The sequence below is a fragment of the Bidens hawaiensis genome, unplaced genomic scaffold (assembly GCF_021521415.1).
Source record: "Bidens hawaiensis isolate Kalapana, Puna unplaced genomic scaffold, B.hawaiensis_p1.1 tig00013590_1, whole genome shotgun sequence".
Lineage (NCBI taxonomy): Eukaryota > Viridiplantae > Streptophyta > Magnoliopsida > Asterales > Asteraceae > Bidens > Bidens hawaiensis.
The window spans coordinates 5,859-150,037 of record NW_027492153.1 but is presented as its reverse complement, the minus strand read 5'-3'; the positions used below and the strand labels follow the sequence as shown (position 1 = coordinate 150,037).

At 36.3% G+C, this 144,179-nt stretch overlaps 2 protein-coding genes and 3 pseudogenes across 2 annotated transcripts; 2 read left to right on the top strand and 3 right to left on the bottom strand.

Moving 5' to 3' along the window:
- Nucleotides 1-14,646: 14,646 nt before the first annotated feature.
- On the top strand, nt 14,647-19,869 carry LOC143544503 (aluminum-activated malate transporter 9-like). The gene is made up of 6 exons (XM_077036598.1): nt 14,647-14,992; nt 16,373-16,522; nt 16,937-17,206; nt 17,519-17,655; nt 18,318-18,464; nt 19,143-19,869. The coding sequence occupies exons 1-6, from the start codon at nt 14,647-14,649 to the stop codon at nt 19,818-19,820; spliced, it is 1,728 nt and encodes a 575-aa protein (XP_076892713.1). The 3' UTR covers nt 19,821-19,869.
- A 35,773-nt stretch (nt 19,870-55,642) lies between these two features.
- LOC143544502 (protein ASPARTIC PROTEASE IN GUARD CELL 1-like) lies at nt 55,643-57,704 on the bottom strand (annotated as a pseudogene).
- A 20,750-nt stretch (nt 57,705-78,454) lies between these two features.
- LOC143544509 (small nucleolar RNA R71) lies at nt 78,455-78,555 on the top strand (annotated as a pseudogene).
- A 7,559-nt stretch (nt 78,556-86,114) lies between these two features.
- On the bottom strand, nt 86,115-88,932 carry LOC143544506 (receptor-like protein EIX2; annotated as a pseudogene).
- An 11,257-nt stretch (nt 88,933-100,189) lies between these two features.
- Nucleotides 100,190-103,651, bottom strand: LOC143544505 (uncharacterized). The gene is made up of 4 exons (XM_077036600.1): nt 103,565-103,651; nt 102,412-103,443; nt 101,779-101,862; nt 100,190-100,511 (listed from the first exon to the last, which is right to left on the bottom strand). Exons 1-4 carry the CDS (start codon nt 103,649-103,651, stop codon nt 100,392-100,394), a joined length of 1,323 nt encoding a protein of 440 aa, XP_076892715.1. The 3' UTR covers nt 100,190-100,391.
- Between the last annotated feature and the right edge of the window lie 40,528 nt (nt 103,652-144,179).

The window sequence follows — 144,179 nt, the reverse complement described above, 5'->3', positions numbered from 1 at the left end:
GGAAAGGAGCTCTCGAAAGAATGCCAGGTCAAGCCCGAAGGTGTACGCAATCACTACAAGGCTAAATCTTTTATCGGAATTTACGGACGTTACAACTCTCTAACGTTCATTCGATATTTCACGTATAGAATCTGAAGAAGTGTCTAGCCGAGGGTAAACCATATACCTGTTGATGAAGTTCACATCTAAGAGACCATGCACGTTGTTGAGAAACCGGTAAAAGTTGTGGATCGCATAGACAAGGAAACGAAGCGTAGCCGAATAACGTTAGTCAAAGTCTGTTGGGAATCTAAACGTGGTGCTAAAGTTACTTAGGAGCATGAAGATCAGATGAAGAAAAAGTATCCTCATATCTTTGTGGCAGTTTCACCTTAATTTCGAGACGAAATTTCCAATTGTAGGGAATACTGTAACATCCGTTATTTTCCATTTTCGTTGTACTTGATCCGTAGTATAATATAGTATTCGGGTCTTGGATTATTAATAAATATTTATTCATTTATTGTGTTTTAGTATCGTTACAATTCGTTTATGTACGTTAAAAACCAAATTATAGCAATTATAAGTAATTATGCAAACTGAAGTAGGTTTAGTTGGTTCGTGTTCAGCTCGTTCAACCGGATTTTCAGCTTGTTTATTGCTTAATCTTTATCCTAAGAGTGTTATAATTCAAATTCAAGTATCTAGAATGTTCCTAGGTGAAATCCTATCTCAAAACAACAGTCTTTATCCTTCATTAATCATGTTTTATCTCCAGCTTGTGATTATCTTATCATTTATTCAAAGTTCAAATGTCGGTTATCTCTTATTTCATGATAAACACGACCTAGATTTGTTTCCTATATAAACTAAGCTTGATGGTCGTTCATTCTCTACTATCTAACCCATCAACATCGTCCTCATTCACGAATTCAAGTGTTAAAGCTATTGTTCTTCAAGGTTTGACTATTACAAGTCAAACGGTTTTGGTTTTTATGATTTCTTATAAACTCTAGAATGAAAGACCTCAATAAATTTCAAGGGAATTGAGGGATTTCATGTTCAATTTTATTAAACTCAAACTAGGGTTTATGTTGAAACTAGTGGTCAGGTTATCCTTGGGTTCTCGGAACCGTTTTGCCAAGGCCCGACTCATAATACTCTCACCCTTCCAATTACTACAGGAACATGTCATACTCCCATGCCCTAATTTTTTTTTTTTTTTTACTCGAATCGAAGTTTTATATAATTTACTATAAAACGATTACAATAAAGTGGCAGGCAAACGGGCAACAAGCTGCGCCGCAACCCCCTTTTGAACAGCAAAGCCAATCCTGCTAAAAACGAAGCTTTGGGACCTAGAAGCTGAAGAGGTTCCGTGTACGACGCGCTGAACCCTACTCAAAAATTTCACAGCCTCTGGAGCCAGAAAACCAAATGTATCAAAGGCAAATGGTAGAAAGACATGTTGATTATCTAAACAAGCTTTCTCGTGGGAGTAAAAACAATACTTGGGAACTTTTAAGGAATTTCCCAAAATAAAAAACAATTTACTAAAAATAAAAGCTTTGAAATATATTTTTGAAGGTGAGGCATAGCTTCGGAATTTGTGTGTGTGCAATAAGTAAAATAAAATAAAATAATTAACCTAGATAAGCTGTAAACAATTAATAAGCATGTAAGGCAGTCATATAAGCACGTATGGGGTCCAAAACATATGTCTAGGACAATTTCTAACGATCTATCTTAAAACCTTCGGCTCTAATACCAATCAGTCACCCCCAACTTAGGGCGGAAATGTCAGGGCGTGAGCTGATTGTTCATAGCTCAAAGGTACTATCATAAAATAAAATGACAATATCTGTTACGTTAAGTATTTCACAATAAAGTGCACAAACTATCCAAACATAACAAATAATCCAAAACAAGCCAAAATAATCTCAAACAAAATTTAAATAGTAAAAATCTTCATCAATTTCCCTAAGGTCTTTTCTAGATGTCCTTCACGTCAAGCTTCAAGTCAAAGGAAAACCTACATATGCGTAGAAAATAAATAGAGTTTTTCAACACAATGTTGAGTGAGATTATCACCAGTTTTGGATGATATAATAATAATATAAATAAACAAGCAAAACGTAATAAATGCGGTAATAAACAACCAAACCGTGAGCAATTAATGTGTCAGTTGACCATTGCCGAGCGAATCAGGCTGGCTACTATAAAAGTCATATGATCATACTATAAATGAGAATATGATGGAACTCTCCGAATGCGAATAAGCAAACACGTAAGCATGTAACAAGTATATTTGATCGATCACACACAATTGCACGTTTACTAGTTTGATGCATATATGTAATACAAAATACGGATTAGTATGCATATGTCCCCAAAACTCATGAAAATTATTAAAATAAAGGGGAATGATAAAACTCACCTTATTGAGTAGGCGAGTAAATAAGAATAATAATAAACGGATCGTCCTCTAATGCGTCGAACAAAGTAAACCAAATGAACCTAAAACTTTGAGATAAGTAAATATGAGTAGAATCGAAATTATTGGCATTAGAATCGTTCCAAACGGATGTCTAGAACTGCGGTTATGTTAAATTAAACGTTTAAGCGAGCTGGTACTGACCAGAATCTGAACAGCGAGTCGGAAGTCGGGTCTTGGTCAGTAGCCTTAAAATCTCGTTACGAAAATAAAAGTCTTCTGGACCAAACGTCGGTTCCGTCCAGAAGCATGAGAAACTGAGTAGTCAAAATTCTTGATCGATATGCCCTTGAACGGGTTTTAATCGAATTGACCAGTCAACACCCTTCAATCTCATAATAGATTGAAGTTTATTAACTAGGGAATATATATGAATGATTTACAACTTACAACTTACCCGGAAAGTGTAAGAATCAACCAAAAAGTGAAGTCAAAGGTTGTTGCAAAGGAAAAGTCAAACACCAAAGCTTGTATATTCAAGTAATATGGCCAAAACAAGCAAGAATATGAAGAATAGAGGTAGGTGATGGCTGGGAATATTATATTTAGGGTTTAGGGAAATTGTGGCAGAAGAAATAAGTATTTTTTATATAGAATAAACAAAAACGAACCAATTATAGCTAGTTTACTCGTTTAAGAAACCGAATCAAGTTTTAATGACCAAATCAACTGAAAGTGCAGCCAAAATTCGTTCTTGACGAAGGGTAATGTATGTGAACAAGTAGTTATTCTAAGTTAATTTTCTTGGGGTTTAAATCACGCGATACGGTCAAAAAATAAGCGATTTTGTATCAAAACGAACTAGGAAAGCAAATAATCAAAGGATTCTGTGCAAATATCCCAATGGTGGCGCGCGACGGCCAAGGCCTCTTGTGGTCGCGCGGCGCCCCGGCCCCATGGGATAAACTTTTGTTGTTTCGCAATTTTAGTCCTTGAACTATCTAAAAAGGTTAAATATAGATTATTTAGAGTTAAATCAAGGAATGAACAACTTTAAGAACCTAAAAGATACAAAATAAAAGTACACTCATAAATAATTATAAATGCATGATATTATTAACGATAAAGATCCGTTTAATGTTCGTAAACCGATAAAACAAATACAAATATGAATACGGAAAAACTGAAATGTTACAGCCTCATCCTCATCCTCATTGGTATGATCATACACCCATTTTAGTAGCTTGACTTAGTGTCATTAAGAACGGATTTTGTTTGTTATTATTTCAATTAATTGTTGTAGTTACCGCATCCGCATTGATTTGTCATTTATTATATATGTCACAACCATTGTGTTGACAATATATATATATATATATATATATATTTACGCATGTTGCAGGTGCTTATATTTGATTAATGAAGTTTGAAGCAAGTAGATGATACCTTTAGGATATCAACGGATAATTATTTTAATCTTATATGTTTTGATTTTTATTAAGTTTGGATAATGTTCTATTTTTGGATTATGTAATGTACTTGAATTATTAAAAGTAAACAATTAGTTATTGTCGCTATCTTAATGTTAGTTTCTTGTGAGCTACTGTGTAATCAATTGCGCCCCGACATTCCATCGTAGGTTGGTGTATGACACTCGCCATCGTATATGTGTAAGCATCACGATAGTCCTAACTAGCAACTTAGCATAAGTATATTGTATTTAGAGTATCATTATTACACGTTTGGTCGAGCTCGGACGATCCGTTTAGGTGTTACAACCCGTTAGTGTTTGTTAAATTACATATTATTTGCATAAGTTGTATTCACCCTCAAAAATTATCCTTCTAGTCTCACCTTTGTTGCATTATTCGTTTTTTTCGTACATGTATGTATATATGTTATACCTATTAACTACATATATACAAAAATGATAATAACTATTATTGGTCAGTTAAACAAATACACCCCACCATGCGAGTAGTAGATTCAAAAGAATTACATATATAAGTATGTTATAAAAACTAGAGGCACACAACTTGGATGAGTATATATAGATATGTGTGTATACATATATGTGTTTAAATTTATGCATTTGTCTTATAACAAAATATAATTACAGTTTGATTATATTAAACTAGGTTAGAACCCGTGTGATACACGAGTGGCTAAAAAATACAACAAAAAAGAATGAATTTAATAATATTTTAATACATAAATCTTTCGTGATAAAAAAATTACAACTAATAAAAACAGTTTAATAACACAAACAATATGATATAAACAAATTTGTGTGATGTGTATGTGGAACCGATCGAATTGATAAGGCTGATTATTTTAATTCAATTTTGATTTATTATATTAAGGAGAAATGTTAGAAGTTAAATGTAATTTAATTTAATTTTGAATTATTTTATTAGTAAGAAATTATAAGAATGTATGTTATTTATAGAAATATGTATTGCTTTAATAGTATAGTAGATTCTACATCTAAAACGATTGTTTATGTTAAAAATATCATCCAATGTTTAGAACAAGTTTAAGTAAATCATTGCTCATAATATTCAATTCGTTGGTTGGGTTGGGTCGGGTCGTTTAAGATCGATCTGTCCACACGTGTTTAGTTTATTTTGAAAGTACCTAAATAACAGATGAATATCTTAAACGTGCAATTTTACCTTATCGTTCGTTTCTAAACAAAATCGGTCGGGTTTGACCGGATTGACCGAGTGTTGACCAAATTTTTTACCAACCTTGACCAGTTGATCATATCAGGCTTTTGTTCATTTGTGTCCAAACACACTAATTCTCATCCAGGCACTATCCTAACATCCAAACATTACCAAAACGAGTATTGTAACACCCCGGCCCGGTTAGGGCTGACATGTCACTCGATACGGTAATTATAGACATTAAAATCGTTTTCATTAAAGTCTTAAACCTAATTTTTAAAATCGTACAACGGTCCAAAAACATTCAAATCATAGTGCTCGACAAAACGACAAAAAATAAAGTTGTTTAACTCAAAAGAAATTTTATTAAGTTCCTCGATTTCTCACTTCTAGCCCTTTTCTTTTACTCTCTTATCACACATTTCCCTGATTCCCATGAGTACCTGTAACAAATAAAAGAAAACACAAAACAAAGAAACACGGCTAAGCCAAAAATTGCCCAGTAACGGATGAAACAGCAGCAATAACAATAGATGATGAAGAACAATACGATACAATGAACGATCAAATGAGAAATCAATAAAGTACGCGAGCCAGTAACAGTAACAATAAGCTAAACGATCAGTTATGAATCAGTACAATAACAATATATCTATGGAAATACCCATGTGAGCCAGTAACAATAATAGTAACAGTAACAGTGCAGTATGTACATTAGCTGCAGACTAATGCATCAATAATTAAGTGACATAGGAATGTGGGAACACACACCTAACCATCTCACTCCGGTAACAATTTAACTAGGATCGATCCATACGCCTCTCAATAATCAGTAAATCAATAAGTGCTCTCGTCTCACAATAATATAGAGACAATGTGGACTAATCGCTCCGCCACAGATAGAGCACGTCAAAGGTGCCTCGTTTAACGTCCTATGTCCCCATAGGTGGATAAATGCTCAGGTATTGAGGTCAAATAAAAGACAATAACAATGGTCAATATCAATATAATATATCTCACTAACAATAAGTCAATGTACAATGGCCTATATGGAACATGCGATAATTATTGCAATAAAATATATTATATCGCATGCATTTCAGTTATCAATTTAACAATAGCAATCTAACAATTTGCAGTATATAAAGGAACGACTTAATAAGCATGACAGTGACATGATACTATGAAACGGATCAAAACTATGATACGACTAACAACTCAAGAACCGATTTATTACGAAAACAAGGACATAATATGACGCTATCAGTGTGAGGCCACGGAACCGGTACACTATGAGATCGATGAAAACAATATTTACGCTATAGTTTAAATGCCACAGAATCCGTACCTTATTGACGATAGCGATAGCAATAGCAATAAAATCGTAAAAATCCTTAAGCTTGAATTAATCGCCACAAGAACCAATAATATTATAATAACTAACATTATATTTTGTTGTTCGCGTTTATTGTTGTTAGTGGTCTCATTTGTAATTTATAAGGTAACTCGTCATAATTGTGACTCCTTGTTAATATGCAAAGGTAATTATTCTTTCATTATATTTACAATTTGAACACACTATTGTAGTATATCACGTTTCTGTTTATTACACCAAAAGTTCCATAAGCTTTATTTAAAATAAGATAGAAACAGTGACGATTTATATGAAAATACATTATTAAGATTTAAAACCATATTTGTATATCTATACAATTACATGCACAAATAACCTTATGGTGGGTTATAATAAAATATAAATGACCAGAGGGGTTTTAAACATACATGTTTACAAAATAATTTTAAGCAAGTGGTTACCCGCTTCTTCTTTCCGGCTTTCAAATTATTACCGGTTTATAAATAAATTTAAGCGAGCTACAGGCCCTTATAAACGTTTATAATCATCATATTCAGAGTTGGGATCGTTACCTTTCAGTTTCGATCAGACGTTGTTCGGGTTTGGCAGGTTTTGCGTCGGTGGCAGTTCTAGCAATCAGTGGCGATAGTTGGAGATGAATGACCTGAATACACGTATAGTGGCGGTGGTGCTGGTTATCTCCGGGAAAAACAGAAAATGGTGGCGGCACTTTTTCTTCAACAACCAACGACGGTCGGCGATACCTACATGAGATTTCGGTGGCAACGGTCTAACGCGTGATAGCAAGAAGTGGCGGCGGAGCAGCGTGTGGTGTTCAACGGCGACGGCGTTTGCGATTTTCGGTTACTATCAGGGCGGCGGTGGCGGCGGTGGTTAACTTAGACTCTGGCTAACAGAGCGGTAGTTCAGTCGGCGGTGGGGACGTGTTTTCCGGCGAACAGAGGCAGTGGCGGTGATGGTGAAAATGGTGAAGCGAGTAGTTTAGGATTTTTTATAATGAATGAGTCAATTAGGGTGAATAACTAATGTGATCTTTTGATTTTTGAAATCCCATAAATTACGATGTTGATTTTGGAAGGTTGAAAACGAATAAGTTGCCGGAAGTTTAGGAAGGATGCTGTGATGATGGGCTGTTAACTTTCTTTACAATACTTTCCTTTTCTTTTCTTGTTTACTCATTATTTATTTATTTATTATTATTATTATTATTATTATTATTATTATTATTATTATTATTGTTAAATTCTGTCGGTTGCACAAAGATTGTCACACTTTGATTTCATTTAAGTTGCAACATATTATATATATGATACAATTGTAATTCAATAGCCCTGCTTGCGGTGCGCACATATGATGTATATATGTGTGAACCCTCGGGTAGGCAAAAGTGAAATTGCACTAATTTTGACGTTATTTTACTAATCTCGTGAAAATAACGTTAAAAGTGACGGACGGTTAATCAGGCATCATGTAGTGGCGTTGATAGCTGAAAGATAAGGGTACATGCACCGATCAGCCGGTGTCCCGATGATTGAGTGCTATGTGCCTTATGTCCAAGGCTTGATGCAAAACTACTATCGAGCCGGGGGTCTCACCGGAAGCAGCCTCTCTATCCCTATGGGGTAGAGGTAAGGCTGCCTACATCTTACCCTCCTCAGACCCTACCATAGCTTTGCTATTGGTGGGATATACTGAGTACGATGATGATGATGATGATACAATTGTAATTCAAGTGTGTATTATTTTATTTTGTTACAACATAATTTATTATGCTACTAGTATTCTTTTGTAATTGTTATATGTTCATGATTCAGACTTTAAATTTAATATCAAACGTAACGTTCGAAACATTAAAGACCCAATATAACCATTTCTTGCAATACTTTATCATATTTATTGTATTAGGGTTTTTCTAATTTTCGTATATTACAAGTATACATGCAGGCATGCAGCCACACTCTCCGGAAATCACCCAAAATGCCATCCAGTTGCTCGGTAGTTGCACACATGGCACCGATCTACCAAGGGGCTTTGAATGTAAGGTGGGTTTGTTCTTATTTTACCAAAGAGTTTTGAATTAGCCCCTCCCGATCGTGTTTCCCCTGAGATAAAAAGAAAGATGGGTCCCCGCACTCCAAATCTACGCTGTAGATCGTCATTTTGGGTTGCCGGAAAAGCGGCTCACGCTGGAACCCATTCTTGTCGAAAAACGGCTCCAGCCGCAACCGAACACCACCACTACTACCTTTTACTACCTACTGCTGCAACCACCATTCCATCAATGTTCTTCACCACCGGCACAACCACCACCACATACACTGGTGGCCGGAAACTCAACGTCACACAACCATCACCCTCCTGCTCGTGTCACCACGTTTTATAAAATCACGTTAATATCTCTGGTCTCTCTACGGGGATTGTTATAGAAATGTCAATATATACCGAATATGTTTGTTTTGAACTAATAGTAATTAAATGAGATAATTATTGCTAGTCTAACGTAATTGACGCGCTTATCAATTATTAGTAAAGTTTGATTTTTGACTTTTTTTAATACTAAGATATAATATTAACTAATTGAAAAGTGGTGGTTGTCACAAATTTGGGCGTAGACTTGGACATAAAACCCGCTTCCTTCTTAGATTTGGAACCCGACCCATTCTACTTGACCCGCGGGTACAACCAAGTACCAGTTTATCAGAGAAACCATACCCGGGCCTATAACCACCGGATCCAGTTTAACCTTTACCCAGCCAAAAGTTGGAACTAACCCAGCCAAAGCCGATAAAAAGTCAGCAAACAAGTCAAAACACAAAAGTCCGACCACACCCGGAACTAGTTTCTACCCACCTAGGCTTATGATGAACCTTTGTTGACATTTGATTTTGACTTGTGATTTATTTATCGTTATGGTTTTTATGAACTAGTTAAAAGGTTTAATTATTTTTAATTGATGCATATGTGTGATTGAGGTTGTTTAATTATGTTTTATTATTCCATAGCTGCCTTGATTATTGTTTGTCATTATGATAGGTTTCTATTAGGTCATCTACTTTGTGTTTTTGACTATTTTATGATTGATTTCGCGATAAGATCATAGGAATAATATTAGTTAATCAAATAAACCTAAGTGTGCTGCTAACCTAAATAGTTGTAAGGTGCTAGGTTATTGATAGGTCTTTGTTGATCAGGATTGCTAGATTTAGTTCTTCATAAGGAGTCCGTCTAGGTTTGATTGATTAACTTTGTCTATCGAGTAAATTGAATATATTAGACAGCCTTTGATTTCCACGCTGTAAGGTAGGATTTCATATAAAAGGACTAGTTTGTAAATAATTAGGTGACCGTAAGTAAACTTGATTTTTAATACTGGTGTGCCTTAAACTTATTAGAAATCCATCGGTGTCTCTTGAGAAGGGTCAGGGGTCATGTTCGGGTTTTCTCTTAAGCGTCTATTTTACTATCCCAGTTTCATAACTAAATAGTCTCCCGGTAAATTGATAATTGAAACTTAGGGGATTCTAGCCTAGGTGGTTGTTCATCATCATCTGAATTAAGTCTAAGTTATAAGTTTAGTCGTCTTTAGTTTTCTTAATTAGTTAAAATTAGTTTAAAATTAGTTTATTAGTAGAACCCCCCTTAGGCAAATAATAAATAAATAGTCGTGTCTGTAGTTGAGTCTAATTTAGCTGGTTTACGTAATTTAAAGAGTCTCTTGGGTTCGATATCCGGACTTACTTAGCTGTACTAGAGTCGATCGGTTCACTTGCCGGTTAGTAGTTTAGTTAAGTTGAAGAGTCTAGAATTGTACTTAGTGTCTAGATTAGCGTTTATTTAGTTAATAAATTAATAACTACTTTTAACACACCAAGTTTTTGGCGCCGTTGCCGGAGACTCTTGGCGATTGCGTTATTAGCTTTGATTAGATTTATTTGCTACATACGTGCTACTTGTTTTGTTTTGTTTTGTTTTGTTTTGTCTTTGAGTCATAGGAGTCTAATTAATTTTAGTTTAATTTTAAGTCTAGTTTATTTTATTTGTTCTTAGTTTTGATTTTCATATTTGCATAGAGTCTATTGATTTGGTCTTGTGTGTTTTTCAGGATTATGCCACATCTTCGTTCGCAAGGACCACCTCCGTTAAACCCAGAAGCCAACTCATCATCACCGATCATCATAGATTCTCCACCGAAGTCATCACCACATAGTTCACCGCCGTCGAGTCCCAGAACCATTCCCGATATTCAAATGGCCGACAACTGAACCGTTTACCAACAAGCCTTCGAGGGTCTCATCGAAGATCACTCGCCCATCATCACCCCTGCAATCAATAACCATAATTCCTGGAAGATTCCATCTTATATCATAACCAGTCTCACCCAGAGCAATCTATTCCATGGCCGTGACGATGAAGATGCACCAGCGCACATCAACCGTCTTACCCGTGTGCTTAGGACGTTCAATTTACAAGGTGCTAATGAAGATGCCATTTTCCTCCTTTTTTTCCCGTTTCACTTACAGGTCGAGCTTCCACTTGGCTCGATTCACAACCTGCTGGAGCATTCACTACTTAGGAGGCGTTGCATACCGCTTTCTTGAAGAAATATTTCCCGCCTGCCAAAGCATCTCGTCTCCATGTTCAGATTCATTCTTTCCATATGGAGCCGGACGAGCCGTACTATCAAGCTTGGGAGCGTTTTTAGGGTTTACTGGCCCGTTGTTCACAGCATGGTCTTACTCCGTGGGCCCTGGTTGAGAAGTTTTACAGTGGGCTACCATATGAGACACAAACTCGTTTCGACACTGCTGTAGGTAATTTAATATATAAGAAAAGTGTAATAGAGTGTAATGAGTTGTTTGAAAGTTTTGCCCAGTCCGAGTTTGCTAAAAAGCCTACACGAGCTTGAGCCTCTCTTGAAGCTCATTTAATAAACAATCTCAAGGCCAAACTTCGCTTAACAAGCCCGAGTACATTCACAAGCCTAAACAAACTTATTGTTTGCATAGTTTTTTATTTAACATATGAAACATGTTTTAACATATGTAAATTTATAACAAAAATCACTAAATAATAAATTTTATGTTTCTAATTTTATATTTATAATTTCATAGAATACCTAAATAATAGGTTGTAAATATAAAAATAATTAAACAACTGATAAATTAATAAACGAGCTAATCTTCTAATCGAACTAGAGGTCAAACTCTTTAAATGAATCAAACTCGAGCTTATAAAACTATTAAACAACTATTTATCAATAGTATAACTACAAATATATAAACAGATAACTTCATATTCTCGTTATTCATTTAATCTATTGTATTTTCGATTCTTTTTCATTATTTAATTTTTATATTCTCTCTCTTAAAAAGCAATAAATTTTAATTTAATATAGTATTATGGAAAATCAGAATATTTAGTGAAAGTAAATTTGACGCTATTCTATTCTTGAGTTCGACTCGATCTGTCCGAACAAAAGCTATGAATTGAGCTCGTATATGGATTCTGGACGTGGCTACAAGTAAGATGGCTGGTTTGGTTAGTTGTCCTATTATGATAAAAATGCTTCCTTCACATGTTAAACCTTTATGCATGTCCTTGATAATGAACACTTTTGGATCTTGGATCATTCTTCTTTCACATGTTAAGGTATGAATTATCGTTGTGAGTGTTTGAACCTCTCAAATGATCTCCACTTTTGTAATGTCTTCTTTAAGCATGTCGGAATGCTTTGTGGAAATTCTTATTTTCCTTATAAAAAAATAACAAAACCAATTGGATGGCCTATTTTAGGATTAATTCTTTTATTTATTATTTTTTGTTTATTCATTTACTTTTTACTTACACGGCACTTGAGTGTGGTTGAGGCTTATGTACCCCCCCCCCCCCCCCCCCCGCGGTTTTTTTTTCTCAGTTGTGTAAATCTACGCGTTTTCGTCCGAAGATTTCTATATGTGGTGTAAATTTACTTGTTTTTGTCTGAAAAATTGAAGTCCCTCCTTTTCACGTGTTTTTGTCTAAGATTCGCCACTACACCTAGGATTATAAAACATATGTTCACATCACACATAATTGTAGAAGTGGGATGGGTTAAATACGATGCTGACCCTAAATTGGATGGCATTGGGCTTTGGCTTTAAAAGACATAAGAAAATTGTTAAAAGGTGGTGAATACAGTTATATAAAAGATTTATTAGTTTATCGGTGAATCAATAAATAGTTACAAAACTGCTATGAAATTAAGAATCCGAATAAAATATTCTAAACAAGTTATTTAAGTGACAAATGATCTTATGACAGAGATAAAGCAACCTTCTGTTGAGCTCATATAAGAGATACTAAAGAGGTGTACATGAAAAGCGATGGAAAACACACACAGATATGCATGTAAATTTTATTTTTCTTCATTGTGCATTTGTTACTGAGTAGAGGTGTAAATAAGCCGACCCGAGCCGAGCTAAGCCGAGCCTGAACTTGACTAGGCTCGGCTCGTTTAATTTGTGAGAACTCGAGCTCGGCTTGTTTTAAGCTCATTTTTTTAAAAAAAATTGAGCTTGGCATGTGAGTCGTTTTTCTTATTGAGTTCGAATTGTTTATCACTTATTAATAGACATACACAATTTTAATAATTTATATATTTTGTAAAAAGCTTAAACAAGCCTAAGCTTGGCTGGAGCTCGCATACAATATGAAATTAATACATAGAAGCCTCCAAGAGTTAAAAATTAAAAATAGACAAGGCTTGATGAGTCTAAACAATCATTTCATACAAGGCTTGAGCTTGGCGACAACTAAACAAACTTTATTTGAGACTCGGGCTCAATAAGACTTGAGCCATTTCAAGCTTTTCATCAACATGATCTCGAGTGACTTGAGTACAGCTTGACTCGTTTACACTCTCTTTCTAAGTTTATATGTAGCCTCCCTTTCATGTTCACATTTTAGACCAACCCATTTAAATAATCAAAGCAATCAACATCGAAGGAGATGTCGTCACATCATTACTCTAATAATGTAATAGACCCTTAAATATAAAATGTGCCTATGCATGATGCACTATGTAGGTAGGTTTATTACACTATCGATAGTTCATTATTATTATTATTATTATTATTATTATTATTATTATTATTATTATTATTATTATTATTATAAAAATGTCGACAGATCCACCTACTCCAAGTGTTCAACCAAAAACTACATAAAAAACTCTCCTTTCCAAATATAATTTTCATAATTTGGTATAGATCTTCAAAGTCTCACTAGGCCTATAGGCCTGCCATTTTAATCGCAACTCAAAACCTAACTTGAGAAAGCCTTATCGCATTTTACCAAGCAAAAGCATACGTGAGGTATGTAATATTTATTGGGTAGTGTCTCAAAAGAATATCCGGTTTGTTCCTTCTATAACCGTCATAGCAGAGATCGTGGACGTCGTTTTGTATGAGGCCCACTGCTCAGTATTGTTGTTTCCTTTTTGTGGCTATCATAGTGACTTCGCGCGTACTTGTTGTACATGTGATGCTACCCTACTGGTGCATTTTCCTAATCAACTCTAGTACTGACGGAGGTCTCAAGGGTTCCTCATTATGCGACGTTTTGGATGTATCCGTTCCATGTGCGTGCATGCGGGTTTGTTCTCCTTTAAACGTTTCCCCTCTATGGCAATTTGGCTGGTTTATGCTCATGGCAGGATCCGAGCCGGATCCGAGACCTATCTCTTCAGTACTTTTTTAAAACTCAGTTTTTTCTCTAGTTTTCTTTATAAATACTCAAAACCCAATTAACTAGACCCAATTAACGCAAACCCGAAAAAGAGATATTGTGTTCAGGTTTTGACATTGCATTTAAATTTCTCAAACCCGAAAAACAACCCCCCCCCCCACCTCAACTCAAATTTAATATTTAAGTTCCATTAATGAAAACTAATAAAAAAACAGTATCAACAAAAAGTAGATACTTTTATAGTCGTCGTTATAACATAAATAAATTATTAATTTATTCACAAAACAAAAGGGGAAAAATAAACTGTGTGGCTCTGCCCATTTCAATAGTCACTTTTATCGAATCTAAAACCATCGTTCATTCTTTCATATGCTCTTTCCTCGAAGTTGTCATCGTGTCACTGTCCTCCTAAATTCCGTACATTAAACACCAATTATTCACACATTTCATTTCATTTCATTCATATGGACACCAACAACAAGCACCCGTTGTTGGATAACCTACAACGGGACAGACTCGCCTCATCTACATTAGGCCAACCACCACAACCTGATGGTGGTTGTTGCCATGGCTTTGTTGGTTCAATTGGTCATTTGTTAGGTGGGTTTTGGTTATTTTTAAAGGTGGCGGTGGTTGAGGCTTACAAGATGGGCCGATCGGACCCCAGAAAGGCTGTGTTTTCGGCCAAGTTAGGGCTGGCGTTGGCGCTGATTTCGTTGTTGATATTTTGGAAAGAGCCGTTTCCGGATATCAGTGAGCATTATGTGTGGGCGATACTTACTGTTGTGGTGGTGTTTGAGTTCAGTATAGGTGACTTTTGTTTGATTGCTATCTTTACTGCTATGGTGTGCACGGTTCGGTTTGGGTTGGGTTTAGGATAAAACCGTAACTTTGGTTTTTTTTGGTTTTCGATTTGGGTTTGGTTTGGTTTGGTTTTTGAAAATTTTAAAACTGTGTTTTGGGTTTTTCGGTTTTGCCATTTGAGTTTGAAAATTTGTTGCCCTTTTTGCCAATTTTATGTTTATATGTTGAATTTGGGTTTCACTTTTAATATTCTTATAATTATTATAAAATTGATACCATTTTTCCAGTTTTTGTTTTGATGGCTTTTGAGGGCCTGCAATATGATGAACCTAGTGATTTTTTTGAAATATTAATTTCTTGGAAAAGAGAAGGGGTTGAAATTTGAAAGTGATTGTGATATTAAATAAGGGGTGGGGATAGATTTGGAGGTGTGCTTCTGACTTTGGTGCTCGAATTTTCTGTGTTGTTAAGTATTTGGTCAATATTGAGGATTTTCATAGGGCTCAAGCTTGGCTCATTTAGGGTTGTATTTCTAAACCTCGAGTTTTGCCGAGCTCGGCTCATTTATTATTCTTAGTTATTTAATTGTTTTATTTTTATTTTTGATGATTATTTACAGATATAATATAATTATAACTTTACATATAATATAATATATACTATTTAATTATTTTATCATATGTTTACATCCAATAATAGTTATTATATATTTATATATATAATTTAAATATTATATAAATAAAAAGCTCGTTTAGGCTCGTGAACTGGCTCAGCCTCGATATGTGAAGCTCGGGCTTGAGCTCGTTTTGCTTAAGCTCGGCTCAATGTTTTAACGAGTCGAACTCGAGTAGCTCATTAGAGACTTGGATCATTTACACCCCTAGATTTTTATGAAATCATTGCTTCATCAAGGGTAGAAATGTGATTTCACTAATGTTTCGATAAACAGATTTTTTGCAACTAGTTTTAAAAAGCGCGGCTGTCGCTGATGCACGATATGTAAAAATTGGTCAAATGGTCTGGACGAGGCTGATATGTAAAAATGACCTACCTACTGAGGGGATTATAAATGATTTACTTGATTAATATAGTTTAAAACCTTTGTTATGAAATCTAACGGTATCCAAAATCAAAATAAACTGTCATTAATGTGTTTGTTGCTTGTCATATATTGTGGTGGGGCAGAAATAATAGAATGGCCTGTTATACCCTATCCATGTGTCTCAACTTGTCATTTAAAACCACAAAAAAATAATATTTTTGAGATGTTCCTTGCTAGTATGCATTCAGTAATGGATGCTATTTTGTGGTGTTTGGATCTGTGCCATCTTATTCTGATTTTTGTTCGTGAAGTCATAATAAGTCAGTTAATTGATTATTATGCAGGAGCAACATTTAGCAAAGGATTTAACCGTGCATTGGGAACTTTGTCAGCTGGTGGGCTTGCTCTAGCCATGGCAGAGTTTGCTCACTTGTGTGAACGAGCTGGCGAGCCCTGGGATGAAGTTGTTATTGTTATTAGCATATTTACCATAGGTAACGGCTGCCATTTGGCAATATGTGTGGGCCGGGTAACCGGTCAAAACAGACATTGACCCTAAGCATATTTTGTCCAAAGTTTTAAGATTCATATATCTTTTATTTCCCTCACTTAACTTTTACAAAAGTTAAGCGTATATAAAAATTTACATAAGATCGGAACACCTAACGAAAGCTGCATAACTTTAGAGTGACGTTTTTGTTTATGTTGTATAGTTGCTGTGCCGAATACAAGTGTGAAAGTAATATTATATTAATGATTTAGGAGGTTTTGTGGGTTGTAAATACATTATGGTGATGTAGACCCATCGGATTCGTTTCCTTTAAGCAAGTTTTTGACCCATTAGTGTTAAAACATAAGTGGGTCTAAATTATCATCTCTGTATTATGATAATTATGTATCTTTTGTAGGATCACTTGCAACTTTTGCAAAACTTTACCCTGCATGGAAAGCGTATGAATATGGCTTCCGAGTGTTCACGCTGACTTATTGTTACATAATGGCATCTGGGTATCGCACTAATGAGTTTATAGACACAGCCGTGAGTCGGTTTTTGCTAATTGCATTGGGTGCGGGTGTCAGTCTGCTTGTGAATGTTGGCATCTACCCAATATGGGCCGGTGAAGATTTGCATAATTTGGTTGTTAAAAATTTCTATAGTGTTGCTACCTCCTTGGAAGGTTAGTTAATACATTGTGATGCTTTTATCTTTATCTTAAGTTTAGTTCATGATCCTTTCTTTTGAGGTCAAATATAAAAGTTTCAAATTCAAAGTTCATGTGGATTTCTTTACATTTTAACACGATTTGTTTTCATTTTTGTAATGTTTATATAAGATTTCAAGTATATGTATTTTTATTTTCTTCGAAATTTAATGAAATCCGTATGAATTTTTATGTTTAAAAGTCTCTTTTGACTTAATAAGTTAAAGTATACTCCTTTGTTTTCCGAAATTTATATTTAAATCTTTCTTTTTGGCCTCTTATTTTCAGGTTGTATTAATCAGTATCTTGATTGTGTTGAATATAAAAGGATTCCTTCAAAAATCCTTACTTACCAAGCTCATGAAGATCGGCTTTATAGCGGTTACAGATCGGCTGTGGAGTCTACAAGTCAAGAGGATACTTTGGTATTTTATACTTCAAACCTTATTTTCTCCAAAATCATATATTTATTGTTAATAATACTTGAAACATTCGTTCTGAAATAAATTTGATAAAAGAAACAGAAGAATTCATACCTATTTTGAATTGACATTTTAAAAGTCAAAACTTGTGATTCGGTATCTTACACTTCAAACCTTTTTTTTCCTTCCAAAATCACGCTTTATTTTTCTGTTGATTCTAGAATTACTTTTAGTTTTAGAAAAGAAAGAATTCAGAAGTATTCTGAACTTGAAAAGCAATTTGTTTGACTTTGAAAAGTCAAAACATGTAGATTGTTACCTTACAATTCAGAACTTTTTTTTTCCAAATTCACATGTTTTTTTGTTAATAATACATCTCGCACTGATTCCAAAATAAATTTTAATTAAAGAACTATTTTGAATTGAAAAAGTAATTTGTTTGACCTTGAAAAGTCAAAAATGCGGTTTGGTATTACACTTCAAACCTGGTCCTTTCCAAACTTATATGTTTTTTTTGTCAGTAATACATCCAACATTATTTCCCTGTTGATTCTAGAATTACTTTAATTGAAGAAATCGAAGCATTCAGAAGTATTCTGAACTTGAAAATTAACTTGTTGACTTTAAAAAGTCAAAGCATATGATCTGATGTTTATTTTGTTTAGTTGGGCTTTGCTATATGGGAACCACCACATGGTGCTTACAAGATAAAAAAGTATCCTTGGCGAAACTTTGTGAAAGTTAGCGGTGCTTTGAGACATTGCTCGTTTATGGTCATGGCGTTGCATGGATGCATACTATCCGAAATACAGGTATTTATTTGAGAATGGTCATTTTGGGTTATATGAATTAAAAATTTGGGTTATTATTTTAGTAATTGTTTTTTAATTGTATAATGATTTATGGATTTAAAAGAAGAAAAAAAAGAAACTATTCTCGGGTTGACCCAAACCGACCCATGCTATGTTTACCCGTTTTGACACATTTACTTTGTAAATGAATCCAGCTTTAGAGGAACTCGAGATTGGCTCGTTAAAAGCTTGTATCGAGTTGACTCTAAACGAACTCGAGCCTCAAAATAAACTTAGTTAACATTCACAAGCCAGAGCCAGTCACCTAGTTTCACTTATCGAGCCTAAAAGGTTATTTAATATATTAAATATATGTATTTATAGAATAATAATTATTATATATTAAATTATGATTTAAAAGTAACCAGATAATACATATTAAGTTATATAAAATCTATAATTAAAATTATATAAATATACTTGAAATGCATATAAATTAATTCATAAATACACGAGCCCCAATCACGAGCCGAACTCGAAAAAAACTACTCACAAGCATAGCTCAAGATATAGAAAAACTACTCCTAGTCAAACGGTCGAGATCGGGCTCGGCTCGACTTGTTTGCACCCTACGCTGTGTAGCTTCCTTCTTGGACGTTCTCATCTTCTTAAAACTCATAAAATGTAAATAATGTGCAGGCTCCTGCAGATAGAAGACGGGTTTTCCGAGACGAGCTTCAAAGGGTAGGTACAGCTGGCGCAAAAGTGTTACGTGAACTTGGTAACAAAGTAAAGAAAATGGAAAAATTAGGTTCGTTAAATGTACTCGATGAAGTTCTCAAAGCAGCGGAAGACTTACAAAAAAAAGTTGACCAAAAGTCATACCTTCTCGTTGACTCTAACAGTTGGGAAATCGGGAAACCACCAATCGAGCTTCACGACCCACAAGACTTCTTAAAGACTGAAGACCCGTATGCATATCATGGGTACCACTCGTTTAGTGAAACCCTACTCGATCTTGGGAAATCTAGGACCACCGTAAGTGAAAGTACTAATTTACCCGTTGAGGGTACAAATGGTCTTCACAAGTCGTTGACCCGACAGTTCTCATATAAGCCCGAAAGAATGGTGATTCAAGATGAAGCGGATACTTATAAGAGCGCGAGTGTGCTTTCATTGGTGACGTTTACTTCGCTTTTGATCGAGTTTGTTGCGAGACTCGGGAATTTGGTTGTGGCATTTGAAGAGTTGAGTGAGAGAGCCAAGTTTAAGGCTCCACCAAGTGAGGGGAGAGTGGAGGATGAGATTTGTGGAATTTGGACAAGGCTATGTAGATTTTTGAAGCCTAGAAGTAGAAATGAGAATGTATTAGTTTAAAAAATAAAATGGTTAAAATGAGAATGTGCTAGTTTTGTAGGAATGTTGAATGAAGAGCTTTCTTTCAATCTTTCGTGATTTATTCTATTTTAGGTTATTAGTTATTATGTTTTCATGATCACTAGTAGTGGTGGATCAAATTTACCAGTGTTATTTTTTGAAACTGTTTGGTAAATTAATATCACTCTAGTGTAAGATACATATATGACGTATAAGTATGAGCATGGGAATTAATATGATCCATTGGAGCAGTTTATTAATTATGCTGGTGTTACTTTTTGAAACGTTTTAGTAAATTGATATCACTCTAGTGTCCGATACATATATGGTGTTACTTTTTGAAACGTTTAGTAAATTGATCACACTCAAGTGTACTATAAATATATATGATGATGCATAAGTAGGAGTATGGAAAGTTATATAATTTATTTTATTTAATGGTGTTATGTTTTGTGGATTTGCATTGGGGGAGGTGTCGAAAGAATTACATTGTGCAATTTTTGTTATTTATTCTAATATTCATGATGATATTTATTCTAAAATCGAAAAATCTTTGTCAAAAATATCCATGTATGCTTAAACGGCATTCCAAACGACGAATCAGAGATGTTCATCGCCTCCTCGTTTATCAGCACTGGTGCCCGATTCAGATCTGTTAATCGCCGCTCATAATTTAATAATAATAATAATAATAATAATAATAAAAGTTAAAAATTACCATTTTACCCTCACATGCTTGTCACATGCCAAAACTTAATTGAGTTTCTAGATAACCGTTGGTGTAAAAGACTAGAACCGAGCCAAATATGCAAATAAAGGATAAAAGATGAAAGTTATTTTCAAAAAGTATTTATTCTATAATTTTGCTAATTTAGAAGGGCAAAAATTATAATTTTTTCTTTTAAAATTTTTTGTCATTTTGAAGCCTTGAACCCTGCTGTTGGCTAGTAGCCTAGTACTGCTGTTAAAGGCATGAAGTATACTTTAAAAAAAAAAAAAAAACTTTTATTCGTTTCATTAATTTTGAGAAAGTTAATGTAAATTTCATTTTAAGGTTGGTTACTTTCTACTTTGATTTGCTATTATGTTTTATTATTGTTTTCATTAACAATGTTTATCTATTTATTTTCTTATAATAAACGTTTGGTCTTATTTAAATGTATATAATCGAGGGTAAAGTTAAAATACAAATTAAAATACAAATGACAACAAAAATGAGAAGCGTGAGAAGAAATCTAATCCATTGATCTTTAATAACCCACTTTTGTTAACTTTCTCTTTCCACATGCAAGACGCATGCCAGTTCTCTCATAATTTTAAAACATCAATAACTTTTTCATGCAACGTTATTTTTTTAAAAAAATTTCACCATAATAACAAGCGTTTTTTATCTTTAATATGAGTATCATATTGTTATATATAAAAAAAATTAAAATTAGTGGGTTTTTTATATTGTGTTATTGGTTGTTCATTATGATTTTTAATTGGGTTTTTCTATACATTGTGTTATAGATTTTAGTCATTGTGTTATCAATTGATACTCATATTAAATATAACAATTAAAACAAAGATTACGTCATTGTGTCTTTTTGTTTGTCATTGTGACTTTGTGCTCGTCATTTGTATTTGTACTTATCATTATGTTTTAGTCATTGTGTATCACGTTCATATTATTGTGTAATATTTAGTTTCCATTGTGTTTTATGTTTCAGGTCATTGTGTTATATATATTCACCATTGTGTTTTACGTTTCAGGTCATTGTGTTATATATATTTATCATTGTGTATTGCGTTTCATGTAATTGTGTAATATGTATTCATCATTGTGTTTTATGTATTAGATAATTTGTTATACTTTTATCATTATATTTACGTATTATTATTACACAACCGTATAATTAGCATTTAAAAAAACACAGTTATGATTTGAAAGAGACAATGACGAAAAAAACAGAATAACAAACAGAAAGACACAATGAGTAAAAAAAACACAATAACAAACAGAAAGACATAATGACGAAAAGACACAATGACACAATTTTTTTTAAATTTTTATATAACAAAGTCATACTCATATTAAAGATAAAAAACGCTTGTTATTATAGTGATTTTTGTTTTAACAACTAATATCATATGAAAAGGTTATAGACGTTTTAAAATGATGGAGGAATTGACATGTGACTTGCATGTGGAGAGAGAAAATATGTACTATTACTTTTATACCTTTTTTTACCTTTGGTCCCCACTTGACACATGTCAATTAATTATGGCTTCTCACACTTCTCATTTTTGTTGGTCTTTGTAGAATAACTCAACCTTATAAACGAAACCTTTGAAAGCTCTCTAGTTTTTTGTTTTTTTACATTCTCTCAAGCCACCAGATTGCTTTATTTATAAATGGAGTCTTCTCATGCATTGACCCGAATTCACGGGCATGGGTTTTACAAAACCCAGATAGCCCTTAAACGGTTTATAACATCTCATTGAATTAAAATTAATCTCACAAAATATTTGATATGAAAATCATATAAAATAGGGATAAACTAAATATTAATATCCAATTTTTTAAAAAGATATTATTTATAATTAAGAAACAATCTTATAGTAAAAAGAATAAGCGGGTCATGGGTCTTAACATACCTAGATAGCTATTAAGCTGGGTTATAACATCTCATTTATTTATAAAACCTTCATCATCAAATCCTAAATTTATTATTAACTTTCTTACAATAAAGAAAATTAAAATCCAAAGAAATATATAAATACTAGGTTTTATCCCCTGTATTATGGGGGTTGTTTATATTTTTCGTTTTTTAATATTTATTTTTTGGATTTTAATTTTCTTTATTATAATAAAGTTAATAATATACTTAGGGTTTGATAATGAAATGGTTTCACAAATACATAATATGTTATAACCCGTTTAAAAGCTATCTGGATTTGGTGACCCATGACCCGCTTATTTTTTTTACTATAAAAGTGTTTCTTACTTATAAATAATATATATATATATATATTTTTTAAAATCAGATATTAAATATTAGTATATCCCTGTTTTATAAGATTTTCATATCGAATATTTGGGAAAATTAATTTTTAATTTAATGAGATATTATAAAACGTTTAAAATCTATCTGGGTTTGGTGAGACCCATACCCGTGAATTCAGGTCAAATGCATGAGAAGCCTCCATTTACAAATAAAACAATCTGACGGCTTGAGAGAATTTAGGGAGCAACCAGAAAGCTTTTAAAGATTTCGTTTATATATATTATAAATTGTAAACGAATAATGTAAAATAACCTCGTAATACGGGGGATAAAAGCTAGTTCTGCAACATTCGTTACTTTTTTGAATCTGAAACCCGACCCATTTTATATTATTTTATATATGAATTTATTAACATTATAACAATTATTTATTTCATTGTTAGTATATGTTAATTTTTATCAAGTTATATAAAGATTTAAACCATTCCAAGCTTGAGGGGCCAAATCTGCCAAATACCCAAACTTTCTTTCCCCTCTTCTCTTTCATCCCCGTCACATACCAGCCCCTCCCCCCTTCACGATTTTGATCAAGGTCAACCCATCTAATCCGGCGTATAATCAGGATCGTGACGAGTTTGTTTGATTCGTAGCCAACACGATATCATGGTTATGGAAACATAGAGAAATTGACGGCTAAAGCTTAATGATTTGGTCGTATATTGCATTTACTCAATACGCGGAATTGTAAGGCGCCGTTCCCGGAAGCCCTACTTTAGTGTTGGATTTACTCAAAAACACAGTTCTAAATATCAGAGTTAATTAAAAACTTTCCCGGAATACTAAAACATCAACCATCATATTACAAAACAACAAAAATCTTGTCTTAACAAAAGTTGAATTGTCTTAACATAACATCATATTTCATAACATTTCTTCCCCGAGATGCCAGTCTTCCAGTCCCTACCATGTGCCATCCTCAAGCCAGCTCCTTTTAACCTATTTACCTGCGTGCATACTAAAAGTCAGCTACGCTGAGTGAGTTCTAGTTAAATAGGTATATACATTACGTTCATATTCTTACACATGTTTATATATATATCCGAAGACACATATTACGTTCGTTCTTACTTTCATACTTCCATACATTCATATCTTTACTTACCTTCATTATTTTTATACATACATAACTGTTCTACGTTTTAAAGAGCCTTTCGCCCTATGACCTTCGCAAATACTATTAGGGTCTGCAACCCTTTACTCTTCGCGTATATTATTAGGGTATGCAATCCCGTACTCTTCGCATATATTAGTAGGGTATGCAACCCCGTACTCTTCGCATATATTATTAGGGTATGCAACCCCGTACTCTTCGCATATATTATTAGGGTATGCACCCTTTACCCATTCAACCATACCTGTCTCATCAATCATTCATGTAATCATCATATAATAACAACATTCAATACATAGTCATACACGTATCATAAACTTACCATTCAAGTACGTGTATTATCTATCACATAGGAGTATGCACACAGCCCCGAAAACATAACGCATAAAAGGGGCTAGAACTCACCTGAAGTCGGTTTCTCTCGCCGCTAATGGTAATGCCCTTCCTTAACTGTGCACGGTTAACTGTACAACACATTACGCGTGTCAATTGTCCATTACTACTACCTCTTACATCTAAGTTAATGAAACCGTTAGCTAACGGGGGTCCGGGGGGCAGCGCCCCTGGTAGCGGGGTCTAGGGGCGGCAGCCCCTAGTAGGGTCCAAGGGGCAGAGCCCCTGGCTGGGGTTGAGTTGCCAAGTCAGCTCGGAAAAATTTTATTTTCATTAATAGTCCTTTAACAAAAATGCATCAGAAAATGGATTTCATGAAATTTCGCATGGAATTTCGCATGAGAATTTCGCTTCGCATATGATTTCGCTTCGCATATGATTTCGCTTCTCATGAGAATTTCGCTTCGCATGCGATTTCGCTTCGCATGCTGATTTCGCTTCGCATGGCGTGCGATGCGAAATTCTTGGATTTCGCATGGCGTGCGATGCGAAATTCTTGGATTTCGCATGGCGTGCGATGCGAAATTGCGAAAACACCCTTTTTACTTCGTTTTTACCATTTAAGGCCATTTTCCTTCGAGATTCTTCCTTAGGACCCGATTCTACTCCTTTTATAGGTTTTGGGTTGTACCAACTTTGTATACCCGTGTTTCTCATAGTCCAACCGTCACCTTTTTAGCTTAAAACGCACCCAAGAGGTTATAACTTACCAAGTTTATGTTTTTCTTACATTTTAAAGCCCGATCTACCATTCTATCAGTTTGTATGTCGAAATCGACCTAAAACTTAACCTTTTTAACAAAAACCCACCTTCGGTTCTCGGGTTCGGATCAGATCTGAAACAACTCGAGGATCTGGATGTGATTCTTGGTGTTTGATGGCGTTCGCACACGAGGTTCTTTCTTCTTTTAGCTCGGGATCGGTTTCGGGTGTTAGAGAGAAAGTATGTGTTATGGTGGAAAGAAACGGTGAAAGGAATGGGAGATGGCTTTATATAGGAGGCTATGGGCCCCACCATCCACTTCCATACCAACCTAATCCTTATCCAAATACAAACACGCACACAATTAAACTAACGACACACCGATAATAATAAAACTTTCCGTTATTTATTCACAGAAATGCGGATGTTACAGGAATGACTCGGCTTATTTACCCTATAAATAGGTATCTAAAACTCAATTAACGAGTACCACACCTCCCTCTCATCATCTCGAATCAAAACCCCTTATTAATTTTGGCTTAGAAGCGTTTCAAATCAAGTTTAATCTCGTGTTAGAAGCCAGAACCCTAGCTCCTTGTTCACCCTAATTTCATTATCATACCAGGTAATTAAGACATGGTTTTGGATTGGATTTTGGTGCTTAACAAAAACACTCTGTCAATTTTGACTGACAGAGGGAAATCTTGTATCAATTGAGGGATCTTTGATTTAAGGTTTATGAAGGTTTGGGAATTATTTAGATATGTGTTTATAAGTTTTATTTTTCATTCTATAAACAAGTTAGTCACTGGTCAGATGTCTGGTGCAAAAATTGTTAAGTCTTGCCACCTTTCAGACGCAGGTTCAAGCCCCATCTTGGCTGGTTTTGTCTCTTTTTTTATTCCTTTTATTTTTTTAAACCTTTAATAATGATATAATACTCAAGGAATATTAGTTTAACGAAACCGAACTCCGGGATTATTACTTTCCCCTCATTTTGACCCTTGATTCATAATTTATCTCTTTAATTGTAAGTTTATATATATTTATATATATATATATATATAGGGGTGGGTTCTAGTGAAAACTCCTCTTAAAGAGAAAACTTAAAAACTCCTAAAAACTTCTAAAAAACTATTTTTAACTTTTTTTAAAATTTTTTTTTGAAGTTTCTTTTTTTTTCCATTATTCTTATATGTTGTTATTGGTTCCCAACAAAAAAAAAAAAAAGAACTTGTCGGTAACCTCGTTGGTATAGTACACATGTGTAATAGTGTGCATTGCATATATGCAAAAGTGTTTGTATTGCATAAAATACAACACTATTTCACATATTTGATACACACCATTGTATATATGCAATATAAGACCAATACACACATCGAATACACATTAGTACAAATGTGTAATATAACATTAACGCACATGTGCACCACATCGACTTTTATTTTATTATTATTTTTTTTTCATATAATACAACACTACTACACATATACAATACACAAATATTGAATATATGCAATAAAACACTATTAAACTCAAAAATACATAGTAATACACATGTGTAATACAACGGTATCGCACAGTAATACGTATGTGCATTACAGCGGTTTTTTTTATTTTTTTCGAGTGAAATATAAGAAAATATAAGAATAATGGCTAAAACAGAATTTTGAAAATATTTTTTTATATTTAATTAAAAATAATTCTTAAGGAGTTTTTAGCAGTTTTTAAGTTTTTTCTCTAAAGGTGAGTTTTCTCTTGATCCTCTCCCTATATATATATATATATATATATATATACATATAGGATGCTTATTAAAGCGAACTAGTTTAGAGCCTCAAATAATTTTTCCGTTAATATAAATGCTTATGTATAACTTTATTTATCTGTAAATTTACATTATGTTTTCCATCAAAACCTATATAGGTAGATATTATATATAATTTTTTAATGAATAATTAATATTAGTTATTTATTATTAATGTTCACTTACTCATAAATATAAATACAGATATATGTCGGGATTTCTCATTTTTTTTATCAATCATAAATATAAAATATTAATACTAATAATAAATAATATATATATACTAATCAAAACCCTAAGAGACTCCAAATCCTTTTAAACCCATTAATAACCGTTTCTTCGTATTGCTTTATTTTATTCATTTATGCTCTCTAACTTACTTATACTATTTACAAATATAATAGTATTATAATTACAATTCTTTTACTTAGGCCCTATCAAATCCCAAATCCATCATAAGTCTTGTGGTTGCATTTATTTCGTTATAATTAACTTATATTATCGTTAACAAATAGGAACTTTCGTCGATGTATCCTGAGGAACTCAACCATTTTTATCTTAATTTTATCGTCATCTCATCTTCGTTAATCCACTTGTCAAGGTGAGTTTACGTACCCCTTTTTTCTGTCTTTATAATTTGGGGTAGCATGTATACCTTATTCACTTTTTTTCATGTTTTATTACCTCATCTATTCAAAACACAGTTCAATATATGTTTATGTGCTTAACCTGCACCAGAGCTCACCAAAGAATCCAAGCCCGAATCCTCCAAACACAACAACAACTCACCCCGTTACCACAATAACAAAAGAAAGTCAAATTCCCAAAACTATGTCTTAGCCCAATCTCAAGCCTAACAAGCCCAACCCACCAAGAAGCCCTACATAGGACCCTACCCTTTATGTGATACGTGTAAATTCCACCATTCGCCTAACCTCAAGTGTCGTCAATGCACTCATTGCGGTCGTTTTGGTCACCTCTTTACCACATGCCGTGAACTTAACCAACCCATGATTCAACCGCTTACCTCACCTCTTACCCAACCCCAAGCTTTACCTTATGCTCAACAGTTTACCCAAGCACCCTCAACTATTAGAGCTTGTTACAATTGTGGAGATCCTAGCCATTTTTGCAATGTATGCCCAAGAATCGTACACATGAACCAAATTCAATCCTACCCAGCCCTAAGCCACTCAATATCAAGCCTACCAAGCCCAAGTTTATCCAACCCATTTTACCCAAGCCCAATTCAACAGAGCCTACGGGAATCAACCTCAACCAATCCAAGCCCAACACATTCAAGCTATTCAAGCCCAACCTATTCCCAATACTCAAGCCAACCAAAACCCACTCAACCAACCTCTAGTTCACCAAGTTGCTCAAGGTACTCAAGGACAAGTGTGCTGCATCAACGATTCCCAAGTCTAAGCCTCACTTTTCAAGAATACATGTGTGACACTCGTGACAAAATCAAGTATGCCTTAGTCTTTGTTTATCGAATAAGCGATTAACTGCTTATTGCGTAGCGAGCAAACGATTAACCGAACGGGTCTGGTTATGACCCAGATATCCCGAGGGGCCATTTATAAGTGATATATGTCTATTATAAGCCAACATATTGATATTAATGCCTTGGTATGATAGCAAACTAGTTGAACGAAAACATGCTCGTTTAGCTACCCGCTATGGATTTAAACGTGAAAGATAGTTCTGAAACAAGCATTGTATCATCCGTTAAGCCAAAAAAGATCTACCAAACACTTTTTGGGGATGTTTTAAGCGATCCGTGAAAATATTTTGGATTTTTACAAACAAATACTATGTTTTTCTAAATTAACAAAAATTTGGCCGAAAAACACTCGTTTTCGCGCTGCTTGTCCTACCCGGTATATTTTTTGCGCCAAAACCCGAAGCCAAAATAAACTTGGACTCGGTATTTCACATTCGGGCATGCAAAAAGAGACTAATGGGCCAAAATTGGACCCAAAGGGAGCCCAAAAATGTTGGCCGCCAAAGTGGACTTTTGTTTTTTTCTTTACATATAAGTTAAAAACATGAGACTTTGCAACCATTTCACATTCGTTCAGATTTCACACACCTGCTAGCTTGCTTCTCCTAAAGTTCCAGCCAAACCCTAAGGTAAACACCACCTTTTGATCATTTTAAAACTTGTTTAAACATGGTTTTAGATAAATATTGCATTTTGATTACCAAAAATTACTTCTAACCATGCAAAACCCTAAAAATGGTCCAAAAACATTTTTTTGATCCTACACGTGGTTAGGGACCTGGTTTGATAAGTTATTTGGCCACAAACACGGATTGGAGGGTTTAAACGACGTTTTTAAGGTTCAAAAGTTCGGTTTAGAACCCTAACTGAAATCCTAACTTTCATGGCTGGTATCTTGATGATACATGCTTGGTTTGTGATATAGGACCTGTACTTAGCTTATATAGAAGCACAAGAACCCGGAAATTGGATTAAGAGAGCGAAAACGGGCGAAAACCGCAAAGGTAATGCCGAAATGATCGATTACGGATTGTTTAGGTTAAGGTTATGATGCGCATATTTTTTGGTCATAAAATTTTTCAGGTATATCAAGGGAAATATAATTGAGTCCCTGTCCAAATTTGGTAATTTTTCGACCATCCGAGAATATTTGGTGAATTTATTACCGATATGAGGTGTTTATTTGTGAAAAATACTTAAATTGCTAGAAAAATTATGAAATTTTTTGGGGAACTCAGATTATTTATATTATTATCACATATGAAATTTGGGGTCATTTGGAAAAACCTAGGTATGTTTTGTGCATTTGCATTTATTTGGATTTTCATAGTTGTTTTTGGCTCGAAAATAAAATTTGGCAGGATTGTTAGCTTCTGAAATTGCTACACGTTATTTTGGGAAATGTTTTGGTAACTTAGGAATTTTGGCGGATTTTTCAGAAATCATTTGGTATAAACGGATGATTTTCGGGCTAAATATAGCATATAAAATGATTTTTTATAAATTTATAAATCAGTAAATAATTCTGAATATTTTTATAAAAATCTACACATTTTAATTGATAAGTTTCTAAATTTTCATGATCTAATGATTAACGGATAGTTAATTATGCTAATTTGAAAATTAAACAAATTCAATTCTAACGAGAACCGGCAAGTTCATGATTAACGAACCTGTTGGAATATCAGAACATCAAACACGATCAAGAAGCATATTTTCGGATTAGTTATGTAAAAATGAACTTTTTGTGAGAAATCCGGACAATTTGGATAAATTGTGCGCGTTTTTCTCCAAATCAAACTGAATAAACGGAATCGAGCCCGGTAGCGAATCCAGACCCCTAAATTGTGATCTTTCTTTATAACTTAATTATTTTATCAGCCAACACGTTCACCCAGGTTTACGTCCCCATAACTATTTTCCAAACGCAAAAACGAGCAACTTGGCCCAGCTGGTGAAACAGAGAACTGAGCCAAGTTCGATTTTAAACATTAGACATTGAACAACATCACAATCTAAGCCTATTGACGCTTTCTGGGTGTTACAGCTAGACCCATACTAGCTATACAGCCCTTTCTATTCTGAAGATTATAATAATATTAAAATATTAATATTATTTTAATATTAATTATAGGGACTAAGTGATAGAAAGGGAAACGAACCCCAAGCTGACCTCCCACTGAGTGCGTACAAAACTGTGAGTTTCATGACCCTTCTTTTCAAAATGCTTACGAACTTTTTTGGGTGAAAAGCATATTTATATACGTTATCTACTTGGAAATGGTTCAGGATATGAATTGTCTGAACATTTACATACAAAAAGTCCCTACAAACATAATGAAATTACACGTGACAACACGCTTATACAAATATGCTGTGTATTGTTAAACATAACAAGATGGGTGAATAACGTGGTCTGTAACGGCCATGGGTGAATAATGTGGTCTGTAACGGCCATGGGTGAATAACGTGGTCTGTAACGGCCATGGGGAATAACGTGGTCTGTGATGACCATGGGGCTATTGTGGGCCGAAGGGGGGCCACAATAGTACCAAACTAAATCTGCTGTAACTTAATAAACTAAAGTTGAGTATAGCCTATGAGCCAAGTTCTGCTGCAACTTAATAAACTAAAGTTGAGTATGGCCAATGAGCCAAGTTCCTCTGCAACTAAACAAACTAACTTGATTATGACATGAATGTTAAGAAAATAATGTGATTATGCCTATTGTGGGCGGATGGAGAGCCACAGTGTTTGGTGATATGTGATAAATACCATATGTGTATGTGTGTCTATATACATGCTATGTGAATAGCCGTAGGAAATACTGTGTGTAGAAAATACTATTGTTTGTGTGTACACTATGTAATGTTTGAGTTTACGTGGAATCATTGTGGGCGGAAGGGGGGCCACAGTGGTTGATTTTATGTGGAACCGTTGTGGGCGGAAGGGGAGCCACAGTGGTTGATTAAACACGGAATTTGGAAACACGTAGTACGAACAAACGATAACGATTTTATCGAAATTTCAAATTTATATTATAAACTTATATGCCTGCATATGTACACACAGAGACATAGTTGTAAATAAATACAAACGTAAATACATTTTTATATATATGCGGGTACATGCAACTATGATCGTGTCGTACGTAGAATTGATTCCGTTAAAACTTATGAAACTCACCAACTATCCGTAGTTGACTGTTTTTAAACATGTTTTTCAGGTAATCAGAAATGTGGAATAGATTGCTTATGTGTTTCGTGTTCGGATTGTGATCGATGCTGTGAGCATTTGAGTTAGAAGTAAAGTAGTTGAAGAGCTAGTTTGGAATGTATCACCTAGTCTGTAAAAGATGTTAGAACGATGTAAAATATTGTAAATTAGTTAGTAATGTTTTTTTATGAACAATGCATTTGATACCAGTTGTATCTGTTGCATTTCCGTTTTACGCTTCAGCAAATCTCTTAACAGGGTGTGACAGAAGTTGGTATCAGAGCCATTGGTTATAAAGGATTAGGTTATCCCTAGGATACCTATAATATTACCGTAGGCTCGATTATATCTGGGAAAATTAATAATGAGTAACGATAGATACTGATGGATGCCGGGATGAACTCGTAGGGCAAGTGAGTTATTATGGTCCGGAACGTAATAACAGACTTGCTTGTACGAGAGAATTCAAGGAGAAGTCGCGGAACATACTGATAGATAAAAATGGCAACATACGTGTGTAAAGGTGATACGGGGTATACATGCAACGTGCATACGTGCTTATCTGAAACGAGGTATATAAATATGTGTACGTACTGTACTACCGATAATATTGAATCTTATCGTAACGAATATTATATATGGTTATAATCAACATTAATTCCTATTATAATTAAAATTATATCGTACCAAAATTTATATTATATTTTATTATAATTAGTATTATACCTATTCATAACAAACAAAATATTTAATTTCTGTACTAATTAATAATATCCTTTACGCTGATCTAAGCTATCGAAAAACGTTCTCTTTTGATTAACGAGTGCACCGAAAAGTGTCGAGATCGGATAGTTTTATGACTGATGAAGAGCCGATGTTGCCTGTAAACGAGAGTACGAGAATGCTTAAACAAGTTCAAACTAAATCTGGTAATGTGACAGAACCACAAAGAGGCTTAATGTACAAGGCTCAGGAACGAACCGTGAGAGGTGCGACCTACAGATAATAATTTCAAAAGAATATATATAATACTTCTCAGCTTGGGTCCAATCTTTATCTTGTAAAATCATTTCTTTGACATTGATCTAAACTATTTTCTGGGCATCCTTTCATTCCTGTTGTTCGAAAACAAACACTATCTTAAAGAGAATACCTAGTGATGAGCCCGATTTATTAAATTAAAAATATGATAATTACCCAAAACTGAGTTTTCAATTATAATATGACCAATCGTGGCTACCAGTACATATAATGTACTAATGATATTTCAAAAAGAAATGCTAAATAATAATAATAATTTCCTTTACATATCACCGGTACAACTGACTTTGATGAACCTCCCTAACTAACAAACTCTTCGAACTATCTGAATACGAGAACCTTCAACCTCTCCTATATTTTTGCTATTCCAATTTTTTATTATAGGAGAGAAACCTCACGCTCACAAATCGATGACGTGCTTAGCTGGAATGGGACATACTTACCCCAACCAGTAAATTACCACTTTTAGTAAAACCAGCATGATTGCGCGTACCGAATGACCTGGCGAAAGAATATATTCTATAGTATATTTAACAACCTCTAAGGGTCAAGTGGAATATACGAGTGCATTCCTATTATAACATATTGATTAAACACATAACGACCAGATGCCTACGTATGGGAGAGACCAGACAAAAACAATTACCCAATGAGGGGTTTGTACCGAGATAATTATTGTGCAAGTGTAAACCGTTCATGATTGTATAATGAGTACTTGGATAGATAAGGGTAGTACGATATTGTTGTATATAGCCTTCGATACCCCATGCAAGCATCTAGTAGTGTGATATGTTGATATGGGGGACGAATTGGATATTTCATTATGAACACTGACCCTTACTGGGTTAAAATTACTTGTCACTAGGTGACAGCTTTCAATATATATATATATATAAACATTGGCCTTTGTTAGGACAACTTTACATAATATCCTTAGTATACAGACTCGAGAACAGATCCGTGTGATACATACATGTTAATTGAAATACCTGATTGCTTGTTAATGTGATTCATTTTCTGATTAGTTACGTAAGTGAATTTTGTTAATTGTGGGATGATTGGTTATTGTTATAGAATGGCCCTAAAGAAAGTAAACTCGTTGTCTGAAGCAAATGTAGCCGAGATGATCGCTCAGAAAATACAAACAGTACTTTTGACTATAGCAGCACAATTCGCTGCCGGTATTAATACAACTATGAATACAAATTAAATGTCGAACACTAGCGCGACCATAAATGCTAATCCCCCGGCAAATACTAATATAACCACAAATACTTCCCCGATAAATACTAACACTATCGCAATTATTACTTCCCCGTTGAATGCTAATGTTACTCTCAATAATGATAATCCTCCACCGAATTTGAACAATAGTCATAACAACCAAAATCCCCTACAACACGGATATCAACTTAAGAACTTCATGTTATGTAAACCTATGGATTTTGGTGGTACTGAAGGACCGAATGGACTGGTATAGTGGATCGAAAAGGCTGAATCCGTTATTAATATCACCAATTGTCCACCAGACTGTATCGTCAAATTTGCTACCTCTATGTGTTGTGGACCACGCGCTAATGTGGTGGAATACTGTTGTGCAAATTCAGGGACAAGAGACAACCAATCGTTTGTCATGGACAGAACTTAAGAATATTATGATAGAACACTTTTGTCCGATAAACGAAATTCAGAAATTAGAACAAGAACTTTGGAATCTATAAATGAAAGGTGCAGTTCATTTGTAGTACACCCGCCGCTTTAACAAACTAGCTCGTCTAGTCCCATCGTTAGCAGAATCTAAACGTACTGAATGATACATTTGGGGTTTAGCTCCCAAAGTCAGGAGTTTGGTTAACTCAACTAGCCCCGCAACTTTCGAAAATGTCGTGTTACAAGCCAGCATTGTGACTTCTGATTTGGTTAGAAGCGGTACGCTGGGAATACTTGGAGAATCGTCTGGTACAAAACGAACCGAGTATGAGTCGAAGGTACAAGGAAAACGACATAATAAACGTGCACGCACCACAATACAAACTTACGCCATTACCAGTTACGAGGTGAAACAAGAAAAGTACAAAGGTCTTTTGCCAAAGTGTGGAGAATGTGGTTATCATCATATAGGTGAATGTCGAGCAAACGGGTGTTATAGATGTGGCAAGGTTGGACACTATGTTCGTGATTGTAAAACCATTGTAAACACTATGAACCAGCCATCTCAAATACCACAACCACACCATCCACAACTACCTAGACCACAACCAATTCACTTACAACCAATACAATTAGCCCAACCTATCCTAAATCACCCTACTTTCTACGAATGTGGCAGTACAAAGCATTTCAAAAGAAACTGCCCCAAATTAAGTGGAGAACAAGCATCGATGATTAACCAGACTAAAGATCACTTTCTTAATTGACACGAGTGTAACACGACCAAATCCGAATCTAATAGCAGGTACATTCACAATTTTTGACTAGTGTGCTTCAAATTAAATAACACATGTGTCAATAGAAGTTTCAGTTTGTTAACTTCGTACCCTTAGAAAAATATATTGATTAGTAAATTAATAAACCCTTATGACATAAAACTCTCTAACGGTAAACCTATAACCCGGTTAAACAAATAAACCGAAATTATTCTTTCATCCTAAAATTCCAACCATTCCTTATTAACCCACTCCCGATAGAGTTAAGAAATTCTGGTGTAGTAAACATGAACTAATTATTTGAGATCAGAAATGAAAATCATATGTAAAGACAAGACTGTCAGAATGCCTCTTTCAAATAACGAAATGATCGAAATACTAGAAGGAGGCCCAGGAACTGAAAATGCCTTTCATATCCTATCTTAAACTAGATATTAAAACGGTTACATCAAAGAGTTCATGTAAACCCCAGCGGGATAATAACTTTTTCAGTATTACTTAAACCTTATCCTCCTAATTCAAAAGGGAACGAGATTATGAAAGGAAAATGACACGAAGTAATAGCATATACCCCCCCCCCCCCCAATGACTAAACACTAAAGAGAAGAACTATATTATCCGTGACCGGAAATATGGAATGATTACTTTTATACCCAAGATCTGGGGGCATTACTTGTATACTACTAACGGTACGAGTTACATAAACCACAAAAACCTATGAGTTATAAGTAATCAAAACAAGTTAAATAAGAGGAAATGGAAATTGGATGGAATAGTTAAACAATTATGACTGTGAAAATTGACGAAATATCTTACTACAAGAACCGAAACTTAAACTTCAAGCTTTTATAGCCTCAATGACCGAGTTATGGACAAAAAAAAGTCAGTCCAAATGTTCTGTTAGACCGAGTATTAGTGCAGGATGTAAAGATGTAAGGGAAATTTATGGATAAACTGGTGTGAGAAAGATTATAATCACATGGGTTGTAAAAGTGTACACTATAATTAGTTAAGGTGGAATACTAAAAATCCTCGGGGACGTTACAACAGTTTGAAATACCCCATTGGAAGGGGTGAACAATTACAATGGACCTCTTAACACATACTCCTAAAACATCCCGAGAAAGCAACGCAATCTAAAAAATAGTTCCCTGACTAATCTACTCCGAATACTATCTTCTGATTTGTAACAACTACCCAACTGAAAAACTCACCTTAAAAAAAATCTTATCCTTGGTGAATTGTGTATGAAACTTTAAATCTCTTATCGACATGAACGTGGTCTGTTGTCCTCTAAAAAACAATCGAACCAAATAAACTATTCAAACATCAGAGGAAACTGGGATCAGTATCATATACTAGTTTAATCCTTGTGCACTCACGGTTATAACAATATTATACAAGCGGCTATACTCTGTGTTATATGAGAAAGAATGTAAATTGCCACTTTATTAAACTAAAAATTGGCAACACTCAAAATACAAAATCCGATCTGATTTCGGAAATCATAGATAAAGCCCTTAATATTAACAACAAACTGAAAGCCGCCTGAGGCAAACAAGAGGGCTATACCGATATACGCGAGAAGTTATCAATTTTTGAAAGTTATTAGTTGAGTTAAGAAAACCGGTGAATTGATTCTAAAATACATGGAACTGTACAAAATTTCCTAGAAGGTTAACCCTGTAGTATATTAACCAAGACTGGTTCACTCACGATATTTCTATATATCAAGTCTAATCAAGTGCCTTATTGTTGGGGCGGAATTAACACAATTGGAAAACTGTTATACAACTAAACTCTATAAAAGAACATGTGAAAATGTTGTGCGGGGGAAGTTAAACAGTTGCAACACAATAAAAGCTCAATGAATAAAGCTCGGTGAAATTTACAACGGGGAACCAAATATATTCGGGAGCAAAAGAAGGAATTCAGAATCAAATACTGATAAACTTTTCCCTAAAGGGGCGTATTTGGCATAATGAATTTCGGGGACGAAATTTCTTAACTGGGGGAGAATGTGACATTCGTGACAAAATCGAGTATGCCTTAGTCTTTGTTTATCGAATAAGCGATTAAACGCTTATTGAGTAGCGAGCAAACGATTAACCGAACGGGTTTAGTTATGACCCAGATATCTAGATGGGCCATCTATAAGTGATATAAGTCTATTATAAGCCAACATATTGATATTAAGGCCTTGGTATGATACCAAACTAGTTGAACGAAAACATGCTCGTTTAGGTACCCGCTATGGATTTAAACGCGAAAGATGGTTCCGAAACAAGCATTGTATCATCCGTTAAGCCGAAAAATATCTACTAAACACTTTTTGGGGATGTTTTAAGCGATCCGTGAAAATATTTTGGATTTTTACAAACAAATACTATGTTTTTCTAAATTAACAAAAATTTAGCCGAAAAACACTCGTTTTCACGTTGCTTGTCCTACCTGATATATTTTTCGCGCCAAAACCCGAAGCCAAAATAAACTTGGACTCGGTATTTCACATTCGGGCATGCAAAAAGAGACTAATGGGCCAAAATTGGACCCAAAGGGAGCCCAAAAATGTTGCCCGCCAAAGTGGACTTTTGTTTTTTTCTTTACATATAAGTTAAAAACATGAGACTTTGTAACCATTTCACGTTCATTCAGATTTCACACACCTGCTAGCTTGCTTCTCCTAAAGTTCCAGCCAAACCCTAAGGTAAACACCACCTTTTGATCATTTTAAAACTTGTTTAAACATGGTTTTAGCATAAATATTGCATCTTGATTACTAAAAATTGGTTCTAACCATGCAAAAACCCTAAAAATGGTCCAAAAACATTTTTTGATCCTACACATGATTAGGGACCTGGTTTGATAAGTTATTTGGCCACAAACACGGATTAGAGGGTTTAAACGACGTTTTTAAGGTTCAAAAGTTCGGTTTAGAACCCTAACCGAAACCCTAACTTTCATGGTTGGTCTCTTGATGATACATGATTGGTTTGTGATATAGGACCTGTACTTAGCTTATATAGAAGCACAAGAACCCGGAAATTGGATTAAGAGAGCGAAAACGGGCGAAAACCGCAAAGGTAATGCCGAAATGCTCGATCACGGGCTGTTTAGTTTAAGGTTGTGATGTTCATATATTTTGGTCATAACATTTTGCAGGTATATCAGGGGCAATATAATTAAGTCCTTGTCCAAATTTGGTAATTTTTCGACTACCCGAGAATATTTGGCGAATTTATTACCGATTTGGGGTGTTTATTTAGGAAAAATACTTAAAATACTAGAAACATAATGAAATTTTTTGGGAAACTCAGATTTGTTACATTATGATCACATATGAAATTTGAGGTCATTTGGAAAAACCTAGGTATGTTTTGTGCGTTAGCGTTTATTCGGATTTAAATAGTTGTTTTTGGCTCGAAAATAATATTTGGCAAGATTGTTAGCTTCTAAAATTGCTACAGGTTATTTTGGGAAGTGTTTTGGTCACTCAGGAAATTTGGCGGATTTGTCGGAAATCATTTGGTATAAACGGATGATTTTCGGGCTAAATATAGCATATAAAATGATTTTTTATAAATTTATAAATCAGTAAATAATTCCAGAAATATTTTTATTAAAATCTACATATTTTAATTGATAAGTTTCTAAATTTTCATGATCTAATGATTAACGGATAATTAATTATACTAATTTTAAAATTAAACAAATTCAATTCTGACGAACACCGGCAAGTTCGTGATTAACGAACCTGTTGGAATATCAGAACATCAAACACGATCAAGAAGCATATTTTCGGATTAGTTATGTAAAAACGAACTTTTTGTGAGAAATCCGGACAATTTGGATTAATTGTGCGCGTTTTTTTCCAAATCAAACTGAATAAACGGAAACGAGCCCAGTAGCGAATCCAGACCCCGAAATTGTGATCTTTCTTTATAACTTAATTATTTTATCAACCAACACGTTTACCCAGGTTTACGTCCCCATAACTTTTTTCCAAACGCATAAACGAGCAACTTGGCCCTGCTAGTGAAACAGAGAAACCGAGCCAAGTTCGATTTTAAACATTAGACATTGAACAACATCACAATCTAAGCCTATTGACGCTTTCTGGGTGTTACAGCCAGACCCAGACTTGTATTCTGAAGATTATAATAATATTAATTATAGGGACTAAGTGATAGAAAGGGAAACGAACCCCGAGCTGACCTCGCACTGAGTGCCTACAAAACTGTGAGTTTCATGACCCCTCTTTTCAAAATGCTTACGAACTTTTTGGGGTGAAAAACATATTTATATACGTTATCTACCTAGAAACGGTTCAGTATATGAATTGTCTGAACATTTACATACAAAAAGTCCCTACAAACATAATGAAATTACACGTGACAACACGTTTATACAAATATGCTGTGTAATGTTAAACATAACATGATGGGTAAATAACGTGGTCTGTAATGGCCATGAGTGAATAACGTGGTCTATAACGGCCATGGGTGAATAAGTTGATCTGTAACGGCCATGGTGAATAATGTGGTCTGTAACGGCCATGGGAATAACGTGGTCTGTGATGACCATGGGGCTATTGTGGGCGGATGGGGGGCCACAATAGTACCAAACTAAAGTTGAGTGTGGCCTATGAGCCAAGTTCTGCTGTAACTTAATAAACTAAAGTTGAGTATGGCTTATGAGCCAAGTTCTACTGCAACTTAATAAACTAAAGTTGAGTATGGCATATGAAACAAGTTCCGCTGCAACTAAACAAACTAACTTGATTATGACATGAATGTTAAGAAAATAATGTGATTATGCGTATTGTGGGCGGATGGGGAGCCACAGTGTTTGGTGATATGTGATAAATACCATATGTGTATGTGTGTCTATATACATGTTATGTGAATAGGCGTAGGAAATACTTTGTGTAGAAAATACTAATTGTTTGTGTGCACACTGTGTAATATTTGAGTTTACGTGGAATCATTGTGGGCGGAAGGGGGGCCACAGTGGTTGATGTTACGAGGAACCGTTGTGGCCGGAAGGGGGTCCACAATGGTTGAGTTTATGTGTAACCGTTGTGGGCGGAAGGGTGGCCACAGTGGTTGATTAAACACAGAATTTGGAAACACGTAGTACGAACAAACGATCACGATTTTATCGAAATTTCAAATTTATATTATAAACTTATATGCCTGCATATGTACACACAGAGACATAGTTGTACATAAATACAAACGTAAATACATTTTTATATATATGCATGTACATGCAACTATGATCGTGTAGTACGCAGAACTGATTCCGTTAAAACTTATGAAACTCACCAACTATCCGTAGTTGACCGATTTTAAACATGCTTTTCAGGTAATCAGAAAGGTGGAATAGATTGCTTATGTGTTTCGTGTTCGGATTGTGATCGATGCTGTGAGCATTTGAGTTTGAAGTAAAGTAGTTGAAGAGCTAGTTTGGATTGTATCACCTAGTCTGTAAAAGATGTTAGAACGATATAAAATATTGTAAATTGGTTAGTAATGTTTCTTTATGAACAATGCATTTGATACCAGTTGTATCTGTTGCATTTCCGTTTTACGGTTCCGCAAATCGATTAACTGGGTGTGACAACATGCTACACAAGAGACGTTTATTTTATCTAGTTCTTTTTGTTTTAAACCTAGTGTAATGACTTAATCTCAAGTTTTGTTATGAATAATTAAATTAAGTTTTGTTATGAATGAGAATCATGGTTATTTAATTGAATTCAATTTCTCATCTATACCCATTATATCGTTTATTGCATTATTTATTGTTACGCAAATTATTATCACATTTCAAGTGGTCTATGACCGGTTATTAACCAGGACTATGGGCATGAGTGTGCATGGTTATCTAATAGTACCGTATTTGCATCATGAACTACCTATGACCGATTTCCTACAAACATTCTGTTTTGGGAAATTGGGACTATGAGCATGTGTTTTACATAGTTATCTAATAGGAGTCATATGTACAAATTTTATTTTGATACTTTAAAACATGACTACCCAAATTCCCCAAAGCTCACCTCATTCTCATTGTATCCTTTTCTTATCCGATTTTATAATCTTAACTTCAAGCCTCATCTATATTTTATTTCTTTAAACCTGTGAGTCGTTTGTTGTGTGAATCTATCTATGAGAATACTTATTCGTGGATTTTATTGTCATCGCAAGTACTCCTATGCATTGAATGTGTAAATTACTTAATTTCAAAGTTTCCTCCATCTATTTATTTCATTTCATTGTTATTACTTTTGATGGTTAACTTCAACCATTCGTTAAATTTTGCAAAGTTGTTTACTAGTTATTTGTGATCATTAAATTTTACCGATTTATTTAGTTTCATTTCTCTTGATCAAATAAATTAATTCCATATAAATGTTGATTTAAAAAGTTTTCTCTTACCTTGTTTTTGAACCCACACAACGGGACGAACTACGTGCATCATGCGACCATCTAAATAATTATAAGTGCACACATAATTATCAAAATTCTCGCATGGGACTCATAGTAATTATGATTGTGTGTCATAACCCAGAATCTGGGGTGATTTGGGTAACGATACAAATATTGATGTGATAAGGGCATGGTGGATACACCACTGGTACATCCTATATATAAGTGTCCTTATCATGTTTTCCATTTGTAGCGTTGTCCAGGCTACTCGAAGATTTGTGCTATTTTTTTATTAAAATAAATATAATAAATTATTACCGATATGTTTTCTCTTGCTTTTATTTCAAAAACACTATGTTATAGTTTTTCCATAATTTCGAGACGAAATTCTCAAAAGTAGGGAATACTGTAACATTCGTTAAATTTTTGAATCCGAAACCTGACCCATTTTATATTTTTTTATATATGAATTTATTAACATTATAAAAATTATTTATTTTATTGTTAGTATATGTTAATTTTGTCAAGTTATATAAAGATTTAAACCATTCCAAGCTTGAGGGGCCAAATCTACCAAATACCAAACTTTCTTTCCGCTCTTCTCTTCCTTCCCCGTCAGATACCAGCCCCTTCCCCTTTCACAATTTTGACCAAGGTCAACCCATCTATCTGGTGTATAATTAGGATCGTGATGAGTTTGTTTGATTCGTAGCCAAAAGGACATCATGGTTATGGAAACATGGAGAAATTGGCAGCTAAAACTTTACGATTTGGTCGTATATTGCATTTACTTAATACACGGACTGACCTCGGCTTATTTAATAAATACGTATCTAAAAATTAATTAACGAGTACCATACCTCCCTCTCATTATCTCGAATCAAAGCCTATTATTAATTTTGGCTTAGAAATGTTTTAAATCAAGTTTAATCTCATGTTAGAAGCCAAAACCCTAGCTCCTTGTTCACTCAAAATTCGTTATCATACCAGGTAATTAAGACATGGTTTTGGATCGATTTTGGTGCTTAACAAAAACCATTTGCCAATTTTGATTGACAGAGGGGAATCTTGTATCAAATGAGGGATCTTTGATTTAGGGTTTATGAAGATTTGGGAATTATTTAGATATGAGTTTATAAGTTTTATTTTTCATTTATAAACAAGTTAGTCACTGGCCGGATGTCTGGTGCAAAAACTGTTAAGTCTTGCCACCTTTCAGACCCGGGTTTAAGTCCCATCTTGACCGGTTTTGTCTATTTTCTTATTCCTTTTATTTTTTTAAACCTTTAATGATGATATAATACTCGAGGAATATTAGTTTAATGAAACCGAACCCCGGGATTATTACTTTCCCCTCATTTTGATCCTTGCTTCGTAATTTATCTCTTTAATTGTAAGTTTATATATATATATATATATATATAATTATATACATATATATACATATACGATGCTTATTAAATCGAACTAGTTTAGTGCCTTAAATAATTTTCCCATTAATATAAATTCTTATGTATAACTTTATTTATCTATGAATTTACATTATGTTTTCCATCAAAACCTATATAGGTAGATATTATAATTAAATTTTTTTATGAATAATTAATATTGGTTATCTATTATTATTATTCACTTACTCATAAAATATAAATATAGATATATGTCATATAAGGGATTTCTCATTTTATTTATCAATCATAAATATAAAATATTAATAGTAATAATAAATAATATATATAGTAATCAAAACCCTAACAGACTCCAAATCCTTTTAAACACATTAATAACCGTTGCGTCGTATCGCTTTATTTTATTTATTTATGCCCTCTAACTTACTTATACTATTTACAAACATAATAATATTATAATTACAATTTTTTTACTTAAACCTATCAAATCTCAAATCCGTCATAAGTCTTGTAGTTGCAATTATTTCGTTATAATTAACTTATATTATCGCTAACCACTAGGAACTTTTGTCGACGTATCCCGAGGAACTCAACCGCTTTTATGTTAATTTATCGTCATCTCATCTTCGTTAATCCATTCGTCAAGGTGAGTTCACATACCCCATTTTTCCGTCTTTTATAATTTGGGGGTAGCATGTATACCTTATTTACTTTTCTCATGTTTTATTACCTCATCTATTCAAAACACAATTCAATATATGTTTATGTGTGTTTATTGCATGTTTTACGATTATGTTTTATATGCTTAAATGTTTATTATATGTTTGGTGGTTGGTATCTCATCCTCATCTATTATCATCTAGTATAATCATACATTACCCAAGTACATTAATTTTGTATCAATGGGAATGAGTCCACGTTTATTTAGTTGTTTTCATTTTCATAAGAATTGTAATGCTCACCATTTACATATGAATTGTAATTTACTTATCTATGTATAAAACAAAACTTATGTATTCTCACCAACATTCGTGTTGACAAACTCTATTTTTATATCTGATACAGGTTCAAGTATTTGATGTAATCAAGATCAAAGATAGTTAGTTGACCTTAGGTTATTTATTCAAAAATATGTATATTATTCGATTATTATAATTGTGTACTTGTTTAATGTTAATAAAATTAAATAAATATGGTTGTTTTAATTAGTGTCTTTTGAGCTACGGTTTAATCAATACGTTACGCCCTGATATGTTCCGCCGCCTTTGATCGGTGTATGACAAGTTCTATCTATAAACTTTAAAGCGTAAGAAAATAACTATTTGTTTAAATTTAAATTCTAAAAAATAATGTAAAATGACATTTTAGACACGCTACAATTTAAATAATAAAATATAAAAATAAAAATAGTCAACTTGAAGTAAAAGTGTGTACATTTCTACATTTAAAAATGAAAATTATTTTACTTTTAATTTAATAAATGAAAGCCACGTCAGAATTTATATAACTAAAATAACTATTAGAAATTAATTCTAATACAAAGATGTTGGCTTGATAGAATGATACGTCATTGAGATTTGTGAGACATTCATGAGCCTATAAAATAAAGAGTGGTGAGAATGGATCGCACTTCACACTTTTCTTTTCATTTTTCACTTTTATTTTTTCATTAATTAACACGATTACATCGAAATAGAAGGTAAGCGGGCAACAAGCTGCGTTGCTACCTCTTTTTGAATTGCAAAACCCAATCTTTTAAAAACTACATTAGCTGATCTTGGAATCATAACATTACTATGTATGACCTTTTGAACACGGATAAGTAACTTCACAGCTTCAGGCGCGAGGAAACCAAAAGTGTCAAAAGCAAAAGGAATAAATACATGTTGGTTGTCAAGACACGCCTTCTCATGTTTTGCCACCTTGCCTGAAGCAGCTTTTAATGCGGCTTGACCGATTGCGAAGCCACTACTCCCCAAGCCCACCAAAGGGGAAACCCCTGTTAAATCCACACACACGTGTTTTCCTCCTATCCATTCAAACACCAAAATGTCAGCAGTCGAAGAGATGATCTTCCCTCCGACGAGTCAGTCAGGAAATTCACAGGTGCTTCTTTTTTATCAGAAATTCTGGTCCGCCTAAATATATCAAAGAGCACATCCCTAAACAGATCGTGTCGGTACTTGAACCCCGGGGGCTCTTTACAGTGCACAGCATGCTCCCCATATGAGTATAAACACACCTTACGACAAATAGGACATATCTCATCAACCGGGAATCATGAGGCGATACTTAAGGATAGTACGATACTCCACTGGAGACATATGCTGGCCTAACCCATCAATAGGAATAGCAAGAAGAAAATCTTGAGCATGTGGTGCTCGTAGACACTCAAAATGGCTTTTTGTCTTCTTGTCATGTTAAAGTGTGACTCCATGTCGTGAACAATTTTACTAAAAAGAGCGCTCGCCAATGCATGCTGGGCTTTAGATGGGGTGGTCTCTTTGTTGGTGAAACTATTAAAATCGACGCTTGGAATCATATCACGAAGACAAGCCAGAGCACAAGAATAATCAGATCCATCCCACATATACCACTGTCTCGCAAATTGTGATCCTGAAGCACCCACGATTGGGCTCTCGAGGCCACAAACGCATAAGACGAAGCCTCTACTTCCGAATACAACCCCAAACCTCCATTCTTAATGGGTAAGGAAGCAAGTCGCGATTGGAGGTCTCCAAAGAAAGGACCTCCACAAACTACAATATCCTCGATCGTCTCACGCAATCCCTTGTCAAAAAACACTGTTGCCTCCATCATGTGTACAGGTTGGCAAGTTCTCAAACCGAAGAAAAGTTTAGCAATACCCATACATGATCGAAGCAAAAGTAACTCACTCTGCGGGTGACCAAGTTTTGGGAGAAGACGCATCAAATCAACAGCATTAGTAGCTCTCTTCTTTGCCAACCCCCTAATAAACCCGGTGTCTTTACTAACAGCTCCCCCAAGAAGCTTCATCCCTAATAATGGTCTCCCGATGTCAGCAGGGAATAAACCGTCACGAGACTTCGTACCATCACAAGAAGGCCAAAATAGCTCAGTTTTCTTAATATTCAGTTCAAGACCCAAAGTTGGACCCGTCACCTTAATGATATCCAACACTTTAGCTACCTCCATTGAATCTCCAATGACTGTCCCATCATCAAGATACCAAGCATGAAGAAAAAGCTTGCAATTGTCTCGAATCTGATGCACAAGGGGGTGTAAAACAAGGGAAAAAAGAAGTGGTCTCAATGGGTCTCCTTGTTGAACCCCCGTGGTGGACCAAATATGATCATCCCCAAGATATAGTCTTGATGGCTGCCCATATAAAAATTCCACCCACAAGGAAATAAAAGGGCATCTGATCCTTACCTCATGAAGTAAAGCTGATCTATCCACCATATTAAATGCATTAGAAAAATCAACTGTAAGCATTGCAAGAGACCCATCAGTGTGGCGCTCACTCAATACCCTGTTGGCGCTATGTAATATGGCCTCCGCACCCCCCGACACACCAACTCCAAACTAGAAATCATTAAGGTATTTAGTCGTTTCTTTGCTAACACCTTTCATAGCAACCTTAGAAACCAAACGCCTCCATATAGTACCCACTGCAGTAGGTCGAATCCCGTTGTCGGGTTTTAAAAGCGGTGTAAGAAGAGCAGACACGACAAACTCTGCCAAAGTAGACGGACATCTTCCTCCTAACCATAAATTAACCACTGCAGTGATAGCACATATGAGGTCAGTGGCAATAGCCGACCCTTCTCCACAAAGAGCATCCAAAATATGTTGCGTCCTCAAACCGTCCCTCCCACACGAAGTTCCTTTGGGAAACGATTTAATGCAACCAAGGACACTATCAACCTTCGCCACAAAAGGAGGCTCAGAATAAATCATGTTCAGCATAGCCGACGGTTTCTTGTACGGGTGTTTAACTACACATCATTCCCTAAACCATCTTTCAATACTTAGCAATGTATCTAAAATCCAAATCCATATATCGTCACAATTAATTATTCAACCATTTTCTGTTATTTTTTTATCTTCTAACTAATTTACTAACTTATTTAAATTAAAATACATAATAAAATAAAAATAAATTAGATTTTCTCAAATATAAAAAACAATTAGATATAATAAACAATTATGTAATATATATAAATAGAAAGTTTGGTGCCGCTAGCACCTTATTGATCCATGTGGGCGGTCCGACATTGTCCCAAGTTTTTTTCGTAGTTTCAGTATTGTAACGAGAGTAATTGAAACAAATTAAATTTGTGTCGATTTACCGCCACAAATCCCGAGACCAACAACGCTCAGGTTTTACATACTCGCCACCGCAACGGCCGAGTTTTACTAACCCTTTTGTTTTAATTCTGGTACCTTAAGTTGGTATTGACCGAATTCGAGTCAACTTATCTTTGTAATGCCCGGGTTTTACCAATGCCCGGGTTTCAATGCTGGGGTTTTGCCAGCTGCCCCGGCGCGTTGCAGACCTTGCGGCACAACGCGCCGAATAGAAAAACTAGTTAAATATAAAACAATTTAGCTTCCTCATCCTGATTCACGTTCTTATAATCTAACTAAAAAAATGCATCTATCCTTAAAATTAAAACATTTTTAACCACCTCTAAAATTTACAAATTAATCAACACATTTTACAACTTATAAAATACGTTAAGGAGGGACAAATTGGTCTTTAAAACCGGTATGTAGCAATTGTAACAATAATGCAATCAGTAAAATCTCTACCATTCTATAAGTAGTCTACACACCCGATGCAAGCAGTTGACATGCAGATTTTCATGTTAAATTATGACTAATATTTTCTTATTCGCGTGCTCGTTTATCAGTGTGTAGAAATATTTGATAATTTTAATGTTAAGTTATTATTTAATTAAGATCTTTAAGGCCTCATGTCATAGATATACAACACCGATGTTACGAATAAAAAAACTAACAGATGAACCATACAATATATCAAAGTTGATTAATAAACTAACAACAATTGAGTACCGCATTGTTAATTGCCACTGCCACCACCGCCGTCGCCACATCGCACGAGTTTTTTTACAAGAATTTAATTGAATAATGCTTATTGAATTAACTTCTATTCACTTTGTTCTACTCATAAACAATATAATAAATACTTATAGGGATGAATGATGAATAGTGTAACCCCAAACTTGAGATTTTACTATTCCTTTCTCATAAAATCTGGAGATGAAGAAGTTGATGGATGGTGAAAGGTACAAATAATTTTGTGACTAATACTAAAATATATGTAGACACAAATGGGGATGCTAGCATGAATGCTCTTAGTCATATTGTTTATAAGATTCGCTTACGACACTTCTTTTATAAGACTCCCTCGCAACCCTAATTTAATGCACTAACTATGACGTAGATTTGATATGTTGGGAGCCTAAAGGGTCAAAAGTTCACTCTAACGTTGTACCACATTCATGAGTAGATAAAATGTTCAATCGCTAGTTTGTTAATGAAGTACCTGATAACAAGCACGCCATATTGTTTGTTTTGATGTATCCGACAACAAACACGTCATCTAGGTTGTCCAGGTGTATCCGACAACAAGTGCGTCATCTAGTATGTTTTTGGTGTATGCGAATGCAAACACATCTAATATGTTTCCGATGTACGCAACAACAAATGCATCATCTTATTAGTTTATTTATACGCCGACTCATTCAATTTTGACGGAATTTGTGATATCTTGTGACATTCGACACAATTATATGTAATAAAAAGATAATCCAGACGAGTTAGAGAATATAAGATTTAATCGATAACAAACACATCTTCTATTTTGTATATCTAGTGCATCCGACAACAAACACGTCATCTAGTTGGTTTCTAATTTAACCGAGTATGGCAATAAACACGTCATCTAGTTTTGCTTTTGACGTATTTGCTCATCCAATTTGGCTAGAAGATGTGATAGCTTGTGGCACTGGACACGTTTAAATGTGCTAAAATAGATAAGCTACGCGAGTTATGTAATATAATTTTTTTGAACAACTAATTTTTCCCCACCTTTCACCCCTTGTCTTAAATGGGACTAAAATCCACAACTATTTGATTGTATGTCATACACCTTATCCAGTTAGGTAATATAATATTTACCCGACAATAAATATTGATCTAATTTGTCTTTTTTTCCTATTTAATTATTTCAATCAATATTTATAACCAAATACTCAAGCTTGTCAATTTTATAATGTATTACATTATCTTCATTTTGGTCAATTGAATTAATTACTCAATATAAGCCATTAAAAGGTATAAGATATTAACGTTGTTTTCTTCAAATTCTTACCGTAATCTAGCCTGAAATCAGTATTTAGTCTTTTGTAAAACGACTAACCAAACAGGTTAGGTTTTACAGGAAAAGTTAAAATACAAAGGGAGACAAAAATGAGAAAGTGAGAAGGATTTGTAGCCACACAAAAACCCCTTCAAAAAAATTTCAAAAAATTAATAAAAAAATCATAACTCATCATTTTCGTTCCAAAAAAAAAACAATGTAGAGACAAAAGACACAATTACGAAAACAAACAAAAGACACAATTATAACTATAAAAAGACAAAATAAATCACAAAATATAACACTGAACAAAATATAGCAAAATGTTGACTAATATAACACAATATCAAGAAAAAAAGACACAATCAATGATGAAAATGAACAAAAAATACAATGATAAACAAAAAAACACACTGGTTGTTTTCACTCACATTTTGTCTTTTTCGAGTTTTTATTTTATTTTTATTTTTTTAAGAACGAGGAAGACAGTGAAAACATTTTTTTGTTTTTACTTTTTTTTATTAAATTTTGTGTTATGATTATTTAATTATTTTTTTATAGGTTTTTTTGTATGACTACAAATCATTTTCATCCTTCTCATTTTTGTCTTCATTTATAGAATAACTTGACCCAGATTTTACTGCTTGGATGGTTTAATAGATTGTTTTGGCTATTTAGACTAACCTTTTCTCTTAAGTCCTAATTGTTACTTTGTATATTATTGTTTTTAAAACAATAGTGTTCCATTATAGTATACATATCTATACTATATATAATGAGTGAGAGATAGACAAATTAAAACGTTTGGCTTTAAGTAAAATAATATAATACTTAAGTTACAACCCAACAAAGCATGTTGAAAAGTACAATATAGTTTTTGAATGATAAACATAACCTCCACTTTCAAATCATTAAATATGTTGTAAATTTAAACAATACTTACAACTATGCCCTTAATCTTTTACCTATATACTCTTTTTATTTTTACTTTTAACCCAACTTCCCCTACGAAATTTAAACGGTCATAACTTTTTTGTACGTTAAAATTTTTTATAAAACATTGCATCATAAAAACAAGCATTTTATTATCTTTAATTTGAGTATCATATTGCTATAACTTTTTCAATTTAAAAAAATTATATTTTACGTACGGGTGTTTGCGGTTTGGTTTTGAAAGTTTTTAAATTAAATCGTGAGCCAAACCGTTAGTAATGATTTTTCGTCGTCGAAAATTGAAACCACCCCGTTGAAAATTGAAATCGACTGGCAAAAAGTTAAAGAAAAAAAATCATGAAATCAAACAAATGACCGGTTTGAATGGTTTTACGATTTAAAACAGAACAATGAACACACATAAATTGTAATGTGATTAACAAGTCCGCATTTCCCGCTGCATCGTGCGGGCATCCGTCTAGTAATTACATAATGAAAAACTAAAACATAAAAATAATAAATGTGTAAAACAACTGATTCAATTTACGTACACAAACGATTTCAAGTTTCTAGCCAAATAAACCATCAAACTGTAAAATCGTAAAAATCAAGACTTACTTCGATTTTGACCTTTCGAATAGTCAGTTCTAAAGGATTTTGTTCACCCCTTTCATAACTAATTAGCTTTTCTAAAACACTGTTAGAGTTACTAACTTATTATCTTGCCGGAAATTAAATCCAAGTTTCCCACCATCAACAAAAAGAACGATTTATTCTCAACACATGTATTCAATACTTGTCGTCAATTATCTCTAACCCAATTGGTTGAAATGTAATATCAATTGACTTCATTTAAAATAAGGAGTTATCGAGTTCAAGTCTTACTTGACAAAAATAGAAGTTCTAGGTTGAATCGTAAGGTAATCTCACATATGTAGGGTTTCTTTTTAAGGGTGAAATTGAAACAATCAGGTGGATTAGTAGCCTATTAGTATTTCAATTGGCTAATATATATTCTATACGTGTGAGCCACCACTACTCTAAGGTAGTGTTTGGTAGAAGAGAATGAGAGGCAGAATGGAATGTGTCTTATTTCAAAAGAATGAAAAAACCCATGTTTGGTTGTCATGTGATAATGGAATTAACCATTTCATAATGAATGAAATTCCTTTCAACTATAGGATTTTCATTCCTTAAGCAGTAGGTGCTTTTTTTTCATTCATTTAAGAAATGGAATTAACAACAACAACAATAATAATAATATGATTATTATTATATTAGAATTATAATTATATTATAATTATTATTACATTATCATATTTTTATTATATTATTATTATTAATTTTATTATATTATCATTATTTTTATATTATAATATAACAATTATTATATTAGAGTTATTATCGCATTATCAATATTATTAAAATTATTCAACAAGTTAACGCTTCATAAAACGCATGCGTGATTCAACATTTTTATGATTATTTTTATTCGCCTTAGTGGTCTCGTTGAAACACGCATGTATTAAAAATGTGTTAATACGAAGATTAATATTATATATAATATTATATATTACTATTAATGCTGGAATAATAATAATAATAAAAATAAAGGGATGATCATTCTATTCCTATATGGTAACCAACCATGACAATAAAATGGTAATGGTCCATTTCATTCCTTGGTCATTCCATTCCCACGTCCATTACATTCCCTCATCCACTCCATTACGTCATACCAAACACCCCCTAAGGGCGTGTTCGTTTCACGGACTTTTTTTAAAGGATTTAGAATTGGAATAGGAGTTGGAATGGAATGCAATGTTTGAGAATCCCTATCATGTATTTGGTTGGTTAATATGTATTGGAATTGGAATCTTCTTCATTCTCGGGTTTTCTTTTTTCTTTTTTTTTTTGATGAACGAGGGCAACGAAAGAAACGTTTTATTTTTTTTACATTTTTCGTTTTTGATTTATATTTTGATTTATGATTTTTTTATTTATTTTTTGAATTTTTTAGGGGTTTTTATTGTTTTTATTAACAATAAAAACCCCTCTAAAAAATTCAAAAAAATTAATAAAAAAAATCATAACTCAAAATATAAATAAAAAACGAAAAATGTAAAAAACTAAATTGTTTCTGCCTTTGCCCTCATTCTTAAAAAAAAAACGACCCGAAACCCGTTCCAACCTTGATCCATTCCGACCTGGACCCGTTCTGACCCGAACCTTTTGACCCTAACCCGTTTCGACCCAACCCAACCCATTTGCCACCCCCAGTGATTAGGGTTAATAAAACAATCTTTTATTTTCCATAACAATCCTTACAAAATAGGCGGGATTTTAAAATTCCATGAAATGTGGGATTTAGTTTCCATTTCCATTCTTTTATTTAATGAAACGAACATATAAATTCATAGGATTTAAAATCCCATTCCTTAGAATTCCTTTCAAATCCTTGAAACGGACAAGAACTAAGGGTTATATGAATTTCCCATCTAATCAATTTACCACCCAACCAACCATCCACCCTCATATTTCTTCAGTTTGACATTTTGTACTACATTAATGTTCCACAAAACCTATAAAAATTTATTTTTATATCATCATACGTTAAAATTATGTCACACAATTTTATATTTAGTAAAGAGATGCATATAATTAGTTTATGTGTGTACTTTTTTTCTGTATCTTTAGAAGTATTTGTCAATAGACCCTTCTAAAAGGAACAAAACATGCACACAGTAACCAAATACATGCATGATGGTAGATGGAGAAAACCATCTTTAATAAGTAGTTTTTTAGATGGAAGAACACATACACATGTGAAATAAAGAGGTAAGAGAGAAGAAGGGCGATGTAGACGTGGCAAGAAAAGAGGGGTGCTACGATTCGTGTTAAGAAGTGCCATGTTCTATGTAAAGGGAGGAGGAAAAGAAAATGGACGCGTTATGTGAATGAAAGCGAAAAAATAAAATGATACATGATGGGAGAAAGAGACGGAGTGGTTGGTGAAGACCGTGGCAAATTGGCAATACAATGCCAATGCGCATGAGTGAGAGTCGGTGAGCGAGCATCACATGAAGTGTTCTAAGATAGGCATGAATTTGAAAATAGATTCAATTTACATTTATGAATGAAAATAAGTCCAGACACAAAAATAATATAATATTTAACTTTCTCTTTAAATAAGCTTTTTCATAGCGACTTTTAATCCTAAAATATATCCATATTCTTGCATATTGTAGATATTAAATCATCCACCTCATCCATACAAAGTATAAATTGTGACATTCGTCATTTTTAAAAAATTCGAAAACCCGAACCATTTTAAAATTTTGATATTTTCGGATTATTAATAAAATCTTCGTATTTATTGAATATTAATTGTGTTATTTAATTGTTTATAATTATTGGTATTCTTCAAGACGGGTCAACCGCCTTCTTCTCATCCTCTCTAAATTCCAGCCATTTGACTCGTTTTTCCAAGTATTGGATGAACGTAGACTATTTTATTATTGATAATTAACTTCCTAATTCACCAAATTGGGTCAAAGCTCATTAATTTGGTGATTAATATTGCTTAAGACTAGCCTTATGACTAGCTTATGCAATTAATCACTTCAATCTTGTTATTAACGATTTGAAGCCTATATAAAGTCTCTCAAAGTTCTACAAATCATTCACCACAACACTTTACACTTTTAATTGTGTTATTGCTTCTCAAATGGTGCAAAAAATCCAAGTTTCAAATTCTTTTTTCTTCTTTGATATTCCATCCTCGGGTAATTATTGTCTTATTTATGTACAACATATCATGTGATCATCATCATGTTGTCACTCTAAATTAACAACCGTGGTTGTGTTTTCACTATCACTCGTCGGCACGTTAATGTTCGGTTAAAAATAGGTTTTAAGTTAAAAAGTAACTTTTGCAAAACTAATAAACAAGACGACGAATTTCCAACATGTCACGCCATCTTATCATTTCAAGCATGTAAAATATAAACCCGAATCAAACCGAGTTCATGTCCAACCAAAAACATGAACAACTAATTAAACTTGTTTTATTAAATAATATTCGGCTCGGAAACGAACCGAAATCATTAAAATTAACTAATAATTATTATAACCTTTATTTTTATTTTTTTTCTAAAACTAAAATAAAATTGATTAAAAATCAAATAACTAACCTATTTCATTTAACTTATAAAAATAGAACAAAAATAGATTTTTAACAAACTTTTTGTTTAAGAATTATAAACCGAACATGTCGGCCATCTATTTCTTATCTTTCCTCAACCTTATTTTGATTATAGTTATCTATTTATCTAGGGTCACTTATTGAACTGGGCCCTGTCGGTTCACTCGCTTAAAGACATCTTCGCTTATTTACTCATTCTTGCTTATTTAACATGTGAGTTCTTTATAACCACATTTTTAATGCTTTATAATGTTTTGGGGTGTAGCACGTCACAAGTTTTCATTTCGTTTGTTATGCGCTTGTTTACAAACCGATTCACTTATATCGTACATGTTAATATTATTCGTGCATATTGTTTATGATTATAGGTGAACTTGCTTGCAACGTGTTTATTGTTTTATTGGTGGATGTTACGCAAACGCAAACGCATACACATAGTGGGAGGGTCTGACGGGACGTACCTGCGCCGTCTAACTTTACGACTTCGGTTGTTTACGTAAGGTGGTTCTCATTTCCCCGAGCTAAATGAACGGGAGGACAACACTATTTGATTTCATTTATATTATGCTTGAATATTTGTTGCATGACGATCGTTGAATCGCATATTTTATATATATTTATACACGCAAAAACTTATGAAAACTCACCAACATGTGTTGTTGACCAAAAATATTATTTTAAACGTGTTACAGGTTGATACGACGAAGTGTCAGGACAAGAAAACTAGTTATATCTTAGGATTATTTCAATGAATAATATTTGTTCCATTTAGATGTAATGTTGATTGTCTCATTATCAAACTATTTGTGTACTTGCGATATTATGGAATAAAATAAATATACTGTCACCTTTAATAGTGTTACGAGCTTATGAGTGATCTGTATGTTGCACCCGGGCGTATTCCGCTTAAAACCGGGGTGTTACATATATTAGTAGCTGGCACACCTAGAGAAGTTCTCTCAACATATAAGTGATTATTTTGTGATTTTCTTTTCATATATGCAATTCATGTTATACTATTAATAACTTACATTTGTTACTTTTACTGGGTTACATTTACCCGATTATGTATTGATGATATCATATGTTACAAACTGTTAAAAGATAATTTAAATATAAAAACGTCAAAAAGTCCCAAGAACTTATTAACTTTCTCTATATATTTGTGCAACAAGATAAAAGTTACACATACCTCACTTAAAACACTTTTAACTTAACAACTGTGCGGTGAAAAACTAACAACGGATTTAACTATATCAAAACGGACACGTGTCCCTTGCTGCTGGACATTACCGATGATCGACAACTGCGAATCCGACGGTGCAAACGCCAAACAAAACATCCCACGAGAATCCACCGGAATCATATAATTACTAGGTTTCAACGTTAAGATTTTACCTCCAGCAAAATTAAGCGCCACCTGCGGCACCCTTACCTGTGTCTTCCCTGACAAATTATAACAAGTGTCGAAAATCGAGACCGAACTCGTGGGTTTCAAGCAGTTTCTGCTCGCGCGTTTCGTGAACGCATCACGAAGCGCGTTGTACGCCTGAGCCTGCAAATGACTCACGGCCTTACCCGTGTCGATGATCGCGCCACCTCTTCCACGATCATCGATTACGAAAGTGGACGGAGGGATAGACAACTGCCCGTCCACCAACCGATATCCCAGTCAAACCGACGTACCAAAATGTGTTCATTCTCGGGTTTCGTAGCAGCGGCACGGTTATCGAGTTCGCGGGAGCCGCGGTGTTGAACTGGAGAGTGGACACCGATTTTGAGTCGCGGTTAACGAAACAATACGAAAACGACTTCGCTTGGAGCTGAGACGGCATCGATAAGGTACCGGCACCGAGAGCGAGAACTCCCGCGTTACCGTAGAACAACCCGTTGTTGTTGTCACCGCATCCCAACGCTACATTCGGTACCCTGCTGGTTTTCCTGAACGACACCGTTTCCGTCACTAATCTTCCGACGGTGGATGACCCGTCGCCATAAATCACCTGATATTAGATAAAATATATTAGTTAAGAGTTCATTGTAATAGCTTCTATCATAATTATTATATAGTATAATTAACAAGTTTGGTGGAGTAAAATCCCGATTGGGTCACTTTGTAGCACCCTATTAATAGATTTTTTTTTGTTTAGTTTCGGCCATAATGAATGTTTATGAAAACCTCCGAATGAGAATTTTGTTTTTGTTATTTTTTATTATTTTGTTTTAGTTATGGTATTGTGCCGAACGCGACAGAAGCCGACCGAATTCGCGTAGACTCATCGCGTTTGGTTATATATAGTTCCAGTACCGTAACGAAAACCGAGCGGATGCTGATTTTTGTTTTTTTAATAATTAATAAATATAATTCGATTAAGTTATTTTTATTATTAAAAACTGGTATTTTTGTATTTATTTAAATTTAGAACATAAGAAAATTGTATTTTCTATTTTTTAAATATATTATTTAAAAAAATGAAAACATGCAATTTGTAGGTACTTAGAGAAAAAAGCAAATAAGAAAACAAAAAAACATATTTTAATAAATAATATAATTTGGTTAAAATATTTTTATTATTATTTTATACCTGATACAAACACTTGTCTCTCTGGCATGCAGCGATATCCACAGCGTTACACTGTTGGGTGTTGCATGATACCTCACTATAAGTACTAGACTCAGCTGGGTCAAATATCGGGTCGGTTTGTTTGTAGCATTGGTTGCATGGTTTACATTGAAGCCAATTTAAATTACTTCCGGTGTCAATAACCATGTAATACCATTTGGGTGGAGTACCGAACCCCACCCGAGCAAAATACTCCCCACGTCCTTGAGACATACCCGAGGTAACCGCAACACTCAAGTCCTCGGGGAGTTTGACCGACGAGTACGGTGTAATATCTAACCGGTCGTCCACGGGGAATTTGAACAACGGATACGGTGTAATATCTAGCCGGTACATGTCCTCGGTGAGGGCGATGTCGAGTCTAGTAGTGAGAGAGGTGACTCGTTGTGAGTCGTGGGCGAGTAGGGAGTGAGTTAACGACTCGTAATCGGGGTGGTTGTGGATGGGGAATAGAGAGTGGAGGGTGAAAGATAAGGGGGATGATGTGTTTTTTGGTATGATTTGTATGGCTTGTTGATGGAATGGGTTAAGGAGGCTAATTGTGGTTTCGACCACGGAGGTGACGTCAAGGGTGGCGGTGGTGGTGGCGTCGGTGACGGCAAGAGAGAAGGTGATGAGAGAGAGAAAGAGGAGGAAGAGAAATGAAGCCATGTTTGGTTTGAAGGTTTGAAGGAAGTGAGAAAGATGATGAGATTTTATGTGGAAAAAGAGGAGGTGGTGAGGTCATAGTTTTCTAATTTGGACTACCTTTTGTTGGAAAATCTTTAATTCTTTTAATATATATAAAGCTTTATGATATGATTTAGTAATATTTAATTTAGAGTGAATTACACTTTTCAATATTTGGGTTTTCTTAACTTTTTTAGTTAAATCATATGATACTTTCACTCGATTTCTAGGTCGTATGTATAAAGGCATGGAAACTTTTGTAGATTTTCTTGACACCGACGCCTTATCTCTGCATGAGTTGGATGTTACGCGATAGCTTGGACATGAAACAGACACGCAGATGACGATTAAGATTTTTTCGTCTTCAAGCATAAGGCAATGATGCATATGCTTTGAACCTTCGTAAATATGTTTGTGCCGAAACTCATTCATGTCTATACTAGATCGACACGATATACAACCATGAACACATATTTCTGCTCATTATCCAAAAATAGAAAAAACAAGCTCACTAATGAAGTTTAGAACACTAATGTGGTTAAGATTAACAGTAAAGTAGATTAATAATGCTGGGTTAGCATGAAAAAGTCAATGAAATTGGAGAATCTGGTGAGACTAGGCAACACAATCAAGTTGTCTTAGATTATGATATATGAACTCGACTTATTTGATCCTTTTTGTAATTATAATGAGAATGAGAATTTGGAACACAATATTATGCATGTATGACAATATGAATCTGAATAAGTTTGCCAATGTTAATGTTAATGTTAATGTTAATGAGATAGAGGATGCCAATGATAGTGTGAAGTAGAGAAAGGATTCCAAACTAATATGTGAATCATATTGCAAATCCAATCAGATTCTGTAGATGCAAAATAAATAAATATACAATGACGGTTAGCACAACAATGGAACCCCATAACAAATACATACCCAATCTAACTAAATCTGCTTAGAAGGTTATAACAACTAAAAAAGAAAAAAAAAACCATATCCAACTCACTTTTTCTTGTTTATGCTTCACTGACTTTGAGTTTAGAGCACCCACAACAGGCTCTTTTTTTCTCGTCTGTGGCCTAGGTCGTGCTTCTCTGGGGGAGAGAGAGGAAAGAGGGAGTCAGAAGTCCGATAGAGATAACTTCTTCGTCCAGCTGGTGTGAGAGGAAGAAGAAGAAGAAGAAGAGAGAAGAGAGAAATGGAGAAAAAGAGGAGAGAGGTGAGCGGTGGCGATGACATGACGGTCAGTCTTCATTCGGCATTATGGGTGCTTTTATGTTCAGTATGTTCCTTGACTTTAACAGTCTAGAGATGATTTCCGTCGATCTTTGACACACCTCAAGATCACATGATCCAATAAAATTTTTGATCCGTTAATTACAACTGAAGATAATTTATAATTTACCTACTTAGAACTCTCACGCATAAAATCTACGGCTAGGATTTCTAGACCCATGCAATATTTACAATAATTGGATACCCACACCAGCAAAAAAAAACCCTAGCTGACTAAAGGAGGGGGTCAAAAGTCCGATATAGATAACTTCTTCATCCGGCTGTTGTGAGGGGAAGGAGAGAGGAGAAAGAAAGTAAGAGAGATAAATGGAGAAAAAGAGGAGAGAGGTGGGCGGTGGTGGTCCGTCTTCATTCGGGGCTGCAGGTGCTTTTATGTTTAGTATGTTCCTTGACTTTAGCAGTCTAGAAATGTTTTCCATCGATCTTTGATACGTCTCAAGATCACATGATCTAATAAAACGAATTGTTAATCTATTAATTATAGCCGTACATTATTTATAAGTTACCTATTTAGAATACTCATGCATAAAACCTATAACTAGGATTTCTATACCCATGAAATATTTACAATAATTTGATAGCCACACTGACTGAAGGTATTCTACACCTAAACTCGATGAAAGAAAGACGGTAAAACCCTAAAAGAGGAGATTATGATTTAAGGTTAACGTGTTTAGTGAGCATATTCCCGATGCGGAAGCGTGAATAATCAGTATTAACGAAGGAGCTCGGATCTGGGTTAGGATCGAACCACACTCGTTTTCACTCTTGAATGATATTTGGACGGATGAGTGATATTGGGAGAGAGCCTGATTTGATTAACAATAATCAATTATTTGGATAAATGCATATATGTAATCGAAACACAGATAAGATAGATATGTTAGTATGATATCATCAACCGAATGATTCACAAGATGAAACACTCATACATACACACATAAATACACATAAAGATAAGCCACCCCGTGAGAGCTCATCACGGGGAGGAAACTCTCTCATAGGGATAAAACCCAAGATCTCACTTAATACACAGTACACAAATACTAGATAAATGAACAAGTACATCTATTTATACTAGTCTAGCATGTCTTGGTTTTCAAGCCATCCACCCTATGTTGAGACCAAAGAAATATTAATAAAACAATATATATTTTTCACCGAAATAAAGATTCGACGCGTCGGTCTAAAATATAAATCCCAACAATCTCCCCCTTAGATTTCCATCGAATCACTTTCATGATCACCTCAAAACCCGATGCCTTTCATTGAAATTCTCCCCCTCACATTAAGTGTCTCCCGTTGTTCATTTTAGAACATCTTTCTTTTATCTCATTTGGATAAAGTTATATGGGATAAGAACGAGGCTTTGAACTTCAATGATCAAGTTCAAGTAACAAAGTCATGACAAAAAAAAATAAACTCAATGTGATCATCAAATAATCTTCCATTCTTCAAACCCATTTCCTTCCTTGTAAATCATCTTCAAACTGTTCCCTGAATCAAGATAGCATTCAAGTCAACCATAACCCGTTCTTGATTGTTCAAGTGACTGTTTTCATAGGAGGTTAAACTCTACTAATCATCCGTTCACATTGTTACTAGCGATGACTCTATCTTCTCATCCGTACTAGGAAATCTGAAAACTTACAAACAATGAAACGTCTCTAAAGAATCTTGGATTATTGATCTCGATCAACTTTTTCTTAACTTGAGTCTTTCACTTGATTTGAAGCTAGCAATTTGCAATAAATAATTTTACTCCCCCAATTTCGTTGCAATTGTCTTTAATGAATGTTTCTTCAAAACAAGTGTGGGTGAAACAATCTTGGCCATCCTTATCAAGATTGTAAGAAATTTTGAAATAAAAAAATTTAAAATAATCTTTTGTTGGTTGACACTCAAAGTGATTAAATCCATAAGCTTGATCAACACTTGTTCTTGTAAAGCTCTTAATGAAGTCGTGAAATTTGATAAGGCTTGAGTTCCTTAGGCTTGTTGATGATTAGAGAAAAATTTACCACAATAACCCTGCTAAGTATCTTCCGTAAAGAACAACATGGTCAAACGGTCAACAACATCAAATATTTAAACATAATTCTTCAAAATCTTGAAATGTTTCACAAACATATACTTTCTGTTCACGAGCACCCACAGTTCCTTTAAATCCCTTTATGAGCATGCCCAAACAAAGATATGCTCACGAGTAAAGGTGTGCTCGAGAGTAAAAAGATATGCTAGTGACTAATCACCAAAGTTTTCTTCACGAGCATGCTCGTGAGCAAAAGGTGTGCTCGAGACACAAACTTGAGCTTTCTCTTCACGAGCATGTATGCTTAGAATATTAAATTCTAACTGTTCATGACAAAACAAAGTATGCTTGGAAAAGATATGCTCGAATAAAAACAAGATGTGCCCAAGACCAAAAAGATAGTTTACTTGAGAAGAACAAGGATATGCTCGGGGTTTCATAAATCTTGTGCTCGAAATCAGAGAATGATGTGCTAGAGAAAAGATACGCTCGAGATAAGTTGTGCTCGAGACAAACAAAGATGTGCTTGGGCTAAACACATTATGTGCTCAAAGCAACACTTACTCATGATAAAAAATTGAGACCAATCTTATATGCTCGAGACATCCAAACTTCTTTTCTGCATCATCAATTGATGATTTGCCCTTGCAGAACCTGCTTGATTTTCACTTTGCATCTGCTACAATGAAGAATGACATGATTGCCCCTAATACCTATTCATTCTTGACTTCTACATACTTCATATCAGATTGTACCAGCAGCAATGTTTTTCAATATACCCTTTACTGTTTGAGCAGCACACTCATATCAAAAACAAATACGAGCATATAAAACCCTAATTTTCAGATCGAGAAATTGTCTTCGAATTGTTAGGCCCTATTTTGTATATTTGAAGTATTTTGTATTGTTTACGCATGTATATTGTTGTCTTTTGTATTGTTTACGTATGTATATTGTTGTCTTTATATCTTCTCATGTATTTGGGCCTAAGGCCATATGTAAACAAAGCCTATTTGGACCCAAGAAAATAATATTAGTGCATGAGGCTTGCACTATAAATAGTGCAAGACACTCATGCACACACAACCTTTTTTGCAAAAATCATAATCTTATCCTCCCAACAACTACAAACTCTCTCTTCTACCCGTTAGCCGAACTAACTAAGCCTCAAACAAGATCCGAGATCTCGGTTCTTCTAGTGTGATTTCTGCTAGCACTAGAGAGATTGATCCAAGAATATTGTTGTTAGATCCGGTTTTAGTAAGTACAATTGGCATCAAAGCTTTCGGCTCTACTAGTTGAGGTTCTTGGATCGCAACCTTGGATTTTGGTCTTGTTTGTGAGTTTCAAAGTGTGTTTTTGAAGAATCAAGGTGTTTACAGGTATTTGTCAAGATCTTGTGTTTACTTGGGTTTGTGTGTGACTTGTATACTTTAGGGGTTGAGAAGTTTGCTTCAAGTAAAAAGGATCGCATTCCAGAAAGTGTTTGGTGTACTTGGCTCTAAAAAATTGTCAAAAGTTGGTAAAAGGTCGTACAAAACAAGTTCCAAGAAAGATTAAGTTTCCAGAAAAGGAATTTGTATCGCACAAGATTTTCAGTCGCGTCGCATTAAAAAAAAGTAATCGCATCGCACTGGATTTAAATCGCATTGCACAAGAAAAAGAAATCGCATCGCATTGAAAATTTTAGTCGCATAGCACAGAATTTTTGAATCGCATCGCATCTGGATTTTGAATCACATCGCACTCAAAATCCAATCGCAGCGCATTTTAGAAATTCTAATCGCATCACTTTTCTAAACCAATCGCATCGCATGCTTATGCGATTTTTTTGAAGAAAAATTTTCTATTGCATTCTCGTGTGATCCGATTCATCTGGATTTGTAATTTTACTGTTTTGAAGAGTTCTTGCTACCACAAACTGATTTGTACCATGGCTAATGATGCTGAGTTGTTGAAGAGTTGTCTCTTACTTGAGAATGAGGCAGGAATGACCATTATGACTCCAAAGTGTATGACCATAGAAAGAAATTTTACCTATTTTAAATGGAGGTATAAACTTTATCAAGCTGGCAGATGCTGGTCATTTGAGATCTCTAGAAGTTGGTCCTCACATTCCCATGGTTACAACTATAACCGGAACTGAGCCCAAACCGATTGATTCATATGATGATAATGATAAACTGCTTATGCAAGAAGATGAAAGGGCTTTCCTTACCTTGACTGTGTATTTATCAAATGAAATAACTCAAACACTTAGGGAACATACAACTGCTAATGGTTTATGGGATGCTCTTGTTGAGAAGATTGAAAGAAATGTTGAGATGAGGAACAGCTGCAAGGCTATGTTACAAGGGAAATTTTAAATGTTCAATCATGTACAAGGGGAAAGTGTTGGTGACCTTATCAAGAGATTCGAGAAACTGTTGGCTCGAATGAGAAGTGTTGAAGTGATCATTGATATGTCTGAAATGAACCACAAGCTGTTGAACTCTTTACCATTTTTGTGGAACATAAATGTGGTTACGATCAAAAGGACTACGAATTTCAATGCCATTCCAACTCAAGATTTGATCTCTACAATCAAGTCATTTGAGTTAGATGACAAGTTACGAATGAACAACCATATGAATTCCTTGAACTAAGCCAGAAATGCAACATGATCAGAAATGACATCTGCTTTCCTCAGCCAATTTCACCCTACTATGTTTCCTGTGAATGGAGTCAAAACTTTTGCAACTCCACCTACTCATAACACAACCTTCATCTCTGTTGCAAACACATCTGCTTCATCAAGTACGGGATATATTCAAGATGCTGTGAACAAAACTGTTGAGCAAGCTTTGAAAGCCCATGGAATCAACCCTTCTCCCAAAAGTCAACCCTAATCAAGCTGCTCCTACACCATTCCACTCATTAATGACTCAAAGATCGCACTGGTTCATGCCTTTCTTTCGAGTCATGAGGAGTTACTACAGGGAAAGCTTTTGCCTCCATCATTTGACCAAGGTGACCTTTTTGACATCAACAATAAGGATTCAAAGAAAATGGATATCAAGTCCCAGATGGCTATGGTTGTTTATCGAGCCATAAATTTCATAAAGAAATATGGTAAAGACAGCTTTAGGGATGCTGACATAAAAAATATTGGGTTTGATTAAGAAAAGCTTAGATGCTACAACTGCAATGAGCTAGGTCACTTTGCAAGAGAATGCACAAACCCACCCAAGCCAACAAATGATATCCAGGCCACCGAAGTTTCTGTTGGAGAAGGAAGCAAGTCAAGTGGGAAGAAGCATATGGGACTAAACTCCAATCATGGGGTTCCAAGGATTAGTGGAAATCCTTACAAGGGAAATTCAAGCTCAAGTTCAAGAGCCTTTGTCTCCCAAATCGAAGCTTCAGCTGAGCGAAACTGGAATGACCAATTCAAGGAGCTAGAGAACCCACTGAACTTTGTTGGAATGGCATTCACCAACAACCATGAAGCTTCAAGCTCATCATCAGCAAGTCTTGCCACATCACCCGACCATGAGGTACATCACAATCTTTGTAATCAAGCATGCATTCACAAAGTTGAGTTTTATAGATACAACTATGATGTTGTTGTAAAAGAGAACTCATAGTTGAAAAGTCTGAATGACCAGTATGTCAAAGCTGATAAGATTTTACACCAACATAGAAACTCACCATGACAATGTTGCTAACTTGAAACTAAAAATTTTTCAATCACAAAAGGAAGTTGAATATTATAAAAACATTATTACAGAATTAAAAGCCAAAATTGAAAACTTAGAAACTGATCTTTCTAATAAGAAATCAACTTCTGAAAAACATGACTAGCTGCTGAAAAATTTAAGTTAGCGTCAGTTAAGTTAAATAATATACTTGGAGCACAGAGGAATGCTAAACAAAAGTCGAGTCTAGGCTATGATTATGCAGCTGTGCCTCCACCATTAAATGACAATTACACCAGCCTACCCCACTTTAGTTACAACACTCCTCCTAAGGAAGAAATGGCATATGGTGTTGGTAAACTACCAAAACCTATGAAATTTGTTTCTCCTGCTTCACAAGCAATTGCTCCAACACATGTATCTAATGAATCTAATGGTTTTTCATCTTATGTAGCTGGTGATGTAATAGAAATTGTATATGTGAAGGATAACATGAGTTGTGAAACGAAAAGGGTTTTAGTTCCACTTTTTGAATATGTTGTGAGTCTAAAACAATCAAATGTCAACTCAGTTTGTAACAACTTGTGTAAATCGATTAAGGACACTCTTGACTCATCTTCAAGTCATGTATTTTGTGAAAACAAAGATGTTGAAAGATATAAAAGTGATTCAAATGAATTTTCTAGTTCAACTTCTGATTCAGTTTGTGAAACTGTTTTTGATGAAACTATTACTGATAAAGTTGATGAGATGAACGTAACTAGTTGTTCATTGACTAGTTATACGGTTGAGGATAATAAAAGTGAAAGAAATTGTTTTGAAAATGAAAAGGCTAGTACTTCCTGTAAATATATCCCACCCAAGAAAACTCCAGTTTGATAATAATAATTACTATACTTCTCAATAGCCAAGAAATATTAACAACTTTTATGCAAATGCTTTTGATGACCAGGGTCATAGGTCTGATGGTTATTACAAGCATGTTCCCTCTCATGCATCATCTTTTCCACCACATCACATGTATTACAGCTCAGATGATATCTACAGAACTTAGCAAAGAAAATGTTGTTTTGTTTGTGGAAATCCGTCTCATCTTGCTAGACATTGCAAGAACTGGCACCGACAACAAAGAGAAGTGAATAGTCGTTTCAGTCATTCCCATCCTAAGGTTGCTTCTCACTCGAAAACAATGACAGACCGAATTGACACTTTAGCCAGTGAGACGGATGTAAAGCCCATAAACACAAAGAAATAAAGAAACCCTTTTGGATAACCAAAAGGGAAAGGTAAAGATTGAAAAAGGGTTCTGAGTTGAAAAACCAAAGAACCCACCAAAAACATTCAAGAAGAAAAAATCCAAAGGTTGAAATATCTGAGGATTTGGTTATTAATATCTTGCTTATTTTATTATATACTTACGATATTAATATTCCTTTCTTGTTTGGAAATCAGATGTCAAATGAAGTTTATGTTAACAACCGTGAAAATAATAATGAAAATTCCAATCAAGAAAATGCTCTGAATATGATGCTATTGACAATATGATAGCTCAGAGAATTGCTGAAGCAATCCCTCAAATTGCTGAAGCTATTAGACAACCAGTAACTGTGATTAGGGATAAGACAGAGAGCAACAAATGAAAGTACGACACTGAGGCTAGTAACAGTGTGAATGGAGGAAATAAAAATAAACTGCCTAAAAAGTTAAAAACTAATGGTTGTACTTACAAGGACTTCTTGGCCTGTAAGCCAACCGAATTTTCTAGAAATGAAGGAGCCATTTCAGCACTATGCTCGTTAGAAAAGACGGAAGCTGTTATAAGAATCAGTAAATGTGCTGAAAAAGATAAAATATTGTATGCTTCTAATCTCTTTATTAATGAAGCATTAGAATGGTGGAATATAGCCCTCCAAGCAAAAGGAAGCAACATAGTTTACATTATGACCTGGGGAGAATTCAAAGAAATAGTAGAAAGGAAATTTTGTCCTCCACATGAAAGAGAAAAGATTGCTACTATGTTCGTAAACCACAAGATGGAAGGTGTGAAATGTCGTGAGTAAACGACAAAATTATTTGAATATGCAGGAATGGTACCGGCTTTGGCTTCGCCGGAAACTGTACTAATTTCTCGTTATACTTGGGGATTAGTAAGTGAATATTTCTCGGTGATCTGGTAAATCGGCTAGATCTCAGAATATTGAGAAATCGGTTGAGCTAGCCAATACCATGACAGACGGATTAATCCGAACACAGGAAGAGAACAAAAAGAAGGATTTAGCCCAGAAAATTTCACAAGAATTTCGAAAGAAAGGAACAGGGCAATCCTATGTTCAGCCTTTTTGTAAAATCTGCAGAAAGAGGTATTCAGGAAGATGCGCTTTTAAAAAGACTAAGTACTGCAACTATTGCAAGATGACTGGTCATACAGATGAAGAATGTTGAAGAAAAGAAACCCGTGTTTGCTACAACTGTGGAGAACCTGGCCACATCCGTCCAGAATGTCTAAAGTTGACAAAGGTGCCTGACAACAAAGCTAAGAATACAGATGGACCTAAGAAGAATGCACGATATTTTCAGCTTACTGCACAAGAGGCAACAATGATTCCGGACGTCATTGCGGTTACGTTTCTTATTAATGACGTTTATGCTAAATTATTGTGTGATTCTGGAGCAAATCAAAGTTTCATAAACAAAAATTTTTGCTAAGCCCTAAATCAACCATTAACCAAACTTAATCAAGTTTGCATAGTAGAAATAGCCGACGGGAATTCCACTTATATTCATGAAGTACTTCAAGGAGAAAATATAGCCTTACTAGGTCACAGGTTTAAAGCAAATTTGCTTCCATTGAATTTGGTTGGATTCGATCTTATATTAGGAATGGACTGGTTAGCAACCAATCATGCTCGAATCCTATGTAATAATAATTTTGTTGAGATTCGTACGTCAACAGGAGAGACTATTACAATTCAAGGAGACAAAGTTCCTAGACCTACGAAGTTTATATCGGTAATGAAAGCGGCAAATTAGTTAAGAAAGCAAGGCATAGTATATATGATTTCTATAATCATTAGCGCCAAAGGAAGGGAGCTAAAAGAAATTCCGGTAGTATCGGAATATTCTGATGTTTTTCCAGAAGATTTACCGGGACAAGCATCTGATCGTGAAGTAGAATTCAAAATTCATGTGATCCCAGGAACAGCACCAATCGCTAAAGCACCGTATCGATTAGTGCCAACAGAAATGTTAGAATTGAAAAGGCAATTAGACTATTTGCTAGAAAAAGGTTTTATACAACCAAGCTCATCACCTTGGGGAGCACTAGTGTTGTTTGTTAAAAAGAAAGATGGGTCAATGCTTATGTGTATCGAATTTAGAGAATTAAATAAAGTCACAATTAATCGGTATCCCTTTCTGAGAATTTATTATCTATTTGATCAACTTCAAGGAGCTCGATATTTTTCAAAGATCAATTTACGCTCAGGATACCATCAATTAAAGGTGCAGGAAGAAGACATTCTTAAAACTGCTTTTAGGACAAGACATGGTCACTAAAAGTTTACAGTTATGTCATTTGGTTTAACCAATGCACCAGCTGCATTTATGGATATGATGAATCGGATATTTAAACTGCATATGGATAAATATGTAATCGTTTTTATAGACGATATACTTATTTATTCCAAAACTAGTGATGATCATGTCAAACATCTCCACACACTTTTGACACTATTGAGAAAAGAGAAGCTTTATGCTAAATTCTCAAAGTGTGATTTGTGGTTACAAGAATTGCAATTTTTAGGTCACTTTATTAACCATGAAGGTATTCATGTGGACCCTGCCAAAATAGAAGAGATCATTAATTGGGAAATTCCTAAAACTCCTACAGAAATTCGAAGTTTCTTAGGATTAGCAGGATATTATAGACGCTTCATTCAAAATTTTCCCCAAATAGCAGTTCAGTTAACAAAGTTAACATGTAAAAATGTCAAGTTCGAATGGGGACTTAAGCAATAAGAAGCTTTTGTAACTTTAAAACAAAAGTTAACAGATGCCCCAATACTTGCATTACTAGAGGGAGCTGAAGATTCACAGTTTGTTGTGATGCTTCCAAATCAGGATTATCCAGACAATTAAATAAACATGAAGAGAATTACACAACACATGATTTAGAATTGGGAGCCATAATTTTTGCCCTAAAGATCTGGAGACATTATTTATATGGTAGTAAGTTTACTGTATTTTTAGATCATAATAGTTTAAAGTATATTTTTGGGCAAAAGGAACTCAACATTAGACAAAGACGCTGGATGGAAATTCTTAGTGACTATGATTGTGAAATCCAGTATCTTGAAGGTAAGGCTAATGTAGTAGCCGATGCATTAAGCACAAAAGAGAACGAGAAACATAAAAGAGTATGAGCTCTAAGGTTAGAACTTCAAATAAATTTAATTGACGAATTGAAAAATAATCAGAAACAAGCAATAGAAGAAAATAACATTTCTGATGAGAAAAGAAATGGTACAATTATTCAACTGATCAAAGAAAGTGATGAAATTCTCTGAATGAGGAACAGAATCTGGGTACCAATCATTGGAAATCTACGAGAAAGAATTCTCGAAGAAGCTCATAAATCCAAGTATACGATGCATCCCGGAAAAGACAAAATGTATCAAGATTTGTAGAAAACTTATTGATGGATAGGAATGAAAAAGGACGTAGCTAATTATGTTTCGAAATGCATAACTTGTTCGCAAGTTAAAGCTGAACATCAAAAGCCATCAGGATTACTTCAACAATTAGAAATGCCAGAATGGAAATGAGAATTAATAACAATGGATTTTGTTAATAAATTGCCTACAACAAGAAGAGGTATGACACAATTTGTGTGATTGTGGACCGATTAACAAAGTCTGCTCATTTTATACCAATGAAGGAAACTTTCAAAATGGAACAATTAGCTAAATTGTATGTAGACAAAGTTGTCTCATTACATGGAGTTCCATTATCCATTGTATCTGATCAGGATAGCTGTTTTACTTCTCATTTTTGGAAAAGTTTCCAAATAGCCATGGGAACAAGATTAACCTTGAGTACAACATACCATCCACAGAATGACGGTCAAAGTGAAAGGACCATACAAACATTGGAAGACATGCTAAGGGCATGTGTGATAGACTTTGGTGGAAATTGGGATGACCATTTACCACTGATAGAATTCTCCTATAAATAACAGTTATCATACAAGCATTAATGCTGCCCCATTTGAAGCACTTTATGGACGAAAATGCAGAACACCAGTGTGTTGGGCATAAATAAGAGGAAAACAATCATCAGGTCCTGAAATCATACAAGAAACTACTGACAAGATAATTCAAGTCAAGGAAAGATTAAAAACTGCACGAGATCGTCAGTAGAGTTATACAGATCATCGACGCAAACCATTAGAATTTCAAGTTGGAGATAAAGTGCTATTGAAGGTATCTCCATGGAAAGGAGTAGTCTGATTTGGTAAGAAAGGAAAGTTAAGTCCAAGGTTTGTTGGACCATTCCAAATTATTAAACGAGTTGGACCAGTAGCCTATCAGCTAGAGTTACCAGAAAAAATGACAGGTATACATGTTGTATTTCATGTAAGTAACCTAAGGAAATGCTTAGCTGATGAATCACTAAAAGTACCCCTTCAAGATATAAAGGTAAATGAAAGATGAAATTCGTTGAGAAACCACTACAAATTGAAGATAGAATGATCAAGAATATCAAGCATAAAAGAATAGCTCTGGTCAAAGTGAAGTGGGATTCAAGACGTGGACCTGAATTTACATGGGAATTGGAATCAGAAATGAAACGGAAGTACCCACACTTATTCCAATAGATCTCGAGGATGAGATTCAAATAAGGAGGGGAGACTTTAACAAACCATAAAAAGAAATAAAAAAACAAAAGCAAAGTGAAGAAATAAAAAGGAAAAGAGAAGAAATAAAATAAATGGAAGAATGGAGAAAGTAAAGGAAGTGAAAATTCCATCGCACATTGGTGGAGGAAAGAAAATGGAAGACTTTCACCATGGTATAAATAAGAAATTTAATTCTTGTCCCACATCGCTAGATTATAAAACTTGTAAGCTCTTTATAAGGAAGAGAGCTCACATGATAATATTCTTATGTGCCAAATCACACGCAGTAGTCCTTGCGGAGGATGCGAAGCACCCGACGCGCATAGGCATGGGCTCGGGCGAAGTGCGATGGGCGTAATATGGCCCTTTGATGGCGCACTTTGCACTTCGCATCGCCGCGTAAGGGCCGCCTTAGTATTTTTGTTCCTTCGTGCGACGCGAAGGAGTGAGCGTAAGATTCTTCGCGCTACGCGAAGTTGTGATAGTTATCCAGAACGTCCTTTGTCCTTCGCGCGGCGTAAAGATGTTCTTCGCGTGACGTGACGTGGAAGTCACACAACGGTGGCAGGTTACCTGACACGTGACGTACCACATGGCATAGCTAGGGCTGACTTGACAACCCTAAATCTACTTCGCGCGACGCGAAGGTTTCTTTGCGCGACGTGAAGAAACCCAATTTCAAGTATAAATAAATTGGAAATTTAGACCTTCACTCTTCGTCCCACATCAAAAATCTTTCTTGTATTTCCTATATAAGGCTGATATTATACCCGAGTAGTTGTAACGGTACCTCTCTGATTGAAAGGAACTTATATACACGAATCCAAAAGCTCTACCAAAACAAGGTAAGACATTGTCCCATCGTGTAAAGTTTTATGTCTTGTGATTATCATTATGATTATGGGGTTTATACTAACTTAGGTATACTACATTGTGTTTAACCTAGGTGCTTATTATCAGGAGGCTTATTAATTGTAAACTTTCAAGGTGAGACATTCGAATTTTTGCACAACTCACATTTGCGTGAGACAGCTGATTTTCCAATACTGTCGTGATACTTTTCTAAACCCATTAAACTCATGACAGATAGTCCAAATATTTTCAAAGGAATTAAACTACATTAAAGTGATTAAGTCTCTGTAGACTTACGGGATGGTTACTACTGGGGTATAGGGGTCAGGGGCTGTAACACATCTTCTACTAACAGTACCTGTAGCATATGTATAAAATAATGTCAACTATATGAATAGTTGGTGAGTTCACACATTTTGATATAAGTACGTAAGAAAAATCATACAATTCCATGAACAAGTGTAACCGAGCAAGTAAGGTCATTTCCAGCTGGTAACAACCAACATACTCGGATAATCGCGCAAGTAAGGTCCTTTCTAGTTGGTTAAAACCAACGTACTCGGATAATGAGGCCCCTTTCCACTCATAACCAAATGGTCCGGAGCGCAAAGGGGGGCGTATGACCATAGTTGTTGAGGCAGCCATGAGTAAGTAATTTTGAGCAAGTAATTAAGTAAACATACAAGTTCATGTAACGAATTGTAGTTTTGTAAATGACTCGATAAATCATTGAGTAAATAGGATACATATGCTACCCACAAAAGTAAAAAGGGGGTGTAAGAAACCCACCTCGAAATCGAAGATAAACTTGAAATATAAACCGAAAGCACAATAACGAAACCAAAGCAGCTGAACACTCGAACTATAAATAAATATGAAAATTTAAAGACTAGCTAACGGGATAACAAGATTTAATTATTTGTATAAATTTGTTGGGAAAAATATTACTTTATTATAGTTTTTTCACAAATTTTAAGGCATTTGATTATTTTAATAATATTTTATGTTTTAACGGAATTTTAACGGTTTAATATTATTTGATAAATAACTTAACTTAAATATGATATTTGCAATGCACATGTTAACGTTTACGAGTTAAAACTAATTTTAATTGTTTAACGAATTAAAATTTAAACAATTAAAGTTTAACGAATTAAGATTAACGAACGAATCATAATTTAACGGTTGAACGAGTTTGGAAGTTGATTTTGTACGGGGAATGGTGAAATATAATTTATAGTTATTTTATAAAAATTTTATTTGGTTTAAAATAATTTTTATTTGATGTATTATTATTTTTAAATGATTTATTTGATTAAATACAAAAGGGGTGCACTGACCCGAGTTTGAACCCGGGTCTGGTGTCCCATACATTAGTGACTTAACCACCAGGCCAACTTAAATTTCTAGTTTATGAATGGAAATAAATATATACAAGTACTAAAGTATGTTCATCATCATCTTTGTAAAATCCTAGAGTTCTAATTCTATTAACTGGTTCCATGTTTGATCAATTAAGGTTAGGGGTTTTATTAATCGAGGAGAAACGAATCAGAATAATGTATTAATCACCTGTAAGTGTTATTGTTTGATGGAGAACCATGGCTGCCGGAATGCAAACTTTGATGGGAAGATTCTTGATTATAGAGAGCATGATAAAAGAAATTTTGTTATGGACAATCTTAGACAATGATTTGGATCCTTTATATAGGCCTAATTGGAGCGTTGAGAGTTTAATGAATGTTATTGCATTTTTATTTATATGGCCGACGGTTTACGAATCATTTTGCTCATTATTGGCCGTTAAAACGAAATAATATTGTTGATTATTGCTTGCCGTTAAGGTCTACTAGTTGTTACGATATGCAATTGGTTCAAACGCACGTTTAAATGATTGTTTATGGGCTCGCCAGAGTTAGAACTTCGCTGGAACTGTTCCTCGCCAGAAAACCGAGGGTTGGGGGTGGGCTGGGATGGTTTTGAATAATGTATTATATTTTAAATTTATTTATATGTTTGGCCCTCCAAGTTTCATAGTTATAATAAAACATATTTTAAGTTTAGTTACGCAAATCACCCTTGAACCTTGATATTGTTTTAAGTCTAGAAATTAAAATGAAATTTACAAATTGAATCCCGAACTTCAAAATGTAGGAAGAATTAATAAAACTTGAATATTTATTATATTATACCCGTATAGTTCGCAACTCGTTTAAATAAAACTTTAAACTTCTAGAGTTACGATAATTGAACAAAAAGTATAGTAAATGAATAAACGGTAACCGTGAATCATCGAGAATAATATACTAATAATAAACGGTAAGCAAGAATACATTGAAATGATAAACCGGGTCGGTTTAACGAATACTAATGCAATTACAATTAATAAACATTGACGAATACATGAAGCGAAACTTGAGAATAATATATATATATATATATATATATATATATATATATATATATATATATATATTGACACGAGGTCGAAGACTCGCACAAAAATAAACCAATTACAACTAACTAGATAGCGGTAAGTGGGTGTCGAACACGAGGAGTTTGTGGAATATGTGTTAATAGAGTAGCTCAACAATTAGCTATTATAAATGTAAATGACAAAAAAATAATTCTCAAGTTGGTTTTGATTTGATTTTATAAACTAAATAAACGAAACGAAGGTTGTAAACAATTTATTAAATGAGCATTCCTCTTGGAGTTCGGTTATTACGCAACTCTTTTGTTTAAGTTCAATGGATAAATCATGATATCTTGATTTCGTGTAAGTGTAATTGTTTGTGATTAATCAAAAACTAAGTACTCGGATTCCTAGAACGCGAGGTCGTTACTTGGTAATCAATCAATATAATCTTAACCCTAATTTCTTCTACTATATCTCGATTGTCAACAATAGCAAGAACGTATAGAACGAAACTAGGTTAAACGATATGACAAAATACAAACAATCAAACAAACAACGTGATTATATTAATCTAAACGATTCGATAGTCAATCCAAGTGCAAGAACAATAAACAAAAAAGAGTATTGCAATAACCTTACAACCAAAAGAAATACTAGATGTTTTAGCCGCACATAATTGAAATCATCATACCAAGTTTAATCCTAAGTAATCCAATATTATGATGTTAATCTTCAATTAGAAACACTCAAAATATTGTTCCAAGGAACCAAAATCACCCACACCAATTGTTTAGTTCGGAATCTCCAAGAATGGAATCCAAAAGTCCTTTAAAACCTATTTTTCAAGTTGTAACCGACATTAAAATGCTGAGGCTATAGTAAGCTACGGTGGCTACCGTAAGCTACGGTAGCCCTGAAGTTCTTACAGTGGAAGTGTCTGTTTACGGTGGCTTTTTACGGCAGACCCCTAGCGTAGCTTACGGTGGCTACCGTAAGCTACGGTAGACCCAGTTCAAAATTCCATTTTTCTTTATCAATTCTTGGTTGTTGACTTCCCGCATTGACTCTCTTGTTCCTTTTCATCTCAACACACTTGAGCAACCTTTTCTCCTCATTTGTACCTGCGTTAACACAACATAGTGTAGTAATCCAAATCCTTGAATTTATACATAAACGCACACGTTTTAACTCGAATTACGACACTTAAGGGTGGCTCTACAATCCACCCGTTACATCCCCACACTTACACGTTGCTTGCTCTCAAGTAACTCAAACAATTGCTTGTTTTTAAAACATAACCATCAAACATACCACAAAGCCCGGCTCAGTCAAGGTCCCCAACCATACCCTATTCCCTCATTATTAGAGGTTTGCATTAGTATCACTCACTATTATATCTAAAACATAGAATTCTAGTCAACCTTAACATGCTTTCGGCTTTTACTCACACATAACACACCGTCACTCATTAACCCTCTTATCGGTGATCGTTCTATATTTTTCAATAATACTCAATTCTCCTCGCATACGCTTGTACTACCATCAACTCTCCACCTATATATGCTTTGACACAAATACAAATCAAGAGGACTTAAAACGGGTTATAACGGGGCTAGGTATAAGGGTATGGAATGGGAATATTGAAAGTAGCTCAGGCGATTCGATCCGGCTTATTATATCAAAACTAAATAAACAATAATATAAACAACTATAAACATTACTAACTTGCATCTCAACACTCACTACACCATACGTCGAACATTGACTCTCAACTTTTTCTTTCTTTTTCTTTTTTTTTTCTTTTTATTTTTTCATTTTTTTCATTTTTTTTTTTTCATTTTTTTTTTGCTATTTCTTTTTTTTTTAGTAAACATAATTCTCAATACTTCCTATTGATTAGTACTATAACAATTACAAATACAAAGAAATACCTACTAAGCCGGATCGTCTTGCAACATAACATCGGGGTTGATTAAATAAAAAGAATAAGTCCAAATAGGTTTACTAAAGGAACCAACCCCCCGCCCCTCTCATTGCCCACGCTCATATGTGTAATGTATGAGGCCCAACCCCCAAAACCCACACTCGCGCTCATCCAGACGAGGCTTAAACCTAATTGCCTCTATCACTTTTGCACTTATGCCAAGCTAAGGTCTCGAAATGCATTGATCGCACAAGTTCTAACGGAGAATAACCAATCTATCACCACTCTTCACTTTCCCAATACACAAGTGGATATGGACATGTTATGCAGGTTATTGTACCGAAAGCATGCTAACCTTAACTAGAATACTACACAACCTCGTTTATAAAACAACTAAGCAAACTTGAATTTAAGAAAATTGTGACCATGAAAAGGGACCAAAACTTACCCAGCGATCTTACCACTTTCCGGTTTTCTTTCAAAAGTTTTTTTTTAATTTTTTTAATTTTTATAATTATATATATATATATATATATATATATGTATATATATATTTTATAATTTTTGAAAACGAAAAATTCCCCCATCCCCACACTTGGGATACATTGTCGCCAATGTATGGTTTTGAGAAAATAAAAACAAAGATACTACTAATTAACCACCACTTCCTTTCATGAAAAACCTGTGTTGTCCCCAACATAGTGTCGAAGAGAAATCCATAAGAATTTCCCCACACTTGGTTTTTGCTAAGATGGTAACTTAAAATACCATTAATAACAAACAAACTAGAAATTGTAAAGCAAAATAAAAATAAAAATATACAAAATATGCAATTACCACATTTTTGAAATTTTTATGACATTCAAGGTGGGTGACTGGCCCACTCCCGTACAGCCTTCTCATTATAAGCACGCTCTTTTTCAAGCAACTGTTGCTAGTATTCCGGCAAATCAGGGTTGGGCCCGAACATCCTCATCCTCCACCCTGGATCATTTAGGTTAGGTGGATGTCTCACTTTTGTCTTCCTTGGTCGGCCACCTTTTTCTGCCACCTTCTCACTCTGTTGATGCTCAGCTTCTTTCTTCTCAACTGACCTGTCAATCACAAAACACTCCATTTTCGTGTGATCCTTCCTCAATGATACACACTTGTTAACAAAATCCACCTTCAGGTTTTCCTTGTCAATAAAAGGGTCAGTAGTATTTTCAAATAATAATAACCGTTTATCACGATTCCCACATTTAATTCCCAGTGTCCCCTTAGCACAATCAATTACTGCAAGTGAAGTGGCGAGGAAGGGTCTACCCAATATGACTGTGGGTTGCGTAGTAGTTACATTTTTAGCATAATCAGGTACTAAAAAGTCAACTGAGTAACAGAAATCCTCCACATGTACCATCACATTATATATCATGCCTCGGGGAAGTGTATGGATTTGATCTGCTAAAACCACGGTGGTGTTTACTTTTGTAGCGGACCAAACTCATACTGATCATATAAACTACCGGGCATTATACTAACACAAGCTCCAAGATCTAGCAGTGCCCGATCAGTTTTAAATTCACCAATTTGGATTGATAAAATGGGCACTCCTGGGTCTTGAAGTTTACTCGGGATAATATTATTATCAAACCTCTCATCCCTTATTTTGGTTAATTTGTCATTTAAACATTTATCACAAGAACAATTTTCACAAAAAGATATTTCATTCGGTTGAAATTCAGAGTTGTTTTGAAAAATTGTTTCATAATTACTCACATTTTCAGTCTCATCACTAATATCTTCCACCACCCCCTCAACAAACTATGGTGTTTGATCAACGTGAACACTAGAAATTCCAAAATTAGGTAAAAGACTTACCGCATTGATATACACGTTGTTCCCCTTCTTGAAGCTCGAGCTGTTTTTCTTCAAATTCTCAACATCGGTTGCAAGTTGATCCATTTGAGTGGTCAACGATTGAATGGCTTTGTCACGGACTTCATCATTTTTCATGTGCACTTCATCAAGTTGATTTCTCCTTCGCATGTCTTGTTGTATCATCCTAAGCATATCCATGACTTCATTCCCAGTTGAAGAACTTTGACCCGAACACCTACTTTGACCACTGCCCGTTTGTTGAAATTGACTTTGAAAGCCTTGATTGTTGTATTGTTGGCGTGGAACATAATTTCCTTGATTCCCTTGGAATTTCGGATTAGATTGAGTAGCTGGATTCCCATAACGAAAATTGGGATGATTTTTCAACCCAGGGTGGTAAGTGTTTGAATTCATGTTATAATTTTGACCACCTCCCCCTTGACCTTGAAGTGCAGTTCTCTACTTGTGCTTGTCCCACCGTACACACATCCGCTGCATGACCCAACTCATTGCAATTTGTACAAACATCAATTCTTTGGTTAGTGGTTTGTACTCCTACATCTTCTACGGCATGGACTTGCGGTTTTCCAATTTCTGGCCTTGCTCTTCTTGCAGTTTGAGCCTTTCTCTTTGATGTGACCGACATTTGTTCCAACAATGCCCAATCTTCTTGTTCATAATTGGTACCGAACGTACCGCTTGTGATTGACATCAAATCCCTTTCATCTTCCGCATTCAACCCTTCATGAAAAGCATTCAACAACTCCCAAAGAGCTATACCATGATGAGGACAATTCTTGATCATCATGTTGAACCTCTCGAATGCTTCATGAAACATTTCACCCGATTGTTGTTGGAAAGACCTCAAACTTCGTCTCGCATCATTAGTCTTTTGGGCCGTGTAAAACTCTTCTAAGAACCTTTGTTGCATCTCGGCCCAAGTATAAATTGATGCGGAAGGCAAAGTGTAAAACCATCTCTTTGCCTTATCCTCCAACGAAAATTGAAATAAAACCAACTTAACCTCATCCGGTGAGAACCCTTGACCCCCAATCGTGTTGCAAATAGAGTCATATGCCTCCAAATGAAAATAAGATTCTTCCGTTGCTAGACCCTTATACTTTGGTAAACTTTGGAGTGCATTGGTTCTCACCTCAAACGTTCTTCCATTTTGGTTTTGAGGAATAACCACCGGAGATGGGTTATTAGTGATTACCGGTCTAAAGTGAGCTTCAATTCCCCTTACCATCTTTCTTGCATGACGTCTTGGTACCCACAATGGTACTCTCGGTTGGCCCATTTGCCGGTAAACGGGCATTTGTTGCACATTTTGTTGAAATTGCGGTTAAGGATTTGGTTGTTGGTATTGGGGTTGTTGAGGAACTTGTTGTAATGGTTGTGGTTGTTGCGGTTGTTCTTGAATAATTGGAGGTCCACCCCATTGTTGCACTTGTTGTTGCGGTTGGAGTTCGGGTCCATACCCGAATTGCCCTTGCACCCTCAATTGACTCCCATCAACTCCACTTACATATCCTTCTTCAAATTCTTCATACCTTTCACTACCATCACCATACCGTGGCCCACCAAACAAATGCAGGCCCGATCTTTGACCCGATGGAATATGAGTTAGGGTGGGTCTTGGGTAAATGTGTATGGTTGTTGCTAATGTGGGTTTTGTTGAGATTGGAAAGATGATTGTTGTGGTGAGTTTGATGATTGTCCTTGCATAGGCATGAAAGTGGTCAAGGGTGGAAGGTTAGGTGGTGATTGAAAACTAAACACGGTTGAAGTTGGTACATTTGTAGAGGTTGTGGTAGTAATGGGTTCAGTGGATGATGGGTTTTCAGAATTTATGGGTGGTGGCATTGGCGGTACAGTTTGTTCCGAAGCCATGATTGTGGTGTCAGTTGTTCGACCTTGTGTTCTTGGTGACCCAATAATGTTGTTTTCCCTTTGTAGAATCCGGTTCTGACGAAAGGTTCTCTCGATTTCAGGATCAAACACTAACGGTGATGAAGACCGAGAGCGTCATGTATGCATATACCTGTAAGTACCTGCACACTAGCACAACCCGCGGAAAAATGACAATAACAATTAAACAAAAACTACAAAACTAACACACGTTGCTCACTACTCCCCGGCAACGGCGCCAAAATTTGACACGAGGTCGAAGACTCGCACAAAAATAAACCAATTACAACTAACTAGATAGCGGTAAGTGGGTGTCGAACACGAGGAGTTTGTGGAATATGTGTTAATAGAGTAGCTCAAAAATTATCTGTTATAAATGTAAATGACAAAAAAATAATTCTCAAGTTGGTTTTGATTTGATTTTATAAACTAAATAAACGAAACGAAGGTTGTAAACAATTGATTAAATGAGCATTCCTATTGGAGTTCGGTTATTACTTAACTCTTTTGTTTAAGTTCAATGAATAAATCATCATATATTAATTTCGTGTAAGTGTAATTGTTTGTGATTAATCAAGAACTAAGTACTCGGATTCCTAGAATGCAAGGTCATTACTTGGTAATCAATCAATATAATCTTAACCTTAATTTCTTCTACTAAATCTCGATTGTCAACAACACGAAGAACGTATAGAACGAAACTAGGTTAAACGATATGACAAATTACAAACAATCAAACAAACAACGTGATTATATTAATCTAAACGATTCGATAATCAATCCAAGTGCAAGAACAATAAACAAAAAGAGTATTGCAATAACCTTACAACCAAGAGAAATACTAGAAATTATAGCCACACATAATTGAAATCATCATACCAAGTTTAATCCTAAGTAATCCAAGATTATGATGTTAATCTTCAATTAGAAACACCCAAAATATTGTTCCAAGGCACCAAAATCAACCACACCAATTGTCTAGTTCGGAATCTCCAAGAATGGAATCCAAAAGTCCTTTAAAACCCATTTTTCGAGTTGTAACCGACATTAAAATGCTGAGGCTACAGTAAGCTACGGTGGCTACCGTAAGCTACGGTAGCCCTGAAGTTCTTATGGTGGAAAGTGTCTGTTTACGGTGGCTTTTCACGGCAGACCCCTAGCGTAGCTTACGGTGGCTATCGTAAGCTACGGTAGACCTAGTTCAAAATTCCATTTTTCTTAATCAATTCTTGGTTGTTGTGTAAAGCCCCGAATCCCGGGAGCCCCACAGTTGGTATTCATTCAAAATACTTAATGAAATAGTTGAACTTGAAAAACGTTTCTTCCATTAAAACAAACATATCAGAGTGTCAATTTAGCGAAAAACATGAAAAATGAAATAAGTTCCCGAAACCCGGGAATTTTGCCCAAAACCAAATTAAGTATAACTTTTATAAGTCTTTTGAAATAAAATGTTCATAAACAATTCTTCATTCCAGTATGCCCTTCACCGTCCAAGTATCTCCGTGCACGTCCAAGCGATATAAGGCATCGTCTTCCTAACCTGAAACTCACACTAACATGCACACAAAGTCAGCTTGAGCTGAGTGAGTTCAAGTTTTTAATAACTATTATCAGTAATGGAAATTATGATAATCATACCAAAAGTTTTAAAAAAATAAAAGAGGACATTCATTAAGTCATCATTACCGAAGACTAGACATTCTCATACATATGTAAACATCCTTTAAATACATCTATATATATAACAACATATATATATATATATAACATTCACGTATAACATTCAGGGTCGAGCAAACGTACAACCCAAACACGTAACATTCAGCGCATGCAAACACAAAGTAGGCATGCACAACATTTAGTAGTCGAAACGACTACAACATTCACCAAATAGAGGCCAAACAATAATTTATATATATGTATATATATTAACATTCCAAGGCCTACCCTATTCTAGCAAGCCTATATAAAGCTGTTTAGAACATTTCATCCAGTAAGAAAACACTTAGGTGTGCATGCTAGCCAAAAAGTTAAAAGAGTAAAAAGGGCATCATGAACTCACCTGAAATCAATCGAACACCTGCAACGAGCTAGGAAATCCCTAAGTGCACAATCACAAGCAAGGGCTTGTAAATTTTACACAACGCGTTACTAAACTAGACCGTAAGAACACTCTTGCCTAATGGGCCGTTCAAGCCCAACACTTTGGTCCAAGGCCCAACAATTTGGCCCAAGGCCCAACAACTTGTCCCAAGGTCCAACACTTGGCCCGAGGTCCAACACTTGGCCCGAGGCCCAACAACTTGGCCCGAGGCCCAACAACTTGGCACAAGGCCCAACAACTTGGCCCGAGGCCCAACCCAAACCCAATTACTTTACCTCAGTGTGGAAAAATTAATTTTTTGATGCTCGGGGCTGTTGTGGTTAGTGCTTCGTCAATCGAGTCGGCGGTGCGCGAATTTTCATTTAAACGTTAAAGTAAGAGTTGTAAAAAGGAACCGTCAACCCTATCAACTCGGGTGACATAATCTTGATGAATGAAAAGATTTAAAATGAAATTTGGTCCATTCGGGGTTGATTCATTAATAAATGGTTTTAAGGTTTATTACACGCGCATTCGACCCGATTTGATTGTTCTTGGGCCTTGGGCCAAGTTGTTGGGCCTCGGGCCAAGTGTTAGGCCTTGGGCCAAGTTGTTGGGCCTCGGGCCAAGTTGTTCGGCCTCGGGCCAAGTGTTCGGCCTCGGGCCAAGTGTTCGGCCTTGGGCCAAGTTGTTGGGCCTTGGGCCAGAGTGTTGGGCTTGAACGGCCCATTAGACAAGAGTGTTTTTACGGTCCAGTCTAGTAATGTGTTGTGTATAATTTACAGGCCCTTGCTTATGATCGTGTACTTAGGATTCTCCTCGCTCGTTGCAGGTGTTCGATTGATTTCAGGTGAGCTCATGATGCCCTTTTTACTCTTTTTACTTTTGGGCTAGCATGCACACCTAAATGTTTTCTTACATGATGAAAGTTTTTAAATGAGTTTATATAGGTCTGCTAGTATATGGTAGACCTTGGGATGTTAAATATATATATATATATATATATGTATATACATTATTTCTTGGCCTATATCGGGCAACGTTGTAGTCGTTTCGACTACTGATGTTGTGTATGCCTACTTTGTGTTTGCATGCACTGATGTTACGTGTTTGGGTTGTACGTTTGCTCGACCCTGATGTTATACGTGGATGTTATATATATATACTGTGATATATATAGAGATGTAATTGAAATGATGTTTACATATACATTTTGTATATGTATGTATGAGGATGTTTAGTTCGGTAATGATGATTTGATGAATGTACCCTTTTACGCTTTAAAACTTTTGGTATGACTATCATAACTATTATTTAATGATATTATTTACTTAAAACTTGAACTCACTCAGCTCAAGCTGACTTTGTGTGCATGTTAGTGTGAGTTTCAGGTTAGGAAGAGGATGCCTTATCGCTTGGACGTGCACGAAGCTACTTGGACGGTGAAGGGCATACGGGAATTGAAGTTTCATTATTAAACATTTATTTTTAAACGTTTTTATTTAAAGATAACTATGTTGATTTCGGGCAAAATTCCCGGGTTTGGGAACTTATTTTATTATTTATGTTTTCCGCTGAATTATACTCTGAGATGTTGGTTTTAATGAAAAGAATTTTTTTTAAGCTTAATTATTTTACAAGCGTTCTGAATGATTACCAACTGTGGGGTTCCCGGGGTTCGGGGCCTTACAGGCTATATGTAAACAAAGCCCATTTGGGCCTAAGAAAATAATATTAGTGCATGAGGCTTGCACTATAAATATGCAAGACACTCATACACACACAACCTTTTTGCAAAAATCATAATCTTATCCTCCCAACAACTACAAAATTCTCTCTTCTACCTCTTATCCGAAATAACTAAGCTTCAAACAAGATCCGAGATCTCGGTTCTTTTAGTATGATTTCCGCTAACACTAGAGAGATTGATCCAAGAATATTGTTGTTAGATCCGGTTTCGGAACCTACACGAATTCTGAATTAATCGTTGCGGCACTATCCAAATCATCTCGAAATCAACATTCTATCTTCAATTTATCAACAGCCTTTGCAGATCTTAAAATCATTACATGAAAAGTCCATGATGTTATAACGTATGATATTTTTTATATTTTAAATAACAATGGATCAAATGGGAAAGTTGATATTAATTATTACTAATAAATTATATTAAATTAAACAAACTTATTAAAAATAAATATGTGAGACTAACGTGTAGATTTAACATATTAGTTCTAATACGCGGTTCACTACTGCGATATTATCAATAATTCTTCGAGTAAAATTTTTGTGACAATTATTTTCAATATAAATCAAGTTGCTACAATATATAAAACAAACGAACTTACTTTAAAATATTAATCGAAGAGCGTAACAATAAGCGTTTACACAGGTTCTTAAAGTATGTGTTATCATCGCACTTATGGCATGAACTGATTGCCAGATCAGCAAACCACGCCATAGACCACCATAACATGCAGTCGTGGTTGACGGTGCGAGGCAACGCCCAGACTTCTGGCCACGAAGTGGAAAGAGAAAAATATAAAATTGGTGGGCCATGTTTAACCAAAACAACACTTAATCTGATCCATTGAATTAAACCTTTTAAATAAGAACCATTAGATTGGTGTTGGAAAAGTAGAATTTGGAAAAAGAATCCATAAAAGATGGAGCCGAAGAACTGGAATTTGTTTAGACAAGAATAGAACCAGAACAGAACACTGTGAGCTTGACTTAATCATCGTCGTTCTTGTAATCCGATCCATGAAATTGAAGCACACGGGATGGAAACACAGAGACTGGATGTTTAATGGAGATTATATCGGCGTTTCGTGAAACAAAAAGTGTAGAACGTGGCTTGCCTAAAACCTAATCAATAATCATAAGTTTAGGTCATTGGGCTTGAGGAAGTATTCTAAAATTTCAAGAAACTTCAACGGGTTGGGCTACGCAACTAGAGGTGCACAAAAAACCCGAAGCCGAAACCGGACCCGAAAAAAATACCAGGAACCGGTTTTTTTAATACCCGGGTTTTTGATACCCGACCCTACCCGTAGGGTACGGATAAAGTATGCATTCCAGTACCAAAACCTGTACCCGGAACCGGACCCGATTTATACCCGGTAATACCCAAAACCGGAACCGGGTTTCTCCAATACCCGTAACCGGGTTTTTCAAATACCCGATATTTATATCCGAAATTACCTAAAAAATACCCGAAAATACCCCTAAAAAGTGCAACCTCTTAAAAAATCCAATCTATACCGAAAAATACCCGGGAAAAAGCCAAAGAAAACCCCAAAAAAACCTGAAAATAGGGTTTATTCAGTACCCGGAAATAGGGTATTCAAATACCCGGTTTTATACCTGACCCGAACCTGATGCATAGGGTATGGTTTTTAAAGACAATTCCCGGACCCGAACCCGGCCCGGGTATTTCCAATACCCGATTTTTCAATACCCGGTCATATCGGTTCAAGCTCTTAGATCGGTCAAATTATGAGATTAAGTTCTTGAATCTTATTGCAGCCACCACTGGCACCGCCGCTAGATGATTGAAAGCTACCTGTGTTACCGCCTACCGGTGTTCATAGAGGCTTAAAGGAAGAAATGAAAAGCAAGAAATGGGGTTTGGTTGCCGGAGGAATGGAGGCAGTGTACGGAGTGTGGCCGGCAAGGGCGTGGGAAGAAAGGGGTTGGTTGGGGAGTTGGGGTTAATTACGTATATTATTATTTAAGAAATAAATAAATAAATATAGGTAAAATGTCATTGTTATCACTGACTTAACGATGAAATTTAATGGAGTTAATGATTTGGACGTAATTGATAAGAAATGGAAAACCTCAATGGTCTAATTGCACAAAATAAACTTTTTGAACGAAAATTGCATAATTGATCAAATCTTATGGATGATTTTTACACTTTATTCTTTTTTTTGTTTACGAAATAACACAAAGTAATGATTTGTTTCATTCTCATAATTGACCAAATAAGGCAATGAAGTAAAAATGATCTATTTCATTTGTTCGCCCATTCTATTATCGTTTACCAAAGGAACCGTAAAAGACCCATATAAAAGGGAATGCGTGAATTAAGGAGGTGGGGGTGGTATGCGTGTGTGTGGGGTTGGGTGGTGGTTGTCACACCCCAACCTATGTTATCAGCGGGGTGGGGGGGGGGGGGGGAGATGCATGAATATGAAAGTTGGAGAAAAGATAATTTTACAATTTAGTTGTTTTAATCTATTTTGGAGCTAACTATAATTACTAGGTTTTTTATAATGGGTTACGGCTCTTTGATAACCAGTTTAACAAAACAAATTATCAACCATGACCACACACACTATGACATTAACTACACATGATGTGTCTTTTTTGATACAAGCATTCTGTTATTTTATATCTTAAAGTACCAAAAGTATCGACATGCATGTGACCTCTTACCATTTGGCAATAGGCACCATAACCTTTATATAAACCCAATTTTCCAAGCTATTCATAAATTGAAAGAAAGCATGTCTCCCACGACGGTAGACAAGTAGAAAACCACACACTATCCAAAAGCCAATAGCAAAACCAATGGCCCCACTAATATAAAACCCTCTTTCAAGATCATCTATGTATACCCCTTCATCCTCACTTTCACCAATGATGAGTGGAGCATCTACCGCTTTATCTCCAGGACAAACTTTGGGCAAAGGATCTCCACATAATCCTATATTTCCCGTATACCTTGAAGGTTCAAAAGACTGGAGTTGAGTGCTGATTGGAATTCTCCCTGACAAATTATTATAGGACACGTCTAGATAATTTAATGAAGTCATCTTAGAAATGCTTGATGGTATTCCTCCTGAAAACTTATTTCTAGACAGATCCAAAATTTGAAGTCCTTTCATCTCACTAATTTCTGGGGGAATCTCTCCAACTAGAGAGTTCATTGACAAGTTTTGTGCAATTAATTCATGGAGATTGGTTAGGTCATATGGAATCTTTCCAGTGAGATTGTTGCTTGATAAATCGATGCTCTTCACCAGTCCTAGGGTGCGACTAAATTCACGTGCACTTCCTTGCCACTTGATTATTGCATAGTCAACATACTCACTGCTGTGGGTAATGTTAAATATAAGACGATGAACATTTTGATGTGACGAGAATCTATTTTGAACCAAGGAAGTGAGATTAGTGAGACATGAAGGGATGGTTCCATAGACATTGTTCATAGACAAGTCTAGAATTTGTAGATTTACTAATTGACATAATTGTATAGGGATCATTCCAAAGAAATTATTTGATGTCAGTCTAAGGGCATACAAGCTCGAAAAATTTTCCCCAATCCAACCAGGCATGTAACCAGAAAACTCGTTTTCCCCCAATTCCAAAAATGTTAATTTGGTGCAACGCTTTAGAGAAGCTGGCAGTTCTCCTGAAAAGTTGTTGTTGTATAAAGACAAGACCTCGAGATTTATCAAATACTCAATAGAGGTGGGAAGCCTTCCACACAAATTGTTTTGTCCTAGATTAAGAACATAAGTTTTTTGAAACGCCACAAACAATCAGGAATCTCTCCGGTTAATAAATTGTATCAAGAAAGGATAAAAGCCCGTCAACAATTTGGCACAAAAAGGTGATCTTGCCGTAGAATTTGTTTCTTGAAAGATCCAACGTTTCCAACGTGGAAGAAACATTCTGTATAGGACCATAAAAGTTGTTTGAGCTCAAATCTATTATTGAAAATTTAGGGTCAAAATTTGACAACAAATCTGTTACTTTTCCGGTAATGTTGCTTGAAGAGAGATTCAAATATACTAATTGAGAAGGCCACGTGCTCCAAAACTCACGAGGAATTGTGTCAGAAATTGTGGTATTGGAAATATCAAGATAGCTAAGTTTTTTTAGTTTTTGAATCCATTTAGGGAATTGAGGGCCTAGCTTGCAGGAGCTCAAGTCAATTACTTCTACAAACGAAAGGCTTGACATGTGAGCTTCATGGGGAAATACTTTGAATGAGTTGTTTGAAAGATATATACCCACAATGTGTGACCTCCCAATGTTTTCAGATATGACACCCTTAAGAGCGTTTGAAGATACGTCTAACAATATAAGCTTTGGTAGCTCCCATACCTCTTTACTTACAGTGCCATTTAGCTGATTATTAGAAAGGGACAAATACTGTAAGGATGAAAAATTTTGGATGCTATCAGACAATGACCCTATGAATTGGCTACTTGAAGCCGTCAACCGTTGTAAAGTAACAGATGTGCATCCAGACAATCTTTTCAAGAAATCAGGAAAGTTGATAAGCATTGAGTTTTCATTAAGGTATAAATATTTCAAACTAAATAGATTTCCAAGATATTTGGGAATCCCATTTAACTTGTTGCCAGATAAATCAAGCTCTTCAAGTCTATTGCTAGTTAACCGGAACAACCAAACATACATGGATGAGTTGAGATTGTTGTTTCTAAGATTAAGGCTAACAATAGATGAAGACAAGTTGACAGATGGAGTATATGGACGCATGACCCGCGACAAGTCACAACCATCTAAACTTAAATATGACAGTTTTTGAAAACTTAGAATCACATTTACCCAATTATCTGCTCTAGACAAAGAATTACCATCCATTTAAAGAAATTTTAAGTTTGTGAGCTTTCCAAGCGCTTGGGGAATCGTTCCATTTAGAAGAGAACTATTGGAAAGGTAAAGGTATTGCAACTTGGTCAATGAACCAATTGATCTAGGAATGGTTCCATGAAAATGATTGTACGAAAGGTCAAGAAACGATAATTCGGTCAAGGAACCAATGGACTTGGGAATGGTTCCATGAAAAGAATTGTTGGCAAGGACAAGAGACCTTAGTTCAGTTAAGGAACCAATTAACCTTGGGATGGTTCCATGAAAATAATTGTAGGAAAGGTCAAGATCACTCAAGTGGCTTAAGTTTAGCAGTGAAGGGCTAATCTTACCTTCAAGATCTCCATAACGCAAGAAAAGGCTTGTGATGTGTCCTGTTTGGTTGTTGCACGTGACTCCAAACCATTCACAACAATCACTGGTTGCTTCTTTTTCTTCAGTTGTCCATGTAGAGAGATATCCATTGGGGTCTTGCTGAATGTATGCTTTGAAATCAAGAAGAGAATGTCTCTCCTTATCGATGCACTTGTTATTACGAGCTCCTTCTGTAGTTGTAGTGTTAAACGATAGCAACAAAAGTGACCAAACAAGATGCAGATATCGATGCCAAATATTATTTCTCATCATGTTTCAAGACGTGTTGGTTATCTCTTATCTGATATATCAAGAAATATAAGCTATATATCAAGCTTTATACACTATCAAGATTTTTAGGCCTCAAAATGTAGTCAACCTAGTGGGGTTTTCCTGTTTGGATGGTTTAGGTCATCTTATTAGGTATCTTACAAGTTGAAATATATTCAACTTTTCGTTTCAAAAACAAATATATATTCAACTTCATCCTTTGAATAAATGAATTAACTGTCCCAAATTAGACTTCTGAAGTGACATAAAAGTCTTGGCAATGTGAAAACGCAAACAAAAAAGGTCAAAAAGAAAGAAAGAGCAAGCCATATAATACAGGCAGCCTATATACTCAACTATTTTTTTTATTTAATCAAATTATTGAGGGTATGTTTGGCAAAACTAGTTGGTAGCTGTTAGCTGGAAGCTGATAGCTTGTAGATGTAGCTTTTTAGATATATTTAGGTGTTTGACAGAGTAGCTGAAGCTTTAATAAAACTAGTTGTGTACTCGCGTGATGCGGTAGGGTGGGCGCACAACCTAACATCAACCACATGTTGGTACATGATTCACCTGATGACAGTGCACACATAACCCGAATGTAGACATGTAATTTGTGCAAAGGCGGTACGTGTGTAACCGGTGGCAAAAATCAAGAAGCAAAACTGAAATATACAATAATTTCAAATAGATGAATTTTTAAACCAACATGTTTTGATCCGAATCTCGTTTCGACCCGACATTGTTCTAATCTGAAACATGTTCTGACTTGACCCCTTTCGACTCAAACTGTACCGACACGAACAAAACTAAATTAACCCTTTTTGTATCGACTAGTTCCGACCCTAATTTGGTCTTACACATGACCCGAGCTCGCCTAATTTGGTCTTACACATGCCGATTTATCAAGTCACAGGTTGGACCGGATGTCAAAACCAGATCACATCATCAATAATATATATACAAAATTACAAAAATATAAATAAATATAATAAAGTTTCAATATTCATGGAGCTTAAAACATACATTACAAGAAATATCACTTGCTATTTTAGAAAACAAGAAAAAATTTTAAACAAAAAACACAAAGAACCAACAGATGTTTTAAAAAAATTTTAAAAGAAGCAAAGAGAATTTTAGGTTTCACAACAGAAAAAAACAGCGCAAAACTGGGTTAGAGACATGCCATTCTACAAACATTGTCTTCTACATCCGGTTCAAATGGCCAGTGGTTCTCCGGTGGAACCCAGTTCAACCCAAAAGGGTTCAAATGTGTATAAACCGGCCCTATGAGCAAGACGGTTCCCGGTTCAACAAGCCTGGTCCGAGTTTAAAGATTTGACAAATTAATCAACAAATAGAAAATCTGGCCCAAAGTAGAACTTAAGGATTCACAAGTCTTCACATACATATTTGTTGTATGCTATTCTTACTTTTTCTTTCATTTTTCTTTTATAAAAGAAATAACAAGGTTATGTAGTGTAACAACCCTAAACGTAGGGTCCGAAACTTTTTCGATGTAATCCAATAAACAATCAATAAATTTATTTAAAACTCTTTTCTAGTTGAATTGTTTTAGAAAGGTTAAGAGTAACCGATATTCTTAACGATTTATGGAAATTCAGGCATAATGGATTGTAGTAGGCTTGACCCACCAACTCTTAAACAGTTAATGGAAATATTGTATATGAATAAAAGTATAAAACTAGACCCATTAGCACTTAGACATTATACGTAGGCTAGGCCTAAATAACCGAATTACAATAGATTCAACCGGCCCATATTGTTCAAGTTGCCCATAATACTTAGACCGGACCAATTTAGTGAACCGAACTAATAGAATGAACACAACAAATATTTTAGGCCCAAACCCATTTAAATTTAGTTAGTTGACCCACTTGATCGACTCTGGTATAGTTAGGGAATCTGCAATGGCAGAGCCAGGAATTTTTTCCTATGGATTTGGGAATTTTGGTGCTTGATTCTTTTTCGGCGTCAAAATTTTTGGGCTCGGATGGATCGGGTCGGTCATTCGGTCAAATAAATAAAATGCAATATCACTATCATACCAAAAAAAGTATACATCATTAACATTAAAAAAAACAAAAGTCATATTAAATAAAAAAGAAAGAGTCGGCCTGTCGTTGTTATCTGGTTGAAGTCCGACAGGTGAGTGCTAAGGCCGTGAGGCAATGGTTGAAGCCTTGAGGCGAACTAGCGAAGGTGATGAGATGAAGGACGCAAACATCAGGTCGATAGAAACAGAAATTGGCCGGTCATTGTTTTTGTTTTTTTATTTAATTTTTATTTAGGTATTATGCTTAAAAATGTGAATAAGTATGTTTAAATGTCAATTGTGTTGGGCTTATTGACCAAATCCATTAATTATTTTCGGATTTTTTTTATTATATATATGGATTATTATTGGCCCATTTATGATGGTTGTTATTCATTTTTATAGTTTTTTAAGCTTTTTATATTTTATAAAAGAAATAGTTATTACTAAAAAAGTTTTAACTAAAATTTTCATAATTAGTGGGTTCGAATGTTTTTTATTTAAATGATACTGAGTTCGCTCGCTGAAAAAGAATGGGTTCGCTCGTTAATTAGATACTATAGGCTATATATAAAACCGAAAAAAACCGGGTTCGGCCGAACCTGGTTGACTCAATGTGGCTCTGCCACTAGGAAACTGGTTGTGTGATTTTAAATTTTATAACTAATGTGTTTATATAATACTAGCTTGAGACCCGTGTATTACATGTGTAACTAACTACAATTAAATATTTAATAAATAATCAAAATACAAATTTAACAATATACTTAGCATGCACCGTTAATACAAAGTCATCGCACAATTACAACGATTTAAATATAAACAGTTATACAGTTAATTGACCTTATTTGTTGTATTCCTTTGAAATTACACTGAGATTTTTTAAAAAAACGAAACATATAAACATACAAAAAAAAACATAACAAATAAAAGATTATTATTAATTAAAAATTATAAAAATAAAGATACAACAATATATTTTTGGAGATATTTGAGGAGGTAGAGCCATTTTTATCCTTTTTGGTAGATTTAAATATGTAATAATCAATTATTGATAAAAAAAGGTTCAAAATTATTATTTTGGGCCATATTTTTCAGCCTATTAGTTTCAGGCCCAAATTGTAAAACTAAACCCATTGTGGAAACCGAAAACAAAATAAGAAAACCAAAACCGAATTTTCATAACGGGTCCACTCACAAAAACTCTCTTGTTCTGTCTTTTAGAAGTATTTTTGAATAATTAAGGTGTTGATTATGATGGCAAACCACCGTTCTTAATATATTACAATAAGAATCTATTATCTCAAAAAATGAGTATATTGGCCCAGTTGACTTGTTACTGTTTTAGCTGACTTTTAACGGGTTAAAATGGTCACCTCTATATTCAACAACTAGTCACCTTCCCGCTTGTGCATATGGCAATTATATATTTGTTCATAATGTTTTTATGTAGGTTTTTGTGGATGCTGAGAATTGGAGGTGGGGTTTTCCCTGTGATTAAAAAACCCGATTATCTTGTTAAACGTGAATATCGTGTTGATAAAGGAGTAGCCCCAAAATGTTAAATTGTCTAATGTAAGTTCATGCCTTTATTATTATTTAGTTAGTAATGGTTATGCTAAAAACCGTTCTAGCATAATGTGACTAGGGGTGCTCATAAGCTGTTGTAAACTGACCATTTATTCATTTAGTTTTTTATTTTAGGAAAATATGCATTTATGTATAAGTATTATGAACCATCTTTATCACTTGTAACAATTTTACATCTTTATCGTTTAACTAAAATGAATTTCATTAGAAAGTTTAGTTTTATAAATTATAAATCCTGATGATTGATTAATCCAACGTGCATATCGGTATGTTTGATTCAGAATAAGCTGAAGTTATTTTCATTTATTTAATTAATATTGACTTTGCAGGTAGAACAGAATATGGAAAACCCAGGGTATCTTTTTTTCTGTTCTTCTACAACTTTTATAGAAAAAGCACCACAAACTGTTACCTATAGGTGGGGTGTCTGGTTAGCAGGTTGAATTGTTAAAACCTGAACATGACCCATTTATTTATTCGTATCAAAGACATCAACTCTAGCCCACTAACCCAGACATGTTTAAATTTGTGTAACCCAAGCACGGCCCGTTTAACCCATTTATCTAAGCGAGTTAAATGGGTTGACGGGTCATAATAAACTTCTAAACAGGTTGGGTGGGCTGTAATAAACGGGTTAAATGTACACGAAAGTAACATGAGATTCACGGGCTGGGTTTGTCTAAAGTGTTCAGGTCAGTTTCGGGTCAAACCCGGCTGGTTCACAAGTTGACCCGCTTAGCATATTTATTTATTTCTTTTTTATAATAACCTAAACTGTTTGTTTTTGTTTTGTTTTGTTTTTCTTTTTTTGTCATATTAAAATGGCAATAACAAATTGGCATAGTTTGGACTAGGGGTGAGCATGGGTCGGTTTGGGGCGGTTTTAGGTTAAATCCAAAACCATAACCGATATGTCGGTTAATGTATAACCATAACCATAACCGATCCGTTATGGCGGTTTCAGTTATCAGTTTTGACTTTTGATGTTTATAGAGAGTCGGTTATTGGTCGGTTAACCGTAAATTGAGCCTAAAAGTTTGGTATCAGATATTAAAAAACACGACATTATATAATTCAACAAAATATATATTCGGTAGCTTTAGTACTAAATATTTAAAAAAACGACTTTATATGATCCATCAATGAAATTCAAGTTAATTCAATAACTAACGTTGAATCGAAAACATAAAAATGGTACAATCCGACAATATGTTTTGTGAAAGTTAATCCCAAACATATTGTTGGTTAAATAAATGGGTCGGTTCGGTTATGATGGGTTTGGAATTATCTTTAACCAAAACCGACCCGTATTTGACGGTTTTCAAAAATTCATTGAACCGGCCCATTGGTTATCTCGGTTATTGATTAAAATCGGCTTGGTTATGGCGGTTAGATTTTTTTTTGAAAGGGGGGCTAAATGACAAGGATTAATCACTTGGGGGGCTGGAAAAATATTTATATCAAAAGGGGGGTTGCCTCCATTTGTAATGGCGGGGAGTTTTAAAAATATAGGGGTGTCGGAGTTACGCCAGAGAATGTAAGAACTCCCCGCCATTCTTAATGGTGGTGACTGCAAAAGTATCTCCCCTCCCTTTCTAACGGAGGGGAGTCTAGAAAAGTTATCTCCCCTCCATTTGTAACGGCGGAGAGTCTACAAAATGTTTTTTTATACAAAAGTTTTGGGTACTGATGCTACTTTAAAATTTGAAGTTCTGCAAAACTATTTTGTAATATTGTTTTTAAATTTCAGCCATCAAAATCTTGAACCACCTGCTTTGAAGATAGATATATCTCATGTATGAACCTCATTTTAAAACATCGTTTCATGCGTTGCAAAGTACTCACGTAAAAGAAATTAGTCAAGAAAAAAGTTAGTTAAGAAAATCACGTGTGGCGACTAAAGAAATACACACGAAGTTTACAAAAAACTGTTTTGTAATATTGTTTTTAAATTTTCAGCTTTTAAAATCTTGAGCCATGAACTTTTGTAAGATTAATTTAAATTTAAATTAAAAAGATTCTCCTCCTTTTGCAAACTTCCTGCCGTTACAAATGGAGGGGAGATAACTTTTCCAGACTCCCCTCCGTTAGAAAGGGAGGGGAGATACTTTTGTAGTCCTCGCCATTAAGAATGGAGGAGAGTTCTTACATTCTTTGACATAACTCCGACACCCCTATATTTTTAAAACTCCCCACCATTACAAATGGAGGCAACCCCCCTTTTGAAAAAAAATATTTTTCCAGCCCCCCAAGTGATTAATCCTTGTAATTTAGCCTCCCTTTCAAAAAAAATTCTGACGGTTAAGGTTCAGTTAAAGGTTATGGCGGTTAAGTTGCTCACCCCTAGTTTAGACATAATTGCTTTAAAGAAATAATCATAATATGTAAATTAAGAATTTTATTGTATTAAAGCGTAATAAAAGATTAAATATTTTTCCCCACGTCTAACAAGTCGTGTTCGTGTTAACTCGCCATCTCAAGTTGGTGTGCAAACGAGCCAACCCAAACAAGAACTGTTAATTAAACATATACAACAACCTAAAGCCAGACTGTTTATGTGTTACGAATTGCAACCTTACTAAAGATGTTATAAACAATAAAACGATTTAGAAAGCTTTATGCTTAAAATAGTCCATGTGTCTTTCAACTCATTTACCTTTAAGCTAATTTAATTCCCATTTTAAACCGCGTTTTATAAATATGTATTAATATGATGCTGACATGTATGACCGAGCAAGGGGAGTAGAAAAAGGAAACAAAGATGTGAAACTTGAATATTTGGAAGAAGCATTCACAACATCAAACTGGCTAGTTAGGATTTACAAAGTTAAACCACCCACCAACAAATGCTAGTTTTCTAGAGTTATGTTGAGTGTGTTACAGATGAATATTCATAGGATTCAGACTGTGTTTTTGATAATGAGTCGTAAAATGTGCAGACCATGTGTTATAGGGATAGCAGTGAAACCCGAACTCGATGGGAAAACCCGATACCCGACATAATTGGGACGGGTCTGGGATTAGTTTTTAAATTTTTCGCGGGTTTGAGACGGGTCTAGGATTTCTAATATACCCAATTACCCGATAATATAGACCTATTTACCCGATTATGTACCCGAAGTACCCAATAACTATATATCTATATACATATATATATATATATATGTGTGTGTGTGTATGTATATATATGTAAATATAAAAATTAATATTTCTAATTTGTGTTAACTTGTATTAAATTTTTTACATTCTAGTAATGTTCAAGACTATTAAAAGGATATTATATGTATATCAATAAACAATCAATTAAAAAAAATATATTGACTAGTTGCATGTTGTTAAAACCTGAAGGGTATAACCTACGGGTATTTTTAATAAACTAACGGGTATACCCGAAACCCGTGGGTATACCCGAGACCCGATGGGTAATTACCCGATAAATACCCGACGGGTCTGGGACAGGGTTTTATAACGGTCCGGGAATACCTAGACCCGTCCCAGACCCGACCCATTGCCATCCCTAATGTGCTAAGTGACACTTTATTTTTACTTTTTTTTTGGCATCATGCCTTGAATATGCTAATTTAGGGTGTGTTTGGGATTTCTTATTTAAGTTGAAAAGGCCTTTTTATGATAAGTGGAAAAGGACTTACGACTTTTTAATAAGGAGTTTCCAAAAAAGTGTTTGGATTAACATAAGTCAATAAGTTGTTTTTTAAAATATCAGGTTTTAACTTAAGTATAGCAAATAGATCATAAACAACTAAGTTTTTTTACACATGAATATGTGTCACACATATAACTCACCATAAACATAAAATAAATCTAATAAGACGGGTAACTAAAACATCAAACTTCAACAAACTCTATATACATAAACCTCACCATTACTTAAGTTAAATCCAAGACTACTAAAATCACCAAAACACCAAACATGTTTCAACCAAACAACTCGCAAACGGATTGAAACATCAATTACATAAGAATCAAACGGACTTAAAATCGAATTGTACAAACCTGGTGACCTGTATTTTTCGAATTGGACACCATCGTGTGTTTTTTGATAGAATGAGATGAGGAAGGTTCATATTAATAAGGAGATTAGAGGAGCGAATTCAATGTTAGCAGGGGTAGTTGAGAGTGGCAGATACTCGAATTCAATTTAATCGATGAGTTGGGTGTGTTTTAGGGGAGCAAATTCAATGATCAAAGTAAGGCTTAAGTTTGAAGATAGCTGGGTGTTATAGATAAGGAGCTGGGTGGAATAATGATCGATGGCATATTGGCAGGGGGTAGGCGAAGTGGAATAATGTTAGAAGTTGGGTGTAAAGGGAGATGGGTGGAATGAGATAAGGGGATAAGTTACCATATCCCAACTTATTAAAAACTTATTTTTTAACTTTATCAATAAAGAGAAAGTTAAAAGAACTTATTGGTTCCCACACACTATAGTACATAGTACAAAGTTATGTTAAGAACAAGATTAGTTTTGCCTTTTTTCCGTAGTGTTATTGTGGTTAATCAATTTGAAAAACAGACAACACGATCACGAAATTCTAGGCAGTTATGCCAATGTTAGTTACACTGTTCTGATGATGCACGTACAACAATCCACGTCTCGTCATTTTTTTTTTCTTTAACAGTGTGGTTACAAGTCGGACGCAATTAGAGGTGACGTAACGAGCAAGTTGGGCTTAATGGGTAATGTTTTGTGAGAGTTGAAACTTTGATTGAAAAGGTGCGTGCCTAAAGGGGATGGCATGCATAGAGGTGTACCTTCCGGTTAACCGAAAACCGGTTTTTTTCGTAACCGGTTTTTTTTTGGCACGAAATAACCGGTTAGACCGGTTAATCGGGCCAGGTACTAACCGGTTTTGGAAAATTAATAAAAAAAGAAAATCGGTTAACCGCTCGGTTATTAACCGATTAAAAACCGGTTTTTAATAAAAAAAATTAAAAAAAAATTGGTTAACCGGTTCGGTTAACCGGTTAGTAACCGGTTTTGAAATCAAGAATATAAACCGGTTACTAACTGGCGGTTAGAATCGGGGTTACAGTGTGCACCTCTAGGCATGCATCCTGTGGATTTTATTATCCCGGGTGTTCGAGTAATAAAATTAGTAGAAGACTTCTACAATAATATTTATGAAAACCAAACGCCTTGCGTATGTGAAGCAAGCGCTGCCGCCTCACATCTAATGCTTCAAGGGCGCCTCAGAGCGCTTGACACCTTTCAAAACCAATAGTTTGGACATCAAAGCAAGTTTTGGTCGATACTTGGTAACTAACATAACTAGTCGTCGGATATGACTACAAAAACAATACAATAAAAACAGTCCATACTACCCCTTTCCTTCCATTTTCTTAATGATGATTTTACGTACCTACCAATAGAGATGTTCAACGAAACCGGTTCCTGGAACCGAACCGGTGGACCCGAACCGGACCCGAACCGGTTCCTACCCGTTTTTTGTAGGAACCGGACCCTATCTGATTCAACCCGATGATCCGTGACCGGTTCTTGCATTTCTGAGTGGGGGCGGGTAGGAACCGGAACCGGTTCCTAACCGGTTCTAGCCGTTGGATCGAATATAGCCGTTGGAAATCGTTTTTTTTGGCCGTTTTTTGACCGTTGGGGTCAAAAATAGCCGTTTTTTGGCTCCCATAAGCACCCCACTACTAGTATAAATAGGTATTTAATCGTGCAAGACGGACTTGCTTCGGATGAGGTTACATCGGTTATAAACGATTTTAGACTAATGATACATGAAGTTTTTAAGAAAAGTAAAAAAAGACAAATGGAATATAGAAAATTTTGTAAAGATACGGGAAGAAAAGCTTTGGAAGCTAATTGGGATGTACCTCATCGATGGAATTCCACTTGCATAATGTTTCAAAGTGCTTTGAAACAAAGAGAAACTTTACAAATGTTTCATTCTAGTCTTGCCGAGAATGATTTGGCAATCCCCCTTTTCAAATGAGAAATGGGAAATTATCAATGACTTATCGACTTTTCTTGAAGTTTTTAAAACATCAACTACGAAACTATCGGGAACGTATTATCCGACAAGTCCCTTGGTTCTTTCGGAGTTATTTTTAATCGTTAACAATCTTAAAGAATTTGAAAATAAAAGTCCAATGTTTTCAAACATCATATTACCAATGAAGTTTAAATTAAAAAAATACTTTCTTGAATTGCCACCGGTTTTTACTTGCGCCGCCGCTTTAAACCCAATGTTAAATGTTACGGGGGTTGAATGTGTGATAGACGAAATTTTTTCAGCCTTAGATATGCATGAAGTTGACCCAAACTTTTCAACAGAGGCAAAAAATTATTTTAACTTGAATTTTAAATTTATGTATGACTTTTATTTAAATAAATATGGGTCAAACATACACATGCCTATGCCGGGGGGGTCTTCATCAAGTTCAAGTGCTACTACAGTACGAGATCCCATGATTAGCCTTATGAACACCGTTCGCAACGTAACGGCTAAAAAACAAAGGGGTAACACCCCTTCAAGCGAACTAGGAAGGTATAGTGCAAATGATTACTCTACCGGTTTATCCGAAGAGGAATATGGCACTTTTGATGTTTTGGCTTGGTGGAAGGTAAAGGAAACCGAGTTTCCGATTCTTGCCACCATGGCCCGTGATTTACTAACCGTCCAAGCTTCTACGGTAGCTTCGGAATCCGATTTTTCTCTTAGTGGCAGGGTAATATCGGTGAGAAGAACAAGACTAAATTCGGAGTCGGTGGAGATGTGCATTTGCTTAAAGGATCACTTGGACTCAATCGATCGTATTCAACACGTAACCACTCTCGAAGATGAAACACCACTTGATGTTCGAGTGCACGACGAACAAGAAGGCATTTCTACAAGTAATTCCGAGGAAGAAGTCGCAACTGATGAATGTTCCCACTGATGAGTATTCCTCATCAGTGGCAACCTTCAGTAGTTGTCATCAGTGGCAGCTTTCCTACTGATTCAACTGATGACTATTCCCACTGATGAGTATTCCTCATCAGTGGCAGCTTTCCCACTGATGAGTATTCCTCATCAGTGGCAGTCTTCAGTAGTTGTGATCAGTGACAACCTTCAGTAGTTGTCATCAGTGGCAACCTTCAGTAGTTATCATCAGTGGCAACATTCAGTAGTTGTCAACTTGTCATCAGTGGCAACCTTCAGTAGTTGTCTTCAGTGGCAACCTTCAGTATTTGTCTTCAGTGGCAAACTTCTTCAGTAGTTGTCTTTTCTTCATCAGTTAATTGTTTATTTTTATGTTAATTGTTTTTTTTATTTTTCATGTTATACAAATACGAATCGTAGTTTAGAATCCAAATCGCAAACGAAAAACGAAAAAAAAAAAAAATTTACACTGTAACCGGTTGAAACCGGTTACGGTACAGGAACCGGGTTAGGAACCGGTAAGAACCGGTTAGATAGGTTAGGGGTCCAAGGGTGGGAGAACCGGTTCGGTTCCCTAACCGGTTCGAGCCTGGAACCGGTTTAAAAGGGGGTTTTGAATATAGGAACCGGTTAGGAACCGGTTCCGGTTCCTAGTCCCAAACCGTTTTGAACATGCCTACCTACCAATGAGTGCATAAAACCTTAAAACAGATGTCAAATCCTACAAAAGCAAACTGAAGCATACAAAGAGAATACACACCATCTTCTAAGGAGTTGGTGTTATGTTAGCATCATACTCATGGCTACATTCATTTATGCACACGGGTTCACGGAAACACGGTTTGTTTTTCACTTGGTACAAAGTGTCCTAAACTTAGGTTGACGGTGCGGCTTCATGGGTTTGATCATGCATCGACTTCCGCAGCCAGATTTTCCAGTTCCTGTAGCGCGCCTAAAGCAGCATTCCCGTAGTCGGGATCTATGCAAGACTTCACCACACCTGCCACTTGCTTCACTTTTGATTGCTACGTACAATTAAATGTGCATAAACAAATTCATCTTTTATCTGTTTATTTAATTTAATAGATAAAGAATGGCTAGAAAGTAGAAACAATCACATAATATACCTAAAGCTTTTATAGTAGCGTAATATAGGAGTTTTTTATACATTTCAATACACTGGATAGGGGTGCAAACGAGACGAGCTGCTTGCGATCTACTTGAGCCCGGATCAATAAAAAGCTCAAAACAAACCGAGCTATTTCAAGCTCAAGCCGAGCCCAAGCCTCAAATACAACTCATATAGTTATCAAGACCGAGCTCGAGCCTTGTATCGGACGCTCGTTTAGGCTCGTTGAGCCTTAACAAGCCTTGTGCATTTTTTAAGTTTTACCTATATTGGACTTCTATGTATTTTTAATTCCTCACAGTCGAGCTTGAGCCGAGTTTTGGCACGTTTAAGGTCAAACAAGCTCGAGCCAAGTTTAGGCACATTTAAGGTTTTTCTCTAAATATATATACATAATAAAAAAAGATATAAATTAATTAATATGAGCTTGAAAAAAAAACTCACGAGCTAAGCTCGAGCTTTAGAAAAAGAGCTCGAAACAACTCGAGCTCGAGCCCTCATAAGTCAAATCAAGCCAAGCTCGAGCCTGGTCAATCTCGTCGGCTCGGCTTGTTTACACCCCTAACTGTGGATGATTTTCATATAGTTTTGACTCATTCGATTCGTTTTATTTTTAGTTAAATGCTTTAGATTAACCCTTTTGGACCGTTAGAGATAAAACATAACCAAAATGGATTGAAATTGCCACATTTAAATTTAGGTCAATTTGGTTTATAATTTATTGTATTGTAGTTAGTAAAAGAAAAAAACAGATAAATAAGAAACATTTCAAACAGTTTACAAATCACCCATGCCATATTAGATAGTTACAAAAACAATGAATCATTATTTGAATGATAATGTTCAAATCATATTTGATACATGAACTATTTATGAAATTCAAAAAAATAATTAAGCTTTAATAAAAACAAAGTGCCAAATATGTTTACAAAAATTATAATATTTTAATAGCAATCTTAATAAATTTCTTGATAAAATGATTTATAAGGTTTTATGGACATTACACTAACAATTTGGGTTGGATCCAACTGAACAGTTTTCATTTAAGCTATCCTTCTTATTTTACTAGGTATAAAGCATGACTCATTCGTAATTAAAGGGATCAAAACAGCCACCTGTACATAATAAATATATAAATGATAAAGAATCTGTTTTCAACTTACCAGATGCTCATATTTGCTCTTCAACTCTTGATAAACTACAAGCTGATGCGGGTCTGTCACTATGACTGCGGTCCCGGGTCCACCCTGCAGCCCAAAGTCAGGTGGTATACACATGTTATTATTGTTGATCAAAACACGTAAACTATACAGAAAAAACGGGATTCAAATAAAATATGAAAATTTTAATACCATGTAAATAAATTGTCATCAAAATAATCATATTAAATTAGATCGATATGCCATGACTTGCAATTAAAATCATTTTAACTTTATGGAAAACAATTTTATAAGGAAGACTATTTATAGAAGTGATTAAACCTTGGCCAAATGGTGTAAGGTTAATAAACCAAGGTTTATTAACCCGAACAAATTTGTCCAATATTTATTAATTTCTATAAACACTCTTCTTAGTTCCTCATAATTCATTTCAATACCTATTACATGATCATAATTGTGAATCATTGAATATCGATCTGGTTTAACATGATTAAAATATAAAATGTAACATAATTCATATAAAAAAATAATAAATAAAGCTGGTTTTGATTATTAACATAAAATGTCAACAAAGTAAAAAAATCAAATATCATCGAAAACCAATTCATAACTTGATAGAAATATATAACTAATTACCTTACTGATACTACCCAAAGGCCTTCCAAGCAAATCACCAATTGTGTTACGTGAAGGCCGACCCCGCCTTCTTGATCCCGACACACCCTCACCACCACCATTAACTGCCGCCACCTTGGGTCTAACAACCCTCTTCGGCCTCCCTCTGGCCCTCAGATAATTACCCGACAATGGTACCGTCACCGCCTCAAACCCAATCCTCTTCGGTCTCCCCCGACCCCTCTTCACCCTTACCCCATTCAGCTTCCTACCCGGCCGCCCCAACCCAGCCTCCACCACCTGAATCTCACCACCACCACCAGGCCCAGCCACTTGAGCCTGAATCTTACCACCGCCACTAGAAGCACCACCACCTGACTTAGGCGGACGACCACGTCCCCTTTTCACCACCGCCGGCGTCTGAGTATTCTCAGACGCCGGTGGTGCTGGCAGTTGTGGTGCAACCACAACCCCATCATCACCCAACCCCAACGAAGCAAAAAGCGGCTCCGAACCGGTCCCAGTCCCAGTCCCAGTCCCAGTCCCAGTCCCAGTCCCAGTCCCAGACCCATAATTTCCACCAAGATCTTGACCACTAGCATTATACACAAACCGCGGCTCATAAGAATGAACACCGCCATCATACGGTTGCACCTCCTGCACCTGATTTTGTACCTGTACACCCAGCCCTAACCCGGGTACCGGCTTAAGCTTAGGTGGCCGACCCGGCTTCCTTTTCCCCGTACCTGACCCACCCGAATTCTCCAAAGCAAAACCAGCATGTACAACATTAGCATCACCACTACCACCACCAAATTCAAGTACATGTTGGTAATTGGTTTGAGGTTCACTAGATCTAACAGGCGGTGGTAACATATAAGAATGTTTGACCATAACAAGCTGACCCAAATTCTTCAATCTTTTCAAATGGTGAGTCAACAAGGTGGAGTGAGTTGGGGGTAAATTAGCAAAGTGTTTCTCAATATATTTAGATATTGCTTGCCTGCTAGACCCATCTTTATCTTTCAAAGCACTGATTGTAGCTGTTATCATCTGATTCATTCATTAATTAATTAACAAACAAACACAAAATAAGAAATATGAGTTTATTTATTGAACAATTAATATGGATTTATTAATTAATTGGTAATTGGGGAGAAGAAACTGTTGTTACCTCGGGGTAAGGTGGGTGGGTCTGAGTGGCCGGCAACGGAGGTGGGACGGTGGTCATCGGCGGTGGTTGATCGGTGATTGGGTCCATTGAGATGAGGGTTAGGTTTTGGTTTTGGTTGAAGATTGGGTCACTTTTCTTCACATGGAACTTTCATGATGAAAATACCAACAAACAAATTAAATGTACTCCGTTTTTTTTCTATTTTTTTTGTTTTATTTGATAACATATTATGATAGCATTCACATTCTAATCCTATCCTCAATTTTTGGTGAGGGTAGTTTTATATTGTAGCAAAGTGATTTATGGTGGTGTAAGTAATGAAGAAGAAATACGATGATTTTTTTTGTAAATTTGAAAAGTTAGTGTTCATATGTTATAATTTTTTAATATTTTTTGAAATTGGTTATGAATGGATGAAAAAAACTATAATAATAAGTGTATAAAAAATATTATTTAATTTAAAAAGTAAAAGATATATAATGATTTTAAATGTAATTTTAAGTTTGAAGATAGTGAAAGCGAAGTAAATGCTTTTAGAGTCACAATCCATTCATTATCCCAATCTGAATTCCTATAATTACATTAAAAATCACTAATTAACTATATTTACTTTCTATTTTTAAATTAAATAATACATAATACATTTTTAGGGCATTTACATATAGGGAAAATTCCCAAAATAAGTATTTGTAAAAACAAATTTCTAGTTTTAGGTATCATTTGCAAAAAATTCCAAAAATAGGTATTATAAACTAGTCGCGACGAGTAGTTTATAGAAACCAATCTGAACTTGCCACGTGTCCTTAAACTAACCGTAACGAGCACGTTCACTAATCAATCACTCGTCACGACTAAATAAGTTTCATGCCTCGTAATCAACACCCACGAGTAATTCATAAGTCCTTTAGTCGCGACGAGTAAATTATAAGGTTAAACTAGTCGTGACGAGTTGACTACTACTAAACTACTCGTGTAGGGAATGTAAAACGAGTAAACTAGTCGTCGCGATTAAAGGACTTTTAAATAACCAGTGGGCGTTGATTACGACGCATGAAACTTATTTAGTCGTTACGAGTAAATGATTAGTGAACGTGCTCGTTACGGTTAGTTTAAGGGCGCGTGGCAATTTTTAATTGGTTCTACAAACTACTCGTCACGACTAGTTTATAATACCTATTTCTGGAATTTTTTGCAAATGATACCTAAAACTATAAATTCAATTGGAGTCGATATTTTTTTAATCATTAATAAATATAACAAAGTACTTATTAGATAGTTTATAGGTTGAACAAATTTATAACATAATATTGTATAAAAAAAGACTTTTATAAAAAAAACTAAAAAGCAATATCCATGCACTAAATTAGAAGAAGACAACTAAAATGATGTCAAATGTTTACATAATCCCAAAAGTGCTTCCAAATATTTCAATGTGGTTAAATCAACATTTAAAATGGTCAAACCAACATTATAAAGCACAAGAAAATATAAGACACAATAAAATTATGCACACTTTCCTTCGTTTCATTTTACTTGTTGAAGGTTGATCTTCTTTATGCATTAATTTTTGCATGTCTTTGCATGGTGTCCATAGTCCATACTCACAATAAGATTACACGTTTGTCTCTTTTTAATCTCGCTATCTTGGTTTGATTATATTCTTTCTTGGTTAACTTCAAATTCCGTACCACGTTCTTCCTCGCCACATTCTTCACGTGTTCTCCATCCCGTCCCTTGCAAACGATGTACAACTCTCATAAAAAAACTATTCATACAAGATATTAAGTGTTTATCAAACAAACAATTACCTTTGTTGCATCGAACATATCTCAAAATTATTAACCGTCGTCACATAAATGGTTAACTCTTTCTCCACCTCATATATACTAAGCATCAGTTGAAAGTAATCATGAGAATCAACCTTAATATGTGATTGCTCACTAGTGTATTTTTTTTAATGTAATAACGCGAGAAAATTAACAAACTGAAAGTAGCCTCCATATTTTATTTTTATTTTGTACTTAGAAAATACTTGGAGACTAGCATTCTTGATTGTTGGGGATTGATCCATATTCTCCCATGTCGGTGTAAACGAGTGGTTTCTCATAAGATCCATGCTTTCATCTTCCATAAGAACCTAATGTGAATAAACCAAAATAAATAATTATTTAGATTCGCGCATATTAAAAGTATTTAAAACATAATCTGTTGATACACATTTTGTTTATTAGTATATATAAACATATATAGATTAATTGATACACTACATAATAAATGAGTCAAGCTCAAGCTCTTGTAAATCAAGACGAGTCTAGCTTGGCTTAGAGTCCCTTTCTAAAGCCACATATATATGCATTTATGTTTGATCGTGAAAACAAAACTTCTATCTGAATGTAATCAACTCACATCAAAATCAAAAAATAAAGTTGCTGTTATGAAACAAGCTTAATATCCAAACAATAAGAGATAGACATATAGGGAGAAAGAGGGAGATTTCATTAATTAGGTGTGTATTACATTGAGATACAATAGAGTACATTTATGAGAGAAAAACTTGTAGAAGAAGCTAATTTATTTTAGGTGTTGATAACCATAATAATGTATATTTATAACACCCCCTTTGGTTATCAACCACATACGCATAAAGATGTTGCCTCGTTAAAAACCTTGCCAGAAAAACCTAGTGGGACAAAACCATAGCTAAGGAAAAAAGAATACAGTGCGTATTGTCTCCTACTGATTTATATATCCATTAAAATAGTAACTATCAATCTCCTATGAAAGTTGCTCAAAACTTTTGTGGTCAATCATTTGCGTCTTCGTCCCTTGGCATGTGAATCCTTAAGTTGAACAATGTTGCATGATCTTCACATGAAAACTTCTATTTTTTCATCTAGTAAACATATCAATTGTATCCATGACCCTATTGTGTTTCTTTACATCAACAATACTAACAAAAATTTTTTCAATGGGTTAGTAAAATATAAGCATGTATCTTTCATACCTGAAATATATGTTTTAACTCATTCTAATGTCTCCTAGCTATATATATGCTGATATAAATAAAAGAGATAAAAATCATGTGTAGTTATCAAGACATATTAATACGCGTATGCATTTAATCATGGTACTTTTGAACCAATAATGTTTAAGATAGTGATAGGAAAAGAAATAGAGTATATTGTTTGACATCTTTTAACGTACTTAAATGATGAAATTTGTCAATAGTAAAATGTCTTTACATCTCCTAGATGTACTTTTATAGACTGTTGCAGGTCGATCAATGTAACATCCGTTATTTCCGGTTTCGTTGTACCCGACCCGTACTACAACTCGAGTCTTGAAGTTATGAATAAAAGTTCATTTTATTAATTTGTTATGTGTTAGTTTCTTACAATTCGTTTATGTGCGTTAAAATCAAGTTATAGCAATTATAAGCAACTGTGTAAACTGCATCAGCTTTAGTTGGTTCGTGTTCAGCTTGTTTAAACAGTCAGCAGCTGCAACAATTCGTTTTTGTAACATCTCAGATATTTCAAACTCGTATTCGTTTGCGTTTAACCCGACCCAGGAACATTTTTCAGATCTTTATTAATAATAAAATTAAATGTTTTTAAGTATTTTACATTTGCATGTTTACTTTATACCCTTTACACTTTCCATGATGTTCATTTCTTGTTTTAACTATAAAATATTCAATATTTAGCCTTTTTATGAAATACAAGGACTGAACTTGCCAAAAACCAAAACATCTCCTCCCCACCCGTGGAGCGTCGCGCGACAGTAGCCACCCATGGTGGCCACGTGGCACTATGGGTGGGCTGTACAAATCCTTTGCTTAATATTCTTTCCTAGTTCGTTTTAGCATGTGAATTGCTTATTTTAAGACTAAATCGAGTAAATTATGCCCCAAGAAAAGAAATATAGCCTAGATACATGTCCATGTTCATTATCCCTTGCCCAAGAACGAATTTTACTGATCTTTTTATTGATTTCTTCAATAAATGCTTATTTGGTTTCTTAAACGACTGAATTAACCATAAATGGTTCGTTTTAGTGAATCCTATATAAACAATACATATATTATCAGTCATAAACTTTACCTAAACCCTACTTGAGCATTCTCAGCCGTCACCTCTTCTGTCCTTCATCATCTTCTTCGGTTTTTGCTTATTTGTTTAAAGATACAAGCCTTGAAGGTTAACTTTGCTTATACATCGACCTTTGACTCCTCTTTTTGGTTGATTCTTTGACTTTCCAGGTAAATTGTAAAATCATTCATACATATTCCCTAGTCAATAACCTTCAATCAATTTCGATGGTGAAGGGTGTTGACTGGTCAATTTGATTAAAACCCGTTAAAGGGCAAAACAGTCAACAAGTTTGACTATTCGTTTTCTCATGCTTCTGGTCAGAATCAACGTTCGGTCCAGAAGAATTTTATTCTCATAAAGAAATTTTGAGGCTACTAACCAAAACCTGACTTTCGAATCGCCGTTCGGATTCTAGCCAGTACCGACTCGCTTAAATCTTTAATTTAACATAACCGGAGTTCTAAACATCCGTTTGGAATGATTCCAGCAGCAACGAGTTCGTTTTTACTTATATTTTCTTATCCCAAAGTTTCAGGTTCAAATGGTTTATTTCGTTTGACGCGTTAGAAGACTATCTATTTAATTCCTAACTCGTTTATCATTATTATTATTATTCACTTGCCTTCGACTTAAGGTGAGTTTTATCATTCCCCTATTTTACTGAATTTTCACAAAGTTTTTGGGGACATATGCGTATTATCCGTATTTTGTATTATCTATATATCATAAAATTGCAAACGTGTAATTGTGTGTGAACTATCAAATATACTTGCTACCTGCTTATTTGTTTACTTTATGGCATTCGGAGAGGTCCAGCATATTCTCATTTATAGTATGATCATACTATTGACCCACACCCAATTCTCTTGGCAACGGTCTTATTACTTGCTCATTGTTGATTTACCAACACCCAATTCGCTTGGCAATGGTCAACTGACATCTTATTTGCTCATGGTTTGATTTATTTACCGCAATTTATTACGTTTTGCTTATTCCTTATATTATTATTATAACATTGCAAAAATTGGTGATAATCTCACTCAACATGCGTTGTTGACAAACTCTATTTTCTACACATGCCATTGAATTGAAGCTTGACGTGAACAGGACATCTAGAAAGACCTTAGGTTTTATAAAGATAATTTATATTTAAGTTTGTTTGGGATTATTTTTATTTGTTTGGAATATTTTGTCATTGTTAGAATATTGTGTGCACTCTTTGAATAAAACAATTAACTTAATAGATATTGTCATTTATATTTATGATAGTATCTTGATATGTGAACAATCAGCTCACGCCCCGACATTTCCGCCTTAGGTTAAGGTGTGACAGTTTCAGCTTGTTTAACCTGATTTTCAGCTCGTTTATGGCTTAATCTTTATCCTAAGTGTGTTATAATTCAAATTCAAGGTTCCAGAATATTAGATTAATTCCTGTCCTAAAACATCAATCTTTATCCCATATTTACAAGGTTTTATCTATTGTAACGCCCGATAATTCTGATTTCTGGAATTAAAGCTTGTAGAGTATGTATAATTCTCGGGATTTATTCGACGCTTCTCGCAAGCCTTTACGTCATATCGGTACGTTTAATCGCTTAACATTTCTTCCAAGTTGCATTATTATTAAATTCCGGGGGTTAGAATGAAAATGTTTTATAATATAACATTAAACAAAAAAACCCTAAACCCTATTACAGCCCCTGTCCGATCGGCCAAGAGACCAGCCACCCTCCCTTCCTTGCTTCGACTTTTTGATCGATTCCAAGCTCCTAGAAGTAGTTCAAGGTATGTACTACAAACCCCAACACTCTTTTTGTTCACCCCTAATCGTTTTGATGCTCAATTTTGCCGAAACTTTTCATTGGACAGATTTTCGGCCAAGGTGTAATTGACCCACTTCCCGTGGATAAAAATTAGAGTTTCCAGCGTAGAAAGATTCCCAGGTATGACATTTACATCATATTAAAATTTCGTAGCCATTGGAGGTGTTTAGGTCGGTCAATCGATTTTAGTTCGAAAACTAGGGTTTAGCGGGTGTAGAATTGCAAATTGTTAGAGTTTGATGCGTTAATCGGTTGGATGACCAACCGAATCAGTTTGTACGGCCCTAGGGGAGTCTAAGGGCTGTGGGAAAATTATTTTTTTGATGCTCGGGGCTGTTTTGGTTGGTGCTTGGTCAATCGAGTCGGTGGTGTACGAATTTTAGTTTAAATGTTAAATTGAGAGTTGTAAAAAGGAACCGTCAGCCCTATCAACTCGGGTGACTTAATTATGATGAATGAAAGGATTAAAATGGGAATTTGGCCCATTTGGGGCTGACTCGTTTAACAATTTGTTTTATGGTTTATTACGCGCGTATTCGACTCGATTTGATTGCCGACGGGCGAGTGGTGCATCATGGTTAGCCCGACCTTAATCGTAGGGTGGATTTGGTTAATTGAAAGTTGTTGGGCCTTGGGCCAAGTTGTTGGGCCTTGGGCCAAGTGTTGGGCCTGGGGCCAAATTGTTGGGCCTTGGGCCAAGTGTTGGGCCTTGGGCCAAGTTGTTGGGCTTGAATGGCCCATTAGACAAGAGTGTTCTTATGGTCTAGCTTAGTAACACGTTGTGTATACTTTACAGGACCTTGCTTGTGATTGTGCACTTAGGGATTTCCTAGCTCGTTGCAGGTGTTCGATTGATTTCAGGTGAGTTCTTGATGCCCCGTTTAACTCTTTTTATGTTTTGGGCTAGCATGCACACCTAAGTGTTTTCTCACTTGATGAAATGTTTTAAATGGTTTTACATAGGCTTGCTAGTATTGGTAGGCCTTGGAATGTTATAGAATGTGTGTATGTATATATATATATATATATATATATATATTTAGAATGACCAATATTTGGCGAATGTTGTAGTCGTCTCGACTACTGAATGTTGTGTATGCCTACTTTGTGTTTGCATGCGCCGAATGTTACGTGTTTGGGTTGTACGTTTTCTCGGCCCTGAATGTTATTATTGAATGTTATATATACATATATATATATTGATATATATAGGAATGCACGTATAGAGATGCTTATACGTAAGAATGACTATTTATTGAATGTGGTGACCTAACCGATGTACTTCCGTTTGCTGTTTTAAAACCGTTGGAATGATTATTAAGACTTTTTCTACTTATTTAAAACTTGAACTCACTCAGCTTAAGCTGACTTTGTGTGCATGTTAGTGTGAGATTTCAGGTTAGGAAGATGATGCCTTATCGCTTGGACGTGCACGGAGCTACTTGGACGGTGAAGGGCATACTGGAATGAAGAATTGTTTATGAACATTTTATTTCAAAAGACTTATAAAAGTTATACTTAATTTTGGTTTTTGGGTTAAATCCCCGGGTTTTGGGAACTCATTCATTTATTTATGTTTTCCGCCGAATTATACTCTGTGATGTTATTTTAATGAAAAGAATTGTTTTTAAGTTTAATTATTTTTACGAGTGTTTTGAATGATTACCAACTGTGGGGTTCCCGGGGTTTGGGGCCTTACAAGTTGGTATCAGAGACTTAGTTCGAGGGATCCGAGCATCCCCGAATGCTTGGACTCGAACTGTAAGAAAAGAGACCAGTATGCCCACCGTGAGTAGCTGCACGCCAAGAAGTAATTTTTAATTACTTTAAATTTAAAAGTTTTAGTATGTGATTAACTGTTTAAGTAGATAGAAGGTTAACGAGGTTAGGGGCAGGGGGTGGTTAGGACGGGCGGGTAAAGTAAACGACTAATTACACTTGATCAACGCCATTAGCAGTTTACCCTTACCTTACATGTTCTAATTACCATTTGTACTTGACCAGGTTAAAATTCTGTCTTTGTAGGGATAAGTCATGGTTAATACTCGAGCTGCTAAGAGAGGTGGTCCTAGTGTTCGCGGCCGTGGTCGTAAGCCACGTGCCGAAGCCGAGAGAGAGAGATTCCTACTCCCCAGCGGGAGGAGACCCCGATTCTTGAGGAGGGGGATAACCCCGCCTTAGATCCTGCTATGCGCGCGGCTATCGCGGATGAGGTTTACCAGGTGCTCCATAGCGCCATTCCTGAGATCGTTGCTGAGGCCGCCAGGGCCATGGAGGAGTCGCTGGTTGGTAAGGGTTCAGATAGGGGAAGGAAGAGTAAGGAGGTGCAGGTCGAAGAGGAAGAGGAAGTGTATGTGCCGAGTGGGGATGAAGATGAGGTGCGGACTGTTAGTGTATCGACCCGGAGGTGCTCGTATGGTGACTTTAAGAAGTGCGACCCCCCTTCCTTCGATGGTACTAAAGACGCTTTGGCAGCGCATCAATGGGTGAGAGAGATGGAGGCCGTTCTGAGGGTTAGTAAGTGCAAGAGGGATGACATGGTCAGTTATGCTACCGCCTCGTTTCATTCCGAGGCATTATGTTGGTGGGATAATCTGGTGCAGGCTATGGGTGATCGATCGATTAGGAGGATGACATGGGATGAATTGAAGAAGTTGGTTCTCGATTAGTTCTGTCCTCCACATGAATTGGATAAAACTGAACAGGAATTCTTGACCTTGGAGGCGGGCAGTATGACACATCAGGAATACACCACAAAGTTCAACAAGATGGCTCGCTTATGTCCCGATCTGGTTACCCCTAAGGCAAAAAGGATTAAGAAGTATGTGAAGGGCCTCCCGGTGGATATTCGTAGGGGTGTGGTGACCACCGACATGAACTCCTTTCACTCAGTGGTTACCTTGGCAGGTACATTGTATGATCAGAGGGAGAAGTTACCGCCAAACGAGGCTAGGAAGACTTGGAACACTAATTCATATGGTAAGCGGCCTGGGGGAAACAATTTTAGTTTGTCTGGCAAGAGGGTGAAGACTGAAACTTCTGAGTTTAGGAGGGATGCGGCTTTCGGTAATTGCAAGAAGTGCGGAAAACTACACAAGGGGGAGTGTAAGAGTGGGCCCGACACCTGTTTTCGTTGCGATAAGGTTGGGCACCCCCATTACGAGTGTCTGACTCCGACTTGTTTACGCTGTAGGGGTTCCGGTCACTTGTCATCAAACTGTCCTACCTGTAAGGTGGGGGGGGGGGTCTGGTCAGGGGACTTCCTCAAGAGTAAAGATGGAAGAGAACCTGAAGGCCAGGGCAAGGGCCTTCAACATCTCCAAGAAGGAAGCGAAAGAGGATGCGGATGTCGTTTCAGGTACTTTTTCCTTATTTAGCTTTCATTTCACCGTTATAACTTCTTGTTCCTTTGAAATCGTATGTGTTGACCGTGTAGCTAAGAAGTAGTATAATATCGTCCCAGATACTTTTCTACTTGATGAGTTACAGGCGTCAGTTTTATTTGATTCGGGCGCCAGTAGAAGTTTTGTGTCTACCGCTTTCTGTTCCTTGTTGAATAAATCACCCGAGCGCGTAGTCGATGTGTTTGAGGTTGAGGTTGCCGTAGGAAAATCCGTGTCCGTGTCTAGGGCTATTAAGGGTTGTTCCGTCGAGTTGTCTGGGTATAGATTTTCGGTGCGGTTGTATTTGATGCCGCTTGGCTGTTTCGATATGGTGCTCGGGATGGATTGGCTCGCGAGTGTTGATGCTCAAATCATTTATGGTCAGAAACTTGTTCGTCTGAGGGCCCCGAATGGGACTCGAATTACGGTGTTCGGTGATCGGAATGTTGCGACGCCACATATTATATCCATGCTTAAGACGGGAAAGTTGATGCAGCGGGGGTGCGGGGCGTATCTGGCGTATGCTATGAATGTGAATACCGAGGTGGCTACCGTTGGTGATGTTCTTGCTGTTCGGGATTTCCCGGATGTATTTCCTGATGATTTGTCAGATGTGCTGCCGGATCGCGAGGTCGAGTTCCAGATAGACCTTGTACCGGGTGCCAAACCCGTTGCCCAAGCTCCCTATCGCCTAGCGCTGAATGAAATGAAGGAACTTATGGCTCAGTTGGAAGACTTGCTCGATAAGGGCTTTATTCTACCGAGCATCTCGCCTTGGGGTGCCCCGGCCTTGGTCGTTAAGAAGAAGGACGGTAGCATGCAAATGTGCATTGACTACCGTGAGTTGAACAAGCTCACTGTTAAAAATCGGTACCCGCTCCCGAGGATCGACGACTTATTTGATCAGCTCCAAGGGGCTAGTTAGTTCTCGAAGATCGACCTTAGGTCTGGGTATCATCAGCTGAAGATTCGGGAGGAAGATATTCCTAAGACTGCCTTCCGCACTCGTTATGGACATTATGAATTTCTGGTGATGTCTTTCAGTTTGACCAACGCACCGACTGCGTTCATGGATCTTATGAACCGGGTGTGTAGACCGATGCTTGATCGTTCGGTTATTGTGTTCATCGACGACATTCTTGTGTACTCTAAAAGTGAATCCGATCACGCCGGTCATCTCGTGGAAGTGTTGGAGGCTCTGCGGAAGAACAAACTGTATGCGAAATTTTCTAAGTGCTCCTTCTGGTTGCGTGAGGTTCAATTCTTGGGTCATGTTATTAACCCGAGTGGTATTTTGGTTGACCCTGCAAAGGTGGAAGCCGTGAATGAATGGGAGTCTCCTAAGTCTCCATACGAAATCCGTAGTTTTTTAGGTTTGGCGGGGTATTAAAGCCGCTTTATTCCCAAAGGTGGAAGCCGTGAATGAATGGGAGTCTCCTAAGAATATTTATCTAATTTTTAGGAAATCATCATGTTCGGTTTGGTTAGCTTGCTTAAGTTGATTTCTTCCATATTCTTATCTTCTTTCACTTGCCACTTTTTAAGGTGAGTAAATCACTTCTCCTATTTTAATTTTTATGTTTTAGGGACAACATGTATCTTATAAACCACAAGTTCATTTTCACATCCTCAAATTACAATTCTAATATATGCGTTTACGTATATTGCTCAATTATTTGTTAACATGTAAAGTGCTTAATTGTTTAAATGTCTTATTGTTGGTTGCCTCATCCTCATTAGTAAGATTTTACGCCATCTTAGTAGCTTGACCTAGTGTCATGAGGAATGGATTTTTATATGTTATTGCTAGAAATTAATTGTTGTGATTACGCATCCGCATGAGAATTGATTTTATTTATTACATATATTAAATTGTGTTTTTGCTCACCAACCTTGTGTTTATAAAATTATTTTCATACATGTATCAGGTAATCATCTTGGATTATTGAAGATAAGCGAGTAGATTATACCTTTAGGTTATTTTATTGAATAAAAAATTTATTTATCATGTTTTGTTTGGAAGTTTGGATAATGTTTTGAATTATTGTGATATACTTTGGTTATTTAAATTTGAATAAATAGATATGGTCAAATTAATGTTGATAGTGTCTTACGAGCTATTGTGCAATCAGTTACACCCTGACATTTCCGTCGTAGGTTGGGGTGTGACAGATTGGTATAAGAGACGAAGGCTATAAGATAGGTGGTTAGAAAAACGACCCAGTAGCATGCTTATGGTCCCATACGTGCTTATGCGCTACCCTAATTGTTTTATTATATTTTATTGCCTTAGTTTGTTTAATTAATTACTTGAATTTTAAATAATTGATGTACACACACTCACAACTCCGAGGTTATCCTCATCTTCAAAATTATTTTCTAACTTTAGATACTATTTATTTTTGGAAAATTTCTTAAGAATTCCCTAGATTTTTTCCATTCTTCCTTAAAGTATCGTGTGACAACCAGCAAAATTCAGGTCAATAATCCGTATTAACTCGTCAACGAAATCCCATTATATAATTTATGCTCGACAAATTATTAACGCATCACTCGAAAGTTAATATTCATACACATTTTGTTATGCTCTTTTTAGAATTCAACGTCACAAGTATGCTCAAATATGTTAAGATAAAAGGCATAAAATATTTTATTTTATAACCCTCAACGTTAAATTTTTATATACAATCACGATTAGTACTAAAAAGGCTAAGCAAATTCACGGGTCTATTGTTCGGGTTCTAGTTTACAAAACGCCCAGCAAAACAGTCACAAAAACATTTTCCTAGCTATCATGTGAAGACATAAAAAGGATATATCAAATTTTATTACTAATTTGAATTCTTTTAGAGACCACCTAAAATTCCATGCAAACCCTTGTGACCCCATGCATACACCATGTGAATATAGTTATTATAAAACAAGTTACAAAAAAGTTATTTCCCTCATTCCTGTCAGACCCGAAAAGCCATGTAAACCGAGTGGAATCATGGATACTAATAAGACTTGGTCCTCGTATAACCACACCTTATAAACCCATTTGAAAACTTGAGTTAATGTAGCCACTTCTATCATGCAAAAATGAACTCCAAAATTTTAGTGCCTAGATACCCAAATTCGTTTCAGGAAAGAAACATACAAACAAAAGTTTGGGTCATCTACACTTAATAAATTACTACAATATATTTAATCTAATCCATCATACATCACCCCATCCATTCTTACAACCTAGTACGTTCTATAAATGAGATATTCTTCAACATTGCAAGTTAAAACCCCACACTTCCATACCCTGATCTTGTATTAAGGTAGTTAAGTGTAGAAGAAGATCCTAATATCTTTCAAATCAGTTCCCCATCGATAGTATGTTGCACACCAAAGATACTCTAATGTTTAATACCCACTACACAAAGTCACTTGATTAGTTAGATTTCAGATTTGGTAGTACTTGGAAAGTACATGCCAACTATTTTTTTTAACACATACCAACTTCATTCTTGAGAGTAAACTACACTATCTTCAAATCTGCCAGAAAATTCTGTTCATCACACACACATATTCCGACATATTAACCCATATAGTTAAGCCATTAACCTTAGTTGAAAATTAAGGCTATATAACCTACCCTTAACTCGCCATTTTTCACACCACAAAACACACATTTCAGCCCTATCTCTCTCATAACTATGGGCTGATGCAAACCCTCAAGAACACACTAGTTTGAATACACCAACATTATTACTAAGTGCAGCCCTATCTTAGCTATTTTCTCTCAAGTTTTTATTCTTTAAGGATAGACTATTATATGGTAAGTTCCTACCCTGCTTAGAAACAGGCCCTAACTTGTTCTTTTTCATCTTTCTTTAAATATCTATCTACCACCAAGTAAGCAACCTTGTAGACAAGTTTCAAGACTTGAGTTCTTACATCCTTACAAAATAATTGAAGGTCAGATCACTCTTTAGAATCATTCCTTATGATATACCTTGTTCATCCAAGTGATTGTAGTTAAAAGAGAACTCAAGGATCCAACTACATGTCAACAACATACTTTTATAACTTTATAAAGCACAAAACCAGGATTATAATCGGTTTATAACGGATATTTTCGGTTAAGGAAGGTACTAAATATATTCCTTGGTATTATATGTCTAACATGGGTCGTTATATTGAAGACTTATGATTTTATATCATAGGGAAAACTACATAGTAGACTAAAGCTCAAAATAGTGCTGGTAGAAACCAGGTCTGAGTTCAAAGGGTCATATGTCGGCCATATCAAAACCTTTTTGATCGATTTTTAAGCCTAAAATATACTACATTGAGTTAAGTTTCCATCCCAAAATGTTTTATGAAATTTGGATATCAAATGAACCCTCTACAGCCGCATTTATGGCCAAAGGTCAAAGCTACTGATTTTGGACAGTTTGCTATGTCCTAATAAAAAACATCATAACTTATTCATGACTGGGCTAAATGCCTTGATTTTTCTTTATTAAATTCGTACTATGAGCTGTTACTAAACCTATATAAGCCCTTGACACAATATCAAGTCTAGAAACCTTAAAGTCACTGTTTTTGAAAGGTACAAAGGAGAACGTGCATTGCTGACCTTCCTTTGGAAGATATATACCATGGGTACCTTAAACATATGATAAATTTACGAATATACATTTTTAGAAACCTAAAACACATGCTTACATATGGTACAAAACAGAAACTACTAAATACATGTTACGCATTAAATGGGGACTACACTAAACATGGAAATTATGATTTATACTATGGTCCTTATAGCAAAAGTAAAGCTCATTAATAGTTGTCATTAATACTATGTATATCCTTTTATGTACTTACAAGAGTTCACATATGAAAAAGAAATTTGAAAACAGATCCTTTTTGTGAAGTTAACCACCCATGATTTATTTGAGTCAAACGTTTTGTCAACACACGCCCTAAAATTGATACTTGGATGAACATGACCAACGTAATAATGAATGTCACTAGACCCTAAAGTGTCAATACATGTTTTAGGATACAAGTTGACCCGATTCATTTTTTAGACCCAAGATCATTACTTTCAGGTGAGTGTTCAAGACCCCTTTTTCTATTTTACATTTTGGGGGAAACATACTATCTATTTAATCACATGATAACAAAAGAACTAGAGGCATAACCCGGTCTATGTTTATATGAGACGATCATTTATCAGAGCTCGTTAAGTCCCGCTTTCCTACTATGACCATTAGTTATGTTTATAGCCATGGATCATATGAATAGTATTATTGGGTTGACACCCCTTATGATAGTTAGTCGCGCTAACATATGACCCGCATGGTCAAATAATTACATATCATCCACCTACATTTTATGGGTATCGTTGTTATCCTGTAGTGGTTTGGTTATAGGCTCATATATCTCATACTCATGGTCCTAGCTAGACACTGAGGATCGACCAACCTTGTTTGGTTTATTGTAATTACTATTATTATTATTATTATCAAAGTTTACAAAGAAACTGTTTTCTACATTTCCACTGACTTAAATGTGTGAACTCACTAACTTTTTTTCACAAATTGTAGTATGTTTTTCAGGTAACTGAACTTGGCATCAAGGGAAATCAAGTAGGATAAACATGCATGCAAACTTGGATACACACTGAAGATTTTTACTCATATAACCCAACTTGTTAGGTCATGTTTTTAGAAATCTCAAATATTGTGGATTTTAAAAAAATGTTTTCATGTGTAGAACTTTATTAATAAGTGGTATCCAATGCAAGTTTACGTTTGCAATAATCATATTCTATGAAAAACCTTGAACGTTACACTTCGCGGTTCCATCTTGGCGAGGTGTGACAGATTAGTTTCAGAGCCATTGGTTATAGAGAATTAGGAGTCATAAAATGAACCTGGTTTATAACTAAAATGATTCGTTAAAACATTTTTCATTGCATATGCATCTACATAACCCACTAGCTATTGTATGAATATTTTATCACATGATTTCTTCAGTGATCCCTACCATTGTCAGTAGCACTTAAGGGGAGGATCCATCTGGGATCCCCTCATTGGTGGAGTCTTCGCATGGATCAGCATCTGCCCCGGCATCAGCACTATCACATGCACCTCCTCCCCTTTGATTAGGGAGGTGACGACTGGGGAGTACCGAGATCTTGTTGCAACTCAGCCAGACCTGGACTCTGCGGGGCTACCTCCCCGTAAGCGACCACTTACCAAAGGCAAGGGCAAAGAGATTGAGTCCACTCCGGAGCCGAAGAGGCATAAAGAGACAGCTAGGAGGACCGCACACTTAGCTGATTACATTAATAGAGTTTTCATGGAAGAGGTTCTACCTGCCCATGAGGAATATGGAGGGCCATTTGCACCACCAGCTGGAGGGTACTGAGCACCGATAGTCGAGCCACTACCATGGACTCTTCAGGCCATGATAGCCCGTGTAAGCATGCATGATGACACCTTTGAGACTATCCTAGAGGATATGGATGACATTAGGGGTGAGTTGTTGGACCATGAACAGACTATGGACTCCACTTAGATGGGACTAGCTGCTGTGGAGCAGACGGTTGCAGAGGTTGAGTAGCGGGCTGCCACTATAGAGCAATGCCTTACTATTAACGAGCATCTAGCCGTGTCTACCGAGCAGCAGATGGCATTACTAGAGGAGCGAATTATGGCAGCCAAGTAGCATGCCCTGTTTACTGAGCAGCAAGTTTCTTTATCTGAGCAAAGGATTGTTATTCTAGAGAAGCAAGTGGGTGTGGTCTTGGCAGGTTTGGCAGTTTTTGCTAGGATTTACTCCGGGTTTACCCCGTAGACCTACGTGGGCGGGTTGTGTCCATATGCTATTTAGGATGAAAACTCTTATGATGAGGTTATAAACCCTCATCCATTTTGGTATCTTTTGCAAACTTATATGATGAGGCTATGTACTCTCATCTAATTTGTGTGTTTTGTAACTTATGATGTATTATGTTATGCTATGGCTTTTTACTTATGTACTCGCGTGTTATCATTATTATATATGCATATTTATATATGGTCTTATTTCTTTCATCTTGTGTATTAGAAAGGAAAACATGCCTCCAAAACGAAGAGCTACTAGCAACACTCTCGGAGGCAATAATCCCATGAGCCCTGAAGAGACAGAACAACTTGTTGCATAACATGTGGCGACCACCAATGCACAATATGAAACCAATCAAAACGGTAACGGCGAGGAGCCGGTAGCGGCACCGGTGGTGGTGGTACTGGAGACAGTGGTACAGGAGGAAGTGGAGCCGGTGGAAACGGGAACGGATCTAGAGATAGTGGCGTCACGCAAAGAAAGTGTACTTACAAGTCATTCATGTCTTGCAACCCCTAAAGCTTTAATGGTACGGAGGGTGCTGATGGTATCATCAGATGGATCGAAAAGATGGAATCGGTTATTGACATCAGTAAATGTACCGTTGATTGTATGGTTAAGTATGCTACATGTACCCTTTCGGACAAAGCCCTTACCTAGTGGGGTTCTCAAATGAAAACCTTGGGTCATGAAGTAGCTTATCAGCTCATCTAGGAACAGTTGAAGGTTATGATGATTGAGGAGTATTGTCCAAGGAACGAATTGCAAAGGATAGAAATTGAGTTCTAGAACTTGCAGATGATTGGAGACAATATAGCTGAGTACACGGACCGATTTCATGAGCTAGCCATCTTTGTTCCGCACATGGTTACACCGGAATATAAAAGGGTGGAGTGCTACCATTGGGGTCTTGCACCTCAAGTTTGAGGTATGGTCACTTCATCAAAATCTGATACCGCAAAGAGTGCCATAGCCCTAGCTCATAAGCTAAGAGATATGCGGTTCGTGATGGGTTGTTTAGCAAGAAAGCCACTGATGGGATAAAAACTGACGAAAAGAGGAAATGGAATGGCAAGATAAAAGGAAAATCAAGAAAACGATCGTTTAAGAAGCAAGAAACCATTAAAGCCTTTGCTGTAAACGCTTTTGAACTAAAGAAATATAATGGGCCACTCCCCAACTGCACCAAGTGTAACTATCACCATGTGGGAACTTGTGAAAGTGTCCAATGTGGTATCTGTAAGCGGGTTGGACACCAAACCCGAAACTGTCGTTCTGCTCCAAGTGACAAACCCAAACCTGCATGCTTTGAATGTGGGGCACTAGATTATTTCAGAACCATGTGCCCTAAACTCAAGAACAACAATAACAACCAGGTTCGTGGCCGTGCATTCGTGACAGGAGCTGGGGATGCCCGCCAGGACCCAACATTGTCACTGGTACGTTTCTTATCAATAATCAATACGCGTCTATACTATTCGATACGAGCGCTGATATGAGTTTTGTGTCAACCGAATTTAAATCCTTATTTGGTATGAAAGCAAGTAAATTAAACCAACACTATACCATAGAACTAGCTAATGGAAAGTTAATTGAAACTGATGAAATTATCTAAGGTTGCACCATGTATATAGAGAATCATCCGTTTCAAATAGACCTCCTACCTGTTCAACTTGGAAGCTTTGATGTCGTCATTGGTATAGATTGGCTATCGAAGAACCATACGGAGATCATATGTTTAAAGAAGATAGTCTGCATCCCACTCCCGAACGGAGAAACTCTTTTAATCCAAAGTGAAAAGAGTGGGAATGTCATGATGATCATTAATTGCATGAAGGCCCAAAAATTCTTACGTAAGGGGTATTGTGCATTTTTAGCCCATGTTTTTAAGAGGGAACTCGAAAAGCACCAGCTCAAAGACATATCGTTCGTTAGGAACTATCCAGAAGTCTTTCCCCGAACACTTACCAGGATTACCACCACTTAGATAAGTCGAGTTCCGAATCGACTTAGTGCCCGGAGCCGCACCAATCGCCCGATCTCCATATCGTTTGGCACTATAAAAAATGCAAGAACTATCCAGCCAGCTGCAAGAATTATTGGATAAAGTGTTTATAAGACCAAGTTTCTCACCATGGGAAGCCCCAGTCCTATTCATCAAGAAAAATGATGGAACTTTTAGGATGTATTGACTACCGTGAATTAAACAAGCTTACAATTAAAAATCGATACCCACTTCCAAGAATAGATGATTTGATCGATCAACTACAAGGTTCTGGTTTCAACTTGAACATTGATCTATGATCAGAATACCACCAATTGAGGATCCGAGAAGAAGATATTCCAAAAACCGCATTTAGAACTCGCTACGGTCACTATGAGTTTCTAGTCATGCCTTTTGGCTTGACAAATGCACCAACAATATTTATGGACCTCATGAATAGGGTGTGCAAACCTTATTTGGATAAATTTGTAATTGTGTTTATTGATAACATATTAATATATTCACAAACCAAGGAGGATAATGAGAAACACTTGAAACTAATCTCGGAACTACTAAAAAACGAGAAGCTATATGCCAAATTTTCCAAGTGTGAATTTTGGATACGAGAAGTACACTTTCTTGGATACGTCATAAACAAGAATGACATACATGCAGATCCATCCAAAATCGAAGCAATAAAGAATTGGGATACACCAAAGTCCACAACCAAGGTGCGACAATTCTTAGGTCTTGTGGCTATTATCGGCGATTCATCGAGAATTTTTCCAAGATAGCCAAGCCTTTACCTACATTGACTCAGGAAGACAAAAGATTTATTGGAATGACAAACAGGAATCAGCTTTTCAACCACTCAAGCAGAAGTTGTTCAGTGCACCAATTCTATTGTTTCCTGAGGGAACCGATAGCTTTGTCGTCTACTGCGATGCGTCACACCAAGGACTTGGTTGTGTGTTGATGCAAAAAGACAAAGTGATAGCCTATGCACCTTGACAACTCAAGGTGCATGAGAAAAATTACACGACTCACGACTTAGAGTTGGGGGCCATTATTTGCACTCAAGATCTGGAGACATTACCTTTACAGTACGAAATGAACCATCTTCACCGATCATAAAAGCCTCCTAACACATTTTTTATCAGAAGGAGCTAAACATGACACAACGTCGTTGGGTGGAATTGCTAAACGAATATGATTATGATATCAAGTATCACCCTGGAAAGGCGAACATCGTGGCAGATGCCTTGATCTCAAAGTAAGAGTTAGAACCTTACGTGTGCATGCTCTTGGAATGACAATACAAACAAGCGTCATCGCTCAGATTCAAAATGCCCAACAAGAAGCACTTAAGGAAGAAAATTTAAAGAGTGAACCCTTGCAATGTAACACATGTTAACTCTGGTTTGAAGAACTAAAGCTTGTAGAGTATGTATAACTCTCGGGACTTAACCGACGTTTCTCGGAAGCCTTCACGTCATCCCGGTACGTTAAAGAACCTAACCATTCCTTCCATTTTGCCTTACACTTGAATCTACAAGGACTAGAGTGCAATATCTTAAGTGATAACACAAAAAAAATAAAATAAAATAAAACCCTAAACCTAGCAGCTGCAGCGACCGGCCAAGAGGCAGCCCCCCCTTCATTGCTTCGACTTTTTGATCGATTACAAGTTCCTAGAGGTAGTTCAAGGTATGTACTACAATCCCCTACACTCTTTTTGCTCACCCCTAATTGTTTTGATGCTCAATTTTGCCGAAACTTTTCGTTGGGCAGATTTCGGCTAGAGTGCAATTGACCCACTTCCCGTGGATAAAAAGTAGAGTTTCCGGTGTAGAAAGATCCCCAGGTATGGCATTTACATCATTTTAAAATTTCATGGTCATTGGAGGTGTTTAGGTCGGTCAATCGATTTTAGTTCGAAAACTAGGGTTAATCAGGTGGAGAATTGCAAATTGTTGAGTTTGATGCGTTAGTTGTTCGGGTGACCGACCAATTCAGTTTGTGCAGCCCTAGGGAGGTTTAAGGGCTGTGGAAAAATTATTTTTTTGGTGCTCGGGGCTGTCGTGGTTAGTTCTTAGTCAATCGAGTCGGCGGTGCGCGAATTTTCGTTTAAATGTTAAAGTAAGTGTTGTAAAATGGAACCGTCAACCCTATCAACTCGGGTGACATAATTATGATGAATGAAAAGAGTTAAGACGGAATTTGGTCCATTCGGGGCTGATTCGGTTAACAAATGGCTTTAAGAATTATTTCACGCGCATTCGACCCAATTTGACTATCTTTGGGCCTTGGGCCAAGTTTTGAGCCTTGGGCCAAGTATTGGGCCTTGGGCCAAGTTGTTGGGCCTTGGGCCAAGTATTGGGTCTTGGGCCGAGTTGTTGGGCCTTGGGCCAAAGTGTTGGGCTTGTACGGCCCATTAGGCTAGAGTGTTCCTACAGTCTAGTTTAGTAACGCGTTATGTATAATTTACAGGCCCTTGCTTGTGATTGTGCCCTTAGGAACTTCCTAGCTCGTTGCAAGTATTCGATCGATCTCAAGTGAGTTCATGATGCCCCTTTTACTCATTTTACTTTTGGGCTAGCATGCGCACCTAAATGTTTTCTTACTTGATGAAATGTTTTTAAAATGATTTTATATAGGCTTGCTAGTATATGGTAAGCCTTGGGATGTTAAATATATATATATATGTATATACATTATTTCTTGGCCTCTATTTGGCGATGTTGTAGTCGTTTCGACTACTGATATTGTGTATGCCTACTTCGTGTTTGCATGCATTGATGTAACGTGTTTGGGTTGTACGTTTGCTCGACCCTGATGTTATACATGGATGTTATATATATATATATATACTGTTATGTATATAGGGATTTTATTGAATGGATGTTTACATATACACTTGTATATGTATGTATGAGGATGTTAAGTTCGATAATGATGATTAGATGGATGTACCTTATACTTTCAGAAAACCTTTGGTATGGCTATCATGATTTTACTACTGATATCTTTTACTTAAAACTTGAACTCACTCAGCTCAAGCTGACTTTGTGTGCATGTTAGTGTAAGTTTCAGGATTTGGAAGAGGATGCCTTATCGCTTGGACGTGCATGGAGCTACTTGGATGGTGAAGGGCATACTGGAAGGGAGAATTGTTATGAATATTTTATTTCAAGGAAACTTATAAAAGTTATATTTACTTTGGATTTTGGGCAAAATTCCTGGGTTTCGAGAACTTATTTCATTTTTCATGTTTTCCGCAAAATTGATACTCTGATACGTTTTTTTAATGGAAGAAACGGTTTTTAAGTTTATTTAATTTTACGAGTGTTTGAATGATTACCAATTGTGGGGTTCCCAGGGATCGGGGCCTTACATGCAAGGAATGATGAGTCAATTAGAACTAAAGTCTAATGAGACTCTTTACTTCACGAACAGAATTTGGGTGCCAAGCACCAGTAACATACGTGAATTGGTACTAGACAAAGCTCACAAGTATAGGTAATCAATTCACCCAGGTTCTGATAAGATATTCAAAGACCTTAAGGAATTTTATCGGTGGCCCAATATGAAAGGGGACGTCACCACCTATGTCAGCAAATGTCTGACTCGTTCAAAGGTTAAGGCAGTTTATCGGAAACCACCCGGACTTTTGCAACAACCAGAAATTCCACATTTGAAACGGGACAAATCTCCATGGATTTTATCACCAAACTCCACAAAATATATAATAATCATGACACAAGTTGGGTAATTGTCGACCGACTGACCAAGTCTACACATTTTCTGCCAATAAAGGAAACCGATAAGACGGAAAGGCTCGCAAGGATCTATATCTAGGATGTTGTGGAAAAAACGGTGTGCCAATCTCTATTATCTCTGATAGATATAGTAGGTTTATATCTCAAGTGTGGAAATCGCTACAAGAGGCTCTAGGCACGCGTCTAGACATGAGCACGACTTACCAACCACAGACGGATGGTCAAAGCGAACGAACTATTCAAACACTAGAAGATATTCTTTGTGCATGTGTGATCGATTTCGGAGGGAACTGGGATACCCACTTACCGTTAGCTGAATTTTCCTATAATAATAGTTACCACACTAGCATCAAGGTAGCACCGTTTGAAGTTTTGTATGGACGTAAGTCTCGATCACCGCTTCGTTGGGTGGAGATAAGAGAGAAACAACTAACAGGTCCAGAGGTTGTTCAAGAAACCACTGATAAAATTTTTAAGATCAGAGACTGGTTGAAAGTGACAAGAGATAGACAAAAGAGCTACGCTAACAATCGACGTACCCTTGGAATTTCAAGAGGGGGCAAAGTTCTTTTAAAAGTATCGCCTTGGAAAGGCGTTTCCAGGTTTGGTAAGCTCAACCCTAGGTATATTGGACCATTTGAAATAGTGGCTAGGGTTGGTCCATAGCCTACCAACTTAAGTTACCAGAAGAGCTTAGCAATGTGCATGACACATTCCACGTGTCTAATTTGAAAAAGTGTTTGTCAGATGAGACACTTATCATACCACTAGAAGAAATTCATGTAGACAAAATGCTACACTTTCTCGAAGAACCAATCGGTATTAAGGACTAGAAGATTCAGAAACTCAGACGAAGTCGCATCAAGCTGGTCAAGGTGCGTTGGAACTCAAAGCGCGGTCCAAATTCACTTGGGAGTGCGAGGACCAAATAAAAAGAAAATACCCCTCTCTTTTTGAGAAGACATCATACCAAGATGGCACGAATCAAATTTTAGGACGAAATTCTTCCATCATGGGGGAGAATGTGACAACCAGCAAAATTCAGGTCAACAATCCACATTACCTCATCAACGAAATATCGTTATATAATTTATGCTAGACAAATTATTAATGCATCACTCGAAAGTTAATATTCGTACACGTTTTGTTATGCTCTTTTTAGAATTCAACGTCGCAAGTATGCTCAAATATGCTAAGATGAAGGGCATAAAATATTTTATTTTATAACCCTCAACGTTAAATTTTTTTATACAATCACGATTAGTACTAAAAGGCTAAGAAAATTCACGGGCCTATTGTTCGGGTTCTAGTTTACTAAACGCCTAGCAAAACTGTTACAAAATATTTTCCTGGCTATCATGTCAAGACATAAAAGGATATATCAAATTTTATTACTAATTTGAATTGACCACCTTAAATCCCGTGAAAACCCTTGTGGCCCCATGCATACACCATGTGAATATAGTTATTATAAAACAAGTTACAAAAAAGTTATTTCCCTCATTCCTGTCAGCCCCGAAAAGCCATGTAAACCGAGTGGAATCATGTATACAAATAAGGCTTGGTCCTCGTATAAACAAACCTTATAAACCCAGTTGAAACCTTGAGTTAATGTAGCCAGTTCTATCATGCAAAAATTAACTCCAAAATTCCAGTGCCTAAATACCCAAAATCGTTTTAGGAAAGAAACGTACAAACAAGAGTTTGGGTCTTCTACACTTAATAAATTACTAGAATGTATTTAATCTAATCCATTGTAGATCACCCCATCCATTCTTACAACCTAGTACATTCCATAAATGAGATATTCTTTAACATTGCAAGTTAAAACCCCACACTTCCATACCATGATCTTGTATTAAGGTGGTTAAGTGTAGAAGAAGATCCTAATATCTTTCAAATCAGTTCATGCCCATCGATAGTATGTTGCAAGTAAACCAAAGATCCTCTAACGTTTAATACCTACAACACAAAGTCACTAGATTAGTTAGAATTCAGATTTGGTAGTACTTCGAAAGTATGTGCCAACAATTTTTTTAACACATACCAACTTCATTCTTGAGAGTAAACTACACTCTCTTCAAATCTGCCAGAAAATTCTGCTCATCACACACACATATTCCAACATATTAACCCATATAGTTGTAACGCCCGTAAATTTCGTTAATCGGCTCGATCGTTTATAAATGTTTGTCAAAAAGCCGGGGTTTCGTCTTTCTAAATTAGAGACTTGTAATACGTTTTAAAATCCATTTATCCATCCTTTTGCTCATGACATCACCTCTTATAACTTAAAGTGTTAGATTAGTATGCAGCACCCGACATTTTCATTTAACGACACGCACGTTGTAGAGTTTGTATATTTATCGGGTTTGACCTGGCATTCTTCGGGGACCTCCTTGTCATTATCGTAAGTTAAATTATTTAACCTTTCATCCAAGCTATCACATTTTTCATGTTTGAGGGACTAGAGTGCAATTGTTTATTATAACAAGAAAACCTTAGCCTACTTCTCATTCATTCCCTTCCTGTTCCGATCGGCACCCACATTGCAGCCTCCATCCTCGATTTTCGTGCTGGTTCCAGCCATTCTCTGGCCTCCCGAGACTAATTCAAGGTCGATTCTATCTTAGTATAACTCTTTTTCACCATTAAACCCTTTGTTGAACACGTTAGGGTTAAGTTTTGATGATAACAGTTTGCTGACAGATTCGTATTCATTTGTTGTAGGGTCTGTAACGCGATGATAACCCATTGTTTTTTATTGATTCTTATTTCCATGATGTTCTACTTTGAGTCTAGTTTCCAGAAAGGTATAATACGTAATTTTTGGACGAGATTTTAATACTTTTTATGATTTTATAAGATCGAGCGTCAAAGCTGATGCGGGATGACGGATTCTGGTCTGTCTTCCCGACATGATAACCTTTTTTCGACAAGTCTAAATTGGAATCGTTTAATTTTATAAGATCGAGTGTCAAAGTTGATTCCACTTCTGGAAGTTAATATTTTGAGTTAAGAACCAAACTCAATTGGAATCGTTTAATTTGGCTGGGTGATGATTTTTATAAAAATAAAACCATTTTGTTGCGCACTGAAATAGCTGCACGTACCTTTCTGTGTTGGAGGAATTTTTATGATTTTTGTGTCCACTAGAAAAATATAATAAAAATATTTTTATAAACTTAAGATATTTATGCAACACTGGTAAAAATTTAATAATTTAATTCCATGGTTTTCCTATGTAATAAAATACATCTTTGCATGCTAAAATCTACATGTTATATTCGTTATTGATCGATAAGTTCGTTTTAGGCTTAACCGTTGGCTGCCCTTTCTCGCATCTTTCAGGGCTGTTATAATTGAAGTTCGTGCTCCGTCATCTTCTTAGGTATGTCTAGTGTAATATACTTTAGTATCATGAGTTTTGGCATTCGTTAGATTGGTCAACTGTTGATGAAGTGAAAACTAGGTTTCGGTTGTCTAGTTTGTCAATTGTTGCGTCTAGCGCGTTTTTTGAGGGAATTAACAACCAATTCGGATGTTGTAGCCTCGGTATGATTTGTTGGTTGTGAAAAACTATATTTTTATGTTATTGGGGCTGAATTGTTTGTCGGTTACTCAAACGGGTCGGTGCGACGCAAATTCGCGTTTATTGGTAATTTGTGTATCGTGCTTGCGAATTACCGACCCATCTAACTCGTGTAGCGTCGTGTGGACTTGTTGGCTGTGATTTTACTAAATTTGGTCCACACGGGGCTGAGTCGGTATCTAAGTGCATAAACAACCCGTTAACGCGCGTATTCGATAAAGTCAACAACTTTCGAGGGTAAATTGGGAACCCTTTGTCCCCGGGATTAACTAAGGGTGGTTTTGGTAAATACATGGCCTCGGGGGCTGATGTAATTGAATTTGGTAATGTCAAGGCTTTAGGTCGATCAAATCATTTTAGAACGTCTCGTAGGATAAACGAGTCGGTACGTTTAGTTAGTAATCTTTGTGTGCAATCCGACAGGCTTGTAAACTGTGGATTGGCTTTGAAGTTCTCAAACTCTTTGGTGTTTGTGTGGCTCATTTCAGGTGAGTTCATGATGCCCCTTTTTACTCTTTTCAAGTTTTGTGCTAGCATGCACACCGTAATACAATTTTACACGATTTTACTCGTTACAACCATTTGGATGGTATTACATAGCCTTATTCATATTTGTGCATTTATGAAACTATTTGTGAACTATATTTTATGCCTTAGGATATTGTAGACTCGTTTATGGTCTTATATTCCTTAAGGTTATACATATTACTTGTGGTCTAGGCTCGAGGTTGCTATTAGGCCTAGTATTAATTCCTAGTATTAAACGATTACGATTTTTCCTGATGAAATGTTTAAACTATTTTATATAGGCTTGCTAGTATATAGTTGGCCTTGGAATGTTATACTATGTATATATATATATATATATATATATATATATATATATATATATATATATATATATATAAATTATTGTATGGCCTATATTTGGCGAATGTTGTAGTCGTTATTGACTACGGAATGTTATGTATGCCTACTTCGTGTTTGCATACGGATGGATGGTGATCTTGGCCGGACCAAACTATACAACTCAAGTTCTTAAATCCTGTGGCGGGCCCTGAAAAGCCCGTGAGGGGGGAGGCTCGTGTGGCATCATCATCATTGAATGTTACGTGTTTGGGTTGTACGTGTGCTCGACCCTGAATGTTATACGTGGATGTTATATATATATATATATATATATATATATATTGTTTTATATATAGGGATGTTACGTGTTTGGGTTGTACGTGTGCTCGACCCTGATGTTATTATTTGGGTAGTATTTACAGGGATATAAATATATGGATGTATGTAGATGTCTAAGTACGAATACTTAGTGTTGATGATGGCCTAACTGTTCGTATCCCGTATTATATTTTAGACTCTTGGAATGTTTTATAAAACCGTTTTTATATTTAAATCCTTGGAATGATTATTTAAATGTCTATTATTAAAACTTGAACTCACTCAGCTCAAGCTGACTTTGTATGTATGTTAGTGTGAGTTTCAGGTTAGGAAGATGATGCCTTATCGCTTGGACGTGCACGAGACTACTTGGTTGGTTGAAGGCATAACTAGTCGGAGATTAATACGCAAACTGTTTTCTTTTCATTTATTACTTTAAACATTAAATTAAATTTTTAAGAATTTTTGGACGTGATTACCAACTGTAGGATTCCCGGGATTTGAAGTCTTACAATAGTTAAGCCATTAACCTTAGTTGAAAATTAAGGCTATATAACCTGCCCTTAACTCACCATTTTTCACACCACAAAACACACATTTCAGCCCTATCTCTCTCATAACTATGGACTGATGCAAACCCTCAAGAACACACTAGTTTGAATACACCATCATCATCACTTAGCGCAACCTTATCTCAGCCATGTTCTCTCAAGTTTTTTATCTTTACGGATAAACTATTATATGGTAAGTTCCTACCCTACTTAGAAACATGCCCTAACTTGTTATTTTTCATCTTTCTTTAAAAATCTATCTACCACCAAGTAAGAAACCTTGTCGACAAGTTTCAAGATCTGAGATCCTACATCCCTACAAAGTAATTGGAGGCAAGATCACTCTTTAGAATCATTCCTTATGACATACCTTGTTCATCCAAGTGATTGCAATTAAAAGAGAACTCAAGGATCCAACTACATGTCAACAACATACTTATATAACTTTATAAAGCACAAAACCAGGATTATAATTGGTTTATTATGGATATTTTCGATTAAGGAAGGAACTAAATATATTCCTCTGTATTATATGTCTAACATGGGTCATTAATTGAGGACTTATGATATTATATTAAAGGGAAAGCTACATTGTAGACTAAAGCTCAAAATAGTGTTGGTAGAAACCAGGTCTGAGTTCAAAGGGTCATACGTCGGCCATATCAAAACCTTTTTGATCGATTTTTAAGCCTAAAATATACTACATTGACTTAAGTTTCCATCCCAAACTATTTTATGAAACTTGGATATCAAATGAGCCCTCTACAACAGATTTTATGACCAAAGGTCAAAGCTACTGATTTTGGACAGTTTGCTATGTCTTAATAAAAAACATCATAACTTATTCATGACTGGGCCAAAAGCCTTGTTTTAATCTTTATTAAATTCGTACTATGAGCTGTTTACTAAACCTATATAAGCCCTTGACACAATATCAACTCTAGAAACCTTAAAAACACTGTTTTAGTAAGGTACACAGGAGAAAGTGCACTGTTGACCTTCCTTTGGAAGATATATACCATGGTTACCTTAAACATATGATAAATTTATGAATCCTACATTTTTAGAAACCTAAGAGACATGCTTAGATATGGTACAAAACTTAGAAACTATTAAATATATGTTACACATTAAATGGGGACTACACTAAACTTGGAAATTATGATTTGTACTATGGTCCTTGTAGCATAAGTAAAGCTCATTAATAGTTGTCATTAACACTATGTATATCCTTTTATGTACATACAAGAGTTCACATATGAAAAAGAAATTTGAAAACAGATCCTCTTAGTGAAGTTAACTACCCATGATTTATTTGAGTCAAAACGTTTTGTCAACACACGCCCTAAAATTGATACTTGGATGAACATGACCAACGTAATAATGAATGTCGCTAAACCCTAAAGTGTCCATACATGTTTTAGGATACTAGTTGACCTGATTCATCATTTAGACCCAAGATCATTACTTTCAGTTGAGTTTTCACGACCCCTTTTTCTGTTTTACATTTTGGGGGGAAACATACTATCTATTCAATCACATGATAATAAAAGAACAAAAGGCATAACCCGATCTATGTTTATATGAGACGGTCATTTATCAGAGCTCGTTAAGTCCCGCTTTCCTACTATAACCGTTAGCTATGTTTATAGCCATGGATCATATGAATAGTACTATTGGTTTGACACCCCTTATCATGGTTAATATCGCTAACCTATGATCCGCATGGTCAAATGATTGCATATCATCCAATTACATTTTATTGGCATCGTTATTATCCCGTCGTGGTTTGGTTATAGGCTCATATATCTCATATTCATGGTCCTAGCTAGACAATGAGGATCGACCAACCTTGTTTTGTTCATCATAATTACTATTATTATTATTATTGTCAAAGTTTACAAAGAAACTATTTTCTACATTTACACTAACTTAAACATGTGAAATCACTAACTTTTGTTGACATATTGTAGTATGTTTTTCAAGTAACTGAACTTGGCCTCAAGGGAAATCAAGTAGGATATACATGCATGCAAACTTGGATACACATTGAAGATTTTTACTTATATAGCCCAACTTGTCGGGTCATGTTTTTAGAAATCTCAAATATTGTGGATTTTAAATAAATGTTTTCGTATGTAAAACTTTATTAATAAGTGATATCCAATGCATGTTTACCTTTGCAATAATCATATGCTTTGAAAAATCATGAACGTTACACTCCGTGGTTCTGCCTTGGCGGGCTATGACATATGGGAAGGTGTGACGAGTTTTCGTAGTAACTGAAAGGGGGAGAATACTATGAACGGACCTTAGCAAAACGATTCCGAGAATCGAAGGGAAGATGTTATTCCTTTCTTGGAGGTTGAAATTCGAACATAGTATTGACCTTATAGGCCAAAGAGAAAACATGTCACATACTTCAAAGCTTAAGTAGTATAGTGGCTATACTCGGTTTTCTCATTATTGTTTTATTGAATGAATGAGTGAGGTAAATGGGTGGTTCCTAAAATACTTCAATTGTCCACTTCAACCCCCTTATCTCGATTTTGTTTTGTTTTGTTGGAGATCCATAGTGGTTCATGGACAACCCAACATCCAACATTTTGATTTTTATTTTGCATTTTGATTAATTTATTGGATAAACATTGTGGTTCATGAAAAATCCAATCGTGTATTTTAATTAGTTTAAATTTTATTTAATGGAAACATGAAAATCCATGGTGGTTCATTGTGTTTCAATTATCCCATAAAATTTTCAAAATTTTAACATTTTATTATTATTATTATTATTATTATTATTATTATTATTATTATTATTATTATTTAAGAATGTTTTAAATCTTCAATCCTCAACCTTAAAATAATGACCACACTTGATCTATTTAATATTTATTTTCATAACAACCTCATGAATTTCCACATCTAATTTCATATTTTATCCTCATAGAATGTCTTCCGGTCGCTACGTTCGCTACGTAAGAAACAAGAACTACAAGAAGAAGATGGCCTCATACTTTGCGAAGGAGATGGCTACCATGATCCCCGAACTCATGATCCAAATGCAAACTATTAATGCCGCTATCGCAACCGCAAACCCTGTTGCTTTTTCCTACAAGAAATTCACCTCTACTAATCCTCCCCAATCTGTTGGAGATAAGGATGCTACTATCCTCCTCAAGGGTTTGAGCGCATGGAGAGCGTTTTCCTTCATTGCCAATGTCCTGAGGACAAGAAGACCACTTATGCATCAAGTGTCTTCGAGGAGAGATCTCTTACTTGGTGGAACAATGAAAAATACTACGTGGAGCCGAAGTCGCCATGGCTATGTCATGGGACGCCCTCAAGGAAATCGTGCTCACGGAGTTCTGCCTGTAACACGAGATACGAAGATTGGAAGCCCAGTTTTGGGTGCTTAAACAAGAAAGTGATGATAGTGATACCTACAACAACCGATTACATGAGCTTAGATTGTTAGTTCTCCATTTGGTTACTCCCCTCTCCCGAGCCATTTATAAGTACATAGGCTGGTTACCTCTACAAATCCAAGACCCCGTCTTGAGTAGCAACTCGCAAAGCCTTCACGATGCCATCTCTCTTGTTGCTACCTTGATCGAAAACCACGTTAAGGCCGGGACCTTGACGAGGAAGAATACCAAGAATTCCACTAAGAAGGCCGTAATCGAACCGCAAAGGAGGTTAAGGCCAAATCTTCTTCCAAGCCCAATAACCATGCTAACCACTACTCCATCAACAAGAACAAACGCAAGGCCGACTATTGAGACGATGCTTTAACCCAATCCACTCCACCACCTCAAGCCCAAAAAGAAACCCTATACCGAGCCTGTCACACCCGGCCCTGAGCGGCGGAAACAGCCGGGCGCGCGCGAGTGGGGATTGATACTTAAGCACGGGCCATTGCAAACATTCAAGATAAGATTTTCATTGCGCATGAAATGTTTGATACAAATACATTACAATGTTTAAAGATTACATAAAATCATCCAAGTATAAAAACTGTTGAAGATTTCCACGCCATATCCCCTTGCGCGGCGAGAGCAACCACGCGCATCGAAGGGATAGAACTAAAATCTTCCAAAAAGCTAGTTTTAGATGTTCAGCGTGAGGTGCTCTAAGTGTGACTTCATGCGCTACCTAGTTATCTCCTGAAAGACACGTAAAACATTTGAATCAGTATAAACTGAGTGAGTTCACAAGTTTTAGTAACTTGATAAATCGTATTGCATCATAATCTTGATAAAAATCATTCTGAAAACATAATTCTGATAGCATCATTAAAACACATACTTGGTAAAACATAGATCTATCAACATATTCTGATAAAATCGTTCCGCGGTTTACGCGCGAACATTTCTGGGAACTGTGCTCGTCTGTGTAAGTGGCGCTGCCACTACGAGCTAAAATAATGTAATACCGTCCCGCGGGTTACGCGCGGACACTTCTGGAAAACTGTGCTCGTCTGTGTAAGTGGCGCTGCCACTACGAGCGAATAATACTGTAATACCGTCCCGCGGGTTACGCGCGGACGTTGTGCCGGAAAACAAGGCGCTCGTCTGCGTAAGAGGAGCGACCTCTACGAGCGGGCTCAAACCCATAGTACTGCCCCATGACCATACTAGGCACTCGTCTGTGTAAGGGGTGCGACCCCTACGAGTGGGCGGATCAAACCAGCAGTCCCTACCCTTAGAGTTCCAATGGTAAAGTGATCACTTACTCGAGTTCTAGCGCACATACATCGAAAACCTTAGATAACCGTTTGCATTGCTCATCATGAAACATAACTTAAACACATAATCGCTTGCATAGCTTGTAAGTATACCATGATAAAACATTATTTAAGTACGTGTCCCTCGCCCCGAAAGCAGTTTAAAAACAGTGAAAACAGTGAAAATAGGGGCTGTGAGACTCACCTGTGGTTCTTGTTAAGGGATTTAGTCGAGATTCGGGTTTTCTTGGTGTTGGTCTTTGAATTTGAAGGTCTAGAATACGATGAAATAGCAAGAAGTATATAAGAAGTAGGAGAATATAAGGTTTGGAAAGTAGATCTCAAGTTTATAACCTCGGCTTACCTAGTAACTGGAACGGAATCGAAAATAACGGATGCTCGGGAGATGATTAGTGCAAGTTTGCAGTTCTTTGAAGTGTGTTTTGAGTGATAATTTAGGTTACATATTTATAAGCAAACTCAAGGGAACACAATCCCTTGCTTTAGAGGATTGTAATCTTTTCATATCTAGGTGTAATGATGATAAAGTATGGAAATTATTATTGTTTATTTAAAAGTGGAGGAGTGGATAAAAGATCTTTATTTGATTTGGACAGGACATGCAGGTCTGGGGTTGGTGAGAATAGGGTGGCTGACAGTTGACTTTTCATGTTACAGTGTGCTTTTTCAGGTACTTTTGTCAGTGTACAGTAAAAAGTGGAAAATCTCTGAAACACGCTACTGTTTCCTTTTGGGCGGGAGTAATCTCCTTACGTCTGGAGAATAGACTAAGTGTTCTGTGCGCATCACTTTGTGCGCATAGCTTTCTGCGTGAAGGACATTTCTTTGCTGCGGGTAGGCACGTAACCTTCTCGCAGTTAGGGACATTGAGTTTCATTTGTAGATTCTCCAGGTGGTCTTGGTATTTCAACATAGTGATCAGTTATGTTGAAGTCAATTCCATCTTGGAGCTTCAGACAAACTAGCTCTCAATGTTCCCGCCATGCGGGGAGGTTAGTTCCCTTCCGCACGCGCATAAACGATTTAGGATGCACCCTCCTTAGCATCATGCGGGATGGTCAACCCATAGACAACATAACGTTTAGTTACATGAAAACATAAAGCCAAAACATTCGCGCATGGCGCATATAACATATGCCCACGCTGGTTCCTAACATGGCGCGCTCGCGCAGGGCGCACATAACAAATGCACGCGCTGACTATCATGGCGCGCTCGCGCAGGGCGCACATAACAAATGCACGCGCTGACTAACATGGCGCGCTCGCGCAGGGCGCATATAACAAATGCACGCGCTGACTAACATGGCGCGCTCGCGCAGGGCGCATATAACATAATTACCTAATATTTAGGTTGATTACTTGGTTTAAGGGATTGGGAGTTTACCGGGTGTCACATTCTCCTCCTGTTAAGAGAATTTCGTCCCGAAATTTAGGAGACGTTGCTGGCAGAAGCCATGCTCTGAAAGAGGTGTGGGTATTTCTTGCGTATTTGGTCTTCTCTTTCCCAAGTGAATTCTGGCCCATGCTTCGAGTTCCATTGAACCTTTACTAACTTGATTTTGCTTCTGCGTAACTTTTGTTCTTTCCAATCGGTTACTGCTATAGGTTCTTCTACGAAGTGCAGCTGTTTGTCGATGTGAATCTCTTCCAACGGCAAAATCAACGTCTCGTCAGATAAGCACTTTTTGAGGTTGGACACATGAAACGTATCATGAACTCCACTGAGTTCGGCGGGTAAACGGAGTTTACAAGCAACCGGACCGATCCTTTCCAGGATCTCAAATGGTCCAATGAAGCGCCGATTCAACTTTCCTCGCTTGCCGAAACGGGGGACTCCTTTCCATGGAGAGACTTTCAAAAGTACTTTATCCCCTTCTTGAAATTCCAATGGTTTCCTTCGCACATCTGCGTAGCTCTTCTGTCTGTCGCGCGCTGTCTTAAGGCGATCCCTTATCTGAAAAATCTTGTTTGTTGTTTCTTGGATCAATTCTGGACCAGTCATTTGCTTGTCACCTACTTCAGCCCAGCACAGTGGGGATCTACACTTGCGCCCATACAAAGCTTCGAACGGCGCAGCCTTAATGTTTGTGTGATAGCTGTTGTTGTAAGAAAATTCAACCAATGGGAGATGAGTATCCCAGCTACCTCCGAAATCGATTGCGCACGCGCGTAGCATGTCTTCCAATGTCTGGATTGTTCGCTCGCTTTGCCCATCCGTTTGAGGATGATAGGCTGTACTCATATCAAGGCGAGTACCTAGAGCTCCTTGTAACGATCTCCAAAACCTTGATGTGAACCGATTATCTCTATCAGAAATGATGGACACTGGGACTCCATGTTTTGAAACTACTTCTCGAATATACAGTCGGGCTAACTTTTCCATCTTATCAGTTTCCTTGATCGGCAGGAAGTGCGCTGACTTAGTTAGCCGATCCACAATAACCCAGATCGTGTCGTAACCCCCAGGTGTCCTTGGCAGTTTGGTGATGAAGTCCATAGAGATTTGTTCCCACTTCCACATGGGAATTTCTGGCTGTTGAAGCAACCCTGATGGTTTCTGGTATTCAGCCTTTACCTTCGAACACGTTAGGCATTTACTGACATACGTCGCGATGGCGCCTTTAAGATTGGGCCACCAATACAGCGTTTTAACATCTTGGTACATCTTGTCTGCGCCAGGATGTACGGAATACCGTGTCTTGTGAGCTTCGTTTAGTACTTGCTCGCGCAATCCTCCCTTGAGAGGGACCCATATGCGGTTAGCAAAATACCGAGTGCCGTTCTCTTTGAGCTCCAAATTCTTAATCATACCCCCAAGGGATTCGTTTTTAACAAACTCCGGTTTCAAGGCTTCTTGCTGAGCATCTTGGATGCGAGTAGAGAGATCTGCGTGTATGGTCAACCTTAGAGCCTTGACTCGTAGCGTTTTTATTCGCTCCTTCCTACTTAGCGCGTCTGCTACCACATTCGCCTTTCCAGGGTGGTACTTAATTTCACAATCATAATCATTCAACAACTCCACCCATCTTCGTTGCCTCATGTTTAAATCCTTTTGATCAAATATATGCTGAAGGCTCTTGTGATCCGTAAAGATTATACACTTTGTACCATAGAGGTAATGGCGCCAAATCTTTAGCGCGAAGACAACCGCTCCAAGTTCTAAATCATGCGTTGTGTAGTTCTTTTCATTGGTCTTGAGTTGGCGTGAGGCATACGCTATGACTTTGTCTCGCAGCATAAGGACACATCCGAGTCCCTGATGTGAAGCGTCGCAGTAAACAACAATGTCATCCGTCCCCTCGGGCAGAGACAGAATTGGCGCACTACATAACTTCTGTTTTAACGTTTGAAATGCTGCTTCCTGATTTTCGCCCCAAACAAACTTCTTGTCTTTCTGAGTTAGCGCGGTCAGGGGTAGAGCTATCTTGGAGAAGTTCTCAATGAAGCGTCGATAGTAGCCAGCTAGTCCTAGGAATTGCCTCACCTCAGTTGGGGTTTTTGGCGCTTCCCAGTTTTCGATGGCCTTGACTTTGGAAGGATCAACGTGTATTCCTTTCTCGTTTACAACGTGACCGAGAAAGTGAACTTCTCTAAGCCAAAACTCGCACTTGGAAAACTTCGCATACAACTTTTCTTTCCTCAACAATTCCAAAATCAATCTCAGGTGTTGCTCATGCTCGGCCTTGGTCCGAGAGTAAATCAGAATATCATCTATAAACACAATCACAAACTTGTCCAAGTATGGTTTGCATACGCGGTTCATCAGATCCATGAATACAGCCGGCGCATTAGTTAGCCCGAAAGGCATCACTAAGAACTCATAATGGCCGTATCTAGTTCGGAAGGCTGTTTTCGGCACATCTTCCTCATGGACCCTAAGTTGGTGGTATCCTGACCGTAGATCTATCTTCGAATAATAACTGGATCCTTGCAACTGGTCAAATAAGTCGTCAATCCTCGGTAAGGGGTACCGATTCTTGACTGTCAGCTTGTTCAGCTCCCTGTAGTCAATACACATCCGGAAGGAACCATCCTTCTTCTTAACAAACAGTACTGGAGCTCCCCAAGGTGAAAAGCTTGGGCGTATGAAACCCTTATCCAATAGTTCCTGTAACTGATTGGATAGCTCTTGCATCTCAGATGGAGCTAATCGATAAGGCGCTCGAGCTACTGGCGCAGCTCCTGGGACCAAATCAATACGAAACTCGACTTGTCGCGGCGGCGGTAATCCGGGCAAATCTTCAGGAAAAACTTCTGGAAATTCGCGCACTACTGGTAAGTCTTCAATTCTTCGCTCATCTCCTTTCTTCTCTACGACATGCGCCAGGAAGGCGTAGCACCCTTTCCTTAGGCACTTACGCGCCTTTAGGCACGAAATCAGTTTCGTCGTAACTCCCCTTCTTTCCCCTTGAATTACCAAGGTTTCTCCGTTTAACAGTGGAATCCGAACCTGCTTCTCATGGCAAATAACTTCCGCGCGGTTCTCGACTAACCAATCCATACCTACCACAATGTCAAAACTTCCCAAGTCTATTGGCAACAAATTAATATTGAACCCGTGACCTCCCATGACTATTACACATTGTTCAGTTCTTTCGTTCGCGCATAACTGCCTACCATTGGCTAGTTCTATAGTATAAGGCGTGTCTAGCCTACTGGTTGCTAGGCCTAGGGAGTTTTTAAACTCAGCAGATATAAAACTCAGGTCAGCGCCAGTATCAAATAAGACAGATGCAAAATGGCCGTTAAGTAAAAACGTACCGGTTACCACATTCGGCTCTTCTTTAGCTTCACCCGCGCTGATCACAAAAGCTCTCCCGCGAGCTTGGTTTCCCCTTTGCGGGCAATCCCGACTGAAATGCCCTGGCTTTCCGCATGCGTAGCAGTTGTCATTGGCTCCAGCTTCTTTAGCACCGCAATTCACCGTTTTGTGTCCTGGCCTGTTACATTTGGCGCACGTGACGCTCGCGCATTCTCCCTCGTGGTGAAACTTGCACTTGTTGCACCATGGGTAAGGGCCACTGTATCCTTTCCTTGATGGCTCCGCGGCTTGGATCGCGTAAACCCTTGCGCTTTCCTGCTTCTTGAACGGTGGCTGCTTGGAGTCGGACCCTCGGTGGTGAGAGTTCCACTTCCTCTTGGGATCAGAGGTTCGCTGCTCGATTCCGCGTGTAGTTAACATACCCGCACGGACCGTATCCCTTGTAAGGGTGATGGCCCGCGCTACCGCCTCATCAAAGGTTGGAGGCGCTGCGGCGTTGAGCGGAACCCTAACAACAGGAGGTAACCCAAAAATATACCTCTCGATCTTCTTTTCCTCCGTGTTTGCCATGTCTGATACCAATTGGCAAAGCTCGTTGAACCGGTTGTTGTAGGCGTCGATATCCGTTCCTACCATGGTGTGGTTCCAGAATTCCTGTTGTAGACTCTGGATTTCTGCGCGAGAGCAGAACTTTCTCATCATCATTTCCTTCAGTTCCTCCCAGGTCTTGTGGAGAGCAACTTCTCGCCCCAATGTTTTCGTTTGAAGCTTCCACCAAGACGAAGCTGCTTCCTGGAACATGCAGGTCGCGTAAAGGACCTTCTGGTTCTCACTACATCCGCTAATGGAGAGAACTGTCTCCATCTTGTCAATCCAGTTGTAGAGCCCAATGGCCCCTTCGGTACCCTTGAATGGCCAAGGCTTACAGGCCATGAATGTCTTGTAGGAGCATCCTTTGTCCAAGGCTCCTGATTCGGGTTCTGGGGTCTCATTCTGACGACCCTGACTTGATTCGGCCTTGCTGGCCTCATGTGTTGCGATTGCTTGTGCGATTATTTCCGCGAGTTCCTCGGGTGTCATGGTAATTCCTTTGGCTTTAGTTGGAGGCATTCTCGCTTTAAAAGAGTGAAAATATATCAAACTTAGCGCATGTACTCTGAGCACATAATGTTATCATTATTTACTAGACACTGTGTGACCCGTGTTCCTAAGTGTGTGTATAGTTTCTTTTGAAAATATTTTCTTTGAAAAATATTTCATGCGATTTCCCCCAACGGTTATAGTCTAGGTTAAAACTTCTTTTCCTAGTTCGCTATAACCAGAGCTCTGATACCAATCTGTCACACCCGGCCCTGAGCGGCGGAAACAGCCGGGCGCGCGCGAGTGGGGATTGATACTTAAGCACGGGCCATTGCAAACATTCAAGATAAGATTTTCATTGCGCATGAAATGTTTGATACAAATACATTACAATGTTTAAAGATTACATAAAATCATCCAAGTATAAAAACTGTTGAAGATTTCCACGCCATATCCCCTTGCGCGGCGAGAGCAACCACGCGCATCGAAGGGATAGAACTAAAATCTTCCAAAAAGCTAGTTTTAGATGTTCAGCGTGAGGTGCTCTAAGTGTGACTTCATGCGCTACCTAGTTATCTCCTGAAAGACACGTAAAACATTTGAATCAGTATAAACTGAGTGAGTTCACAAGTTTTAGTAACTTGATAAATCGTATTGCATCATAATCTTGATAAAAATCATTCTGAAAACATAATTCTGATAGCATCATTAAAACACATACTTGGTAAAACATAGATCTATCAACATATTCTGATAAAATCGTTCCGCGGTTTACGCGCGAACATTTCTGGGAACTGTGCTCGTCTGTGTAAGTGGCGCTGCCACTACGAGCTAAAATAATGTAATACCGTCCCGCGGGTTACGCGCGGACACTTCTGGAAAACTGTGCTCGTCTGTGTAAGTGGCGCTGCCACTACGAGCGAATAATACTGTAATACCGTCCCGCGGGTTACGCGCGGACGTTGTGCCGGAAAACAAGGCGCTCGTCTGCGTAAGAGGAGCGACCTCTACGAGCGGGCTCAAACCCATAGTACTGCCCCATGACCATACTAGGCACTCGTCTGTGTAAGGGGTGCGACCCCTACGAGTGGGCGGATCAAACCAGCAGTCCCTACCCTTAGAGTTCCAATGGTAAAGTGATCACTTACTCGAGTTCTAGCGCACATACATCGAAAACCTTAGATAACCGTTTGCATTGCTCATCATGAAACATAACTTAAACACATAATCGCTTGCATAGCTTGTAAGTATACCATGATAAAACATTATTTAAGTACGTGTCCCTCGCCCCGAAAGCAGTTTAAAAACAGTGAAAACAGTGAAAATAGGGGCTGTGAGACTCACCTGTGGTTCTTGTTAAGGGATTTAGTCGAGATTCGGGTTTTCTTGGTGTTGGTCTTTGAATTTGAAGGTCTAGAATACGATGAAATAGCAAGAAGTATATAAGAAATAGGAGAATATAAGGTTTGGAAAGTAGATCTCAAGTTTATAACCTCGGCTTACCTAGTAACTGGAACGGAATCGAAAATAACGGATGCTCGGGAGATGATTAGTGCAAGTTTGCAGTTCTTTGAAGTGTGTTTTGAGTGATAATTTAGGTTACATATTTATAAGCAAACTCAAGGGAACACAATCCCTTGCTTTAGAGGATTGTAATCTTTTCATATCTAGGTGTAATGATGATAAAGTATGGAAATTATTATTGTTTATTTAAAAGTGGAGGAGTGGATAAAAGATCTTTATTTGATTTGGACAGGACATGCAGGTCTGGGGTTGGTGAGAATAGGGTGGCTGACAGTTGACTTTTCATGTTACAGTGTGCTTTTTCAGGTACTTTTGTCAGTGTACAGTAAAAAGTGGAAAATCTCTGAAACACGCTACTGTTTCCTTTTGGGCGGGAGTAATCTCCTTACGTCTGGAGAATAGACTAAGTGTTCTGTGCGCATCACTTTGTGCGCATAGCTTTCTGCGTGAAGGACATTTCTTTGCTGCGGGTAGGCACGTAACCTTCTCGCAGTTAGGGACATTGAGTTTCATTTGTAGATTCTCCAGGTGGTCTTGGTATTTCAACATAGTGATCAGTTATGTTGAAGTCAATTCCATCTTGGAGCTTCAGACAAACTAGCTCTCAATGTTCCCGCCATGCGGGGAGGTTAGTTCCCTTCCGCACGCGCATAAACGATTTAGGATGCACCCTCCTTAGCATCATGCGGGATGGTCAACCCATAGACAACATAACGTTTAGTTACATGAAAACATAAAGCCAAAACATTCGCGCATGGCGCATATAACATATGCCCACGCTGGTTCCTAACATGGCGCGCTCGCGCAGGGCGCACATAACAAATGCACGCGCTGACTATCATGGCGCGCTCGCGCAGGGCGCACATAACAAATGCACGCGCTGACTAACATGGCGCGCTCGCGCAGGGCGCATATAACAAATGCACGCGCTGACTAACATGGCGCGCTCGCGCAGGGCGCATATAACATAATTACCTAATATTTAGGTTGATTACTTGGTTTAAGGGATTGGGAGTTTACCGGGTGTCACAGAGCCTCACCCATTATGCACCATTTGTCAACATCATTATCCCGCTTACTCCTCATGTCAGTTGTGCACCAATTGAAACCGTTATGGTTACCTTGCCAATACATGCTGTGAAGTTATGCATGCACAAATCGCTCCACAACGGTTCATTCCTCAAACACCCAACCTCGTACCAGACCATTTTCTCAACCTGATGCTCCTCTTAGGGCTTGCTATAATTGTGGAGAGCCCA

Bases quoted from the DNA above. Each gene is read 5' to 3' on its own strand.
- LOC143544503 (XM_077036598.1), top strand. From the start codon at position 14,647: ATGGACACCAACAACAAGCACCCGTTGTTGGATAACCTACAACGGGAC. The intron at 14,993-16,372 runs GTGACTTTTGTT...ATTATTATGCAG, and splicing joins GGTGTTTGAGTTCAGTATAG to GAGCAACATTTAGCAAAGGA. The intron at 17,656-18,317 runs GTATTTTATACT...TATTTTGTTTAG, and splicing joins CAAGTCAAGAGGATACTTTG to TTGGGCTTTGCTATATGGGA.
- LOC143544505 (XM_077036600.1), bottom strand. From the start codon at position 103,651: ATGGACCCAATCACCGATCAACCACCGCCGATGACCACCGTCCCACCT. The intron at 103,444-103,564 runs GTAACAACAGTT...TGAATGAATCAG, and splicing joins CCCACCCACCTTACCCCGAG to ATGATAACAGCTACAATCAG. The intron at 100,512-101,778 runs GTAAGTTGAAAA...AATTGTACGTAG, and splicing joins AGAGCAAATATGAGCATCTG to CAATCAAAAGTGAAGCAAGT.